The 118,362-nt window shown below is 39.3% G+C and overlaps 4 protein-coding genes across 4 annotated transcripts; 1 reads left to right on the forward strand and 3 right to left on the reverse strand.

The window, feature by feature from the left end:
- Positions 1–46,601: 46,601 nt before the first annotated feature.
- On the reverse strand, positions 46,602–50,230 carry LOC308687009 (uncharacterized protein). Its single transcript, XM_081359197.1, has 4 exons — positions 49,948–50,230; positions 49,032–49,161; positions 48,232–48,271; positions 46,602–48,039 (listed from the first exon to the last, which is right to left on the reverse strand). The coding sequence occupies exons 2-4, from the start codon at positions 49,102–49,104 to the stop codon at positions 47,232–47,234; spliced, it is 921 nt and encodes a 306-aa protein (XP_081215323.1). The 5' UTR covers positions 49,105–49,161; positions 49,948–50,230; the 3' UTR covers positions 46,602–47,231.
- Positions 50,231–70,495: 20,265 nt separating this feature from the next.
- Positions 70,496–71,920, forward strand: LOC308687002 (uncharacterized protein; the record flags this gene model as incomplete). The annotated part of the gene is made up of 1 exon (XM_081359186.1): positions 70,496–71,920. One exon carries the CDS (start codon positions 70,496–70,498, stop codon positions 71,918–71,920), a length of 1,425 nt encoding a protein of 474 aa, XP_081215312.1.
- A 20,308-nt stretch (positions 71,921–92,228) lies between these two features.
- Positions 92,229–93,176, reverse strand: LOC308685878 (aerolysin-like protein; the record flags this gene model as incomplete). The annotated part of the gene is made up of 1 exon (XM_081357941.1): positions 92,229–93,176. The coding sequence occupies one exon, from the start codon at positions 93,174–93,176 to the stop codon at positions 92,229–92,231; it is 948 nt and encodes a 315-aa protein (XP_081214067.1).
- Positions 93,177–102,769: 9,593 nt separating this feature from the next.
- On the reverse strand, positions 102,770–103,717 carry LOC308685880 (aerolysin-like protein; the record flags this gene model as incomplete). Its single annotated transcript, XM_081357990.1, has 1 exon — positions 102,770–103,717. One exon carries the CDS (start codon positions 103,715–103,717, stop codon positions 102,770–102,772), a length of 948 nt encoding a protein of 315 aa, XP_081214116.1.
- Between the last annotated feature and the right edge of the window lie 14,645 nt (positions 103,718–118,362).

Raw genomic sequence — 118,362 nt, forward strand, 5'->3', positions numbered from 1 at the left:
TAAACACCCATCTCTTTTTTTAACTGCATTCCAAACCAACTGAATTCGTTTTCTTACCAGTCTTGAGATAGCCATGTTAACCCTTACGAAAATTAACTATGGTTTAACCACAAAAAAAAAAAAACATGGTAGGTCTATTTGTATTTGTAGTATAACTGTGGTTATTAAAAATGGTAATAAAAATCCACCAAAAACGTGGTTACTATAATTAAAACCGAGGATATTTTTTAAAAGAAGAGTTTTCACCTTCCAGGCAGTGTTTCAAAATGTCCTGCCATTTAAGAGATTGATTTACTGACAGATACTTTCGCGTATTAACAAAGATTTTATACTAGGGCTGGGCGTTATGGCCTTTTATAAATACCGCCATATTTTTAGGCCATGTCACGATCGATTTATTAAACTCCTTTGGGGCTAAGCAAAACGTTACCGGACCAACTCATCGTTTTAATCATACACTCGATTTAATTATATCACTTGGAACCGATCCAACCGATATAGATATCATTCCACAAAGTGATGATGTCACTGACCATTACATGGTAACTTGCATATTACGTACCCCTGTAATATATCATGCTGCGCCGCGTTATCGATTAGGCAGAACAATCCTTCCATCCACCATAGATAATTTTTCAAATTGCTTATCGGATCTGTCTCAGCTGCTGTCTGAACCTAAACAAACAGATGAACTAGAGGAACTAACCAGCACTATGAGCACCATTCTCTCTGGAACATTGGATATTGTTGCACCTATGAGACTAAAAAAGGTCAGAGAGAAAATTAAAGTACCATGGTACAACAATACTACGCATGTTCTAAAGAGAGAAACTCGTAATTTAGAGCGTAAATGGAAACAAACTAATTTAGAGGTTTTTAGAATCGCTTGGAAAGACAGTATGTCACGTTATAAAAAGGCCCTAAAAGCGGCCAGGGCTGAGCACCTCCGCAAACTAATAGAAAATAACCAAAACAATCCTAGGTTTTTATTTAACACCGTGGCTAGACTAACAAATAAACAAGCGTCACCTGAACAAAATATTCCGTTACAGTTTAGTAGTAATGATTTCATGAAATTTTTCACTGAGAAAATAGAAAACATCAGAACCACAATTGTAAACGTTCAATCCTCAATCGCGCCTTATAATTCAGCCTCGATTATCACCCCGCAAGAACAATTACAGTGCTTTACAACTATAGAACAAATAGAGTTAAATAAACTTATCACTTCCTCTAAAACAACAACATGTTTATTAGATCCCATACCAACTAAACTACTGAAAGAAGTGTTACCTGTAGTGGAAGAGCCTCTCCTCAATATTATTAACTCATCTTTAACTTTAGGTCATGTTCCAAAAACATTTAAACTGGCAGTTATAAAACCTCTCATTAAGAAACCACAATTAGACCCAAATAATCTAGCAAATTATAGACCCATTTCAAATCTTCCTTTTATGTCCAAAATACTAGAAAAAGTTGTGTCCGCCCAACTAGGCTCTTTCTTACAAGAAAATGACACCTATGAAAAGTTTCAGTCTGGGTTCAGGCCGCATCATAGCACTGAAACTGCGCTCGTTAAAATCACAAATGATTTACTCTTAGCTTCTGACCAAGGCTGTATCTCAATATTAGTTTTACTTGATCTTAGTGCTGCGTTCGATACTATAGATCATACAATACTCTTAGATCGACTACAAAATTATACCGGTGTTCAAGGACAAGCACTAAGCTGGTTCAGATCATACCTATCTGACCGATACCATTTTGTCTATTTAAATGGAGAAAAATCGATCATAACTCCAGTAAACTATGGAGTGCCGCAAGGATCTGTGTTAGGCCCTCTATTATTCTCAATATATATGCTGCCACTTGGAAATATTATAAGGAAACATGGAATTAGTTTCCATTGTTATGCTGATGACACTCAAATATATATTTCATCACGGCCGGATGAAAACGCTAAATTATCCAAATTGACAGAGTGTGTTAAAGATATAAAAGATTGGATGACGCGCAATTTTCTTTTATTAAATCCAGACAAGACAGAGGTACTACTTATCGGTTCAAAAAACCGCCCACAAAACCTCTTACAATACAACTTTAACATAGTAGGATGTCCCGTTACTTTATCCTCTACTGTAAAAGACCTGGGTGTTATATTAGATTGTAATCTGTCTTTTGAAAATCATATTTCATATGTTACAAAAACAGCCTTTTTCCACCTCAGAAACATTGCTAAGCTACGTAATATGCTATCAGTTTCTGATGCAGAAAAGTTAGTTCATGCGTTCATGACCTCGAGATTAGATTACTGTAATGCTTTATTGGCTGGTTGTCCTGCATCCTCAATAAACAAGCTACAGTTAGTCCAAAATGCCGCCGCTAGAGTTCTTACTAGATCAAGAAAATTTGACCGTATAACACCAATTTTATCATCACTGCATTGGTTACCTATAAAGTTCCGTATTAATTACAAGGTATTGCTACTGACTTATAAAGCCCTAAACGGCTTAGCTCCAGTCTATTTAACGGATCTTCTATCGCCCTATAATCCATCACGCTCTTTAAGATCACTAAATTCGAAGCTTTTGGTCATACCTAGGATATCTAGATCAACTAAAGGAGGGAGAGCATTTTCACATTTAGCACCAAAACTCTGGAATAGTCTTCCGGATACTGTTCGTTGCTCAGACTCGCTCTCCCAGTTTAAAACTAGATTAAAGACGCATCTCTTCAGCCAGGCATTTATATAATATTTTTAATCTTACAGTAAAATCCGGTCTTTACTTCATAAACGCCAGAGGAGAACTGGCCCCCGACTGAGCCTGGGTTCTCCCAAGGTTTTTTTTTTTCTCCATTAGGTCACCTGATGGAGTTTTTCGGTTCCTTGCCACTGTTGCCTTTGGCTTGCTCAGTTGGGGATACTTAATTGAATTAATCAATCAACAATACTATTGATCAGCATTATCAAACATGGATGTTTTAAACTAGAAACAAACACTGATGTACTATTTTATTTAATCCTGTGAAGCTGCTTTGATACAATCTGTATTGTGAAAAGCGCTATATAAATAAAGTTGACTTGACTTGACTTGACGATACGCGATATATATCTCGATATTTTGCCTTAGCCTTGAATTAAAACTGTGATGCATACAATCACACCAGTATGATGATTCTATATGTCTACATTAAAACATTCTTGTTCATACTGCATTAATATTTGCTAATTTTAAACTTTCATGCAAAAAAGGGGATATCACAACTAAGTCAAAGTTAACATAATTGTATTTATTAAACAGTGAGTGGCACAAACATAAAATTGTCAACAGAAAGTGCATGTTTTGTGCAAAATTGTCAGAGACAACATTTCAAAACAAGACATTAGGGCAAGTTTGTGCATGCTGTAACTCACATGGCATTTCAAAACACAAAATTAAAGTGCACTTCTTGTACATAATGCCACCACTACAATAATTTAAAACAAATAAAATGCCCTTTTGTGCATGTTGTCATACCCAAGGCGTCACTTTTTGTCACTTTCAACCATGCTTCAATATCTGACGCTCAAAGCACCCTTTAGCGTCCATATGAGACGCATAACCCTACCACAGACCTAAACCTACCCAACCGAAGCGTCTCATATTGACGCTAAGGGTGCTTTGTGCGTCGGATATTGACGCTTTCGAAAGCGTCAGTTACATGACGCCTAAAGCTACCCATAACCGAAGCGTCACATATAGACGCTACCCAGCTAGCATGTATAATCGGCCCGAGCGCGGCTGCCCCGCGGCGCCTGCGGCTTAGACTCGGCATCGGCGTGTGTTAACCGGGCCGGTGGTGGGCCGCAGCTCACTCTGGCACATGCATTTTTGTTACGGCTGTAAAGCACTGGGCCGATTCCTTTTCACCGTTCTGGTAAACAGGCTCTGGATGTGTGAGCTGGACCACTTCTGGAAATGACTCGGCTTAGGTTCATTTTAATGTAGCAATAATTAACATTAAATTATTTTAAAATTTACGTAAATTCCTGACCCCATCTTATAGTTCATTAATGTCTTGACTTGTCCAAAATATGTTTTGCGTATAATAATAATAGCCTAGTTTTACAGATCATTCTATAATATTATAACCATAGCAAAACTATTTAGTTGTCATGAATATGTATACGTTTATTTTATTTTTATTTTTTTTAATTTTTTTATGTATACGTTTATGTATTTTAAACATGCACAGTGGATAACAGAAACAAAAAATGCCGACTAAAATATTTTTCTACCGGCCAACATTTAATATCCTGTGTTTACTTGGGTTAATAGGATGGGTAGCCTACATTTATAACGTCTTGTTAGTAACATTGAGTTTGCATTTCACAATACAACATGCATTGACGGCTGAAGTTGAACTCGCTCGGCTCAGACCCTTTTGCCAGCATGAAGCCGATTTCAACGGCAGCGAGCGTCAGATCGCATCTGGAGTGACGTGTGCGGGTGAAATAAAACTTAACGCCTGACTTGGAATCCTCCCTTTTCGATCCAGCGCCATTGCGGGTAAGTCGTGTGTTCAATTTCATATATCAAATTTAACGCCGAGCAGAGTGTCAATTGAGTTCCTTTAACATCCTATATTATCTAGTTATACATTTTGAACTGTTGCTGATTATATATTATTATCATGGTCTTTGACATGCTTCCCTCCAGAAAAGGAAAGAAATAATTTAGAATTAAATTAAGAATGAATAGGACTGTTATTAAATTCTTTATCATGTCAGAGTAGCTAAGCTAGTTAGCAGCTAATGAAAGTGGCTCCGATTTTTATGGCGCGAACGAAGCTAAACATTAGCTATAGCTGCTACGGCTTGGCAAATTGTTAGGCTAGACGCAATTTTTATTGAATGTAATTTACGTGAATAATATTTACGAGCACAGTGATTTGTGAAGAACAAGTGGAACTAAATGTTAGCTGGATTAAGACAATTCACACTGCACAGTAACGGCAACAAAAAAATCCCCATTTTGATTTTTTAAGAAAATGTTTATTATTTTACTTATGTAAACTGGTTGGGACTTGCTGGGGACTAACGTTATGATTGGTTAGTTTGCTCCATAATACAACTGCTGCGTTCCAGGCAGGATTTTGAGGTCGTAAATCACGACTTCAAACCAACACTCACGACTTTGGTGCGTTCCAGGCAACCTAACCCGTGTTTTTACAACCTTAATTACCCGTGAAAAAGTGCACTGGAACGGCAGTCAAACCTGTGACTTCCCGCGTGAACTCGTACTAATCGATGTACTCCCAGTTACGAGCTCTGACGTCACATAGTCGGGTTACAGGTTGCCTGGAAGGAAGCATCAATGCTCCAAATATATTGTCTATTAATGTTCTGGGTTGTGAAGATATTGAAAATGTGCAGACCGTCCGCTATAGGGCTTGGGCGTCGTGACGTCATACTTGGCGTGGCGGCCATGTTGATGGCCTCGCGAATGTAAACATACAGCAAGTCGAACGAGGAGAAGCAGAGTTGGGAAAAAGAAAAAAGATGTTAAAATCCCGAAAAGGATGTGGATTTTACGGTGATACGTTAAATAGGGAAACCAGGGACCAGTAAGTTATGTGGACAAATTTTCCTGTAAAATATCCCGTATTTTAATAACTTACTATCATAACATTAATGTTAGCCCTTCCATCGGACCTGTCAGTCTCTGTACTGTTGTCCTGTTGCTACCCCCTTGCCCTTCCAGAAAAACAGATGTTTTCAAAGCATCGTTTTGCTTACTTGAAGGCAACCATAGCGTGATATTGGCCTTTTTTTAGATAACAGCGTGGTTGTTGTGAGAGCACGATTTCACGCCAATCTGCAAGCAAAGTCACGTTAGACCTAGCTTCTCAACTCGCATAGTTAATGCTGCAGTTTTGCAGAGGGATAGCAACAGAACGATGAATGTTGAAATTGTAATTTTTCGGGATATTTTATAGGTAAATACTAAAACGGGAAGACAGCGGGAAAAGAGCTCAAATACGTGATAAACCCGGAAAAAACGGGAGGGTTGACAGCTACTAACTACACTTTTTTTTTGCCGATTTTGTCCACGTCCCTTGCTTCCCTATTTAACGTATCCCCGTAAATTCCACATCCTTTTCGGGATTTTAACATCTTTTTTCTTTCTCCCAACTCTGCTTCTCCCCGTTGATTTGCCGTATGTTTACATTCGCGAGGCCATCAACATGGCCGCCACGCCAAGTATGACGTCACGACGCCCAAGCCCATTGTGAACGCTGTGACATGACGTGGTCGTAAAAGGCATCTAATGGTCTTTTGCACGGGGCTGTATGACACTCTCGAGTCTCGACATTTAATAATACAAAACGAGAAGTCGTTTCTGAAAGCTGCCATCTTTAACTTGTATTGTTGGTTCAAATGAATGTACAATATCTTGTGTTTTCCCGTGGGTGGCTGACTGTTGGGGCAATTTGTGAACGTGACACTTATTTTTCATGACATTCTGAATAACGTTAACGTTACAACGGCCAACTTTTGTGAGATAGGGCTGAGTCTGACTGCAGCATGACAGTCTGAGGCCGGAAGTGAGCGCAGCAACGTTTCAAAGTTTAAAACAAAGTTATTATAAATATATTTTTAACGATTTTATTGAAAATATAATATATCTAAAATCTAAGAATTATGTTTTTTCCTATTAACAAAATACAGGCCTATACTGCAACAAATGTTAAGTTTTTTAAAAGTTAAAATTATACTTGATCCATTTGTTTTGTTGAGTCAAATGATTAATGATATATTTTGAAACAAAGAACAAAGCTTAAGCGTTATTTGAAAATATTTTTTAATACTAAAACCATTTTACAACTAACCTTTTTTTTCTTAGACCATAAATTATGATAGACTGAAAACTGTGAAAAGTGAAAAAATAAAAACTCCATACAAATTGAGTTAATCCTGAGGCACCTTTCATCTCCTACCTACTAACTCCAAACCTACTCAAACTTATCCTGTTTGTTTGCATGTTGAATGGGATGCATTCATAGATCAATATTATAATAAAATATAAATACAGAAATATATAATTGGTTGTTTTGTAAGCTTACGTTTTAGTGTGGATTGTTTATGTAACCTTTACGTTAATGAAGATAATTTAATATTTTGTCTACTCTATATCATGCAGAAAACCATCTAATTCCAAAGAGACTAAAATTAAATATGTGTATCTGATTCTGCGTTCCAGGCAACCTGTAACCCGTGTTTTTCCAACACGGCTATGTGACGTCAGAGCTTGTAACTGGGAGTACATCAATCTAGTACGAGTTCACGGGTGGGAAGTCACGGGTTTGACTGCCGTTCCAGTGCACTTTCACGGGTATAAGTTTGTAGAAACACGGGTTACAGGTTGCCTGGAACGCACACAGGTCGTGAGTCGTGGTTTGAAGTCATGATTTACGAGCTCAAAAACCTGCCTGGAACGCAGCATGAAATGCAATTCAAGTTGCTTTGAATAAAAGCGTCTGCCAAATAGATAAATGTAAAATTATAGGCTATCTATTGCCACTGTACAACTACAGATGTTCACACCTCCATGAACAACAAAGTGGGCCTTTTTAAAGTGGATTTTAATGGGATTATTTAATTTGTCTGTTTAAAAATACCGCCATCACAAAAAGGGCAATGAAAATTTCTGCAACATGTTGTGCATTGCTCAAAGTGGTAGCGCTGAACCTTTCTAAATTGTTATGTGGTTCTCTAGGTGAAATAAAATACAATTAATGCTATTCTCAAGGTCAGAAAATTTAATAAATGCTGTAAAATACAACGCCAACAACAAATTAAATCATAAATATTTGTGACTTAAAGTGATACAATCCAACAGTACATACAATCCTTGGACTAAAAAAGGGAAATCGTAATGCTTTAGTATAAGAAGACATTATGTATGGTTTTGTACAATGCTAATCTTTTTTTCTTTTTTCCTCAGGTAATTTGCGTTTGCAATTCAATTTAGGCAAAAAAACAACAACACTGCTCTGAGGTAAGAATGGCTGATCAAATGCATGATTTCAAATCAAATTTGAGACGCAAGGCAGTTAAATCAGTGTCTAATTTGCTGCAGGGTATTGAGAACGACAGTAAGCTTGTTGACAATGATCTGACTGATGACCACACTGTACATGACTTGCATGTTGATTTAAACTGTGACAACAGTAATGACTTTATTTCTGACTGGAACTTTGACAGTGACTGTGATGATTAAGAGGGACCTTCTGAGGATAGTCCTAGACCTGACCTGGCTGATGATTTAGTTAATTGGGCTTTGCAGTTTAAAGGGATAGTTCACTTTGAAATTAATTTTTGATATGTTTTAGCTTACCTCAAAGGCATCCAAGATGTAGGTGTCTTTTTTTCCGCAGTAGTTTTTCAATTTTGATATTTTTAGGTCAAACCGTTCTTGTCTGTCAGTCATATAATGCAAGTCTATGGTCACTGTCTCAGAACACAAGCACAAAGTCCAAATTAAACAATTCCCCATCGGCCAAGTTAAACAATTCCCCATCGTAAGTACACGTTGATGGCCTAAGACACGAAACGAGCGGTTTGTGTGAGAAAACGAACAGTATTTATATAGTTTTTGTCCTCTTGTAAACACACACACCCAAATGATCAGAGGACGCGGGTGCTTCGGTCTGCGCAAGCGCCGGAAAGCGACGAAAAAGGTCAGAGGGCGCGGGCGCTTCGATCTGCGCAAGCGCCGGAAATTATCTCTACACTATAGCTACACGAACATGAATCCACACTGTCTATTACTACTATTATTATTATTATTATTAGGCTAGTAGTAGTAGTAGTAGTAGTATCATTGACTGCACCCCGAGTAGTACACATAGTTTCACATTGGTTTGACTAGCAGCTGCTTAGTATAGGCTACACATATCTTCTCTTCTTATAACATATCTTATAACTCTCATGTAAAACCATTCTTACCAAATATATGGTGCAGAAATACATTTTATTGATCATTTCATGTAATGCCAGCTTTACAAATACAAAGGACACATACTAAGACGTTGTTCACATACCTCCGTTGGATGAGAAAACACCATAGGCACAGCTGATGTCAGTACTATGCGATCCTCTCCTTGGTTTATAAAATCATCAGGGGAAAAATGATCGCTGCAGACCCTCCTCAACTTTAGTACGTTTATGGGTGTGTTGATATCCAGCCGAAGAGCGATCAACCATAACTTCAAGAGGGAAGGCTTATAAATTGGGAATTCGTGAAAAGTCACCACTCCCGGATGAGTTCGCGCGAGCATACGTAACTGTTTTCTTTTACGTCGGTTTAAACATCCTGGATAAGCGCAAATTAGAACCATTTCGATTAGCCGTCTTACCTACAATCTTTGTTCTGTGTAAACAATGAGTGACGTACACGCGCGAGAGATAATTTCCGGCGCTTGCGCAGATCGAAGCGCCCGCGCCCTCTGACCTTTTCCGTCGCTTTCCGGCGCTTGCGCAGACCGAAGCACCCGCGTCCTCTGATCATTTGGGTGTGTGTGTTTACAAGAGGACAAAAACTATATAAACACTGTTCGTTTTCTCACACAAACCGCTCGTTTCGTGTCTTAGGCCATCAATGTGTACTTACGATGGGGAATTGTTTAACTTGGCCGATGGGGAATTGTTTAATTTGGACTTTGTGCTTGTGTTCTGAGACAGTGACCATAAACTTGCATTATATGACTGACAGACAAGAACGGTTGGACCTAAACATATCAAAATTGAAACTACTGCGGAAAAAAAGACACCTACATCTTGGATGCCTTTGAGGTAAGCTAAAACATATCAAAAATTTATTTCAAAGTGAACTATCCCTTTAACATCACCATGGTTGCACTTACTGCCTTGTTGTCCATCCTAAGGCTTCACCACCCAAATTTGCCAAGAGATGGGAGGACTCTCCTCAAAACAATCACAGACTACAAAATCCTACCTGTAGCAGGAGGTGCCTTCTTTTACTTTGGCATATTGAATGCTATAACAGGCCTTCTTGAAAATGTGTGGATGAAACTCCCTAGCAAACATTGCCTGCAGTTACAGTTAAACTTTGACGGGCTTCCATTGTTTAAGAGTAATAACCAGCAGCTGTGGCCCATTCTAGGTTTGTTGAAGGAAGTAGGTAAATATCCATTCATGATTGGTGTTTTCGGAGGGGATTGCAAACCCAAATCACTCACTGAGTACTTGAGGGACCTGGTGAGTGAGTTGAGTAGTCTTCAGTCTGGGTTTTGGTTCAAAGGAAAGCAGTTTTTTCTGAAAGTCTGTTCTGTTGTGTGTGACGCTCCAGCCCGGGCTTTTGTTAAAGGCATAAAGAGTCATTCAGGCTATTCAGCTTGTGATAAATGTGTACAGACTGGTGTATATATAAGCAACCGCATGACTTTTCCACAGACTGACTCCACCTTAAGAACGGATGCTAGTTTTAGGCAAATGTTGGATGAAGATCATCATGTAGCACAGTCTCCTCTGACTGGACTTGGCATCGACATGGTACTTGATTTTCCTCACGATTATATGCATTTGGTGTGTCTTGGGGTTGTACGTCGGTTGTTTGACCTGTGGTGTAGTGGGCCTTTGCCAACTCGCTTGTCTGGTCAGCTGGTTAAAGCACTATCTCAGAACCTACAGAAACTGAAGAATCACATTCCGTGCGAGTTTGCTAGAAAGCCTAGAGCTTTTGAGGAAAGAGGGAGATGGAAGGCTACGGAGCTACGGCAGTTATTGTTGTATACAGGCCCTGTCGTTCTCGTAGATGTTCTGGCTGCTCCAGTCTACTACAACTTTATGCTGCTGTCGGTTGCTATTTTTATGCTGGCTAATCCTGAGGTTGATGTAGGGATATGTGACTATGCAAAGACACTACTTGTGTCATTTGTTGAACATTTTGGCAGACTTTATGGTGAGGGCTTTCTGGTGTACAATTTGCATGGCCTTGTTCATTTGGGAGATGATGTTAAGAGACATGGATGTATTGATGAGATATCTGGGTTCCCTTTTGAAAATTTTCTTGGCGAGGTAAAGCGCATGGTGAGAGGGCCAAATTTCCCAGTTGCCCAGATTGTCCGTCGCTTGTCTGAGCGTACCAATAACAGAAGGGTCCATGAAGGCGATGTGAAAGCTGGAACTGTATTAAAGAAAGAGCATGTCGGTGGTCCCTTACCACAGGCTGTTAGAGGAGGAATACAGGAGTTTAGAGAATTGCACAGGGATCAATTTTGTGTTAAAATTACAGAGGGGGATAACTGTATTAAAATAGGTAATGACATTGGCTTGCTTCAGAATATCATCTTGCTTGAAGGTAATGTGCACTTGGTGTATTATCAGTTCTGTGCTGTTGAGCCATTCTACACATATCCCCTCAGTTCATCTAGCCTAGGTGTGTTTCTTCTCTCACAGTTGTCAGAGAGTTTGAAGTGTGTTAAAGTTGACGATGGCCTTCGTAAATATGTCCTCCTCCCTTTCAAAGACAAACATGTTGGAATGCCTTTGTTGCATTTACATTAGGCTTAATTGTTGCGTTAAGAGATTAAAGGAATAGTTCACCTCAAAATGAAAATTGTCATCATTTACTCACCCTCAAGTTGTTTGAAAACCGGTATGAATTTCTTTCTTCCGCTGAACACAAAAAAAAATATTTTTAAGAATGTTGGTATTTATCAGACAGTTGATGGTACCTATTGACTTCCATAGTATTTTTTTCCTACTGTAACTTTCCACATATGACAATGACTGTTAAATGTCACATGAATCCAAAATGAAATAACCCAAAATACTCAGAGAAACGTTAAACACAATACTATGTACAGACAAATATACCCACCCCATAGAAGGTACAACCCATTAAATAATATCAGAAATACAAAACCATCAATCATAAATTACTGCACATATATTTTAGTTAACATCTTTAACAGAAATATATTTATTTAAATAGCATGGATGGCAAATATAATTTAAGAAATGTAATAGATGCAACAGTGAAAACCCTCCTCACCTTTTCACAAGGAAAACAGAACTGCTCCACCCATGTGAAGAAGAATGAAACCCTCTTAGAGCACAGCTCCCCCTTAAGGCTGGGAGAAACACAGATCTTTCCCTACACTACTATGGAAGTCAATGGGCTCCATCAACTGTCTGGTTACCGACATTCTTCAAAATATCTTTCTTTGTGTTCAGCAGAAGAAAGAAATTCCTACAGGTTTAAAACAACTTGAGGGTGAGTAAATGATGACAATTCTCTAGGGCTGTCAAACAATTAATTATGAATGAGAACTCTGGTTAGTTAGAGTGTATCCAGCTGGGTTGTGTATACAATCCTTCCGACGGAACACTATTTGTTGTTTTGTTTATTATTTTGCCTTTTTTATTTTTAAGGGTTATCCTGGGTGGAGATTTAACTCTCTGTAGGGGGTACGCTTTCGGACTTTCAGTTCAACTGATTGTTGCGGATTTCAGCATTTAATGACGCCCCGAGCCCAGTACACCTTTGAAGACTAGGTAGTAAATAGTTAAGTGTTTTTTCATAGATAGGAGCTGGAGTTTCTCAGATTATAGAGGTGAACCCATTCTACAAATATTTGTAAATTATTTCGCTTGTGCGTGTGTATAGTCTTCTCTTCTTCTCTTTGTTGTTCTCTTCTTTTTTTTCGTGCCTACAATGTGTTTTGACTTGCAAGTCTTTGGAACCTAGGTTACATAATCTGACATTTCTTTTTTATAGAATGTATCATATCGTGGAATTTGTAAATTCAAAGGAGGTTGAAGTTGTCCATTCTAATTGGCTGAAAGAAGGCGAAAGTTTCTGGCCCCCTTTTGTTTCTCTTGCAAAGCTGCGTAGGGCAGTTAAAGATGGAGTGATGCCAGGTGCTGACTGGACTCGATTCAAAGTCCGTGTGATGTATTCGCATGGTATAGTAATGCTTCATTTTCAAATAATACAGTTTTACACTTAAAGGTGCATTCAGCGATCTCACACGTTTTTTAAATCGGAACATTTCTGTTCACCTACCGCAAACATCTCGTCACTATCCGCTAGCTGGCTGTCTCCTGAACACACTGTAGAGAAACGAGGTCTCTGCAGTCAGTCTAGTCTCCACAAACACAGCTCAAACAAACTGAGCAACAAATAGTTTGACCCTTAAGCATAAAACATAATAGACTGTTACAGCCAATCACTGACAAGAATGATGTGGGGTGGGATTTGGGGGGTTTGAGGAGGAGGGAGGGGCTAGCTAGCCTCTGTTTTGTTTGATAATAGTTCAAACATCAACAAGAGGTTACGCCAACTGGGTTCGCTGATAGCACCTTTAATGAATTGAAACTTTTCTGCACAAGTAACACAAGGAGCCCTTCCATTTCGGGCTGGGCAATATTATCAATGACATTGTTATGCACATCTCATCAGTAAAGCCGGTTCCTTGATTAGTAGTAAATCACCATCACCTGCTTTCAGATGGAGCGGTATTTACTACACAGAGCCGTAGTTCACTCACTGACAAGCTGAGCCATATCACATTAATTATCGCATGTGTATGTAGTAAATGCCACTCCATCTGAAAGCAGGTGATGGTGATTTACTACTAATCAAGGAACCGGCTTTACTTACGAGATGTGCATAACAATGAAATCGATAATATTGCCCAGCCCTACTTCCATTTATACCTAATCTGCATTTGTGTTGTTCACAGATGTGTATGAGATTGCCTGTGCAAAGCTGCTAGAGGCAACAATTACCTCTGATCTAAACACTGAAGAAGAAGAGGATAACAGGCCAGAGTACAAGAAGAGAAAGAATAGGTAGGAGTGTCCTATAATTTCCTTTTTATGGCCGCTTCAAAAGTTACAATATAACTGGGCAAACAATTAGGCAATGCCTTACAATGCACTCCTGACAAAACAAACTTCATCATTTATAAATTAATTTATTATTCATTCCAAAGAAAAACTGACATCCCTATGTAATCAATGATAGAGGCTGTAAAAGAATCGTATCCAGCAGTGAAGAGGAGGAAGAGGAGCAGGGTAGGACTGCTGCACCTTGTGCTCCAACCAAAAAAAAGAAATCTTACACTCCACTTGCACCAGTCCCCTGCATCCCATATCTTGGTGGTAGGCCTGTTACAATTGTTACAGTGGTTTAGATTAATCTTTTATTAAGCATCTGTGTGAAACTAACACAACTGCCAATTGTACCTTTGTGACAGCTCTAGGTGATGGGAGTCAGCTAGCTGGTCAAGGCTTTTGGTCACCAGGCCATATTTTAGAGACCACAGTTGATCTCCCTTCTGATGGAAACAGCTCAGCAGCAGGTCCGTGGGCTTCTTCCCCGTCAGTGAATATCACAGCAGCGGCTAGTCCACCACCGTGGTCTGCAGTCTCAGTCTCCACTACCAACAGCCTGAGGGCTCCTACTGACACCCCAACTTATGCAGCAGCTGGCAGTAGTCGGTCATCAGGCCAAGATAGATATCAAGTAAGAAGGGCAAGAAAGCTATGCTAAAGCTTATGGAAATAAAAATTCACTTTGGTATGTGTGTAATGAGATTAAAACTTTTCTTTTTTTTTTTCATAGAACACTCCACAAGTGCATGACCCTCAGAACAGGTCTTCTCGGGAGGCGGTGCCTACAGGTAGAAATTTTACAAAGCGATCCATCTCTGTTTACTCTGACATATCTACGTACAATGTTTTGCTACTTTATCTGCTTTGCCTGCTTTTTCATGTCTTACAGCAATTGCCAAGGAGATCCTCATCCAGCTCGACTCTATCAGAGAGCAGCAGTTGCTCATCCTGGTGCAGCTCCAAAAAATCACCAGCAGTCAAGCTGTTCCAGACGTCATACCAGACCCAACACATTTTGGGCTCCCGCTTTCAACTATTGAGGAGCTACAATGCTTGGAGGAGACATTAAAAAATCCAGATGAGAAGAAAAATCTGGTGAGTTAAATTATGCATTAATCAAATAATTCCTAAAAGTCAGTCCCCACTCTCACTCGCGCTATATTCCTTAAATCACTAATGATGTACATGTCTTTTATTTCAGACTGTTCTCCTTGGAATGATTGGAGGCATGACTCTTAAAGACACTGTGGGAAGGGTCCTGAGAAGAGCAATGAACACTTCACTGGCGAGACTCATTAATTGGAGTGGGGCCAACCGAAAGCCTGCGTTCAAAGGGCTCACTTTGAAAAATGTGGTTCTGGGTAAGTGTCGGTGCTGTATTTGTATTGAAAAATTGTACTGACCATGTTTTTTTACTCCAAGCGACAGTGAATAAAGTATGTAGGTGCACCAGTGCAACTGACCCGATCAGGTTCTATGGGTGCACACTAGGGCTGTCAAAATTACTCAAATGACGTTAGAATATTCCCTCTAAAAAAAACACACATTCCAACATCTGGTTGCACATTTTGTCAATGTTGCGTTACGTCAATAACAAGTAAGGGTTGCATGACTACTAATTTCTGCTAGTCGATCTCTTATCAAAACAATGATTGTTGTTTATTTTGCGCGCTCAAGTTTATTTCATATGTTCATATAAGTTTATCCTATCGTTTATGTTCATATAAGTTTATTTCATATTGTGCAGCAAGCGCACTCATAATGGAAGCGATGCGGTCACGGGTCAGTCGTTTTTGCCAGGCACGCTCAGGTAAAAATTTAAAAGGAACTGAATAAGATGTCAAATATAACCCTCATGAATAAAATCAAGTAGGCTAATATTTAGGCAGAAAGAACAGTTCACCTAATAAGTGGAGGCTTTAAATCATTTTTGTGGCAAGTGTAAAACTACATGTTTACTGGTCTAATTTGCCATTTAAAGGCATTTCAAAGAAGTAAAATGACTGGCTAAGATATATCTGTCAAATATACAGGGTTCCCGCGGGGTCTTAAAGTCTTAAAATGTCTTAAATTCTGAACTTTAAATTTAAGGCCTTAAAACGTCTTAAAAACAGCCACATTTTCATCCGTGGTCTTAAATTTCATTTAGTCAGGTCTTAAAAAATATTTTACCCTCGTTAATTTCCAGAAACGCTGGCCGCATTAAGTTATTACAAAGTAGCAAAAAAGTATCAAAGTCGCTCGCCAAGAGGCAGTTCACATATCGCGTCTTTTTCGCGCTCAAGTTCATTCAAATGTAGGCGCGCGGTGAGCGCACTATAATTAAAGCGACGCGCTCGTTTTTTTTCCAGGCGCAGCAACATGAAAAAAGACATTAAGGATGCGGGTGCACCCAAACACAAACACTCTTCTCTGTAAATAAATCTTGTAACAGAGCTACAGCAAGTTTTTTTCGGCAGTGGAAATCCATTAGCCACTAAAACTTTTGTCATTGTGGAGTTGCATAGCAACGACAGACGCCACAGGAAAATCGGACCGAATTTTACTATTAATAATAATAGATAAGCTAAAGTGTATTGTAAATGTCACTAAATCATTTTTTATAAAAAGAATGAATCAAAAAAGATGAATTAAAGTCTGAAATATGTGAGGTTTATCTTTTTATGAAAACCTTTTTTGTCAACTTTATTTGAACTTGTACATGTTAGCATATAACATGTTGCAAGACACTTTTAAAATCTGGCTATCATTTTTAATCATATTATTTTAATGTTTATGTTAGTGCGTATTGATGCTAATTTTATTTGTTATTTGCTGTTTTTTGACATAAAACTTTTGATTTCATTGTGTAGTATTAGTACTTTTTGAACAGGATTCTGTGATAAGTGATAATTTTTGGCACTATAATAATTAAATGAAATGTTCATGACATTTCATCTCTAGTTATGATCAACTATGATCAACTAAAATCAACTAATTATGTGTTTTTTACAGTAGGCCTATAATATGCAAAGTACAATTTTCTATAAAAAAAATTATATCTGATTCTGTTCTTTTCTCTGACACGCATTGTTGGGTCTGGAAGGTTACTAATGTGATTGCTTTATCTGTAAATTAAGTTAATGTTACTGAATTCATTGAAATAAAATGAATTCTTTGATTTTAATATTTTTTGGCAATGCGTCGTGTAGGTCTTAAATTTCAATCTTTATGGTCTTAAAATGTCTTAAAAAGGTCTTAAATTTGACTAACTGAAACCTGCAGGAACCCTGAATATAATAACCATGAGCGAAATCAGGTCATTTACCCCAAACAAAATATCATGACTTATGTCTATTTACAGGTTATGCCCATTTGTTTCTGATAAAAGGAGTGTTAGATGTGTAAAAACTGGGGCAATACAGCTTTAACACGATGCACGCTGACTTTCGGCTCATTCAAGCCAGCAAATTTGCAACGAAATACGCTTCAGGTGTCTTTCACATATAACGTACCCATGTCTTAATGCCAGACCCGCAATATATCTTTTTTTTACATAACTAATTCAAAGTAAAATGTTGTTTCATCAGTCATCTATATCTCCAACTGCTGTTGGCTCACAGTGTGTACGTGGTTAAACATAACTCGTGGCCACAAGAAAAAGATGTTTTCTCAAAATATGAAGTCGATGCCACAAGATAAATATATTGTTCCCTCAACATATGATCTCGAGGCCACGACTTTGCATCGTGTGGCCACAACATGATGTCGTTACCGCAACAAAATTATCTCGTGGCCACAACTTAATATCCCACGAGATATGACGTTCCCACGAATATCAGGTTCCCACAAGTTTATATGTTGTGGCCACGACAAAACTAATTGAACCGAACATGTCCCTTCCCGGTCACCATACAAATCAACTCAGTCAAAATCAAGTTTGTTTATGCAAGATCGCAAATTATCTTCTAACAATATTACAGACATGACATGATTGTGCAGTGATATATTAAGGGACTTACATTTTAGGGACAGTGGTCAGATTTATGCTCTGTTTCAACAAAAATAGTTCAAAACAAAATCAAAGCTAAATGTTTGGGCATCTCTAAACAAGTGTTTCGTTAATGAATGAATGCGTTTTCATATTAATCTAGTGAGTCTATGATTCAATCACCCATTCATAAAGACAGTCGCTTGCTTTTGTCACTGAATATTCAATCGATTTGTTTAAACTGGAACTAAGTGGCAAAGAAAAATGGGGCGTGGCAACTGCAGGACAGAGAGGAAAACTTCCAAACACTACTGATTTCATTTGATTGGTAACTTTTGTGTCTTATTATTCTAACTCTATTTATGAATTTGTCATAAAAGATGAAAATTAATGATGTTAAAAATGCAATTTGACAATTTATAGTAAAATATAAATCCCCTTATAAAGGGAAGGTGGATTTGTCATTGATCAGAAGGTGCTTCTAAACTTTTTAAATTAAAAATAAATGTAAGAGGAGAGGAGAGCCCTGCATCCAAATTAAGTTTAGGATCTCACATGGTAATGCTGCCCTCTTCTATCTTGTGTTTTTCTCAGATGCAGTCCGACGGAATGCCCTGACCAAGGATTCCACAGAGAGGGAAATTGAGATCCTCATCACCAGATGGCTGCAGCTTGCCTCTGATAGGGATGGTGGCCGGAGCCAGAGGGCAAACAGGCAGACAACATAGACCAAAGTGTCTGTGTGTGTATGTAACGAGGTTAAAATGGTTTTATTTATTTCACAAGATTTTTCTGTTATTATACATTTAAGACTGTTCTACTATTATTTAAACAAGTGTTTATATTAATTAAATTCATTAAAAAAGGGTCTGTAAAGAGGTGATGGTTCGACCGTTTCCCCCCCTCCTCTTTACAACAAAGTGGTTCGGTCCAGGCAGCTATATCCGCTGTATTGATCATTGAGCGGTCTTTTCTGCCTTTCTCCCGAACTGAGGTATGCTGTATTCCATGCTACCGATTAGGTGTTAGCATTGGTTGAAAATAAGTCACACACACGATGTTTAAGTTGTTTTTATTTATTTTATTCACAGATGTAATGTATGTATACAATATTTGGGAATGTTATTTTTTTGTTTGGCAGTGTCACTGTGATGGAGCTGAAGCTGGCGTGACGGCCTGTTAATCAAAATATATTCTCTTATGCAGGTATGCATTGACAAACCCTATTTTTGTGTTTAAGTTTATATTATCGGGTTTCATGTTTAAGTGTATGGAGTTACTGCGTTTTCTCCGTCTCTGTGCTTTTTCTTTCCTTGTGCTTTTTTTTTCTGCCTTTCTCCCGAACTGAGTGTCACTGTGATGGAGCTGAAGCTGGCGTGACGGCCTGTTAATCAAAATATATTCTCTTATGCAGACCCAATCCGGCGCTCTCCTGTCTTCTTTTGCACTTTATTCACAACACAACGCAGACAGAAGCATACGGTTACACTGGTGACGTGACCCGTTCGATTGTTCAGCGGCTGCCGAACTCCCGAGGTTGCTGCACGGAGATAAGAAGACGGCGGATTTCATCGCTTTCCCGCTTCATCGTGGGGACGCGCGGAATGATGCACGGAGATTAGATGACGTCGGATCGCACCATTTTTCCGTTTCATCGAGGCGACGCACAGACTGCTGTTACGGTGGTTCAGAAGACGTCGGACTTTGCCGTTTTGCCAGTTCACCTAGGAGACGCATGAACTAAGTTTACAATATTTTTGAACCAGCAAGATTAAGAGGTATCAAACAGATATAGATTTGATTTGATAGCAGGTTAAATGTTTTAAGTGATTAATCGATTTATTAGGGGTAAAATCTGAAAAAAAGTTTTTATTTTATAAAAGTTTTATTATTCAGCTGTGAAAGTTTTATTTTATTTCATTTTGTTTTTCCATTTTTTTTTAAGTATGGTAATTAATGATGCACTCTAACAAGGATACCAGTTATTTTGGTGGCTATCACTTGGGGAGAGGCAGAGGGGTTTTGCCATTTAGTGTTCCGTGTACTCCTGGGAAGTTGAATAGCACTGATTATGATGCTAACAGAGTACATTTTTCTACTCCAGTATCTCATGATATACCTCCACTCGAAATGAGTTTATCAGAACCTACTGTAGTACTATCTAATGAACAGGTAAAACAACTGAGCTCTGATATCAGTCAGTCGATTAAAGCCAGCTTGTTTTCTAGCAGTCAGTTACCTACATCAACTTCGTTTAATGACTGTCAGAGGTGCTCACAAGTGACTCAGTGTGGTACCACCATCATTGATGCTTCAAAGATGAACCTTGTACTGAAAAGTGGTAGAGAGCCACCATACTTCCGTGGTGACAGTTCAGATAAGTGTTCAGTCTTTGAATGGGAAGAGTTGATGAGAGCTTACCTTGAAAAAGGGAATTATTCTGGTCTAGAGCGCATTGATGAAATCATAAACAAATTGATGGGTCGTGCGAGGGATGTCATTCAGATATGGTTGCGCAATAGCGCCTCAGTCTCTAGGACTGGTGATGTAGATATGGTGTTCCGTGTACTCAAACAGCACTTTGGGGGTGTGATATCCACAGGTCTTCCTATGGCTGATTTTTATGCTACGAAACCATATCAAAATGAGGGTCCTTTTGATTATTGGATCAGATTAAACAAAGCTGCTGACCTAGCTGAACAGCATCTTAAAAGTGAGGGCAGAACATTGCAAAACCGGGACATGGAGCTGGCAGTTATGTTCATACGTAATTGTCCTGATAAAGGTCTCTCCATGATGTTCTTGAGCAAACCACAGCGTGAGTGGACTGCTGCAGAGGTACAAGACCGCTTAGATGAATTTGTAAGAGACCGCAAAGTATATGAGTGTCATCTCTCACAACAAACAGTTAGTCCTGTCATTCCTGATGTGGGTGGTACACCACCTGGTAGAACCCAAGTCTCAGTTGAGCCTAATGATCCAACAGGTGAAAGTAACACAATGGATAGGATACTAAATATGCTGGAGAAAGCATTGACATGTAACGCACAGTCCTCCAAAGCAGTCGTGCATCGTAAACCGAATGTTAAGAGACCACAGGTGTGTAGGGTCTGTCAGAGTCTTGACCACAGCACAGTTGCTCACTGTAGATTGCACAAATTGTGTTTCACTTGCTACCGTCCTGGACATACACGTGACATGTGTGAGATGTCTGCTTCACAGGTTAGACCGAACAGCTCGACCTCTGCTGTCGATGGTCACAGTCAAAAGCCCCCTCAGGGAAACTATTGAGCCTACATCTGGAGGAGGGCGATGGTAGGCATATGAGTTCAACCTCCTTTGATAGTGATGACATTGAGTCTGTATATGCTTTCGTTTGTGAAAATGTCCCAAAGTCTAGCAAAGTAATCTTGCAAAACACCATGAGAACAGCTCAAAATGAAAGTTTGTTCTACACTAATATTTTAGTGCAGGATAAAGTTGAGTTGAAAGGAATGTTAGATACTGGGTCAATGGCGACTACCATAAGTGCTGCTATAATACCCATGTTAAAACAAGCAGGCGTGATGACAGATGACATGGTGGTTCCAGCGGATATTATTCTAGTGGGTTGTGGGGGTAAACAAACCAGTCCTTTAGGGCTGTGCGATTTGAAACTTGAGGTTTATGGGTACAAGTTTTTAGTCCCAGCCCTGTTTGTTGAAGGACAGATTGATCCCATTGTTTTGGGTACTAATGTGCTTAAGCCACTTATACGACATTTCAAGTCAAATGATGGATTTTGGCGTGTTATGAGTAAACCTGATGCACCGGGCCAGAGTGACAGTAGCCAGTTTCTTCGTCTTCTGTCAAACCTGGAGAGATGGCGTGGGGAGTCCATCCCAGACAAGGTCGGAACTTTGAAGTTGAAAGGTGCTGTAACTCTTCAGCCTATGACTGAACATTTGGTGTGGGGTCGTTTACCCACGGGTACCGTGTTATCAGCTGGCAGTACGGTTATCGTTGAGCCTTGTACATCACCATGTGTGAACAGACGGATAATGGTTGGGCGAATAGTTTCTCCATTGTGGGGAGATGGGTGGCTACCCATGAAGATTATCAACCCCACTAATGCAGAAATAACTCTACGCAGAAATTCGAAAATTGCAGATGTTTTTCCTTGTGTTGCTCTAGAGGATTTTGATCAGTTGTCTGACACTTTGACTGTTCACCAAAATGTGGGGGAAGTGCGAAGTTATAGTTCCTGTGGTAGCCTCACTGCGAGAAGCGTGTGTAGTGACATCTGTGATGTGAATGATAAGCTGGAAAAGCTAGGGCTTAGCTCCATTCCAATTAGTGGCTGTGAAGTTTCTGTGCAGTGCAAAGAGAGACTTGTTGATTTGATTGGGGCCTATGAGTCTGTCTTCTCGAGAAATCATCTAGATTGTGGTGAGGCGCAGGATTTCTGCCATCGTATTAGACTAACAGACGACCGACCATTCAGGTTACCATATCGTAGAATATCGCCTGCTCATTATCACAAATTGAAAGAGACCTTGGATGAGATGGAGGAAAAAGACATAATTCGTAAATCTTGTAGTGAATTTGCCTCTCCCTTGGTTCTCGTGTGGAAAAAGAACGGCGATCTACGAATCTGCACGGACTTCAGATGGCTTAATGCCAGAACTGTTAAAGATGCCCATCCTCTTCCACATCAGAGCGACGTCCTGGCTGCGTTGGGGGGAAATATGTTCTTTAGTACCATGGACTTGACGGCTGGCTATTACAACATACCCCTGCATGAGCTTGACAAGAAGTATACTGCGTTTTCGTCACCGTTAGGATTGCACGAATACAATCGTCTCCCGCAGGGTCTGTGTAATAGTCCAGCCACGTTTATGCGAATGATGCTTACCATATTCGGTGACCAGAACTTTTTGAGTCTTCTGTGTTACCTTGATGATTTGTTGGTATTTGCGAAGTCTGAAGAAGAGAGCTTAGCCCGTTTGGAGATGGTATTTCAACGTCTGAAGGAGCATAACCTGAAACTTTCACCTTCAAAATGTCAGTTTTTGAGGCGCTCAGTTAAATTTCTAGGTCATGTAATTTCCCAACATGGAATTTCGAGGGATCCGGATAAAGTAGAAGCGATAGTCAAGGTTGAAGAGGCTGATTTGATGGAGTTAGATGGTGTCACTCCATCTCCTTCCAAAATACGTTCCTTTTTAGGGATGGTTATCTACTACCAGCATTTTATTGAAAACTGTTCTGTACTGGCCAAACCCTTGTTTGCTCTGACTGGTGGTCAGAAAAGGCCTCGGCATTCAAAAAGTAAGAAAAGGCCTTCGCTGTCCCGCAAACTTGTCCCAAATGATTGGACTCAGGAGTGTAAACAGGCATTTCAGAATCTTAAGGCAGCACTCGTTGAGGAAGTACTTTTGGCTCACCCTGACTTTAGTAAGCCGTTCATTTTATCCGTTGATGCGTCTACATCTGGACTTGGTGCAGTATTGTCGCAAGTTTATCACAACAGTGACAGAGCACAACCAATAGCTTTTGCCAGCAAATCTCTAAATCATGCTCAGGCAAAATATCCAGCACATCGCCTTGAGTTTTTCGCAATGAAATGGGCAATTTGTCATAAATTTAGCCATTGGTTGCGCGGTCACAGGTTCACTGTGTGGACCGACAACAATCCCTTGAAGTACATACTGACCAAGCCCAGGTTGGATGCCTGCGAGCAGCGCTGGGTGGCGCAGTTAGCACCATTTGACTTCGACATCCAGTATATTCCAGGCCCTAGAAATGTGGTAGCTGATGCCCTCAGCAGAGAGCCTTTTGTGCAGTCAAAAATTTTGCACAGACTAACTAGAGCTCCTTATTCCACCCTTCTTAAGCAGGCAGACAATTTCAAAACGGATGAAGTTCAGACTATGTTTCGGCTCTCGGCGGAGCTTCCTGAGATGAGGGGTGTGACTGCTCAGATTGGCACTGGAGACGCTACCGTGAAAGCTGTGTGTACTACAGGAAGTGTACATGTGTGCAGTGATGAGGTTTCTGCTGTCATGCGGACACATCAGCATTGGGAAGACGCAGGTACTATAAGAGCTATTTCACATGTGCAGTACTTGGAATCTCTTGTCGCAGTGGGGCAGAACCCGGTTCCTGTTTTCACTCATGATGAACTTCTTACCAAACAAGTCAATGATGGTGTTGTGGGTCGGGTCAAGTTTTTCATTGACCGCGGTCGTCGCCCCTCTAGGCGCGAAAAAGTTCATGAATCACGTGGGACGTTAAGGATATTGAGACAGTGGGGTAAACTGACCACGCGCCTGGGGATAGTGTATCGTGTATCCAAGCACCCAGTGACCAAACAGAAAGCTTACCAATATGTTGTGCCGGAATCGCTCCGAATGGCAGTATTGAAAGGCATTCATGATGATGCGGGTCATCAGGGTCAGCAGCGCTCATTGGGGTTGGCCAGACAGAGGTTTTATTGGGATACAATGGAGAAAGATGTCAAGGATTATGTACACAGCTGTAAGAGATGCATTGTGAGCAAAGCTCCAGAGCCTGAGGCTAGGGCTCCATTAGTTTCCATTACCACTTCGTCGCCACTTGAATTAGTCTGTATAGACTTTTGGTCAGCTGAAGACCACAACAATAAGTCTGTTGATGTTTTAGTAGTCACTGACCATTTCACGAAGTTGGCGTGTGCATATCCTTGTCCTAATCAGTCTGCGAAGACAGTGGCACGGGTTCTTTGGAATAACTTCTTTTGCGTGTATGGTTTTCCTGTTAGTATTCACTCTGACCAGGGTGCCAATTTTGAGAGTCTATTGATTGCGGAGCTGTGTCAGTTGGCTGGTATTGACAAAACGCACACCACACCGTACCATCCAATGGGCAATGGCCAGGTGGAACGACTGAACCGTACTCTTGGTAACATGATCCGTGCACTGCCCCCCAGATCTAAAGTCAGATGGCCGCAAATGTTGAACACCTTGACTTTTGCATATAATTGTACAGTTCATGAAACTACGGGTTTTTCACCTTTCTTTCTCATGTACGGCCGTACTCCGAGACTACCCGTTGACCTGATGTTTGAACCTGTACTTTTGAGTGGAGAAACAGTTGACATTGATAAGTATGTGCAGTCACTCAAGCGCGACCTTTGTGAAGCTATGAAACTTGCACAGTCACATTCAGAAAAACAACAACACAAACAAGCAGAAATGTATAACAAAAGGAGTAAAGGACAGTCAGTTGACATTGGGCAAAGAGTTTTATTAGCCAACAAAGGCGAAAGAGGTAAAAAGAAACTGGCAGATCGTTGGGAGAGTACAGTTTATGTAGTGATTGACAAAAATCCCTCGATGAACACGTACAAACTCAGAAGCCCTTCGGGTGTTGTTAAAACTGTTCATAGGAATCTGATTATGCCGGTTGACTTTCTGCCTTTGCTTGATGCAGACGCTGTCGAGGAACAGTTATCCAGTTTGAGTGGTGATGAACCTGAGGACTTTAGTTTTGAGCAACTTGCAGAAGACAGGACTACTCAGTGGGTTGCTGACCTCTCTAGCAGCTCTGGTGGTTCTGTAGCATGTAGAGATGAATTGGATGAGCAGAATGTGATGTGTGAGGAAACTGTTCGCGAAAGTGATGTTGTAGAAGTTGAGGGGAAGTTGGTAACATCTGCTACCAGTGAGTGTGATGTTACGGTTACTGGTGTTGACTTCCATGTGGGCGATGATAAACGTGGTTGTGACCTCTCTGAATTAAGGAATGGGAATCAGGATGATTCGGCGAAAGATGTCAATTTGAGTGAGGAGAGTGTCACTGAGATTGAGGCAGTTCACGAAGAAAGCCTTGTTAATGAGTCTTCCTTTTCTGTACAACCATCTACCTTTGGAAAGGAGTTGTCAGTGGAAAGGCCTGATCAGAGTGAGGGTTATCGTACTAGACATGGCAGACTTGTAAAGCCGTTAAATAGGCTCATTCAGACTATGTCTAGTCAACTTGTTAAGAATCTTTTTGGGTAAAAGAAAATTGTACTATGAGTAATTGGTAGATGGTTACTTATTTTTGTATATATATTTTTTTGTTTTTTTGTTCTGTTGTTGTTACGATTTCTATCGATACATTTTCTGTTTTCTATTTTGTTTAAGAGGGTTAATATGTAATAGTGTATAGTCTGTTAAGATTAGTAAAGCCGTTAAATAGGCTCATTAAGACTAGTAAAGCCGTTAAATAGGCTCATAAAGACTAGTAAAGCCGTTAAATAGGCTCATTCAGACTATATCTAACATATTTGTTGTCGATCTTGTTTGGAGAAAACGAAATGAGTTGATACAGAGTTCATGTATTATTATTATTATCATTGTTTTTTTTTTTCATTTCACACTTTAAATGTCCTTGGAAAAAAAAAAGGAATAATGCACATTTGTGTGTAGTCTATGAAAATAGACAATTATGCAATCTTGGATGTAATCTGTCGATAAGATGTGTATATGGCATGTCTTCCTATGGTTAGGTAAAGGAGTAGCTAACCTTTGTCTTTCCTAGTCCTTCTGTGGACAGCAATAATGTTGGTAGACTTTCTTCAGTCTTCATGTTTGGGGGTTACACCTGATTGCTGAGTCCTCTAACTGTAGAGTTGAGTATTTTGGGCATGATATTTTTTTTTTTGGTATTTTTTTTTTTTTTTTTTTTTTTTTTGATGTGTTACTCTTTTCATGATGTTACGTAAAATCTAGTGAAATCAGTGGGGGTGAGTGTAACGAGGTTAAAATGGTTTTATTTATTTCACAAGATTTTTCTGTTATTATACATTTAAGACTGTTCTACTATTATTTAAACAAGTGTTTATATTAATTAAATTCATTAAAAAAGGGTCTGTAAAGAGGTGATGGTTCGATCGTTTCCCCCCCTCCTCTTTACAACAAAGTGGTTCGGTCCAGGCAGCTATATCCGCTGTATTGATCATTGAGCGGTCTTTTCTGCCTTTCTCCCGAACTGAGTGTCACTGTGATAGAGCTGAAGCTGGCGCGACGGCCTGTTAATCAAAATATATTCTCTTATGCAGACCCAATCCGGCGCTCTCCTGTCTTCTTTTGCACTTTATTCACAACACAACGCAGACAGAAGCATACGGTTACATAAGCATCTTACCTGTATTTTCAAAGGTGTTAGAAAAAATTGTGTATGGTCAGCTTATGGCGTTTATACAATCAAATAACATTTTACACCCATTACAATTTGGCTTCCGTCCTCAATACTCCACCGAAACCGCAAACTGCTTTTTTATGGAACAACTTAAATTTGCAATAGATAGAGGAGAAATTGTTGGTGCCGTCTTTTTGGATCTCAAAAAGGCGTTTGATACACTAAATCACGACATCCTTATTAATAAACTGTCCAACTTTAACTTTACATCATCAACTTTACAGTGGTTTAAATCATATCTTGAACAGAGAGATCAGTGTGTGGTGGTCAATAATGAAATGTCTACATTCTTAAAAATTAATACAGGAGTACCGCAAGGGTCCATTCTTGGGCCCTTGCTCTTTACACTGTATATTAATGATCTGCCAGACTCATGTCCTACAGCAGGATTTCAGATGTACGCAGACGATGCAGTGGTTTATGTGCGTGGGAAAAATGTGCATGCAGTTTCTGATGAACTGGCAAAACACCTGCAAACTGTGGCGGTGTGGTTTCAAAATGCAGGTCTAACATTGAATTTTAAAAAGACTTTGTCTGTTTGCTTTGCCTCAAGATTCAAGTCCATATCAGAAGAACTAAATTTACGAATAATGGGGCATAAGATCCAACAGGTATCAGAGGTCAAATACCTGGGCCTTGTACTAGACTCTCAACTTCAATTTGACAGTCACATAAAAAAAATCTGTCGAGTAGTCAAAGCAAATCTTTATACATTCAGATTGATCAGGGATTACCTACCGTTCCATGCTGCTCACACTTTCATGCACGCCATGATCTTCTCGCATATGAGTTACTGCATCTGCTCATGGTCACAAGCTACTGTATCTACAGTTAAGCCACTTCAAATGATTTATAACAGAGCGGTTAAAGTCTTAGATAGGAAACCCATTAGGTCACATCATTGTGTTAGTCTGAAGAATTTAAATATTTTATCTTTTGCAAATTTCATAAAATTTTCTCTGTTGAAGCTGATGCATAAATGTTTAAATCAGCAAGCCCCACAGGTCTTGAGTGAATGCATAGTTTCTCTTAGCGCTGTGGGTTCAAGGACTAGAGGAGCTCAGAACCGGAACTGTCAGATCGCGAAATGTAAAACTTCATTTGGACAATCAGCTTTCTCTGTACAAGGCACTAAAGCCTGGAATTGTTTACCCACTGAACTGAAAGGATTAAATTATTATCTTATTTAAAGCTGCAAGCAGCGATGAAAGGGCCCTCGCACCCGTGCCATCAACACTCAAATCACTCGGTGGCTTTAGGAAGACAGAGCATGGTTGGGAAATGTACATTTAAGGAGGTATATATAGTAAGAGTATGTCAAAGTCAGTTACAAAATGTTTTGTATAATGGTGATAATAGCATGCTTCATGACTCAGCTAAGTGTTGCTAGCATGTTTAGTCTGTTTCTAGCATGCTTAGTACACAATAATTATGTGGTTAGTACTGCATTGCTGTGTTAACCATGTCAGTTTCTGTTGCCAGTAGGTGGCGTTATGACTATAACTGAATATGAGCATGGATGTGTGTTCAGGACAGAACTCTTATCAAACGTGTGAAGTTTGGTGCAAATTGGACATTGCCTTCTTGAGTAACAACAAAGTCATGTTTCATTGAATTAGCATTCTTTAGCACTTAGCTAAGCATTGTTAGCATGTTTTAACATGTTTCTAGCATGTTTAGAACTCAATGGCATTTTTAACATGTTGCTAGAACGGCATCAACGTGTTAAACATGTCACTTCCTGTTGCCAGTAGGTGGCGCTATTACTATAACTGAACATTCTCATGTAGATGTGTTCAGGCCATGACTCTTATCAAAAGTGTGAAGTTTGGGGCAGATTGGACATTCCATGCCTGAGTTACAGCAAATTCCTATTTAATTGCAATAATAGCATGCTTTAGCACTTAGCTAAGAGTTTGCTAGCATGTTTTAGCATGTTTCTAGTATGTTGTTAGCATGTTTAACACTTGCTGGCACTTTTTTATATGTTATTAGGAGTCCATAACAGTGAGTGTTAAACATGTCACTTCCTGTTGCCAGCAGGTGGCGCTATGACTGTAACTGAATATAAGCATGGTCACGTGTTCAGGACAGAACGCTTATTAAAAGTGTGAAGTTTGGGGCAGATTGGACATTCCATGCCTGAGTTACAGCAAATTCATATTTAATTGCAGTAATATCATTCTTTAGCACTTAGCTAAGTTTTTGCTAGTATGTTTTAGCATGTCTCTAGTACGTTGGTAGGATGTTTAGCACCTACTGGCATTTTTTTTATATGTTATTAGGAGTCAAGAACAGTGTTAAACGTCACTTCCTGTTGCCAGCAGGTGGCGCTATGACTATAACTAAATATGAGCATGGACATGTGTTCAAGAGATAACTCTTATCAAACGTGTGAAGTTTGGGGTAGATTGTACATTGCCTTCTTGAGTAACAACAAAGTCCTGTTTCATTGAATTAGCATGCTTTAGCACTTAGCTAAGTATTGCTAGCATGTTTTAATATGTTTGTAGCATGTTTAGAACTCAATGGCATTTTTAACATGTTGCTAGAACGGCATCAACGTGTTAAACATGTCACTTCCTGTTGCCAGTAGGTGGCGCTATTACTATAACTGAATTTGAGCATAGACATGTGTTCAGGCCATGATTCTTATCAAACGTGTGAAGTTTGGGGCAGATTGGACATTCCATGCCTGAGTTACAGCAAATTCCTATTTAATTGCAGTAATAGCATGCTTTAGCACTTAGCTAAGTGTTTGCTAGCATGTTTCTAGTATGTTGCTAACCTGTTTAGCACTTGCTGGCTCTTTTTTATATGTTATTAGGAGACCACAACAGTGTTAAACATGTCACTTCCTGTTGACAGCAGGTGGCGCTATTACTATAACTGAATATTCTCATGTAGATGTGTTCAGGCCATGACTCTTATCAAACGTGTGAAGTTTGGGGCAGATTGGACATTCCATGCCTGTGTTACAGCAAATTCCTATTTAATTGCAGCAATAGCATGCTATAGCACTTAGCTAAGTGTATGCTAGCATGTTTTAGCATGTTTCTAGTATGTTGTTAGCATGTTTAGCACTTGCTGGCACTTTTTTTATATGTTTTTATATGTCCACAACAGTGTTTAACATGTCACTTCCTGTTGCCAGCAGGTGGCACTATGACTGTAACTGAATATGAGCATGGTCATGTGTTCAGGACAGAACGTTTATTAAAAGTGTGAAGTTTGGCGCAGATTGGACATTGCCTTCTTGAGTAACAACAACATCCTGTTTCATTGAATTATCATGCTTTAGCACTTAGCTAAGTATTGCTAGCATGTTTTAACATGTTTCTAGCATGTTTAGAAGTCAATGGCATTTTTAACATGTTGCTAGAATGGCATCAACGTGTTAAACATGACACTTCCTGTTACCAGTAGGTGGCGCTATTACTATAACTGAATATTCTCATGTAGATGTGTTCAGGACAGAACGCTTATCAAAAGTGTGAAGTTTGGGGCAGATTGGACATTCCATGCCTGAGTTACAGCAAATTCCTATTTAATTGCAATAATAGCATGCTTTAGCACTTAGCTAAGAGTTTGCTAGCATGTTTTAGCATGCTTCTAGTATGTTGTTAGCATGTTTAGCACTTGCTGGCACTTTTTATATGTTATTAGGAGTCCATAACAGTGTTAAACATGTCACTTCCTGTTGCCAGCAGGTGGCGCTATGACTATAACTGAATATGAGCATGGTCATGTGTTCAGGACAGAACTCTTATCAAACGTGTGAAGTTTGGGGCAGATTGGACATTCCATGCCTGAGTTACAACAACTTCCTGTTTCATGGCGAAACATCGAAATTTCTCAGGCCGCCGAGGACCCGCCCTTCGACGAAAACTCAAGATCTTCGCAATTTAACGTCGCAAAGGCCTTAAAGGTCCCGTTCTATGCCCCTTTTCACAAGATGTAAAATAAGTCTCTGATGTCCCCAGAGTGTGTATGTGAAGTTTGAGCTCAAAATACCCAACAGATAATTTTTTACAGCATGTTTAAATTGACATTTTTTGGGGCTCAGAAAAACGAGCCGTTTCAGTGTGTCCCCTTTAAATGCAAATGAGGTGCTGCTGGACGACACAGGGGGCGGAGCTTCATGAGCTCGTGCTCAGTCTGTCAGGAAAAATTCATCTCACGGAATGATGATAATATCAGAAACTCTCAGTAACGGCGTTCATTTCGAGTCGGACAATAATGCCTACAGAGTCAGATTGCTGTATAGAGATGAAACAGGTATGGTTTAGTAGTTTAATTACGGTTATTATAACGTATTTGTCATCTGCTTGTAGGCTATGTATCCATTATTTATTAATAGCCTACAAGTCTGCTGTCTGAATGATGATCAAACATGTACTGATGAGTTTAATAAAGTTTATTGTACATCACACAAAAGATGAAGCCAGTTTTACTTCAGAAAATCACCGTAAGAGCTGAGTAAACACAGTAGGCTAAGTTATAAGAAGTGCGCAAGTAGCCAGTAGAGTTGAGGGAGCATTCCTGTGGGCGGAGGTTAGTCAAGAAACGGTTCTGGTGATGTCACGAATGCAGGATGTAGAGGGGTGTAGTCCAATCGAGCCGTTTTTTGTAGTCAACTTCTGTTAAATAAAATATCTCGCTTGGCATTGAACTTTGAGCTTTATAATTTTACAGATATTATTTATGCTCTAACAGCAACATTACACACTAACTAAAGTTTGAAACATGGAATCGCATGCAACGGGACCTTTAAGATTACACTCACCAAATTTGAAGATGATCAGATTAAAACTGTAGGAGGAGTTTGTTAAAGTACAAGGCCTGAAAATGGCAAAAACTGCACAACAATCTGAGAGGAAGTTCAAAATGGCTGACTTCCTGTTGTGTTTAGGGCTATGCTCCAAGAGACTTTTTTGTAGGTATTAGGTCATTACATGTATGTACCGAATTTCGTGCACGTACGTGGAACGTTGCGGGAGGCGCACTCCGTTGAACTTTTATAGGTGGCGCTATCGAGCCATTTTGCCCCGTCCAATTCTGAAACCTATATCAGATGTAAATTTTCGCCAGTTCTGACGCGTGTGCAAAGTTTTGTGAGTTTTCAAGCATGTTTAGGCCCTCAAAAATGCAATTAAATGCGGAGAATAATAATAAATATAGCTGCGAGCAGCGATTACGGGCCCAAGCCGGTGGCACCGCAATCCTGGTGCCAGGGTGGCGGTACCGCCGGCTTTGGCCCTCCATCGCTGCTCGCAGCTATATTTATATATATATATATATACACACACACACACACATATATATATATATATATATATATATACACACACATACATATATACATTATATATATATATATATATATATATATATATATATATATATATATATATATATATATATAAATAAATAAATTTAAGGGACAAGACACAGATAATTTTACTTGCCTGACCTGATTAGAACAAAGGAAAAAATAAAATAAAATAATAAGTAGGGGATCACTAAATCGAGAGAATATTCTGATTTTATGATACACTCAAAATATTCCACAACAAATCCTTTAAATGTAATGATATTCAGAACGGAACAAGAATAAAAACTAAAAAATAAACTATAAACAAAGCCAAAACGAAAAAATAAATATAATAAAAAAATTAAATTTCAAGCAATCCATGGCATGATTTATTTATTTTTTGGACTAAAACATTCTGGCTTTTTTTAAACTCAAACATAATTCTTAAATTGAATAATAATAATAATAATAATAATAATAATAAAATAATAAAATGGGTTTAGTTCTGATTTCGTTGAAATCGCTCGCTCTCCGTACCTAACTTTTCCTGAATACAATCACAATTGAAACTGTGACATTGATTTCATACAACAGGATATTAACAGTTAAAATGAAGTCATTTACATTTTAGATACAATATTGACTGTTTTTGTTCTGTTTCAGCAGCGAAAATAGTTAAACAAAGATCACAGAAGAACGCATCTCACAGGAACGTGTTTTCTCATAACTGAATGATTCAGCATTTTGAACGAATTGGTTGACTCAAAGATTGAATGATCAATCCATAAACATCTGTTTATGTTTATGGATTGGATGTTTATGGATCCATGTTTATGGATCTTTATATGTTTATGGATTACGAATCGTTTGAACGAATGAATCAATGACTCGCTCAATAAGACGGTCACTTGGCGACATCTAATGGCGGTTTAGTGTTGTTTTCAAAGCATAATTTTTTCCAACGTGTGTGTGATTTGTGTGTGCACCATTATAAATGTCCGTGCGGACGTCCGTATTTTTCTTTCACTTTTATATTAGCGATTTAAAAGCACCCGCTCGTGTCACACACGTCGATTAACCGGTGGGAAAATATCCTCAGACACATACCTAATAAATGTATATTTAAATACATTATTGGCCTAGCTGGTAAAAAGTTTTATATATTATTTTGATGTCCTTTTGGACACAAGAGGGCAGTATAGCCCTATGTATGACTTGAATTTTTTTTTTACTTTACTGTTTTAAAATTTAGAATAAAATTAGAATAAAATTATTTTTAAAATCAGAATAAAATGGGTTTAGTTGTGATATTTGTATACTTTTATATAGAAATAAATGGTATAAAATTACATTTTTAGAAGATTTGAGGATTTTAGTGCCTTTTGGAGGCTGATTTTGCAAAAAATCCACATTCAAACCAAAATATCTGACTTCCTGATGGTCGGAGCTAATGACTTTAAATTAGAAAGTTGTCCGGGTCGATGAGATCAACATACGTACTGAGTTGTGCTACTGTAGGTAAAACGACCCCCCCCCCCACTTTTGTCAAAAGCATTTTGAAAGTGACACATTTCCTGCTGCCAGTTGGTGGCGCTTTAACTTTGACACACAATAGTTACATCCATCTGATCGGCCTCTTACCATGAACAAACTGCTGAAGTTTCATCAAGATCAGTTAATGTATGCATTAGTTATAACACTTCGTGTTTCTCTTTTCTCGCCATTAATTCGTTTCCTCGCCACAGCCAAACCGTTCGAGATATCAAAAATCCGTCCGCAATTTAGCATCCTCAATGTCTTGACTTCACGCTGACCGAGTTTGGAGGCGAATCGATGTGTTTCCTAGGAGGAGTACATTAAATTCCACAGCAAGCGTTTCCAAACAACCCTAAATAGCCGACTTCCTGTTGGGCTGGCGTAAAACTTAGAGCACGAAAGTAGTTCGGCCCGATGAGATCTATATGTGTACCGAGTTTCAAATTAATTCATGCAAGCATGTTTGATATATGGACCAAGTTTTAGAACCCCGTTCAAGGGGGCGCTGTCGAGCCCCCCTGCCACGCCCCGGTACCAGCTTCAGCCCGGCCCTGATGGCCGCAGGTTCTGACGTGTGTGCAAAATTTCAAGAGTTTTTGAGCATGTTAAGGGCCCCAAAAGTGGCAAAAAGGCAAAAAAAAAAATAATGAAGAAAAAAAAAAAAAAAAAAAAAATCCTTACGGAAACAATAGGGCCTTCGCCCTTTCAGGGCTTGGGCCCTAATAATCCTTACGAAAACAATAGGGCCTTAGGCCTTTCAGGGCTTGCATCTCTATTGCGGACATTCATCAGCAATGTTTACTTAGTTAGTGTAAATATTACTCTTTTAATTAGGGCCCAAGGCTTGGGCCCTAATTAAAAGAGTAATATTTACACTAACTAAGTAAACATTGCTGATGAATGTCCGCAATAGAGATGCGCGGATGGGCTATTATTTCATCCGCAACCGCATCACAAAACTCATCATCCGTCCGCCATCCATCCGCACCAACGTTTTTGACCAATTTTCAAAACCGCAACCGCCCACCATCCGCTGATTGGGAGATGCAAGGCGCTGCTGATGACAGCCGCGAGACTAGAAAGCTCTTACTTCAGAATATCACTAGTGAACTCCGTCTCCGTCTCCGATCGGCGCACATGGACAAAAATAAATAAAATATTTAAATAAATAAATAAATAAATAAATAAATAGCCTAAATTAAACGTGTTTCGGCAAAACCGACCTTATCTGATAGGCTACTGTACATTATTTTCATTGTAGCCTAATAGAAAACGTACTCGGTTACTAACGTAACCTCGGTTCTCTCTAGAAGAGGGAACGAGTACTGCGTTTGAAAAACGCTATGGGAAAAGCCTCTTTTCACGAAACACTGAAGCAAAAAATTATCCTTAATTTTTCATATATGTAAAACGCGTTGCAGCAACAGCAGACAACTGAAGCAAGACGGCTTGTCTGCTCATTGGCTACTCTGCGGCAACTGCATAAGCCTATCGAGCGCAGGCTGATGCAACATCAGACCAATGAGGGCGCTTCGCGCCCTCCTTGCCACTTCCCGCCGAAACGGGCGTGGCTTACCTCTATAAAAGGAGCTCGAAAGGCTGATTCACTCAATTTTGATCGCCGAAGCGAACCAGAGCAAACCAAACGCACGGCAGGGAACGCAGTACTCGTTCCCTCTTCTAGAGAGAACCGAGGTTACGTTAGTAACCGAGTACGTTCTCTTACGAGAGTTCTCTCGTACTGCGTTTGAAAAACGCTATGGGAACCCCATGTAAAACGCCGTGCGTGCCGGGATGACAACACCGATCACCGGAAGCTATTTCAGGCATACAGTGCATAATCACCGGATAGACTCACACAGAGTAAGGGAATAAGGGAGGAAGGCCTTAACTCCCTAACTGTAGCATCCGTGGGCTAATCATAACCTCACAGGGAGAGTCTAAGACGAGAGGGGTTTCCTCCGTCCTTATATAGACATGTCAGCAGACACGAATATGACATCACATAGCCAGGGTAGGAAGCCTGCGCTAATGTGGGAAAACGTGGGTCTTACACAGTACTGCCCAGTATGGTCGGTAGCGCATAGCGCCTGTAAACAGACTACACCGATAAAAGCTTAGCCTGCAAGGCGGGAACCTCTAGGTTATAAAACCTAATAAATGTAGACGGCGAGGCCCAGCCTGCCGCCGTACATATATCCTGTAAGGAAATCCCGCTGGACCAAGCCCACGAAGAGGCAACGCCCCTCGTAGAATGCGCTCTAACTCCCAACGGGCATTGAATGCCCTTGGCAGTATATGCCAGCGCTATGGCGTCAACTATCCATCTGGATAGACTCTGTTTCGAAACAGCCATTCCTTTGGAACGTCCGCTGAACGAGACAAAGAGCTGCTCTGTCTGTCTGAAGGCAGCAGAGCGGGACATATAGGTTCTTAAAGCCCTAACAGGGCAAAGAAAACTTGAGTCCCCCTCCTCACTTGACGCCGGCAGGGCAGCCAGGGAAATAACCTGAGCCCTAAAAGGCGTGTTGAGGGATTTCGGCACATAGCCGTGCTTAGGTTTGAGTACAACCTTAGAGTCGTTAGGACCAAACTCCAAGCACGTCGGGCTCACAGAGAGCGCGTGCAGATCGCCTATGCGCTTCACTGAAGCGAGAGCCATCAAAAACACCGTTTTAAAGGATAAATGTTTGAGGCTGATAGACTGAATAGGCTCGAAAGGAGCACCTTTCATGGCCGCCAGGACCGTAGAAAGGTCCCACACAGGGACTGAAGGAGGTCTGGGTGGGTTCAGTCTCCTGGCTCCCCTGAGGAAGCGGATGACTAAATCATTCCTTCCCAATGACTGACCCAGCGCTGAACCAGAGAACGCTGTAATAGCCGCCACATACACTTTGAGCGTGGAAGGGGATCTGCCCTTATCCAACAGCTCTTGTAGGAAGGAGAGAACCTCCGTTACCTCGCATTCGAGGGGTGAAAAGCTCCGAGCTGTGCACCAGCTGGAGAAAACAGACCACTTCGAAGCATAGAGCCGCCGGGTCGACGGCGCTCTAGCCTCAGTGATGGTATTCAAGACTCCTTGTGCGAGACCAACGTGTATCCGTTGAGCGCCCACACATGAAGGGACCACAGCTCCGGATGCGGGTGCCATATCGAGCCCCTGGCCTGCGAGAGGAGATCCCTCCTCACCGGTACTGGCCATGGAGCGATGTCTGCTAATTGGATCAAATCTGGGAACCACGCATGGTTCTCCCAGAGCGGTGCCACAAGCAGTATTGGGCATTTTGTTTTCCTGATCCGTTCCAACACCTGTGGCAGGAGGGAGACGGGGGGAAATGCGTATAGCGGGCAGCGCGGCCACGTTCGGGCTAGCGCGCTGTCGGTCTTTGAAAAGAACGCGGGGCAGTGAGCGTTTTCTTGGGACGCGAATAGGTCCACCTCCGCTCTGCCGAATCTCTCCCACAACAGTCGGACTGTTTGTGGGTGTAGAGACCATTCGCCTGAGGGAATGTTGTTCCTGGACAGTCTGTCCGGGCCCACATTCTGAACCCCGGGTACATGCACTGCTCTCAGCGAGCGTAAGTTGTGCTGAGCCCATATTAGGAGGCGTTTCGCCAGCTTGTACAGGGATGTGGATCCCAGACCGCCCTGGCGATTTATGTAGGACACTACAGCCATATTGTCCGAACGGACTAAGACATGTTGGTCCTTGATGTGGGGACAAAAACGCGTCAGCGCGTTGTGCACTGCCGTCATTTCTAGGCAGTTTATATGTTGGAGCTTTTCTCGTTCCGACCATAGGCCGAAGCACGGTCTGCCCTCGAGCAGCGCTCCCCATCCCGAGGTGGATGCGTCTGTCGACACCATTTTCACCTTCGAGGAAGTCCCCAGGCTTACACCTGATCGGTACCAGCCGTTCGCCATCCAAGGTGCCAGGGCTGTGACACAGCCCTGATCGACCTTGATGCGCAACCGACCGGACACCCACGCTCCGCGCGGTATCCGCGCCTTCAGCCAGAACTGCAGCGGGCGCATGCGGAGCAGGCCCAACCGGAGAACTGACGATGCTGAAGCCATGAGACCCAGCATCCTCTGAAACTTCCTGAGCGGGGTTAAAGCGCCGCGGCGGAAAGACTTCGCCGCGCTCTGAATGCTCAGCACGCGCTGTGGCGACAGCTGTGCTGTCATAGAATGTGAGTCCAGAATTATCCCCAGAAACGAAATCGTTTGACTGGGGTTTAGTGAACTCTTCACCCAATTGACCGTGATACCCAGATTCTCGAGATGATCGAGTAAAATGGCTCTTTGCTCTATGAGCTGAGATCGTGATTGGGCTAGGATCAACCAGTCGTCCAAATAGTTCAGCACTCGCATGCCTCTGTGTCTGAGAGGAGCGAGCGCTGCGTCCATGCATTTCGTAAATGTACGAGGTGCCAGGGACAAGCCGAAAGGCAGGACTGTATACTGGTATGTCTGACCCTCGAAGGCGAATCTCAAGTATTGCCTGTGGTGTGACGCTATTTGTATTTGAAAATACGCGTCCTTTAGATCTATCGACATGAACCAGTCTTCTCGGCGAACCTGCGCGAGAATTTTGCTGGTCGTGAGCATTTTGAAACTGCGTTTCACTAACGCTCTGTTTAGCTGTCTTAGATCCAGAATGGGTCTGATACCTCCGTCCTTTTTGGGGACTAGAAAATATCTGCTGTATATCCCCCGCTCGCTTTGCGCGCGGGGAACACGCTCTATAGCCCCTTTGCTTATCAGTTTCGATATCTCGGCGCGGAGTAGGCTCGCTACTTCCAACGGCACCGAAGTTTCGACGCGCGCTGTGAAGCGAGGAGGGCGTCGACGAAACTGTAGCGAGAAGCCTCTCTTTATAATGCCTAAGACCCAGTCCGAAACCCCTGGAAGCGCTGCCCATGCATCTGCATGGTTGGCTAAGGGGCGGATACAGAGCTCGCTCTGTTCGCCGTGCGACAGAGGTGCTGCGGGGTTCACAAACGTAGGCGTTTTGCCTGTGGCATTTGAGGCTGGGGGCGCGCTTAATACAGCGGGCGGAACGCTCGCCCTCGACCCTACAACAGTGCTTAGCTGAGTGGGGGAGGGCTGCGCGAGTCCCGTGGGACTCATGTGTGCAGGTAAATGCGTGCTGGGCGCGGGCGCATTTACTGCTCTGGGCGCGCTGTCTATGTGAACAGCGCGCGCGCTCACAGGTCTCGTTTTTACAGAGAGCCTGTGATCTGATAGACATAGTGTTCGTGGGCACTGGGCAGTGGGCACTTTTACTATGTTGGAAGCGCAACCGACCTGAGTCGATTTTATTTGCGCGAGCCCTAAGTGTAGGGCTGTGCTTGTGTGTAACGATGGGCACTGAGGGGTGGGCATCGATACTACATTTATAGCACCATCGGCCGTGGCCGGGACACCAGAAATTACACTCATTTTGGGATATATCTGGGTAGCCGTAAAAACGGCTTTTGTGTGCAGGCAAGCAGGCAAAAGTACAGGCTTGCGCTTTGCAGATAACACTGGAACAGCCGCGAGTCTCGGGGCTGAAACAGCGGGGCGCTTGGGTGAGAGACCGGCCGCAACGGGACTCACACACCTGCGCTTTCCTAGTCGTGCTAGGACTTCTTCGGGACCTCTGGTTTCACCGCAATCCTCGGTCGCGGCCCGCGCGATGGGCGCCGGGCGCTTGATCGAGAGCGGGGTCTCTCGCTGCGCTGTTGCGGCCGCTGCGAAGATGAGGTCGAAGGCAGGGGCTGAGGCTGAGAGCTCCGCGGGGTCCGTTTATCACGACTCGCCGCAGAACCGGAGCGCTTCGGCAGGAAGTGCTTGAAGGCTTGTGACGCTTTCTGGGCCTCGGTAAATCTCTCCACGAACTCGGAGAGAGAAGAACCGAAGAGGCCAGCGGGAGACAGCGGGGCGTCGAGAAACGCGGTGCGCTCGGAATCGGCCATCTCCGTGAGCGTTAGCCACAAGTGCCTCTCAGCGACAGTGGCGGAAGCCATACACCGTCCCATGGCTTGGGCGGCAGCCTTGGTAGCTCGGAGCGTAAGATCTGAAGCACTCCTTAAATCCGCCATACAGACAGCATCAGGTCCCCTCTCGTCCAACGCACGGAGGAGATCACCCTGGAAAATCTGTAATGTAGCCATGGTGTGTAGCGCTGACGCTGCTTGCCCAGCGGAGGAAAATATCCTCGCGAGCAGTGATGACGTCATGCGGCAGGCTTTAGAAGGCAACACCGGTTTAGTCCGCCGTCCAGCAGAGGGCGGGCAAAGATGTGTCGCTATCGCCTGTTCCACCGGCGGCAGAGAGAGGTAGCCTCGGTCTTTCGCATTATCCAGCGAGGAAAATGCAGGCGACACAGATGAGCGCGTCCGCGCAGAGTAGGGCGCGGTCCAAGCCTTTGCAACTTCTTCGTGTAACTCAGGAAGAAAAGGAGCGGGCTTTGATTCCGGAGAAGTGCGCTCACCGGGGAGGAAGCTACCATCAAGCCGGGTGCGAGAGGGGGGCTCCGGTGCAGACCACTCGAGGCCGAGGCTCGCCGCGGCCAACGCGAGTATCCGCATGAGCTCCGTCTCGATGCTGGCTCTCACCGAGGGCTTTCTAGCAGGAGGGGCGGGATCCTCAAAGCTCGCCCAATCCTCGCTGCCTGAAGCCAGGAGAGAACAGGAATCCTTATCCCCCGACGCGGCCTCTGAAGCGACTTCCTCGGATGAAGCGGCGGCAGACTGCGGGCGCTGAGCATCAGGAAGTGATTCGAGCGAGGCCGAAGAAGCTAACGGGCGAACCGGCGAGCTTATTCGGGCTGGAGCGGATTCCGGGACCCGCTGCGAACGCCGCTTCTTACGGCGCGGCATCGCGGCGGTGAATGCAGGCTTTGAGAAGGATGCCAGGCGGGTCCTCAGAGCCACCATCGGCAAAAACTCGCAGTGAGGGCAGCCGCCGTCAGCGAGCGCGAGCGCTGCATGGTCCTCACCGAGGCAGGAGACACAGATGACGTGGTTGTCTCCCTCGGCGAGTGGGGCTCTGCACGAGCCGCAGGAAGGCATCTTTAAAAAGACGCAGCTCTTTTAGGAGGTGAGTGTTACGGGAACACCACACGCACACACAAAATAGCAGTTAAAGGATATAAGCGCCGGAAAGCGCAGCAGGTACGGCTGTAGAAGGCGGCGTGGCCAGCAGCTTCAAGGGCTCGTCCCGCTGAGATGCTTGCTTCGACGACGCTTGCTTCCGTGATCCAGCGATGCGTGCGCTTCGCTGAAGAGAACAAAATTGAGTGAATCAGCCTTTCGAGCTCCTTTTATAGAGGTAAGCCACGCCCGTTTCGGCGGGAAGTGGCAAGGAGGGCGCGAAGCGCCCTCATTGGTCTGATGTTGCATCAGCCTGCGCTCGATAGGCTTATGCAGTTGCCGCAGAGTAGCCAATGAGCAGACAAGCCGTCTTGCTTCAGTTGTCTGCTGTTGCTGCAACGCGTTTTACATATATGAAAAATTAAGGATAATTTTTTGCTTCAGTGTTTCGTGAAAAGAGGCTTTTCCCATAGCGTTTTTCAAACGCAGTACGAGAGAACTCTCGTAAGAGAACGCATTTTGGCACATCATTTAGGCTTTTTCGTTGGTGCGCCATCAGCTAGGCTTATGCTTACAAAAGACAGATGAAATCTAATATTAATAATTGATCCATGTCGGTATAGCTACACAGCCTAATATTTTACACTTATAATGAAAAAAAAAATCCTATACAATCAAGATAGCTATTTACTTTTTAAAATATTAAATCCAGAACATGGTTAGTTAATGAAACATGGATTAAAATTAAGATACAATTAATACCAAACGAAATTCGCTTTAAAGAAGGGCTTTGTGCTTTCTGTTTGAGGTCTCTGTGAAAGTTTGAATGTCTTTTAGTGCCGCTCTCAGAGGTCGCGTCCGTAATGGAGAACTGTCACGTAACATTGTTTATTCCTCATAAATGCAAACACGAAAAATAAATGACAAAAGACTTTTTAAAAAAGACAAACCATAATTTTTTTGAAAAAAGTCTGGATTTATAGCGTTTTGGTAAAAAAAAAAATGTATGGATAACATAACTTCTATTTCCTTTGTTTTTAATTCTCCTTTTTTGAGTTTGTCACGTAGGCTACCTCCTTCGCCGGTGTTACCATCTCTGATAATAACAAGCAGTCTGCATAGATTGCATAGGCAAGAAAATTTGACTATTTCAAAGTGTGCTTTGCAAAAAATTCCAAAAGCGATTTTTTTGGATGTAGGTATAGTCAGATAACAATATCTAACAATGTATACATATATTTTTGATTTGATTGGTTCAGCCGCCCGCCACCCGCCCGAATTTAATTAAAATATTATTTTTCATCACGTCATCCGCCCGATCCGCGGTTTATCCGCGGAGTCCGCGGCTATAGCCTAACCGCCAACCGCGCATCTCTAGTCCGCAAATATTAGTAGTAGTTTTCTATTGTGTTTGTCTATGACAGATGAAATGAGACCGTTCCACTTATCCAAGTAAGTGTTTTTAACTCCATACACTAAGTAAAGTGAAAAATGATCAGTTATTGATTTTGTGTTGTAAATTAAAAGATATGCATATAGGGCTGCACAAAAATCTAATCGGGATTTTTCTGGTTAAAATTGCGATTTTATTGTGATTTTTAAAACAAATAAACAAAACAAAATGATACAACAGGTTTATTGTGCGGACTGCACAATTTGGCCCAAAATGTGGTGCTTGAATATTATTATTATCATTGCTAAATAAAAAAATAAATAAAAATAAAAAAAACATTACTATTGTAATAACATTTTCACTATTAAAAATATTTACGAATAAACATGACAATTATATATACATTTTCTAATAATTAGAAAATAATGATAATAACAAGTCCATGTATTTAATGAAAAACTGCAGGGTTACATGCAGGCAACATGACTATAAATCATTAGAAAGGTCTTAATTGTTTATAACAAAATATTATATTATTATGATAAAATGGATAATTATGATAATTTATAAATTTTTGTGAGAAGGTATGCAAAATCAAAGTGTATTTAATACGAAATATGAGCCTCTTCTGCATCTATTGTGAAAACAAAAAAAACACTATACACAGTTGAGCCTGTGCTGAGACAGATTCAGTAATTATAAGTATAAAGAGGGTTTTCATGTTGCTTTCTGTGTATAATTTAGTCAGTTTGAATAGCAGTTTTAAATATATGTATACATATATGTATAAAGCATAATGTGGTTGCACATACTTCTATGTTTTCAGACATTTAAACATTTAATAACATCCAAATACTGCAGATGTTTTAGAGAGCATTGATTCCTCCTGACAATAGCTTAAAATATAACAAGTAATATTTCCATTATGAGATAATGACAAGACTTTCAGTGAATATTGCAATTGTGGTGCATTTATTCTTGTGTGTATCAGTTTCTTGTGTATTCATTACATGTCCTGTTAATTGCCATGCATGACTAATGAAAACACTTTTGAAACTTGGATGTAAGAAGTTAGAAGGAACCCCTTTCACATTCTTCAGTGTCAAAAGCATCTGCTGATATATGTTTTACAGCTTTCATTAAAGCCACAAGCGATGCCACTGGAACGGCCATTCCCAGGACAGCACCAGTCAGTGTTCCTGTGGTCACCACTGCAATCCTTTACTCTTTCTCAGTTTTCTTCTGGAGACAAGTTATCCTCCTTTGTGTTCTCAATCTCCTCTTGAATTTCCTCCTCAACACTTTGAAGCAGCTCATTGGTGAAGCAGCCGTTCTCTCTCACCATCTTGTCTATGGTTTCCAGCAGATTTTTCACTGAGCTCTGTTGCTCTGTCACATTTGCTTTTAGCCACCATCCTCTCCACCCCAGCTCTTTGTCTGACCTCGTTTGTTGTGTGTGGACTATTCCCCTTTGTCCTTCAGTGATCTCACTGTCTCCAGCATCTTCCTTTCCTCTGGTTCTCCATCCAGATCTTCATTTGGCTCCTTTACCTGCTCTCCTCATCACTGCACCATTGTTTGATAAAGTCACTATTCACCTGCCGTCTTCCTCTCCTGTGTCTGCATTATCCATAACATGCTCCTGTAACCCCACCAACGGTTTTTCCAGGATTTATTGTCAATGACGTGACAGCGGCCTCCACATTTATCAACAAGCATCTGCATTTTTGGACTGCTCTTCACAAATTCCTCGATGGTTTGACCTTCTAGTTCGTCACCATGAGTGAATAAAACCACTGAATGTTTCAAACTACACTATAAAATTCAACAGTGATTCTAACTAACACTTTTAAGTTAACTTTTCATAATTTTAAATCTAGAAATCTGTACTATTCACATACCATGAATGTTTTACTCAGAAAACCTAAGTTAAGATTAATTGATAAGTTTGAGTGCCATTTCGTCAAGCAAAAAAAAAAAAAAAAAAAGCAATTTTCCTAAAATATTGATTGATTATATTGATATTGATATATTGTTTGAGCCATTATGGTGATCAGTGTTCTAATTGGTTGGGCACTTGGAACTTAATTTCCATTATTCTAATTATCTTTCTATTTATGCAGCGATGCAACAAGAAATCAGAGTTATTTGATTTCAAAGGAATGGAGATTCTAAATATTATATACAGTATACAGTGATATTTATTCTTTATTCAACTGATTCATTACAAAGCTGTGCTTACGTCGACCTATTTTTGCATGCAATTTTGTCAAAAATAATTAAAAAATCCAGCTGATTCATTTGAGTCTCCTGTGCAGTTCAAATATCCACCAAAATATTTGTTTCATTTACATTTGTACTTTATTTACATGGTAATCAAGTGAATTATTACATCAAATACATGTTTTATTTGGTAACATTTCATGTAAAATTCAGTATATAAAAAATGTATAAACAAAATAGCAACAAATTAAAGTAAGAAACATATTTTGATCAATAATGCATAGCAACAGAAATATATGAAATCTTACAGTTGAATTTTCAGCATGTCACAAAAATGTAAAAACTTGGCAGAATCCCTTTTAACTTTTGACGAAGCTAACATTAACTAAGATTTTATGTCATTCATGACACAGTGTTTCCCGCCATTGGCTGAATTTTCTGAATCTGTGTTTTCTCTGTTATACTGCAGGGGGCGCTATTACACATCTTCTGAAAGAGTACAGAATCTCCTGATCAAAACAGGAGAAGCAGAACCAAGAGATTGAAGCGCACATGCAAAAACTAATGCGATCATCAAACATTAAACAGGATATAAATTATTTTTATTTAGATACAAAGTTTTTTAACTCCCACCAGCATTTTTTTTTTTTTTTATGAATGCATGAAAATATGAACATGCAATATATATATATAAAAAAAAAAAGAACAGACCCACCACTTTAAAAAGAAAAACCCTTTATTTTTAGCCTGGCTCCGCCTCCTTCGTACTTCCGCTCAATTTTCATTTTCCTTCTGTAAATGAAATGTACGAGAGTCTGGTAGGACCATGCAGGCTACTTTATTTTAGCTTCATGCATTCGTTCACCACCTTTTTTTAATTAAACTTATAAACATTCAAGTGTTGATTAAAAAAAAACATGGAGCTAGAACCAATTTTTTATTTTATGGTGAGAAATGCAGACTAAACAAAAACAAAGCAAGTGGATTTAAACCCTTGCATGCAAGCCTGCTGGTCATTTGATGGTGAGAAGAGCAGCAAGCAACATGAGAAAGGGCTTGACTTGTAGTAATGTTTTAGAGATGATTATGCAGACAACTCCCTTTCTTCAGCCTGCCAGAGGCGTGACTCCAGGGCCGACGCGCTATGCCATCGCAAGGGTCCAGAACATGGATTCTGTGTTCAATCTGTTTTTTATGGAGGAGATGATTGACCTCATTGTCAGCATGACTTGCGTCAACACATACATGTTTGTACAGTCATACAAACATGTATGACTATGCCTTGCGATGGCATAGCGCGTCGGCCCTGGAGTCACGCCTCTGGCAGGCTGAAGAAAGGGAGTTGTCTCCGCGTTGGTGGAAAACAACACTTCGCCGTTTCTCCCAATCCACCCAGATCCAGGATCCGACGAATCCTCCTCGCCTTCAGTGGAAGCTAGAGAGGATGATGAGGGTGCCACATCCACATCAGGATCTGACTCTCCTGAGTCTGTGGTGTCCAAGGGAGAAGACGATACATCCTGCAGCTCGCTGGAGGGGTCAGGCTGCATAATCATCTCTAAAACTTCACTACAAGTCAAGCCCTTTCTCATGTTGCTTGCTGCTCTTCTCACCATCAAATGACCAGCAGGCTTGCATGCAAGTGTTTAAATCCACTTGCTTTGTTTTTGTTTAGTCTGCATTTCTCACCATCAAAAGGCAGCAGATGCATAAATACTCTTACTTTGTTTTTGTTTACTCCATGCAGTTCTGAGAGCTGAGGTGCATATTTTGATTTTCTCAAGGTGAGTTCTCACACTCTCTCACTCTCTCTCTCTCTCTCTCTCTCTCTCTCACACACACACACACACACACACACACACACACACACACACACACACACACACACACACACACACACACACACTTTAATATGCTTTTATACTCCATATAACTCCATGTAAAAGCCAGAAACTAAGCTTTTTTTTTTTATCTAAAGGGTTAATGGTGCCACCTGGTTAACAGCAGTAAAAATGACAAATTGTACCTCTTCCCAACAGGGAAAACCACCAACAATCAAAAATGCATGATTATTTGGTGTCATGGCTTTGCAATCAAAAAATGTGGTTATAATGGAAGTCAATGGGGCAAAAACAGCCACAAACAGTAAATGAGGGAGAAAAAGTTCAAATCTGATGCTGCACAAAAACTAACAATGCATCAAAACCAACATTGTTTCTAATCTTTGACATGTCCAAGACTGTGATAAAAGGTAAAAAAAAAATCCAGTCCACAATCACATTTTATATTGAAAATAAGTAATTTTGTGTGTTTTTCCCCCCAAATCAGTGACATAATTTACGAATTTAGCAATTAAAGAGTAAAAATCCTGATTTTTAAAAAAAAAACATTTAGTAGTTTTGAGCAGGACTGAGGTTGATTAATAGATTTATGCAAAAAAAAAAAATGGAAAAAAATATTTATCTGATACATTTTTACGGCAGTTTAAAGTAGTGGCTGTTTTCAGCCACGAACATAATTTGAACAATGCACAAGGGTTAAATCCAGTGATGCAGCAGCTCTTTTGTGATGTCAGTTCACACCTGCTATTGTTTTGTTTTTCAGATTGTGTTATAAAAATGTTCCATTTCGTATTTTGTTTTCTTAATTTCTGCCATGATGTTCTGTAGCTGATAAATTACTTTCCTCATTCCAACAATGAATCTCCCAGCCTTTGATGTCATCTTACTTTCATCTATTAGTTCATCTATAGGTCTTTCAGCTAGATAGTCCATGTCATAAAGCGCCCTGTCATTTTCCAGAATTCCCAGAAGGTCAAGCAAAAGCCAGATGCCGGGAAAAATTGCTGCTAATGTTCCAATCAAACGCATAGTTAAAGACATCTGTGCATTCAACCGATTGAAGTCTTCTCTTCCTATGTTGCATCTTTTACTGGCGAAATATTTACTTACATCACTGGCCTCTTTCTCTAGTTTATCAAGGTCTTTCAAAATTTCCCCAATACGCTCATTAATTTCTTTCATCTTTTCAGACATTGGGTTGATTATATTCCGAAATTCCATCAGTTCAGCTTCAATGTCTTTTCTTAGTTGTGCCATCTGCTGCTTTTTCTCATAGCTGCTCATCCCTCCATAAATCCCCCCACCTGTAGCTGCAGCTGCTCCTACTCCTGCGACAGCAAGAGAAGCCCCAAAAGTAAATGGAGCTAAAGCTAATCCTGCCACCAAACCAACACCTCCAGCGATTCCCATCACCGCTCCTCCATCTCTAGCTCCTTTAGTTGCACTTCTGAAATCTTTTTCAAATGTTATGATGATATCACGCAGTTTCTCTAAGCACCGATGAAGTTGAGGGTAATCTTTCTCATAGAGTTTATTAAATTCATCTCTGAGAGAATTAACCTCAGCTCTAGAGGAAAGAAATATTAAGAGTTCATTATATTGCACCTACAATTTGTAATACAAACATTTTAATTAAATTATAATTATTAAATTATTTGTATTAATATTGTTCCATAATATTAAAATCACTTTCAGTTTGAACACTCAATTATTCTGATGGTTTAAATCAAGTCAGTAATGCATAAGAACATCCTCTTACAGCATTTCAGGAGGTTCCAGGCGGCGTTTGGATGATGACACTGTTGCAGAAATTAAATAACACATGTGAATATACTATTCATTTGTATATATCAGATTATCAGATCATATAATAAAAAAAACAAAAGAGTGAATTAACATGTAGAGGGGCTTTTTAAAATAACAATAATTGTTTCTTTCTTCTTTCACATTTCCTTTTCAAAATGATTTTTTTTAAAACGATTAAAATGTTTGTGCTCTGCTTCACACAAATAATAATTCAGGAAATAGGGCATTTTGTAGGATAGTCCACACATTGCCTGAATTATGTAATTATCATTAAACTATTTCAAGCAAAATCAGGGAAGTAAATAAATCACTTAATTGAAGCATTGACACATTGTTGCTTTTGTTTTTAGTTGTGAATAACAGCAGTCAACTTATTATAATTTTTTTTATGAATAATATATTTTATATAGCTTCTTCTCCACTCCCACCAATAAATGACATTTAGTCAACAAAAATGTAAATTGTTAGATAATATAGTTAGTTTATTTTTAATAAAAGCCAAACGTCAAGTTTACTTAAGTAAAAATGTATTTGATTGAACTTAATACACTCTTATTAGATATTTTTATTTCAGAAATGTTGCAGGAATTGCAAAAATAAACATTTTCAAAACTACTTACACATCTGTTTGAATTTAAAACATATAATCCTCAGTTCACTAAGGATTGAAGTGTGGTTCTATCATGCCAAGATCATAAGAGCTGCCTGAGCAAAACGTGGCTCAAAAAATCATAATGTAATTTACTGACTCACATCTCATTCGAGGAGGATTGTGCATGCTGTCATTGTCATCACTGGACTCACAGTCACTCTGAAGGCGATGCATTTTTACTGTCTATTAATACAGTCTCAGTCAGAGATGTGCTGTCAGACTCTTCAAACCCTACAGAGAGAAGGATGAGTACAAATCCAGATAAAACCTGATTAATCAAATAAATTCACAATCACATGGTCTCTGCCACTGTAATGTACATATTGATCGTCATCAATGTTCAAAAGTTCATTATTCACACAAAAATGTATTCACACACGTTTGATCTAACTGGCTGTGTGGCTTTATAGGCTATCGTTTGTTTCAATAAATATTAGAAAATGCCGACAAAAAACAGGTGCTTTAATTGTGTTCGCGTTTCTCCACGTACTATATTTATGTCTCAATTTGCTTATAGCCTAAGTTATATATTCTTAACTGGAAAAAAAAGGATCGGAGAGCACGAGCACACGGACATCGTGCTATAGTCTGCGTCGCCATAAGCATTAAACTTAAAACACTAAACTAATACCGTTATGGCAAGGACTTGATAATGTCGTCTATTGTGAGTTCAGATGTTCTCTAGTGTTGGAATAAAATGGAGGCGCGCGTGCACATAATGTCTGATGGGGAATCTGTCCACCCATGACGCACAATCAAAAATCTATTTGTACCACTGCTGAAGCGTAAAATCATTATTAAAAAGAACAAGTGTGACATTTTGGACGTATATTAAAGTATTTAAAAGTTGTTTAGTTATCATAAACTTATTAAAAAACATTTTTTTTTTGGTTTCGATTTTGCTCAGGTACGTCTATGTTTCGGTTTCGTTTCAGCCAAGCGATTTTTTTTTCGCTGCTAAATTACCATAACAACTCAAATTACAATTACTTCATAATGAAAACTGAAGAGTCCAACCTTGTTTAAGTCTTGATCGGATCGTTTGTGTATTTTGCGTCCCAATGATCGACGCGATGAAAGTGGAGAAGCTCGAGCTCTGTTTTATAACTGGACGATACGAACTAAATAAAACTGAACTTGCACAGCAGCAGTCGATCCAGTTTAGTTTAAAAACATTTATGTAACACAAATAAAAGATCAACAAGGCGTAAATCTACCCGGAAAAGGATTTAAACAATGACAGACTTTAGCGTGTAGCTCCTCCCCTATCTTCCTTCCGTTATTTTCCCCCTCAAAAGAGGCTGGACTGAAACCACTGGTTATATTTAAACATTCCTTCACACTCCCGATGCGTCAGAATGGAGTGGGAGGCTGCAGACCTGGAGCCGGTCCTGTTGTTCGCCAGCAAACATTTGGACGTTTAATGACGTTGAAAAGACGTCCGTCCGAGACGTACCGTCATGGTTGAAAAATAGTTCCAAAATGAAAGTTGAACCGACGTCTTTGACGTCGTCTGGCCGTGAATTCCACGTCTTTTCTGCGCGTCCCTGGACGTCTAAATGTTTTTTTTTTTAGTTCTTCTGGTTGTTTATAAGATATATATATAATATAGAGATATATATATATAATCCTGCATATAAACTAATCACACCCATATTGTGTAACATCGTGAAAGGCAATCATTTAGGCTATTTTTACACATCTGAACTTGACAAAGGTTCTAAAAAGGTCCAAAATCGGTCCGGTCAGACCTGAATGTCTATAAAACCGTTTAATCACGTGTACATCAACACATTATTTGTGGACTGAAGCAAAAAATAGTGCTATAATTTAGCACAACATTTTATTGTGAATATTACATTTGAAATGTCTTCCAGTTGTTAGAAATAGTACAATCTGGTCAAATCTGTGGTAATGGCATTTTTTTGGCAAAAACAGTTTCACATTAAGGTTAAGCAGACATTAATCAAACCAGAATATAACAAAAGTACAGGAACAGTCAACACATTCTATTTTTAGAGTCTTTCTATAATATTCCATCATTGATGAATATAAGTCAGAGCTGTGGCAGTGCTAAGTTTCAGTTACTAACAGTCTTGCATTACTGTTAAACAGCCATAAATAATAGTTTTTAGAGTCTATGAAGTTTATGGCTTTATGGTTGTTTTGTTTTGTTTATGGCTCATTTTTTAAATCCACCACCCCCAGCTGTTCCTGGAGCGTTCTTCAGGTGTTCCTCCACTGCTGCATCAATGTCTGAGTCTGGAGAATTGTGCTCCACCTCATCACAGCATCTGAGGAAAGAGAATATGGTTTAAAAAAAAGAGAAAGGCTAATTTCTAGGTAAATGTACTTTTTTTTTTTTTTTAAATGTCGGAAAATAACCATGTTATTTTACTGCATAGTAATCGTATGCCAAATAAAATATGTTCTGCATTACAAGGTGTTCGAATAGTGAAAAAAAAAACCAGCATTTGCCCTCTTCAATACTGAGCCCTTAAGAAAGACCCTTCACTAGGTGTGTAACACTAAAAGTGAAAAGGACATTTCTGATAAAGACAGATGGTCTTTTAAAGAATGTCCCCGGAATAGATAAAAGTTAACAATAAAAATGACATTAATATTAGACAAGGAACAATAGATTTTTTTTTTATGTCATAAGGCCAAAATTACCTTGAATTACATCGTACAAAGTGTAGCGTTGAATGACTTCTTTTGAATTTGGCCACCACTCCTCATACTGAAAACAGCCATTAAAGCATTTGACATGATTCTGTGAAAGAAATAACACAGGATTACTTCACCTCAAAAAAAAAAAAAAAAAATCCAAGTAAAGGTCAATTTAGGGGAGACTGAATTGACACCGAGCGAAAACAATGGTATCAATAATCATTCAATACTTGTACTTCTAACAAAGGTTGACAACAAACTCCAAATAAGCCAGTGTTTTAAACACACCATATATAGTTAGTTAAATTTTATTTCTGTGTCATGCCAAACATTTGGCCCATCCCACATGGGATTACAAGACACCACAAAATTATTTAGCAAACATCTTCCGGTCGCATATACAAATCATTCAGAGAAATACATGAATACAAACATATATATACACATATACACACAGCATATACAAACAAATCCTAATCTATAGATCATCTCAATAAAGAGCTTTTTTCCTCTTCTCCCAGGCTTTCTCAAGATAATTGGCTAATTTATATGTTTCACATGTGAACAGCCAGCTCAGTCTTTGAGCATCATTCATATTTACCAAATCAATCTCTAATTTTATCTTAAAGGGGTCATATAATGCCATTTTTGTACAAGCTAATATGATTCTTTAGGGTCTAAATTAAAAGTTTGTAATATACTTTAATTAAAAATTCTCATTAGTATTGTAAGAAAACACTCATTTTACCTGGTCAAAAACAGCTCTGTTTTCAGCACGCCGTTTCAGTGCATGTGTCTTTAAATGATAATGAGCTTTGCTGACCCGCCCCTCTGTTCTGTGCGTACACCGTTTCTAACACAATAACCACGCGTTGTTCATTATAAACGTGGGATTATGAATTATATTGAGAACGTCGTACATAGAAAACATGCCGTAATGTACCTGAGTGTAAACCTTAGACGCATTCATTGTGAAGCCTGCAGCAAGGTTTGCAAATTTCGCAAAGATTAATATAAATACTAATATAAAGGTTAATAAAACATTACACTCACATCTTCTGGAGGTTCAGCAGGAACACGTTGGTACCGATCCGTTTTTTCTCGTTTGTAAAGCTGTCTGGTGTGAAATGATTCGCGTAAACATGAAAGCATGGACGATCGTGGGGAATCCCTGTGAGGGAATCCCCGCGTCAATCCTTTGGGCATATCGCTTCAAAAACAAAACTCAGCTACTGCATCTTCAACGGCTCGGATTTAGGAACATCCAAATGACTGCTGTGTTCCTTATTACATCTAAGAACAGAACACCACAATCGCGTAGACGCCATTCTCCTCCAGCATATCAACAATGGCGGACTACTATGACGACGGCTGTCACAGCTTGCTCTGGGCGGGTCTTGTGTTGAAGCACGGCTGTCAATCACAATCGCGGGAGGGGCGTACGATCTTGTGACGTCACAAAATCGAACGGCTTGATTTCATAGATGGTCAAACATATAAGGAGATTAAAACAAAACCACTGGATGGATTTTAATCATGATAGGATGGTTGTGTACAGGCACTGCCAACAGACATTTCTGTGCAATCAACTTGTAAAAGTGCATGTACCATTATATGACCCCTTTAACCCAGCCATTAGGGAGGCACAAGCCAGTGCACTCTTAGTGCCGGTCCCAAGCCCGGGTAAATGGGGAGGGTTGCGTTAGGAAGGGCATCCAGCGTAAAACATGTGCCAAATCAAATATGCGGATCACGAATAAGAATTTCATACCGGATCGGTCGAGGCCCGGGTTAACAACGACCGCCTCAGGTATCGTTAGCCAACAGGGTACCGGTGGAAATTGGGCTACTGTCGGCCGAAGGAGGAGGAGAGGAGGAAGACGTCTACAGAGGCGACAGGGAAAGGAGAAGTGTAGGAGAGTGGAGGTTCGGGTTGGTACTTTAAATGTTGGCACTATGACTGGTAAAGGGAGAGAGTTAGCTGATATGATGGAGAGGAGAAGGATAGATATGTTGTGTGTTCAGGAGACCAAGTGGAAAGGGAGTAAGGCCAGAAACATTAGAGGTGGGTTTAAACTGTTCTATCATGGTGTGGATGGAAAGAGAAATGGTGTAGGGGTGATTCTGAAGGAAGAGTACAGTAAGAGTGTAGTGGAGGTGAAGAGAGTTTCTGATAGGGTGATGATCGTGAAGGTGGAAGTTGAAGGGATGATGATAAATGTCATCAGTGCCTATGCTCCACAAGTCGGCTGTGAGATGGAGGAGAAGGAAAGATTCTGGAGTGAATTAGATGAAGTGGTAGATGGTGTACCTAGAAATGAACGATTGGTGATTGGGGCAGACTTTAATGGACATGTAGGTGAGGGGAACAGAGGTGATGAGAAGGCTATGGGTAGGTATGGCCTAAAGGAGAGAAATGTGGAAGGGCAGATGGTGGTAGATTTTGCTAAAAGGATGGAAATGGCAGTGGTGAATACGTATTTTAAGAAGAAGGAGGATCATAGGGTGACCTATAAGAGTGGAGGAAGGTGCACACAGGTGGACTATGTTCTATGTAGGAGATGCAACCTGAAGGAGATTGGAGACTGTAAGGTGTTGGCAGGGGACAGTGTAGCTAGACAGCATCAGATGGTGGTCTGTAGGATGGTTTTGGAGACGAAGAAGAAGAGGAGGAGAGTAAGGACTGAAAGAAGAATAAGATGGTGGAAACTGAAGGAGGAAGACTGTAGTGTGAGGTTCAGGGAAGAGGTCAGACAGAGGCTCGGTGGTGGTGAAGAGGTGCTGGATGATTGGGAAACTACCGCAGGAGTGATGAGGGAGGCAGCTAGAAAGGTACTTGGTGTGACATCTGGAAATAGAAAGGAAGACAAGGAGACGTGGTGGTGGAATGAGGAAGTGCAGGGGAGCATAAGGGGAAAGAGGTTAGCAAAACAGAAGTGGGATCGATAGGGTGATGAGAAAAGTAGGCAGGAGTACAAGGAGATGCGGCAACAGGTAAAGAGGGATGTGGCGAAAGCCAAGGAAAAGGCATACGAGGAGCTGTATGAGAGGTTGAACACTAAGGAAGGAGAAAATGATTTGTACCGATTGGCCAGGCAGAGAGATCGAGCTGGGAAGGATGTGTTGCAAGTTAGAGCAATAAAGGATGCAGATGGAAATGTGTTGACTAGTGAGGAGAGTTTGTTGAGAAGATGGAGGGAGTATTTTGAGCAGCTGATGAACGAGGAAAATGAGAGAGAGAGAAGGTTGGATGATGTGGTGTTAGTAAAGATGGAAGTGGAAAGGATTAGTAAGGAGGAAGTGAGAGCAGCGATTAAGAGGATGAAGAGTGGAAAGTCGGTTGGACCAGATGACATACCGGTAGAAGCATGGAGATGTTTAGGAGAGATGGCAGTGGAGTTTTTAACCAGATTGTTTAACAAGATTTTGGAAGGTGAGAGGATGCCTGAGGAATGGAGAAGGAGTGTGCTGGTACCGATCTTTAAGCATAAGGGAGATGTGCAGAACTGCAGTAACTACAGGGGAATTAAGTTGATCAGTCACACCATGAAGTTATGGGAAAGAGTAGTGGAAGCCAGGCTGAGAGAAGAGGTGACCATCTGTGAACAACAGTATGGTTTCATGCCGAGGAAGAGCACCACAGATGCCATATTTGCTTTGAGAACGTTGATGGAGAAGTATAGAGAAGGACAGAAGGAGCTGCATTGTGTATTTGTGGATCTAGAGAAAGCGTACGACAGAGTGCCAAGAGAGGAGTTGTGGTATTGTATGAGGAAGTCAGGTGTGTCAGAGAAGTATGTGAGGGTGGTGCAGGACATGTATGAGGACAGTGTGACTGCAGTGAAGTGTGCAGTAGGAACGACAGACTGGTTCAAGGTAAAGGTTGGACTGCATCAAGGATCGGCCCTGAGCCCTTTCCTGTTTGCAGTGGTGATGGACAGGTTAACGGACGAGGTCAGACAAGAGTCTCCCTGGACTATGATGTTTGCGGATGATATTGTGATTTGTGGTGAGAGTAGTAAGCAGGTTGAGAAGAGCCTGGAGAGGTGGAGGTACGTGCTGGAGAGGAGGGGAATGAAAGTCAGTAGGAGTAAGACAGAGTACATGTGCGTAAATGAGAGGGAGGGCAGTGGAGTGGTGCGGTTACAGGGTGAAGAGGTGAAGAAGGTGGAGGAGTTCAAGTACCTGGGGTCAACAGTGCAAAGTAATGGAGAGTGTGTTAGGGAAGTGAAGAAAAGAGTGCAGGCAGGATGGAGTGGGTGGAGAAGAGTGACAGGAGTGATTTGTGATAGTAGAGTATCTGCAAGAATGAAAGGAAAAGTTTATAGGACTGTGGTGAGACCTGCAATGTTGTATGGATTAGAGACAGTGGCATTGAGTAAAAGGCAGGAGGCGGAGCTGGAGGTAGCAGAGCTGAAGATGTTAAGGTTTTCGTTGGGAGTGACGAGGATGGACAAGATTAGAAATGAGTTTATTAGAGGGACAGCGCATGTTGGACGTTTTGGTGACAAGGTGAGGGAGGCGAGATTGAGATGGTTTGGACATGTGCAGAGGAGGGACATGAATTATATTGGTAGGAGAATGCTGAGGATGGAGCCACCAGGAAGGAGGAAAAGAGGAAGACCAAGGAGGAGGTTCATGGATGTGGTGAGGGAAGACATGCAGGTAGTTGGTGTAAAAGAGGCAGATGTAGAGGACAGGGTGGTATGGAGACGGATGATCCGCTGTGGCGACCCCTAATGGGAGCAGCCGAAAGAAAAAGAAAGAAAGAATCTCTAATTTTATCTTACAAAACAAAAACAAAAATCACGCTGTTCACAATAATTAGATATATATTATATTTCTTTCACTTGACATGGGGTAAGCGCTCCTTGAGGGTCTGGTGCCAGCAATTTCAAAATGTTAAGATTTGTAAAATGTAAATTCAATTTTGGACAGGACAACCCCATGGCTGGAGAAGACCATTAACACACATACCCTCACTTCTGTGCTCTCTCCCGAATGCAGCGGTCAAGAGGCAAGACAACATTAGGAAATTCTGTTAATGAAAACAAAACACACACAAACTTAAATAAGAGGGTAGTTAAATAAAAACAGTAAACAATATTGTTTTATTTTATCTACTTTGTGGATGTAGCAAAGATTTAGACTTCTTGTAATCCAATTAATCCAACTATTGTAGCCATATAATAATCGTTCACAATGACTAAATCCAAGGTAGCTAACCCTGGTCCTCGAGAGCCACTCTCCTGCTGGTCTCCAAACTATCCCTGCCCTACTTCCTGCTGACTAATAATGGATTAGGTGTGTTGTCAGTCAGAAGCTGGAAGGGCAGGAATAGTTGGAAAACAAGCAGGGCAGTGGCTCTCGAGGACCAGGGTTGGCTACATATTTTAAATTGTGAAGTGATAAGACTGCTGTTCAAATGTACACTTCACAGAGTAATACTGCATTAGTTTAGTTACTATAAAATTAGCTGGCTGTACTTTAACTTTTTCTTGAGCAATGACAGACCTTATAGGCTCTATATTTGTAACTGTATGAACAATTATTTAGAAAAATGTATGTTTGTATTTAAGGTATATTGTGTATAAATGTTTAAAAAATTTCACTGAAGTGATTACAAAATTGGTAATCTTAGAGTATGGTTAGAGAGCAACTTTGTAACAGAGCAAACCTGAGACAAACACATTAACTGCCTTAATATAGAGAGCACATAAACTGCCCTCCAAGTGACAATAATACACTCACAATACATTTCAAATATGATCAAAAACAGAAGATTGTTCTTTGCATACAGACAGGATTTATATTCATTATGCAAAAAGGCACGACCATAAAGCATTACTTAAGCATTTAAAGCTGAGGCCATAGGTGAGGAATCAGGTAGTCTCCTTCCTGATACTTGCCTATTTTCATTGTGCATTAACCTCACCTGCACAACTAGTTAATGTTATGGTAGTATAAGATATAAACACAGTAAATCACAGAAACGTTTTGGGATATTATGTTAACATTTATGCAAAACACCTCCTGACTCATGAAATATCCGAAATGGTCCGAACTAATAAACGGTCCGTAAGCACAAACGAGTAGCGCAGTTTCGTTCCGCTTTCTTTCTTTCTTTCTTTCTTTTTTTTTTTTTTTTTTTTTTTTACCATTCGCTGCTGGGCAAATGTTGCGGTCGCGCCAGCACGACCTATAACAAAATTTGGTCTCACCGGCAGAAAAAAATTAGCCTGGTTCTACCAGACTCTCGAACATTTAATTTGTACTTGTAAACTCTTTGTACATCGAGAGTCTGGCCCCTCTCCATTGACAAGCGTTAACTTCACTGAAGGCGGATACTCTGTTGAAGCAGAGAATGTCTAATGTTACATTTATAATACAAAATGTACTTACCCAACAGCAGATTTTTAGTAATTCGGCAACACAACAATGCACCCTCAAATCCTCCTCGCCTCGTGGTTGCTATGCGTGGTATCCCCGTCTGCCAATAGCATCCAGCTGCAGCCCCGCAGACTCACCTCCGGCTAGACACCACTGGCTGGACACCAGTGGATAGACAGCCTACGTCATTTCCGTTTCGCCGCTAATTTCCGTTTTCACCGCTGGATAGACGGCAATTTTATTTCCTATTTTCACCTCTGGATTGACATATATTTATTTTATATTTTCACCTCTGGATAGACAGCATATTTAGTTCTCACCTCTGGATGGGCAGCATATTTATTTTATATTTTCACCTCTGGATAGACAGCATATTTAGTTCTCACCTCTGGATGGACAGTATATTTATTTTATATTTTCACCTCTGGATAGACAGCATATTTAGTTCTCACCTCTGGATGGACAGTATATTTATTTTATATTTTCACCTCTGGATGGACAGAATATTTATTTTATATTTTCACCTCTGGATTGACATATATTTATTTTATATTTTCACCTCTGGATTGACATATTTATTTTATATTTTCACCTATGGATAGACAGCATATTTATTTTCTGTTTTCACCAGTGGATAGACAGCATTCTTTGCAGGCTTAATTGCACATGTCTTTTCCGTATTGCCATTTTACTTTTATGACTTAAAATATATAATATAAAAGCTGTGCAAATTGAAATATGATCTTTATCATATCTCTTTACATAAAACAATTCTCAATAATATATTTAATATTATAACATCAATAATTCATGCAAACTGCCTTCACAAGAACCACCTTGAAAATATATATTGTTCAGATCATATCACTATTTTTTGTGACTTAAATTCAGCCTAGATCAATGGACTATAACGTTTTGTCAATACAACAGACTTGTACATGTTAATTTACCACATTTTTTGCCTTGCCCATTTGGATATTCAATTCTTATTTTATTTATTTATTTTTTTGTAAATGTAACCACTTCTGTTTTTAAAATATACGTAGATTCACATGATCAGACAGCCCGAGCGGTAGGACGACAAAATATGCAAAAAATTGTAACAAAAAATATTTCTTAAAAATGCATTCAAATACGTTTGTACATGTCTACAATTCTCTGGGGTTGAATGTAAAGTTGTTACTTTGACTTTTAGCTGCGTGTAGTTCTAAATATAGGCTACCCTGTTGTGATTCAGTTGTGAAAGGACGTCCAGCAGGTGACGTCTTCTACACGTGCATTTATAGTCCATCGTCAACCTCTTTAAAATCCTTATGAAATATGCAAAAGCCATTGTGCTTACACATTCACATACTACAGTAATTTATTTAAGTGCCCAAGTTTTTTCTTAAGAGGTTGTTAATAGTCGTCGTCCACTGACGTCCTTTGAACGTTTAGTAAGACCCATACAAACCAGCACGGAAATCTTTATTAAAAAAAACTTCAGTTTGTTTTACATCTTGTTTTATGTCAAATTCTATTCACAAAGTGCCCCTGTAGTTAAGTAATTGTGAAATCACTGCATTTACTCATTATTCCACCAGTTTCCCATACATTACAATATGATTTCATTATTTTGTTTATATAATTATTAAATATATATAGGCTATATCCATAAGTTATTCATACGTTATTCATAAAGTCACAATTTAAAGTCTGAGCTGGATGCAAAAACTGCTGCCAATAGGCTTGTTTGAGATGAGGAAAATCTGCGCAGAATCGATCACCGGTGATCAGCGCGAGATGCATGCCGGTTAGAAATGTGTCCGAGTGCGGTCCGCCTTGCTCTGATGTCATGCTGACGTATGTCAAAAACCTCTCGCGAGCGCAAGGCACACCTGTCGGATTCTGCAGTCGTTGCTCTCCACCGGCTGCGCTGATCAAAAGCATGATGGGAAACGACTTGCTGACGACACAGCTTAATGTTCATTGGTTTAAACAACCGTGATGTATTGCTCTTATTTAAAATGTTTGATTTTAAAACTGTGATATCATGTTTTATATGTACGTTTTGTGGTAATATTCCCAAACTACCTCAGTGCGATCTCTATGGGTTATGCAATGTAATTGTTATTTAAAAAAAAAAAAGAAAAGAAAAAAAAACACAAGAAAAAAGACTGATAAACATGTATTTGGAATGGAATTAAATAAGTATGCTACTTTGGGTGTCTTGTTCATTATATTTATTTTCATATAAAAGCAACAGAACTTAAATTCCATTCAGTTTATTAGCAACACTGTGCACGAGCGTGAATCCGGTGAATCCCGCGATATCCGTCTTTGATCTCACAGGTGTCAGCTCCACTACGAGAAGAGAGATCTGTCCGGCTTGCCTGCACTTTTTTCACTCCTCCCCTCACTGCAGCCGCCTACTCTCGCATACATTTCAGGCGAGGCGAGGCGCATCTCAAACAAGCCTAAGATGTTGTAACAAATCTTGCGATATGATATCCCTATAGCAGATAATCTCGCGATATGACAGTTTGTATACTCAACATTCCAGATCAGTAGGTGGCGGTAATGCATCTTTTTATGCTGGTTTGGCAAAACCGCCAAAAACACCAGAAGAAGAGGAGTGAGCGGTAACCATAGACTGTAAAAAAATATGGACGTAGTGTCCGTGACGTCACCCGTAGGTTTCTGAAGAGCATTTTTGAAGCCTAAAGTGGGCGGAGCCGGCCGTCGCCATCTTGGCCTTGCGTCACTCCCGGATAACAGAAAATGGGCAAACAGGCGGGGCGTGAGTGGAGCTGAGGAGCCTGGCTATCTGAAATCACCTAGCTCGACGTGATCGAGTTAGCTGATGATGTAAAGCCAATTAAACGTTCCTATTTTTGCCCTTCGAAATATTATAATAGTTAAAAGACATGGCTACAAGTGAGACTGTGTGTGACAGTGATTTATGTGCATACATGTCCGTCACACTTTCATGGTCCGTCAGCGACTCAGCGCGGCATTGCTCAAGTTCGTAGAGAGCTTATTCAGTCCATTTTAAATTCTGATTTTGGCCGTCTCTCAAATGGGTTATGGTTTAACCGTTAAACCATAGATATATTGCCTTTGAAGTGCAAGTAAATGCGCTAGAAAATCCGCGCTCATTCATGTGCATTTATTGCATGGACGGAGAAAGCGCCGACGCCTGCATGATTTCATCTGACGGTACATAAGCATATTATAATCCATCTGTTCCGGGAGAGCTGAACGAACGAGCATTTATTGACGTTTTAAATTTGAAAACCCCAAAAAGCAACGAAATTGTCAGACATCCATTAGTGCAGGTTCACGGAGGAAGCAAGCAACTGAAATACAGCGCTGGTTGTTCTCTCGAACGATAACGACGGAATCCAAAGACGTGGGCTTTGTACCCAAGTATTAAATTGTATGAAATAATCCCGAAAAAAAGCACAAACACTGCAGAGATGGCAAGTTCAGCAGCTAACATTTGCTGAGGTGAAGTGACGGCTAGTAACAGCAGACAAACGGCTAGCACTGACAGCACACAGCAGCAATCCATCTGTCACTCAAGTGGCCACTGGCCACACCCTTAAATTTAAATATTAATCAACTAAACGGACGAGTTATAAAATAATTCACCCCCCTCACAGTTGTTATGAAGGGCAAAATTAGCTGTATAGACCAAAGCCACATAGAGATCCAGGCTGTAAACGTTTTTTTCTGCTGTAAAGTTGGTAATTTTAACATGAGGGAGATACAGATTTGACTCACTTCTGCAGCCAGGCCAAGCGGCCAGTCGATGAATTGCAGTTTAACTCACTTCCGTGTTGGTTTCAAGAGAGAGACGGGGAGGTTGCCGCTTGGCGATAACGTATTTCTACAACACGAGGAGGAGAGTTTTTTTGCGTTTACGAATCATTAAAAATTTACTGGTGGGTAAGTACATTTTGAGGTATTTTATTAATGTATTTTATTTTTACTTGTTTTACTCGGAACAAAAATCCAAAAGCAAGTATAGACCATTTCAACCATAGACATAATAAATACATAGACGCCCTATTGGCCGCTGGATCGTACGTCAACGGCGCCGCCATACTGCGGAGGGCAACTTTCCCATACCTCTCATAACGAGAATTGAGAAAAATACCTATTTCGTGTGCTGCTTGGGGCTTTACAAATCGCCACACAATTAAAAACAGGTCTCAGGGAATTTCCTTTCACAAGCAAAACTGAAAATTTGTTCCTGGTTGTATTTCATTTACTATTTTTATTTTCAGAGGAGAAAGGCCGCGAAATTTAAAAATACTACTGTTATTGTGTCACGAAATGTAGTTTTAAGAGTTTTTCAGTCGACAATGTAGTTGTTTAAAGCTCAAATCTGTGGTCTATTTATAAAGAGAGCGCCTTTTTAAAAATGTTATCTGGCGGTTTCGGAGTTGTGAGAGCCAGCGATCACCGGGCGCTCAGCGCTCATGTACCCCGCCGAGAACAGCCTTGCCTCGGCTATAGTGCTTCTGAAGTTCGCCGGCGCCGCTGGATCTGATGTCTTTAGTCTAGTGAGAATAATTCGTCTTGTGTATATCTAACGGGCGATCTTTGGTTTCATTAATCTATTATTTGTTCCTTGGCAGATTGTTTTGGCTGAGGGCAAAGTGAAGTTTCATAACTTTATATATTTAGGCTATTTGACTTTAACGGTGTAGCTAGCCCGCTGTATGTTTGACTGAATCGTTAACTTTATTTCTTGACTTGTATAGCTTCTTATACCTTTTAAAAACTTAAATTTAACAAAAAGAGTTTATTTTATATAGCCTATGTAAGAATATTTTAAAATATATAAATTTACATTATTTATTATTGTTATTATAATAATATACCACTTGCGATTATCAATCTATATTTAATTTGCTGTATACTGTGTAAGGCTGCTGCCGTTATGTCTGGCCGACCCTTTGATGGAGCAAAAGGCCCCCCTGGACATTAACACTTGAACTATCTCCTGCATATGTAACAGGGATTTCGAGGCGCAGCACACCGTGCAGTTCACACTCCACACACACTGTCTCCCCCTCATCCCCCCTCCTCCTAACCTGAAATACACTGAAAACCTATGCAATGTAAATTATGCACAAGAAGTATCTATGCATGTTTGATATCATTTAAAGTGTCTCAGTGCGCCTGGTAAAATGGTCTCATTCTCCCAACCATAATGAAAAGCTAAAAGAAGTTATAAAATATGAGAAAGTGATGTGTCCCTTAAAGGTGTTTCCCTCCCCCAGATCCTCCATTCAGACTGTACCTCCTGTATGTAAAACAAGAACCTATTCAAATACAACTTCTGGTCTCACAGTGTGAATCCCTGAATAGGGAGCCAAAATCTAATTATAATGACAGACGCACCATTTGGTAAGAATATTGAATTATCTGGGTATATAAGGAAAAGGTGCAGAAAGATCGAGGAGTCTGTAGGTTGACTGCCCACACAACCGCATGTGTGTAATTTTTCATTGCCAGGTAATAATCTTTACAATTCTTCGATTCCTGAATTATTGTTATGTTATGATTAACTGATGATTTTATTCTTGCGAATTGGACTGTGAATTATTGCTAAATTACCTGGTCAATAAATTGTAAACGTTTGATTTTGTTCTGAACGACTCTGAGATTTGTTTTTCCCAAATAAGAGTAACGGATTCGTATATTGCCACAAGGTTGCGTCAGAGATTAGCGACGGCTAATAACTGATATCAGGGAGTGTGCTGGCGACTTGGGTGGGTGGATGTGTTCCGATGTCTTCTGTTCTAATTTAATGTTACTTTAGATAGATGTACAGGCTTGATTAATTCAGAGCCAAAAACTACTAAAGTAAAACGATTGAATTAAGTTCCTGAGGGGCACCCAAGGGGGCTATATGAAATCTCTTTGATTGTTGTGCGTGTACGGCAAAATCCTAGAGAATTAGCTAACTGCCTCATCTCCTGATCTTCGGGACTGGCCACTTGTGTTGGAGACCTGGGTAAGGAACTCGGAGCGATATAGTCTTCCTGATCTAAGCGGGTAAAATACAAACAGAGTTTTAAGAGAATAATCAAATGTTCGTTCACGTTTTAATGATGCACAGATATCATTAAAACCTTTTCATTTTTGGAGTCAGATGAAACGAGCTATCACATGTGAAAAAATATATTGCATTTAATCTTGTTGTGTTGCGTAAAAGGAAAGACAGTAACGCGCAGAGAAACCTTCCCCGTATTATTGGAGACCTCCATTGGACCAATCAGACGGGCTTACAAAGTGGTGACCACGCCTCCGTGATCTCGTAACAGACGAGCAACGTCTTTCCAGCGCGACATTCAACTTGAACTCTGCCCGGAACATGAGGTTTGAACTCCTTCCCATCTATCTCCAGCTGCTGTGGTAAGTTGATTTCTTTGCCTTTTAGCGTTGAGGGAAAAACTGTTTTGTACATCACATATAGACACATTTGTAGTACGGGTCGGTATACCCTTTAGACCGGAACCGAAAAATCCGGTGGGCAAAAGAATTAGACGGGAAACATGTCTTTTCAGGGAAATCACAACAGCGCAGATGAGGAGATAATGGAGATTCTAGGCGTGCAGTTAAAAAAACTCCTTGTTCGGCTAAGCGACAAGGGATTACAACTAAGCTGGAGTAACAACGAAATATTATCCTGGTATTCTGCCGAGGGTGCGAAGCTAAAATCTAAACCAAAATACAAAAAGATTCCCGCTGCAATTGTTTATTTGCTTCGTCGTAACGACCTCGAGACCATAACCGAGAACGAACGAACAATATCAGAAATTAAAGAAATCGAAAGATCACGTTCTGACGAACTGTACAAGTTAAGAACACAAGTCGAAGCGTTTGCGTACGAACAACAGGGGTGGGCTAGACAGCGCGAAGAAATGGCAACACAAATCAATCAAATTCAAAGAAAACTTCAAAACGGCAGTAATTACATATCTGCTCTCGAAGATTGCTGCGACAAATCAGGTTTCCCAGTAGCCGCGGTTAAACAAGCAGCACTGGAAGAAACCTTTGAGCTAAATGCTAACCATGATAGCGATGACGACGCGTTACTAACGTTACAAAAGCCACAGAGAGAAACTCGTAACCGAGCTCTTGTGAGCCTGTGGCCCGAACAACCAAACTCGCGAAGCCCAGTTAAGACTCGAACAAAATCGATTGATTTTCCAAAAAAATCTGTTAGAGTCGCTGTGCTTAAAACCATGACAAACGCGGATGATGAAATCACAACAATCAGCCGGCCGTTAACATGCGAAGAATGTTCAAGACATAAACAGGTCGTAGGAATGCTGCCGCGAAAAGGGCCGTTTCAACCCTACTGGGAAGCATTGATGTTACAGGCCAGCGTGTACAAACTAGAAACTCGAGATGTGTGGCAAATCGCTCTACTCACCATACCTGATGAGATCAGACCAAAGCTTACCGCAAACATGAAATCTGGCGACATAATGAACCGAGTCGAAAATGAAACCAACGAAGCTATCTACGAGCGTCTAAAACAGGCATTATTAAACATTAGGGGACCGACGCATATTGATTGGAGCAAAATTTTAGAAATAAAGCAAACGGGTAACGAGTCATTTGAAATGTACGCTGAACGGTTATGGGTAACTTACAGAGAACACTCAGGGCTGGAAGAGATAGACCGCAACCATGACGCATTACTACAAATTTTAAAGACAAATGCCGGCATCCCCGTTCAGAAGGCTTTGGCAAATGGCGTCGACCCGGCCGAAAACACGTTCCAAGCAATAGTAGACTGGGGTACAAGAATAGAAAACAGATTCTACAAAACCAAACCCCGCAATATTGCATCCGCGCAATGGTTAACAGAAGGGAACAGCCCAGGCAAATTTAACCAAAGATCCCCAAACAAAACGCAATGCAACTATTGCAGAAATTATGGCCATATAAAGAAAGATTGCCAAAAGAGGGAGAGAGATTTAGAAAAGCTAGACAATCATTGCCAAAAATCGCCATCTAGCGGAAATGATAACCTGTACAAGCAGTTCACCAATTTCATTGCCGAGTATAAAAAACAACAAAGCCAAAATGGCGCGGGCCACAACGCGTCCGGAACGACTGAAAAATATCAACACCAATAGGGACACGTGGCCTCCATCGCCGTAGGGAGCATAATTAAGAGCGGAAACCGAATAAAAATAAGAGCTAATTTAGGAGGCCGGTTAGCGGACGTACTTATTGATTCTGGCGCATCTTGCTCCTGTACCGACATTCAATTTCCTTTAACTAACGAAACCATTCATGTCAAAGGTATCGGCGACACATTAATGATTGCAACAAAAACACAGCCAATTGAACTCGATTTAGGCGTAACCGTTTTGAAAGAACCTCTCTGGTATTTACCTGAAAACAGTGAAGGGACTGTGCTGGGAATGGACATTATGCGAAAGTATGGCTTTGTAATTCACTGCTTTGAAAAGCAAATTGAGTTGAAAACAGACAAAACTGTAAAAAAATGCCTACCAAAAAACACAACAAGCATTATGTCCATATCCGCCCCAGATCCCATTCAACAGATGGTAAACAAACACGATAGCATCTGGGCTACACATGAACATGACTGCGGCCTCATTGACTTTGTTGTGTGCATTGAGGGGGAGCCCCCTCCCCCACAAAAACAATACCGCATCAAACCAGAAGCCGAGTCAGCTGTTCATGAGATCGTACAGCAACTTGAAATCAGAGGAATAGTCAGACGTTGTAGTTCGACCACAAACTCTCCGTGTTTACCAGTACCAAAATCGAACGGTAAATGGCGTCTTTGTATTGATTATCAGCGTCTCAACAAGGTTTTGCCCAAGGCTACACCTATAGTGGCAAATCCGTCTACGTTATTATCGCAGATTTCAACACAAGCGTCCTGGTTTACAGTGCTCGACGTAAAGAACGGTTTCTGGTCCATTCCAATCAAACGTGCTGATCAGTGGAAATTGGCCTTCACTGTAAATCAAATCCAGTATACCTGGGAGAGAATGCCACAAGGCCTCCATAACAGTCCTGCGATTTTTCACAGAGCATTAGAAGACACGCTTAATCCACTGACAGGGACCGGAAACGTGATCCATTACGTTGACGATATACTTATCGCAACCGAAGGATCATTTGATGATCATTTGCTGCTCGTTGACGAAGTACTGCTAACGCTCGGTAAAGCTGGCTTCAAATTAAACAAAGAGAAAGCTCAAATCGCACAAAACGAGGTCCAGTACCTGGGTTATACGATAACGCAAAGCCACAGAGCATTAACAGATGATAGGCGGAAATGCATTGCTGAACTTCCCCGACCGCACACGCTGAACGCGTTACAGAAAGTGCTGGGAACAGCAAATTACTTAAGAGACTTTATTCCAGACTTTGCAAACATAGTCACACCGCTGTATTCCCTCTTAAAAGGAAAGTCAAAGCCCTCTGACGTCCTTGAATGGACAGAGGAACACGAAAAAGCGTTTACGAGTCTAAAAGAAAGTTTGTGCAGTGCACCCGCACTCGGTCTGCCGAACCCTAAAAAAGCATTCCACTTACAGGTTGACGCGAACGAAAACACTCTAAGTGGCGTTTTAACTCAAGATCATGGGGGAAAATTGCGTCCGATCGCCTATTACAGCCGAAAAAAATCCACGGTCGAACAGGGATTCGACCCTTGCACTCAGCACGTGCTGGCGGTTCACTGGATGTTGACAGCAACCGAACCGATTGTAGGTTTCCAACCTATCGTTGTGCATACAGTGCACACGCCAGTACAGATGCTTTTGCAGGGCCGAATAAAAGGTGTATCGTCACAGAGGTTAGCAAGATGGCTAGCAGACATACAGGCACGTGACATCACAACGGTGAACGACCGAATATTACCTCATTTATTGGGAGATGTAGAGGGCTACCCACACACATGCGAAACTAAACCGGAAGCTCAGAGCCCAGTTCATGACCAAGAACTTTCAAATCAGACACGAGTGTACATTGATGGTTCCCGATATTGGCATGATGGCAAATTCCACACAGGTTGTGCGGTGTGGGCTCCTCACTCTCCCAATTCAGACACTAACCAATTGCTAATCAAACTATCCGAAAACACATCTGCGCAAGAAGCTGAACTTATTGCATTACTCGAAGCAATCAGATCACATCACGAGCCGCTGTGTGTATACACTGATAGCCGATATGCATTTGGTGCAGTCCATGATTTTATGGCACAGTGGCAGTTGAGAAAATTCCTCACATCTGCCGGAACACCGATCAAACATTTTAACATCATAACTTCGATTTGGCAGGAGGTTAAGGCACGCGATTCCTCATTGTCCGTCGTCAAGGTGCGCGCGCACATCAGCAAAAATCCAGATGAACACGAGAAAAACAACAACATTGCAGATCAATTAGCCAAATTAGCAGCACAAAAGGGAGATAAGTGGCAGCCTGACAGACTGATTGTTTCTGCTGTGAGTGCGTTTCAGACTGCTCCAATTGACTTGAAACAGTACCAGCAAGAACTGTGGAGTTCTGATGGAGAGCTGACACCGCACCTGCAGCAGGACCAACTAGTCAAGGTCACTGAAGGCATGATTTTGAGAGACGATAAATACGTCGTTCCAGAAGCCCTCCAGAAACCAGTGATAAAGTTGTACCATGATTATGCACACGTATCAGCTCCCAAAACACAGCAGCTGATACAAAGGAACTTCTGGTGGCCACAAATGGCATCAGACATTCAAAGATGGTGTGACACATGCATCGTATGTGCTACCATTAACCAAGGTAAGCCTGGCCGTACAAAACTGTGTAGGCCCGAGCCACCAAAAGGACCTTGGGAGTCACTCCAATTGGATTTCATAGGTCCACTACCCAGTGCCAAGGGCGGATATCGTTATTGCCTTGTGATAATTGACAAATTTTCAAAATGGGTGGAAGCGATTCCCACCCGCAATAACAGTGCAAACACAGTGGCACGTGTGGTAGCGAACCAAATCCTCCCACTTTGGGGAGCACCCATCCAAATCGAATCTGATCAGGGCTCACATTTCACAGGTCAGGTGATGAAAAACCTATGCCAGATGCTGAACATCAAACAAAGATTCCATGTCCCGTACAGGCCGCAGAGCTCTGGGATGGTGGAACGTGTGAACCGAACCATAAAAGAAAGCATCTCAAAACAGGTTGCACAACACAAAAACCAATGGATTGATGCTTTGCCCACAGTTCTAACAATACTGCGGGCAACTCCTTCAAAAGCCACAGGTATCAGTCCATTCGAACTCATGACTGGAAGAGTCATGAAGCTGCCCATCGACCCAGAAATTACCCCAGCAGACCTGGGGCCTCTCGTGATCGCAACTCAACAGTCTGTGTTGAAACAATTACGAGAGAGGCTGGAAGTGCTACATGCACAAGCTGCTCTGAAACAACAGCAATCAGACCTAACAAATGATGCACAATTCAACCCAAACTCTGAGGTGAAATTCTCAGAAGGAGACATGGTAATGATACGTGTTTTTGTGAAGCAAGGTGCATTCACACCCAGATGGCATGGCCCATACGAAATTAAGGCTGTATGCAACAGCTGTGTGGCCACGACCATAAAAGGGAAACTGCGATGGTATCACATGTCTCAGTGCAAATCATTTAAAGGTACACAGAATAAATGAATAACTGTCACTAACTTCTCTTCCTGCCTTCCAGGTCGACTGCAGCGATCCCATGGAGGCCGGATGAAAGGAAAGTGTCCGGGCCCACGTGCATCAGACTGGGCCAAAGGGTTTCACTCACACACAACCTGAAATGTGGGAGGTGGGTGTGGAAGTACTCCAAGGGGCCTTTCACGCCAAAAATCACAGTCACACCCGAAGAGACAGCTACATGGCCTCCCGGTATAGTACCGGATCAAAATTGCACACCACAAATCTGCTGTAGTTCAGGTAGCACCCACCCACCTTCAACAAACATTTCAGGATACACTCGAGCACCAAAATTCATACACAACCTCACTGCCTGGTATCAACTTAAAATAGATCCAGACGACACAATAGGCAACATGTACACTCTACACGAAAACAACAACAATGGCACAGACCCAAAATTGTGCTATAATATAAAAAATTTGGAGCCTGCAACATATAGGTGCACACATACAGAAACGCACAATGACACACACATGAGATTCACAGAATCGATGTACAATCTCACATCTTACACACCTAACGAACAAAAACCAAAAACATTTGTGTGGACCAACCGAAAGGAAGGAATGTATTGTGTCGGAAAATGTTCACATAACATAGACAATTTCACCAATCCACTCAACTGTTCATGGACTGTCACATATTGTTTTAATTTGACCACCTGCGGATACACTAAACCCAAAAAGTGTCCGGAATTGCACTCAATTCCTCCTGGTGGACTGATTAGAGGAAACATCAACAAAACTTTATTACATGATGTAAATTTGGTAATGACACATGTGACATACAACATTTCAAACATACTCTCTGCCTATACAAAACATTGTAATGTTAATGATGAGTCATATGCATGGCTACAGTCACGAATCGATGATTTAATTTCTGATTACAAAGACAGACTTGCCGTCCAAATTCCACCTGCTCGCTCAAAACGAGACTTGCTAGGCAGTATAGCTGGCTTGTTCGGATCAATTAATTCAGCAGCCAACACCTACAAAATAACCAAACAATCCCAATTCTCCACATGGTTGACAGATCAGATGGCCACTGGTTTTCAACACATCACCAACAGCAATGATAACATTATCAAAGCGGTTCGTTCCGAGGCGCAGGCGCTTCTAACGATTAGCCACACATTGTTCAATCAGACCCGTACCATCGAACGTGACTTAGCCTGCAGATCATATGCACAAGATTTGTTCACTGCAACAAGACAGGAAATTTTAGACCTTCGTCTTCACAAGACCCCCAGACATGTCTTGAATGATTTAATTGAGGTTTTAGATTTGCATAGATGGTTCTCTTCAGAAAAAATGAAAACTGTCAAATATTCAGAACTGTTATCCACAATTATGATGTATACTGGAAACGAATGTATTGGTTGCATTGGATTTTTTGCCACTTTTCCTTTTATCCACCCAGATCAAGTTTATCCAAATTCCACTACTATTCGCTCTATTGGAGTGGTAGTTAAAGATCAGGTAATTAAATGGGATCACCTCACTGGATACATGACTTTGAAGGGTACTGAGACCTTGTTTACCAGTCGCACTTGTTGTCATGAAACTCATAATTATGTTGTCTGTACATGCAACACATTGCAGCCTTTCTCTTCCAATGATAGCAAACTCATAAATGTTGAATCGTTGCATGGCCATTCAAATGCTGTTCAGGTGTCTCACACACAGTGGTGCATCGTCAGTGAGATGAATTCGTTCACCTATGGAGGGCTGACCTGTCCTGCTAATCACTCCTTTTGCTTGGAGGTGACAGAGGACTTTTCTATGGGCCAGATCGACATCCTCGGAAGGATGCCAACGGACGCTGAGGTCTCCCCATGGTGGGACGACACCTTCTATGAACACGGAACACAAGCTTTGGTCGACACGATGGACCTGGTACAGAACGTCATTCTCCAAACAGAGTACCACCTCTCTCAAGCGCAAGTGGAGACAAACTTGGCGCGAAAGACTGCACAGATCCTGTCTAGCTCATCTACCCGATCAGCACAGACTGCATACACCTGGTGGGACTGGGTACTTCGAGGTTGTGCGGTTGGAAGCGCACTCATCTTCTCCTTCACACTCTTCCAATGTTGCTACTTCCGACACCTTATCAGATCGGTGAAAGCGTCCACCAACACTATCTTGACTCTCAGCCCCTTAAAACTGCCCACCTTACAACGACTGAAATGACACCGCAGGAAACCCTGTGAGTGGCCCACGGTGCCAAACGGGGGAGCTGTAAGGCTGCTGCCGTTATGTCTGGCCGACCCTTTGATGGAGCAAAAGGCCCCCCTGGACATTAACACTTGAACTATCTCCTGCATATGTAACAGGGATTTCGAGGCGCAGCACACCGTGCAGTTCACACTCCACACACACTGTCTCCCCCTCATCCCCCCTCCTCCTAACCTGAAATACACTGAAAACCTATGCAATGTAAATTATGCACAAGAAGTATCTATGCATGTTTGATATCATTTAAAGTGTCTCAGTGCGCCTGGTAAAATGGTCTCATTCTCCCAACCATAATGAAAAGCTAAAAGAAGTTATAAAATATGAGAAAGTGATGTGTCCCTTAAAGGTGTTTCCCTCCCCCAGATCCTCCATTCAGACTGTACCTCCTGTATGTAAAACAAGAACCTATTCAAATACAACTTCTGGTCTCACAGTGTGAATCCCTGAATAGGGAGCCAAAATCTAATTATAATGACAGACGCACCATTTGGTAAGAATATTGAATTATCTGGGTATATAAGGAAAAGGTGCAGAAAGATCGAGGAGTCTGTAGGTTGACTGCCCACACAACCGCATGTGTGTAATTTTTCATTGCCAGGTAATAATCTTTACAATTCTTCGATTCCTGAATTATTGTTATGTTATGATTAACTGATGATTTTATTCTTGCGAATTGGACTGTGAATTATTGCTTCATTACCTGGTCAATAAATTGTAAACGTTTGATTTTGTTCTGAACGACTCTGAGATTTGTTTTTCCCAAATAAGAGTAACGGATTCGTATATTGCCACAAGGTTGCGTCAGAGATTAGCGACGGCTAATAACTGATATCAGGGAGTGTGCTGGCGACTTGGGTGGGTGGATGTGTTCCGATGTCTTCTGTTCTAATTTAATGTTACTTTAGATAGATGTACAGGCTTGATTAATTCAGAGCCAAAAACTACTAAAGTAAAACGATTGAATTAAGTTCCTGAGGGGCACCCAAGGGGGCTATATGAAATCTCTTTGATTGTTGTGCGTGTACGGCAAAATCCTAGAGAATTAGCTAACTGCCTCATCTCCTGATCTTCGGGACTGGCCACTTGTGTTGGAGACCTGGGTAAGGAACTCGGAGCGATATAGTCTTCCTGATCTAAGCGGGTAAAATACAAACAGAGTTTTAAGAGAATAATCAAATGTTCGTTCACGTTTTAATGATGCACAGATATCATTAAAACCTTTTCATTTTTGGAGTCAGATGAAACGAGCTATCACATGTGAAAAAATATATTGCATTTAATCTTGTTGTGTTGCGTAAAAGGAAAGACAGTAACGCGCAGAGAAACCTTCCCCGTATTATTGGAGACCTCCATTGGACCAATCAGACGGGCTTACAACTGTTTGTTTATTTTATTGACTAAACTATTTACTATTAGCCTACTTCTCACTTTATTTTATATTACTATTTGCATTGCACTGTAGTTGTACCATGTATTACCATAAAGGATCCAATAGTTATCTTTTGGATCCTCACTCAAATATATATTTCATCACGGCCGGATGAAAACGCTAAATTATCCAAATTGACAGAGTGTGTTAAAGATATAAAAGATTGGATGACGCGCAATTTTCTTTTATTAAATCCAGACAAGACAGAGGTACTACTTATCGGTTCAAAAAACCGCCCACAAAACCTCTTACAATACAACTTTAACATAGTAGGATGTCCCGTTACTTTATCCTCTACTGTAAAAGACCTGGGTGTTATATTAGATTGTAACCTGTCTTTTGAAAATCATATTTCATATGTTACAAAAACAGCCTTTTTCCACCTCAGAAACATTGCTAAGCTACGTAATATGCTATCTGTTTCTGATGCAGAAAAGTTAGTTCATGCGTTCATGACCTCGAGATTAGATTACTGTAATGCTTTATTGGCTGGTTGTCCTGCATCCTCAATAAACAAGCTACAGTTAGTCCAAAATGCCGCCGCTAGAGTTCTTACTAGATCAAGAAAATTTGACCATATAACACCAATTTTATCATCACTGCATTGGTTACCTATAAAGTTCCGTATTAATTACAAGGTATTGCTACTGACTTATAAAGCCCTAAACGGCTTAGCTCCAGTCTATTTAACGGATCTTCTATCGCCCTATAATCCATCACGCTCTTTAAGATCACTAAATTCGAGGCTTTTGGTCATACCTAGGATATCTAGATCAACTAAAGGAGGGAGAGCTTTTTCACATTTAGCACCAAAACTCTGGAATAGTCTTCCGGATACTGTTCGTTGCTCAGACTCGCTCTCCCAGTTTAAAACTAGATTAAAGACGCATCTCTTCAGCCAGGCATTTATATAATATTTTTAATCTTACAGTAAAATCCGGTCTTTACCTCATAAACGCCAGAGGAGAACTGGCCCCCGACTGAGCCTGGGTTCTCCCAAGGTTTTTTTTTTTCTCCATTAGGTCACCTGATGGAGTTTTTCGGTTCCTTGCCACTGTTGCCTTTGGCTTGCTCAGTTGGGGATACTTAATTTAATTAATCAATCAACAATACTATTGATCAGCATTATCAAACATGGATGTTTTAAACTAGAAACAAACACTGATGTACTATTTTATTTAATCCTGTGAAGCTGCTTTGATACAATCTGTATTGTGAAAAGCGCTATATAAATAAAGTTGACTTGACTTGACTTGACTTTTTTATTGCTAAAATCGGGTCAATGACAGAATATGCTTTTCCCACAATAAGAAAACTTTATTCAATTTAATGTGAAAATTAAATTATATCTCAGTATGGGGGTGTTCACAATTCTTATCCAAGAATGAAAAACCAAATACATGACAACCCTGAACTTTGGCCATTCCTTATTAAAAATAAATACATTTTATAAGTCTAACTATCGAGATTTTAAATAACTAGAAATGGAACTTTTTTGTACACCACATACAAACCACTGAAATCGGTTGATAAATATATTTTTTGGGGGTTTTATACAGAAAAACCGCAGCTCACCTGTTTACTTGCATTTGATTACAGCGCAGTCTTGCCCTCCGCAAAATGGCGGACGCGTTGACGTATCGCAGCAACGTTCCAAAGCGGCCAATAGGGCGTCTATGTATTTATTATGTCTATGATTTCAACCATAGACATAAGAATACATAGACGCCCTATTGGCCTCTGGATCGTACGTCAACGGCGCCGCCATACTGCGGAGGGCAACTTTCCCATACCTCTCATAACGAGAATTGAGAACAATGCCTATTTCTTGTGCTGCTTGGGGCTTTGCAAATCGCCACACAATTGAAAACAGGTCTCATGGAATTACCTTTCACAAGCAAAACTGAAAATTTGTTTCTGGTTGCATTTCATTTAGTATTTTTATTTTCAGAGGAGAAAGGCCGCGAAATTTAAAAATACTACTGTTATTTTGTCACGAAATGTAGTTTTAAGAGTTTTTCAGTCGACAATGTAGTTGTTTAAAGCTCAAATCTGTGGTTTATTTATAAAGATAGCGCCTTTTTAGAAATGTTATCTTACGGTTTCGGAGTTGTGAGATCCAACGATCACCGCGGGCGCTCAGCGCTCATGAACCCCGCCGAGAACAGCCTTGCATCGGCTTGTGCTTCTGAGTTCTGACGTTCGCCGCTGTCAGTCTAGTGAGAATAATTCGTCTTGTGTTTATCTAACGGGCGATCCTAACGGGTTTCATATTAATCTATAATTTGTTCCTTGGCAGATTTTTTTTTTTGGCTGAGGGCAAACTGAAGTTTCATAATTTTATATATTTAGGCTATTAACTTTAACGGTGTAGCCTGCTGTATGTTTGACAGAATCGTTTACTTTATTTCTTGACTTGTAGCTTCTACCTTTTAAAAAACTGAAATTTAACAAAAAGAGACAGGGTTGTGTCATTTTATTTTATATAGCCTATGTAATAATATTTTAAAATGTATAAATTTACATTATTTATTATTGTTATTATAATAATATACCACTTGCGATTATCAATCTATTATAGTTATGCTGTTAAATTATTTTTCGTAGGCTATTCATATTAACTATTTAACTTATTATTTTTTATTGTCTATATTCTGTTATTTATATTTCATATTCTATTGCTATTATTATATTATACAAACTACATGCTATTATCAATATATTATTATTATTATTATATTAGTACTTATGATATTATATAATACTTTTCATTACTATTTTATTTGCTGTATACTCTTTGTTTATTTTATTAACTAAACTATTTACTATTAGCCTACCTCTCACTTTATATTATATTTACTATTTGCATTGCACTGTAGTTGTACCATATCATATGTATTCCCATTTGGATCCATCAGTTATCTTTGTTATTGCTAAAATCGGGTCAATGACAGAATATGCTTTTCAATCCGTGTATCATTCGTTCAATCGTTTTTTGATTTAATATTGAAAGTAGAAAAATGAGAAAACAGTTCCTTTTTCGATTTTTCATTTTTCCAAAAAAACGAAAAACAAGAATTCAGCTTGATTTTTCGTTTTTCGTTCTGAGGTAGCAAAATTAATAAACAGCTGGAAAATTCGATTTCTACACGTGGGCGGGAATGAAACGCCCCTTACCTCTGATTTGTCAGCCGAAGATCAAACTGTCCCGTCATCAGTTCTTCCTCAGTTCTGCACTGCAGAATAAGAGTCCTCCGTTGTGTGGATTCTTAACGCGTTTATTGCAACTTTTTCATGTTTTCCATCAACGAGACTAATGAATGGCTCGACACAACCCGTACTGGGGAATAGACTAGACGGGGCTTTCTTCTTTGTAGACCAGAGTTCTCAAGTGCCAGGGGTTTGCTATTTTCATATTTTCCGAACTGTAAAGTTTTTTTTTTTTTTATCATGAACCACGCTGAGTTTTATTCCTAAGTGACTATATAATGCATTTTACTTCAAATATTTAAAATGTTGACTTTGAAAAGTAGGCGCGTCCGAAGGCTATTCACTCTATTTTGGTTAATTTTTGGTGTGCGCCAGAAAGATGTTCAAGGAGACTGAGACGCACTAAAGTAGAAATCATGTTGTTTTCTTTATTTTTCAAAGGCATGGCATTTTGTAGTCATTTTGAATGTACACAAATAAAAATATAAATGTTTACTGTTTCGAATGACAGAGTAACGAATAACGAAGTTATTTCCCTGCTGAGCAACAAATCCAAGTGATGGCGCCGACGCATCGCTCGCTCTCACAACATAGGCTATTATCAGTTCACTTCTGGCATTGCTAACTTGACATTGCAGCCTGTTCATTATTAAAATAAAACACAGTCAACCAAATATATAAAAAGTTATGCTTAATTTAATTCGTCTGTTGTACAATATAAAGGCTGTGCCGCACAGCAGTTATTCCAAACTCATTTCCCATGCTGTGAAGATGATGATTTAGCCTACGTGTAGGCCTATATTGGGACTCGACTGAAGTTTAAAGCCTTCTTTACAGTTAGCATCCAAATTTTGCATTGCAAATATGGAAACTTGGTACCGAGATGCGCGAAACCAACGTCGGTACAGTTTCAGTTTCGATTCAAATAGCCTAAATTTGTTTAGGCTTGCCGTTTAAAATAGGCTAAATGTTGTTTATAATAAAGGACACAATAGGCTATTATTATAAGCTATTAGGTTATATTTTTATTATACGTGGCTACTTATTTTTTATTCTTGTTGTTTTCTGAATATCATTCATTTAAGGATTTGATATAGGCAAATGTCAAAGGGGAAGTAATGGTAAGGGGAAGTAAAATACGCATAGAAATAGCCTATATGTTATTAATAGTGTTTATAATGTTAATGTTGAATTTTATTTACCGGTCTTTTTCTGAATAGGCTAATAATAAAATGCGTTTGTTTCCCTCTCAACATGACCCAGTGCACTGCGCACAAGCACACATCTTTGAGATATAAATTAATAAATTTTAATAAAACACAATAAGGCCTACATTATAAAACTCAGAAGAGTATGTATTTTAATATCTCTGTTGTTCTCTGTTCTCCGGTTGTTAGATAGTCAGTCTGAATGACAGTTCATGCGTTTATGTTAATATAGCCTATAGGCTTAGGCTATATATAGTCAATGCATTATTCTTTTCTTTTTCTATAAGTGTTAAATATTTAATTTACAACTAATTATATTGATTATCTATATCTACATTTATTATTTAAAAAAAAAAATTACTGGGCGATCGAGGGCGACCATGTTAGGCTAACAGCCGTCATTTACCCTGCATACCGAGCTGATGCAAAGCATAAAGTTAGGTGAATTTATATCTACACAGAAGAAAGCCCTGTCTAGTTTATTTCCCAGTACGGGTTGTGTCGAACCATTCGTTAGTCTGGTTGTTTGATGAAAAAAAGATTAAATGTAGTTGCAATAAACGCGTTAAGAATCCACACAACGGGAGGACTCTTATTCTGTAGTGCAGAACTGAGGAAGAACTGATGACGGGACAGTTTGATCTTCGGCTGACAAATCAGAGGAAAGGGGCGTTTCATTCCCGCCCACGTGTAGAAATCGAATTTTCCAGCTGTTTATTAATTTTGCTACCTCAGAACGAAAAACGAAAAATCAAGCTGAATTCTTGTTTTTCGTTTTTTTGGAAAAATGAAAAATCGAAAAAGGAACTGTTTTCTCATTTTTCTACTTTCAATATTAAATCAAAAAACGATTGAACGAATGATACACGGATTCTTTTCCCACAATAAGAAAACTTTATTTAATTTAATGGTAAAATTAAATTATATCTCAGTATGGGGGTGTTCACAATTCTTATCCAAGAATGAAAAGCCAAATACATGACAAGCCTGATCTTTGGCCATTCCTTATTAAAAAAATATATATATATATATATTATAAGTCTAACTATCGAGATTTTAAATAACTACAGATGGAACTTTTTTGTACACCACATACAAACCACTGAAATCGGTTGATAAATGTAATATTTTTTTGTTTTTATACAGAAAAACCGCAGCTCACCTGTTTACTTGCATTTGATTACAGCGCAGTCTTGCCCTCCACAAAATGGCGGACGCGTTGACGTATCGCAGCAACGTTCCAAAGCGGCCAATAGGGCGTCTATGTATTTATTATGTCTATGATTTCAACGGCCTTTCGTCTGTTTAAGGAAGTGACGTATTTGGCCCTAGGACGGTTCCGGTTAGTTGTCGAGCGCATTCAAAACAATGGCGGGATGCGCTTGATGTACAGTGGGATTACGATCATTTATATAATCCTGCTATTTAGAATATCTAAATTAAAATTAGGTCCTTGTTGCTCGTTAGTTGGGTACTCCTTGTGGCCCGAAACGAACTTTTTTTGGAAATTAAAATGTTTAAATTCCTGAAAAACGCGCCTGGATTGCATCAGTGAAGCGAGAAGGCTGAATACGTAACTAGCAATATACAGCACACATTCTGGTAAGTAAAACTGTTCTCTTTTATGTATGCTGCAGCATAATTTAAGATAGCTCTGTTCGTTATTGTTTAGCCTACATATAAACCTAGCATTTTGACGCGTGTAATTTGGTGAAAATAGGCTAAGCTTTTATTTCCGTCTTTTCCCCTAAATGTTTTGTGGGCTGTAATTAAGTAGGAGTTAACATTTGTTGGCTAGCTGTCTAGTTAGTTTACAACTGCAGTAAGTAACACATTACAGAATGTATACAAACAGTTACCTGAATGGTGTGCTGCAGTAGTTTACAAAAGGTAACGGTAAACATTTTTCATCACTTAAGCTTGGCTAATGTTAATTCCAACATTTACTATAGTACACAATAGTAGCATTAGTTCTTAAATATTGTGCATTAACCAGATTAAGTTAATAATTGTTTTTCTGCTTTTGTCTTCAATAGGAAAGCCATCATTTGTAATTCAAGACGTCCAAGACTACTACAGGGAGACAGGAACGACAGCCAAACCACATGTGACCATACAGTGTGTGCAGAATTATTAGGCACCTTGATTTTCTGATCATATTTTGTTTTTCAGTCACATTTTTACTAATTCAAAACCACATTAAGCTTAATAACTACTATTCATTTTGTATTTAATATATTTAAGGGATATATAATGAATAATGAAATCCTCATTGGGTCAGCAGGGTCAGACAAAATCAGGTGGAGAAGAAGACACATGTTAACTGCAAAATAATTAAGTGGGAAACCATCAGGAACCCTTTAGTCTCCAGCGCCACCATTTTTTTCAGAACTGCAACTTACCTGGAGTCTCCAGAAGAGCAAGATATCAGGATCTCAGAGACTCACAAATACATGAAGATGAAGATGATGTTTTTATAGGCTTTATGGACAGACAGATTGGGACTGACTCTTGAAGGACCAGCATCACATCCTCTTGTTCCACTGTTTGAAGAATTCATCTTCATCAGTAAGTTTTGGGAGTTATTTTTTAAAAATGAACTCCTAAAACTTAATGCCAGATTCTGGAAGATTAATTAATGTATTTTACTACACTTCAGCTTGTGATTCTTAAGTGTGGGGCATTTTTTAGTATTCTTTACCTCTCTCTTTTTTTTTTTTTTTTTGGCTTATTTTAACTGCAAAAGAAAACGTGCCTAATAATTATGCACATCTGAATATAAGGGTTTTTTTCATTTCCAGCCTTGATGAACAATTCTATATCACTTATAAATTATTAAATTCAAAATGAATTGTAGTTAAGATTAATGTGGTTTGGAATTGGCAAAAATGTGTCTGGAAAAATCAGAAAATCAACGTGCAAAATCAATAATTCTGCACATATGAACCCCCAGATGTGTTCGAGACCTTGAGGATTGATATTGACCCGCTTTTTTCTGGGACTCATAACTCCATTTCTGTTGTCAAAAAAAGTCTGTGAAATGTGTTTTATGTTGTCTCAGTTGGTGAAGCAGATTGTTCATACAAGTATTTATTTACACATTAAGAAATTTGCTGGAAATAAAAGCTGTTAAAAGTGAGAGGATGTTTCTTTTGTTTATGTATTTTTAAATATATACAGTAGTCAACATTTGAAGTGGATAAAAACCTTTCATCAAAGTTAACATTCATTTTGAACAATACCCGTTCTTGTCTTAAGACAACTTTTGATTAACTTTTTTGATCCACTTTAAATGTTGACTACATAAATACACACACAGCTAGCAAATCTGTATGTGACTATAAATAGTATACCATATACCATAAAATAACATTTTCCCTTCAAGGACCTAAAAAGTGTAATATTCTGTATGTTTTATTCTTAATTTTACAATTATTAATCTTCACGTTTACATTTCTCTTAAATGACTAAGTTTATGCATTAGAAAAAAAAAGACAGCCAGCATTACATTGCTTTCACCTTCTGTTTATTTGTGACCACATGAGGGGCTCAGATAGGACATTTAAACCCTCTCGCACGCATTTGGAAACGAATGAAATGAGTACTGGCGTAACTTAAAGCAATTTTTACTGAAGTCCGTTTACTAGCGTACATTTAGCGTTGTAATATACATGCATGTTCTCTAAAGCTGCTCTGAAACGATATGTATTTTGAATAGCGCTGTACAAATTAATATGAATATTTGCATAGATATGCCAGCAAATGCAAGTGAAATGCCCACTCGTAACCTCCTCAGACAAACCATGATAAGTACGTTTTCGACGCTGTTTGACTTGCTTCATCTTCACCAAACACAAGACAGATGTCATCAACATTTTACAAACGAATGTTCCCAACCTTTCTGTAAGTCCAGATTCCAGACTGCGATAGACTTTTATCGCATCTCTCGTGTACGCGCAAGCAGCCGCAACAATCGGACTACTCTGGCAAACGTTGTTCTGTGTAAAAAGTATACGCATCAAAGTCGTATTTAAAGGGTCCGGTAATTCCAATCATCGTTTATTTTCGGTTTTTGGAAATACTTTAACTGTTGCCTTTTCGCTAGACGTAAAAGTTACGCGCTTGTTTTCACAGACCTGAGATTTAAAAACGCCGCCACCGGAAATGCTTCAGGGCCAGACATGCGCAGTAGCATTCCAACGGAATGTTATTGTTTATATCCTTGAAATGGTCTATAGACATTCTCAGTGAACTTTCAGTGATTTGAATCATGGGGATGCAGAGATGAGGAAGATCAGGCGATGTACTGTGCTCTTTCTTTGAGATCGTCTCTCCAGGGTGCGTTTCATTGCTTTATTCCGAGGTGAGATTAAAAAAACAACTATGAAATATGAGCCAGTTCAGGTGCACAGGTGATATGGGTGAGGAGGAAGAGGATGAGGAAGAGAAAGAGCAAGGTTTGGACAGTGTTGTCAAGGCTCGTTGTGTTGATCTGGAGGGTTTTCCCCTTCGTCTGGAAACATTTCCTGTGATGTGGACAATGCGGATGTGTGTTAGGCCAACTGCATCATTGAGGGTTACAGCAGTCTGCCCAGAAATATGAGCCCTCCATGCCTGATCACTAGAAACCGCATTCCTTGGATGGCTTGTTTTTCATTGTGACAAGTGTCCATAACTTGATATAACTATGCCAGGGGACAACGCCCTGAGGAAAGGAGATTATTTACAAAAGAGGCGATGGGAAAGAGTTTTCAAGAACTACCTGAGACCATGAGGGTCATTATTTCTGTGGAGACCATAACAGAGCTCATTAATTTATATTTGAAACCTCATGTTAGTTGCCTTATGGACAAAAATGTATTAAAGGTTTAGATTCTGAATCTGTGATAGCTGTGTGATATAAAATTAATATGTTTCTACCATAGTTTTCACTTTTGTATATCATTAGACATGGCATTGAATAAATCCAAGACATGGTGGGGTCTAAAGATGAAGATCGTTCTTGCTAATTCAAGAGAAGTCTGGATAACGGGATACATTAATTCACCATTCAAACTAAAGATAACTTTAGAAATGCTCATTTGATAACATTTATAAAACCGAGAATAGGACATCAAGAGTGAAATAGGAGATTTCATACTACAATACTTACATAACACAACCTCACAAACAATGACCACCATTTTCAACCCCAAGGGATAGGATCCTTTAACATCAACATTTATTTAAGTTTGTTGTCTTGACCAGGAACTGGAGGAGTTAAGTGTTTAACGAGTCAAGGCACTGGTAGAAGAAATTATTAGTTTTTCTTTTCTTAGATGATTGGGGTTTATTTTAAATGCATACACATGGACGTTAAAAGCTTATTTTACAACCCTATTAGAAGAAAATAAACATAATCCTAGGTATTTATTTGAAACAGTGGCTAAACTAACGAAAAATAAAGCTTCAAGCTCAGACGTTTCCAAGCAACACAGCAGCAATGACTTTATGAACTTCTTTACTAACAAGATTGATAGTATCAGGGAGAAAATTATTACTATGCAACCATATACTTACAGTATCGCATCAGGCAGTGCATCATAGTCTCTCTGACGATAAATTCGATTCATTCATTGCTATAGGAGAGGAAGAATTGTCTAAACTCGTTAAATCATCTAAATCGAGGAATGAATGAATCATTGACTCTAACTCAACTGCTGTGCACAGTTCTGCTGTGGTTTTTGTCTATTGTTTTGTTGTAAAAATACTGACAATACTGTGTTGAAAATGAACATCACTTAATATTAATACCTTTCGTTTGTTGTACTGTTGTATAAAGTCAATGTCACATTTGCAGTCATGTGGATATTCGTATGTGATCAACATTAAACTCAGGAACTCACACAGGGTATGTCTTTGTATCGAAGATTCTCCATAGAGATCAATTGGGACAAAATATTTTCTGCAGTAAAAAAACAACAACGCACGAATGACTTTGGACAATGTTACAGGCTCAAGGTGGTCTTCCAGCTTTAAACAGTCTGATTAAAATGTACCAAATGTTTAAAATGTTGCTTGAAAATGCATTGACCGAGCACAGGCACAGAAACTTAGAACAAGCTCAGGGCCAGTGAACTGAAGTGTAGTGTAGACTATTGGGCACAGAAACCACAATCTTAAATTTGCCACATACTTTAGTTGCTTCTTATGAACTGGAAGTTATGCAAATTAAATGAGTGTTGCATAACCAAAATAATAATGTGTCACTTGTAACCGCACATCAGGTGCCGCCCGTCTCCTTTGGAGCTCAATTTAAGCAGCAGCCACATCTCACAAACACATCTCAGTCAAACACAGCTCATCTTCCTGACTCGTGCCAGACGAGCTATTCTTGAGTTCTTCAGACTAAAGTCATTCATGTGAGTATATTTCAGTGAGCATTTAAGATGCAATTCATGTAGCCAATGGCTATAAACTTTGTCGGAGGTTAATACAGGGCTAGTAATAAACTGTGAAACGTATGTATGAAAAAAAAAAAGAAGCAAATTAAAATTTCTGTTAATCATGGAATAAGAATAAAAAAAAAGTCTTTGAGTAAAAAATACCATTTTAGAATTCATGCACAAGAGACATTAACATACCTGATTTAGATCTCTGGTGTTAATTCTGATATTAATCTGATATTTACTTTTCAGATCTCATTTCTTCAAAGATGGCACTGATTCTGTCTACAGTCGGTGGTGGAGGAGGTGGTCCGTTTTCATTTACTGGTCAACTCAATGGTGCCAGATTGGAGAAGATCTGAGTGTGGGTGGGAGAATGGCAGGTGAAGGCTGTCAGGGTCTGGCTTACAGATGGAAGAAATGAATCCTTTGGAAAGCCAGCTGGACCATATCAAGAGTATACGTTCAAGCCTGATGAGCGTTTCACCACGCTTACTCTGTGGGGGAACGGAGAAGGAACACGTCTTGGAGCCATCAAATTCAAGACCAATAAGAAGGGAGAGTTTTTTGCAAAGATGACAAGCAGAAGTTTAACAGAAGAATATATCATGGATGTCGGCTCTGGATCTTGTTTGGGAGTTGCAGGAAGATCTGGTTCCGACATCGACTGCATGGGATTCATGTTTCTCAAATAAAACCAGATGATGATAATTCAAGATCTGTTCAATCATTTCTAAACAGATTTTACACTGATTTGTTAACATGTTCTTTGGCACTTTTAACCTCATCCAAAGTCTTCTGAAATGTAACAGCTGTTTCTCTCATCTGATTAATAAATGCAAAATGTATTCTGCCTTTGTCTCGTTTGCTGGTGATTCTGTAATGATCAAGATAAACTAATGTTGATGAGATTCTTCTAGTTGCCCAACCAGTTTGAGAGTTTTGGCAGTTTCTTTTATTGAATTGATGAATATCAGTGTGTCTGATCTGGTTTTGTTGTTGTTGCAGATCTTCTTCAGTTCAGCATTTTATTTATAATTTACATAACTTATTTTCGAAATGCAAAGCATTATAATATATTATAAACACTCAAGAAGCTGCGTTCATTGCATACACAAGTCTAGGTCTAAATCTAAATGTTACGGGAAACACACTGGAAAAACATGGACCAGACTTAGCATTTATCAAGCTGGCTAGTGATGTGACAAACAATACACACTATAAAGTTTTCCCCTTTTCTCAAAAACACATAAAATAACAGTTAATTTCAACAATTATTCTCTCTTAATTCAGCCATACGCAAAGCATTCTGGGAACTAACAAGCACCGCCCAGTTTCAGTTAATGCAACACAAATCATTCATGTAATCCAACACAAACGGATTAATATTTTAGATATTCTTCCAGAGAATAAACCCAAGTGTCATGCCGATTACATCCAGGAAAAGCATGTCAGTTTCAGATTACGATGGCGGCGGGAATGCAGTTCTGTCTCCCTGTAAAACAAGCTAAATGTGATACCGCAGCCATCTCCACAGATTTGTGACTTCATATCTGAAAATATGCAACCATTCTCATGTTTCCTTCCGTAAGTTTATACAGGGAATTAGTGGAGGTAAAACCCTTATTTGCATAAAAACTTGATAAATCATCATAAAGCATGAAAGAATCACTGCTTGAAAACCTCAGGGCATTGAAACTGTGTCCTACAGCAGATCCATGGGCTTCTCATCATAGATGTGATCTGACCTGTGATTGGACAGAACAGGAAACACTGAGGAGGAAATCAGCCGTAGAGTCAGAGGATGTGCACTGTGGTTTAAACGTCTGCATCATTTTAAAGTTGTATGTGAAGGAAAAACTTTGTATATCCGCTTGATGTATTTTTAACTGCTGTTGTTTGATATGTTCAAAATAATGATCAAGCTTAAAAAGTTTTAGAACCGGACTTTACCCTTTTTTTCTGATAATTTTAAAATAACTAAGTAAAATACATTCTCTGAGTTGTTTTAAGAACAATGACTTTTTTTAATTTTATTTTTAGTGTTTTTAAATGTATGTGAAGGGAAAAACTCTTTTACTTGTTTTTACATTTCTTCTGTTAACGACCTAAAATGCACGAATAGAATAGTACTAAACCTTTGTATTTTAATGGTCGGCATAATTTTAAGTTGTGTGTGAAAGTGGTACATGCCTGTGTAAAACTGTTTACCACATACATTTCACGCTTTTAAAGTTTAAGACACATAGTTTCAATATTTTCTTTGTCCAAAAAAACACATTCTGAAACAATGGTTCATATTCCTCCATTGGTAGAGGTGAATTGTGCTATCGAAGAGTGAATAAATCAGTAATTTAGTGAATATTTGTTAACTTAACTAACATTTCAAAATTAACTAATGACATGTTTTAATGCACACGAGTGAAATTTTACCATTTTTTCTGATGTCTTTACAAACTGTACATGTATATGTACATAGCTACTCTAACTTGTTTTACACTTCTTCTGATAACATTTTAAATACTAGCTGTTGTAGTCGTCTTTTGGACTATTTGATAATAATGACACAGACACACGGAGATCACGTCTAGCTCGCTTTACTTCTCTACCGGAAAACTCCCGGATCATACCAACTATACAGACTGTATGGGGGTGACCTGGTAAGTACCATTCACTGCCTATACTACATCCCCCTTCTTAAGCTTTTAACAAAGTATTACTTTGATATAAAGCAAAACAGTATGCTGTAAATATAACCAGTGTATCAAATAAACATTTGCTATGAACAAGCAATAACAACACTAAATCTAGCATACTTAAGTAAGCACATAATCTTTAAACCATGCTGGGTGTTTAATGATGCGTCCAACTCTTGTGCATTCTGGACGTCTCTCGCTCCTTTTCTCTTCCTGAGAAGACTCAACTGGACCAGGCTTTGGAACAGTGTTATTGCACAAGTCATTGTCGGTGTACACAGAACAATCAGGTTGTGAGTCTTGTTTGATTGACCTGTCAGGCCTGAGGTGACGTCTGTTTCTGCGGTAGACTGTACCTGTTGCTGTGACTACATCATATGAACGTGGTTCATCACGGATGCTGACAACCTTAGCAGGTTTCCATTTGTTTTTGATTCTCATATGTACTCTATCTCCTCCTTTCAAAGGTGACAATGGTGATGCTGTTTTGTCATACCATTTCTTTTGTCGTGATTGGAGATGCTGCAGTGTTTCTCGGATGTTTTTGGGTGTAGACGGTTGAAGAACAGATTGACTGGTAGGTAAGGTTGATCGTAAGACTCTACCCATGAGAATCTGGGCTGGCGAGTATTTGAGACCAGTGATAGGAGTGTTGCGGAGTGTTAATAAAGCTAGGTGTGGATCAGTGCCAGACTGAGCAGCTGCTTTCAGCATAGCTTTGACAGTCTTTACAGCTCGCTCTGCCATGCCATTGGATTGAGGGAAATTTGGGCTGGAGTGTATGATGTTGAAACCCCAGTCCTTGGCAAATCTAGCCATTTCAGCACTGGCAAAGGGTACATGATCTGCAATCAAGAGTTCAGGCACTCCATGTCTTGCAAACACGGCTTTGAATTGTGCTATCAGTGTACCTGACGTTTTGTCCAACAACTTTAGGACCTCTGGGAATTTGGAAAAGTAGTCCACGATCAGAAGAAATGAACGTCCTTGAAAGTCAAAAATGTCAGCGGCGATTTTCTGCCACGGTGCATTTGGAACTGGATGTGACATGAGTGGTTCCTTTTGATTTTCAGGTCGACTCTCTTGACAGTGAGCACAGGTTTCTACCATCTGACGTACAGCTTCAGTAAGTCCTGGCCAGTAAAAGCATGATCTGGCATGTGCTAGAGACCGCTGTATACCCTGATGTGCCGCATGAAGTCGTTTCAGCACTTCTGGTCGCAATGCACGAGGAATGATTATGCGATCATCTTTCATGAGTAGCTCAGCATCTATGCTAATAGTATGTCTGACTGACCAGTAAGCTTGAGCTGCCAGTGGAACATTTTTCTTTCTGTCCGGCCATCCATGCTCATGTAGCTGCCGTATCAGGTTAAGTTCAGGATCTGACTGTGTGGCTTGTTGGATTTTGTGCATGATGTTACCACAAAGTAACCACAAAGAAAAATAACTTTCTCTTCACTCAGGTCAACACTCTCTTTTGAATCAGACTGAATGTATGCTCTGGACAGCGTGTCTGCGATGTGCATCTGGTTGCCTGGAGTGTAGACAATGTGAATGTCATACCTTTGAAGCTGGAGCAGCATTCGTTGAAGACGTGCTGGTGCTGCGCCTATGGGTTTGGAGAATATCGCCTCAAGTGGTTTGTGATCAGATTGAACTCTAACAGGCACACCATAAACATGCTGGTGGAATTTTCTCAGAGCGAACACTATGGCTAGTAACTCCTTTTCTATCTGGGCATAGTTCTTTTCAGCCGCAGATAGTGCTCTTGAAGCATATGCAATTGGTTGCTGTTTCTGCATTAGAACTGCGCCCAAGCCATCTTTTGAGGCATCAGCCTGCACTTCTATCGGCTTCTTTGGGTCAAAATGTCCAAGAACTGGTGCAGATGCTATGGCTGTTCTGAGTTTTTCGAGTGCTAACTGCTGTTCAGGATGCCATTGCCAGTCTGTGTCTTTCCTTAGCAAGAGTCTGAGTGGTGCAGTGAGTGTAGCTTCGTTGGGTATGTATTGTGACAGATAGCGTGTCATTCCCAGCAAACGTTGAAGAGCTTTTCTGTCAGAGGGAGGAGGAAATTGCAATATCGCTGCAACCTTGGACTCATCAGGCTTCACTCCCTCAGCAGTGATAACATGGGCTAGGTAAGTAACCTCATTGACCATATACTGCAATTTGTCTATGTTGAATTTCACATTCAGACTCACCGCTCTGTTCATCACTTTCTCCAGGATGACGTCATGCTCTGTTTTGGTGGATGCTGCTATGATCATGTCATCTGCTACCATGAAAACACCTTAAATATCCCCAAAGCTTTCTGTGTTCAAACGTTGAAACACCTCACTCGCTGATTTTATGCCAAAAGGCATGCGATGAAAACGGTACCTGCCCCATGGTGTGTTGAAAGCACATAGATCTGCTGACTCCTCATCTAATTGAACCTGCCAGTAGCCGTCTTTCTCATCAAGGATGGTGAACAACTTTTTGCCGGCTAACTTACTCCGTATGTCCTCCAGGGTTGGAATGTTGTAGTGCTGGCGGAGTATGGCTCTGTTTAAGTCTCTGGGGTCCAAACAGACTCTCAGTGTGCCGTTTTTCTTTTCCGTAATGCATAGACTGCTGACCCATGCTGTCGGCTTAGATACTTTGCTTATGACGCCTCTTTTTTCCAGCTCATCCAGTGTCTCTCTGAGTCGGTCATGAACTGCATACGGTATCTTCCTGCAGCCGTGTATTACCGGTGGAACAGAAGGATCAGTGTGAATGTGATGCAATCCTGGAAACTGGCCCAAACCTTGAAATACTGAAGCATAGCGGTTAAGAAGCTCAGCTTTTGTGGCAGGTGCTGTTGGAGTTAGAGCATCAACTCTTCTTATGAGGTCTAATTGCACACACGCCTGTCTCCCCAGTAGGGCTGTATTTGATGCTGTAGTCACAAAGAACATCATGTCAGTTGTTTTATGTTTAGACTGCACTTGGAGTTTAACAACACCATCTGGTTTGATGCGGGTGCCTCCATATGACACTAGCACTGTGTTTGTCTTTTTGATGTTCACAGGAACCTGAAGCTGTTCAATGATTTTCATTGGAATGACGTTTGCTTCAGCCCCCGTGTCAAGCTTGAAGTTGACAACTGTGCCTGCCATATTCAAATCTGCGTGCCAGCCTGTTTCTGACGTGTTTGAGTAAACTACAGTACCCACAAACAGTGTGTCTATCCCCGATATCTCAGTATCTGTGTCGAGCGCATCCATCTTGGCTCTTGATCTGCAAACGAGTGCAAAATGGTTCTTTTTGCCACATTTTTTACACACTTCATTGTAGGCGGGGCATTGCCTGGGCATGTGAATGCGTCCGCATTTACCACAATTTTTTGAGTGTTCTCTCGTTGGCGGTGTCATTTGTTTGTGCACTGCTGGTTTGTTTGATCGCCATTTAGGCTGCTGGCCTTTTTTAGTGACAGCGTGCACAAATTGTGTGTCTGACGATGCTGCCATTGCTGTAACTTGTGCCCTCGTGACTTCTTTAGCTCTACACATGTCGATGGCTTTTGAAAGTGTTAAATCAGATACAGACAGCAATCGTTCACGGAGGCCAAAGTCTGTTATACTGAACACTATTTTGTCTCGTATCATGAGATCTTCGGTTTCTCCGAATTCACATGTGCGTGCTTTGTTTCTTAACTCCGTGAGGAATTTATCTATGCCTGCTTGCTCGGAGAATGTGTGGGCCCAGAACTGATGTCGTTCAAAGACTGTATTCTTTCGCGGAGCACAGTATTTTCGCAGTGCTGCGAGGACCTCTGATAATTTTTTATCACGTGCGTCTGCATATTCGATGTCCAGCGAGTTATAAATTTCTAGCGCCTCTTCTCCTAAACAATGCAACAGTACAGCGATTTGTCTCGTCTCCGATTTATCCACTAGAGCTGAGGCAGTAAGATACAGATTAAATCTTTGTTCCCACTTACGCCAATTTTCAGCCAAGTTCCCCGTCAGAGACAAAGGTGGCGGCGGATGAAGCATTTCCATCTCGACCGTCGCTTTAGCACGTGGGGCTCGTTCGGATGTCCGGCCGCGCTGCTGTTCGTCACTGCTCACTCGCGCCTCGGTGATCTTCAGTCACTGCGTGATGTGCGCGGTGTTGTTTAGTAGGGTATTTCAACTTCTGACACCATGTTGTAGTCGTCTTTTGGACTATTTGATAATAATGACACAGACACACGGAGATCACGTCTAGCTCGCTTTACTTCTCTACCGGAAAACTCCCGGATCATACCAACTATACAGACTGTATGGGGGTGACCTGGTAAGTACCATTCACTGCCTATACTACAAGCCTATACCTTTTGTATTTTAACTGTAGGCCTATACATCATTTTAACAAGTTTTAATATTTAATTAGAGAAAAATAAATGTAACAGTCGAAATATTAAATATTTAAGGAATCAATCCCTTCAGTCGTGAAAGAGATCTGTCATAATTTACCATAAATAAACAAGTGTGACGCCTCTATTCAGATGGGTTGTCATTGGCCGTGACTTTATCGCTGAACTCGCTGTGATTGGGCTATCTTTTAATCCATATAAAAATGTGCTTCATGTTACAAAGTATTTACGTTAGTAATACACTAAGTTAACTATAAAGTGTCACTATATTGTGAGATATTACTCCTTGACTGAGATCCCAACCATAAGCATTTCTGCACATTCAAATGAAATACAGCATCATAGAGCAACAGAGATTACTTTACTTTACTAAGTTACTTTAAGGGTCAAATCAAATAGAAATAGCACATTAATTAAATGACGTTAAATCATTTAGTTGTAACTTGTAACTTACAAGTTACAACTAAATGATTCAACCACATTTAGTCACTTTTCAAGTCTGGTATAAAGACTGTTGCTCATGTGGCTGAAATGTTCGCCCAATAGAGAAAAATAATGAAAATAAGAAAATAAGTAGAGGGAACACTGCTTACAACAGAAGGTTTATTTAATAAATTGTATTTTTTTTAATTAAATGTAATTTTAAACACATTATTACAGAATCAGTATCTAGAGATTATTTATTGTGATTACACAAAGTATGAAGCTATATGAATATTTGTGTATTGGTATTATATAAGGTTATTTGAAAACAACAAATGTTGAATATATATATATATTTCCCCTGAACACCCAAACACCGGCCCAAAAAATACAATGAGGCCTGAATGTAAAGCAACTGATACATGATTGACAAAATTAGAAGTATTCAAAGAACTTGTACATTACATGTGCAATCTGTCTTGACATTACAGAGGAGATTCCTTGGTATCCACTTTGATATCAGTGTAAGTGACGCCTTTGTATCTGCCCTTGGTTCTGTACGCAAACACACTGCCGTTCTTGCAGGTCATCTTCACTGTGCCAGTGTAAGGCAGGTCAAAAGTGGCTCTGCCAATAGTGATGGAAACATCAAGCTTCTTCCCTGGTGGCACTTTTACATTTGTAGACAGCTTTTCGGTTCTCTCTTCTGTGTTCTCCTGACCATAAGTGCCTTGAAATCCAATGGTGACACTGAATCCTTTAGTAACTTCAGCAACCTCTGGAACCCCAGCCTTCACTTCCATTTTAAATGTTGCAGATAAACTTGCACTCACAGACCATGAAGATTTCTTATTTATAGTCGTTGAGCTTTCAAGTGTTTGATTTTGTGTGGTGGAGGAGTTGTTCCTGTAACTGTGGGCTTTGATGTCTTCTACTGCCACCTGTGGTATCATTTGGTGGAGAGTGGGATAGTTGACATCGGTGAGAACTGTTGATTCAATTGCTTTGAGAAACATGAATCCCATGCAGTCAATGTCGGCACCACCTCTTCCTACAACTCCCAAACAATATCCAGACCCGACATCCATGGGATATTCTTTTTTTAAACCCCAGTCTGTCATCTTTGCAAAAAACTCTCCCCCCAAACTGGTCTTGAATTTGATGGCTCCAAGACGTGTTCCTGCTCCGTTCCCCCACAGGGAAAGTGAGGTGAAACACTCACCAGGTGAGAACGTGTACTCTTGATACGGTCCAGAACCTTCTCCAAAATTTTCAACTCTTCCATCTGAAAGCCAGACCCTGACACCCCTAACCTGCCATCCTCCCACCCAGACTCCGATCTTCTCTAAACTGGCACCGTTGTCCACACCAGTAAATGAGAATGCACCACCTCCGCCTCCACCAATTAGATGCAGATTTATTGTGTCGGACATCTTGGAATTAAATAGATCTGAAAGCAAAATCAGATAAGAATTAACATCAGCTTTAAAAACGCACACACTGTATTAATAAAACAAAACCACATAATTGTACTAGATATGTGTGAAATTACTGTGGGAAAAAATAATTCTCTGAACCCTATAGATGTACACAAACTGAGAAAGTCAAAAAGCGTTTATGTAGCATCATGTCCAGCCCTCCAGCACCCCTGATAATAGGCTTGTTGGACTTGAACCGGCGCTGCACAGACCGATCGGTGAATTTCATCAGAGTACCGCAGGAGCGAATAGAAAGTAGATGGCTCCTTATGCTTTTGAACTGCTCTTGCGGTACTTTGATGTCATAAACCATATGAACGACATAAATGAAGTTTGAATTATGTCCGACACACGACCAAAGAGACGACATTCTGATGAACAAATTGCAAAGAAGAAGGACAAAGGATAAGGAACGCGGGAAGTACCGAATTTACATCGGAAAAACCTTGGAAAGGTGGCGAGAACTCCGCCGGCAGAAGGGCTTCCAATCCGACATTCCAGTTGCTCTGTTTTTGCAGAACAGGTAAATCCATTTTTCTTTCTAAATAGACGTTCATGTTCACCAAACCAACACAAGGATGTCATTAGCTAGAACTATGCAGTCAGCGTTAACTTTGGTGACTACAACACGTTAGCGATCAATCTCTATTGTAAATGATCAAGCAAACTCACAGTATAGGGCGACAATTTGTGTGAATGATTGTTTTAACCCACGGTTTGTTATGAATTTGAATGTTCATTTATAGGCTATTGACAACTTTGACTAAATTTGTTTACGACACCGCTGTTGTTTATGCTCAGTGGGAAACGCGAAGCTAACGCTATCATGCTATTATTGCGTCCTTGTATGGGAGCTATAGTTATAACCTCAGGTGGCGAAATGATTTTAAGATAATGTTTCTCTTTTTCTGCATTCTGTTCTGCAATATATAAAAGCATTTATCTAACGGTGACATTACACATTGAATGAAGTATCAGTAAAACTCAACTTTGTTTGTAGTGACTACTTTGACTTTCCTTTATGCCGGAAGGGAGGGGAGGGGAGGAGGGGGGGGATGAGGAGGAGGGAGGGTCGAGCTAGCCTCCGTTTTGTTTGACAACAATTCGAACGTCAACAAGTAGTAACGTCTCTCTACGACATCGCTTAGAGCACCTTTTAAAAAAGTTTTGTCAGCATTGTGATTCTCTGTACACATACTCTCTTTAATAGACGTATTCACATTTAAACACAATTTAAACAACGTATTATTCAATTCATTACTTATATATAATTATATTTAAGTTGCTCAAGCAAGTGGTAAAATATTTAACCATGTAGGCCTACTTATATAAAATCGCATACATTTTAAATTAAAACTTAAAATTGACAAAAACTGCAGACTCATGCCCTTTCTTTTGCATAATTTAAATCTTTATACAATAAATATTGCATGTTTTCCACCTCCACGAATTAGACGAGTGTTGTTATGTCACCTTGTTGAGGTAAATTGTAGTTTTCCTTAATTTACTAAAAGTCTTCTAAAAGTAAAAAGATGACTGTGAAAAATTGTTGTATACAATTAAACGCATGTATGGTGAGATTATTATATTTTCATATCAATCTGTCTTAATTTTGACCACGAACCATGTGCTGTCACTTTAATTCAGCGCGTGCAGCACAGCAGAAATAGTCTCGGTGCGGAAACGATCTCTGCACTGCTGTATACGCACCGCACCTGGAACGGAAAAAAAATACGCACCGCATACACACTGCAAACGGAGTATGTGTGAAACTACAATTTACCTCAGCAAGGCGACATAATGAATAACACTCGTCTCATTCGTGGAGGTGGAAAAACAAGTTCTTTGTGACATTCAAGATGTATTGTATTAAAATTTAAATGCAAAAGAAAAGGCATGATAGTCGGCTGTTTTGTCAATTTTAAGTTTTAATTTAAAATGTTTGCAATCTTAATATAAGTACATGGTTAAATATTTTTAACTACTTGCTTGAGCAACTTAATACAAGTAGAAGTAGTACATGAATAATAGGCCTGCGTTGTTTTAAATTGTGTTTTCGTGCATACGTCCATTAAAGAGTGTATATGTGTACAAATTGAATCGCAATGCTGACAAAAACTTTTTTTAAATAAAAGTTGTATAACTAATGAATTTCAATTTAAAAAAAATATTTTTTTTTTAGAAAAACTAGTGATTTATACACTTTTTAGAAATACCCAGATCCAGATTGATCCTTATTTTCGCAAATATAAACCCAAACCTTTCCCTAAACCTAACTTAAACATATTTTGACTTTTCATTTTAAAATAACCTGTTGGAAAGCGGCTGCTAGACAACCAATTAAAGTCAATGGGTACATTTTGCGTAAAGAGCATGGCAAATGAAAACATGAACTCGTGCTATAGATACGCGGTGGAAGTAAATTGGGTTGGATAATCTCATGCAAAGTATTAGAAACTGTTAGCTAGCTACATCTTAAGTCAAGTGCCCTTGAGTGAAAGTATACTTACATGAATGACTGCAGTCTGAAATTCTTCTCAAGAGCAGCTCGCCTGGTCAAAGCTGGAGAAGTGTGATGTGTTTGGTCAGTCTGCTGCTTAAATACAGCTCTGAAGGGGACAGGCAGTCCTTAAAACACACCCCGAGTGATTGATCAATGATTTCCAGTGTAATCAGCTCCCCCACCTCACAAAGTAGAGTGCCATTTTAAAACCATACATAATGCAGCTTAACACAGTATGATTAGCTCAAAAACAATCACCAGAACAAATCCCAATGAAGAAGACTTGAGTGACATTACTCATCTATGATGAAGCAGTCTCTCACTGACCTTGCCCTTGTGAATAAAAAGTGCACTTTAGTGTCCTTTTATAAAGTGTACTTATTATACAAATAATATACTTTAAATGTATACACTTAAGTGTGACTTAAATGCAATGTTTTCGGTGCACTGAATGTACATGAAGTGTAATTGATTTCGTATACTGTATATCACATATTAAGTTGAAATAAAATGCAATAAGTTGTCATTAAGGGTGATTTTTTTGGGACAACTTAAGTGGGACTTTTATACAACTTTATTTTTACTTTCATAATTGCTTCTAGTGTCTTTAAAATTGATTAACTGAACTAAATGTACTTTAATGTCAGTTAACAATACACTTAAGTGTGAATTAACTGTAATGTTTTCACCGCTTAAGTGCATTTTATTTGTATTTAGTTTCAAATGTATCACAAATTAACTTAATATTAAATGCACTTAGTTAAACTTTTGAATGCTTTTTTAAACAACTTAAATGGCACTTTAATACAAATGTAAGAAGTCATTTCATACTTGCATATAGTGTATTTAAAATATAGTTAAAGTGTACTGTTTAATGAACTGACAAGCAATTCATGTGAACTAAAATATACTTTAATGTCAGTTAACAATACACTTAAATGTGAATTAAGTGTAATGTTTTCGACAAACGTATTGCATATAATATGTTATTGATTTCAAATGTATCACAGATTAATCTTAAATTAAATGCAATTAGTTGAAATTAAGAGTGATTTTTTGGAACAACTTAAGTGGGACTTTAATACATTTTTATATGAACTTTGAAATATGATAAAAGTGTACTTCCAAATATACTGACAAGCAATTAATGTGAACTAACATACACTTTAATGTAATATACATCATGTACACTATTATATAATTAAATACATTTGTAATTAAAAATAATAATAATAACAAAGTTATTATAAATATCTTAATAACCTAGTTACAATCAACACAAATTCAATTTAAAACCCTCTACATTTACTACAAATTTATTTACAAAACAATCTCTAAAATAAATACATAAAAACCTGTTGATGCACAAGAAAATGAAAAAGAAAATTCTGTCATCATTAAACTCACCCTCAAGTTGTTTCAAACCTGTATGAATTTATTTCTTCTGCTGAACACAAAGGAAGATATTTTGAAGAATGTCAGTAACCAGACAGTTAACTGGTCCCATTGACTTCCATAGTAGGAAAAAAAAAATACTATGGAAGTCAATGGGACCAGTTAACTGTTTGCTTACTGACATTCTGTATACTAATTTTTAATGCTTGTCAACTGACATTCACAAATGTGTTAAAATTGGCAGCAATGGCAACAAACTGCACATTACATTTAAATGCAAAAATCGTTTAGTGCTGACTGCTGACATCAAAGTAGTTCAATATTGTCAGTCTTAATAAATAAATAAATAAATAAATAAATAAATAAATAAATAAATAAAGAAGATTAGTTCTAAAACTATTACGTGTTTAACGGTTTAAATACAGTGACATTGACAATTATATTTTAAATTCAGCGAATGCAAAATCATTTAAAAATACATCAAGTATTAAATAGTCAAATACAATTAAAGAAAGAAAGAAGATTAGTTCTGAACAATGTAATTTATACCATTAGGAAATTAAAGTAAAATTTACAGATGTGCAAGATTGTATTTTACAGTTTACAGTGAAATGTACATTGTTTAGACTCTGAAGAAGAAGAAGTCTCTTACACGCGGGTCTAAAATATCAGTTTACATTTTCAAACATTCTTTTTGCCATTAATTGTAATAATCCAGTGAGATTTGTGTATGCACAAGGAGTCTGACAGCAGCCGGTATGATCTGATCTCACCATCATCGAGTCCGTCTGTGATTACATGAAGAAACAGAAGAAACTGAGACAGACTAAATCCAGAAGAACTGCGGGAACGTCTCCGAGACGCTTGAAGAAACCTTCCTGCAAAGCTACAGTACTGTGAAAAGCACTGGCACTCGTGTTGAAATGCTGTAAAGTGAGAATTGCTTCAAAAATAAAATCACAAATTTAATTTATTTATTATAAAGTAATGTATCCCTTACTTCTATTAACTTCTTCAAATCAATATATGGTGTAACGACCCTTTGCGTTTAAAACGGCTTTTGTCCAGGTACACTTGCGCATAGTGTACACAGAATATAAAATGGCAAATATTTCATCTTATTTCATTTTAATGAGTTGTCAGTACAGTACATAACAAAAACAAGTATGATTTTACCTCAAAATTCAACATATTGACACAAAATATAAATGCAAATCCACCTTTCTCTGCCTAGATCCAGATGTTTCCGTGAATCGCAGCGAGCCATTGCTTCTCTGTTCTGTGGCTTTTGGCAGTCAGTAAAAAAATACCTCAGATTTCTTTTCAAATCTTATGTGTACAGTAAGTTCTTCTTCTGTTATATGCATATCCTCTATGAACGGATAAGACATATTGATAATCAATCCACCTGACAGAACAAGAGCCCAACTACTGACTAACATTACATTAGATTGAGCGATTTGAGCATTTCATTGTCCTACAGTGTAAATTATTTCTCCGTCAGTGTTTTTCTTTTGTTTCCAACCACAAACCAATTTCATTGCAATTTCAGAAATCGGTTCTAACTCTGTTTTTTTTTAATCAACACTTGAATGTTGATAAGTTTAATTTAAAAAAAGGTGATCAAAGGTGATGAATTGAGTCCATCAACACACTCAAAGCTTCACAGTCCTTTGTTTTAATCAACGCTCTTAATCCCATCTTGATGAAGTCTTTGAAAAGAACGTTATTTTCTCAGATTTTTTTTTTCAAAATGTTTGAAATGTTGATGTTTTTTTCAAAACTTACACTCTCACTATCTTCAATCTTTCGGACAAACTTGATGATGATACATAATTGTGTTATTTCTTTTAATTCCAAAGAAGTGGTTTCATTTATATCATTAATATACTATACATACTCTGTAAGTGTTAGAAGCACTTTAGGAATGTCACTACCAAACTCATTTGTTCTGCTATTGAGACATTTTTTTTGGATGTTATTCCATAAAATTTAGTTGTTATATGTGTTCAACTGTTCTGACCAGTGATTGCTAACCATGTGCTGATTAGCATCTTCGAGCTAGGCTCAAAAGTATCTAAAATTGTCACTACCAAAACAGTCACAACCGAAACGTTTTCTTGAAGTTTCGGTTGTGACATTGTTTTGGTAGTGACAAAAGGGAACACATAATCCTTTATTTGGAGGAATAAACTACATTTTAGTACAGTTATGCAAATAATTACTACTGTAGTATGTTTTAGTAATGTTTTAGTATGCAATATTCTGTTAAAATTCTGTAATGTGATGAGGTTACAATTACTTAAGGTTGCAGTCCATGATACTAGCTTAGGTGTAAGGTTGTTGTCAGTAATGTTAATTTCTATGATTAACTTGACAGGGAGAATGACATAAAACACCAACATGCCTAAAAAAAAATAGAAAAACTACAACAGAGAGACAGAGAGAATACAAACAAAGGTTGAGGGAAGACCCAGTGAAGTACGAGGAATACTTAAGGAAAGAAAATGAAAGAAATAAGAAACGAAGGGAAGAAGGAAAGTTGAAGAGTATCAGTGAATTATCTGACAGAAAAGCATGGAGGAAAAGACAGAAAAGACACAGGATGATGGTGAAAATACAAAAAGAGATGGAGACATTTTGCAGGGCTTCCGCACCACCTAGCACTTCCAGTGAGGGTGATCAGACACCAGTACACACACACACACACACACACACACACACACACACACACACACACACACACACACACACACACACACACACACACACACACACACACACACACACACACACACAGTTCAGTGGTTCTGGAGATTTATCTGAATGAGGAAAATTATTCTGAAATTAATGTTTTATGTAAACACACACACACACACACACACACACACACAGACAGACAGAGAGAGAGAGAGAGAGAGAGAGAGAGAGAGAGAGAGAGAGAGAGAGAGAGAGAGAGAGAGAGAGAGAGAGAGAGAGAGAGAGAGAGAGAGAGAGAGAGAGAGAGTTCAGTGGTTCTGGAGATTTATCTGAATGACTCATAAACAAAATGTTGAAAATGTGAAAATAAAACAAAGTGGTTCTGAGTCTACATTGTAAGTTGTTGTTTATCTAGGAGCATACCTCTTCTCACTTGCACCTCAAGACCCAAAATATAGAATAGCTCTAGGTGTTCTTATAAGATATTTACTGTCAGATGTGTGTCTGCTATATGTACTGACTGCATATGTGCATCATAGTTATTTATTTATATTAACATAAAATGTGGACAGTCTGATTCAGCCATGGCAAACTAATTATTGTGGTCACTACCAAAACATTACTGTCACTACCAAAAATGTGCAGTCACTACCATAACATGGGATGTTTTGTCAAAAATAAAGTATATTGAATTATCAACTAAGATGTTATGATAGTGTTTGGTTCAGTGCATATTCAAACCGATGAATCCTTAACTTTGAAATCAGTACGATAAACTTTATGCCTTCTACAAAGAAAGATTGGGTTCAAAATACAACAAATCTCATAAATCACACTTAAAATATTATTAAAATTATAATCTTTATTGATTTAACTAGTAAAAAATATTTTTTAAAAATAGAAAAAATATATATTTATAAGGTAGATGTAAACAAAATCTTAATAGGTCATTATAAGCCTTCTTAATAAATTATTTATTATTTTGTTTCGGTAGTGACAAATTTGGGGAGAAGGAAAATATTCCAGCATTTTCTGAAAATACAATATGAGAATTAACTGCACAATTAAAAGCGTACCTTGGATATTATACAATTTGCATACATGCAAAATTTGTGGGAAAAAACAAAAAAAAATTCAAGATGTTTCCAACTTTGCACCAATTCTGTAGAATGGCCCATATATAATTATTATTTATATATATATATATATATATATATATATATATATATATATATATATATATATATATATATATATATATATATATATATATAATATATATAAATATAGGCTATGTATCGACTATATATAGGCCTATAAGCAGATCTTTTTTTTACAATGAAAAACGTGCAATGATAAACTTACAAGTGTCTTTGATTTAGGAAATTATTGAAGGCCTGCTTTAAAGATTACAAAATAAAATAAAAACGTGCAATGAAAAACAGGAATAGTTTTAATTTGTCATGTCATTGAATCAACAGTAAGAGAGAATAATAAACCAGAACTTTAACTTCTATGAGTAAAACTGACGCTTCATCTTTTGTGTGATGTACAATAAACTTTATTAAACTCATCAGTATATTTTTGATCATCATTCGGACCTGGTCCGAAACAGCAGACTTGTAGGCTAGGTACATACAAGCAGATGACAAATACTTTATAACCGTAATTAAATTAAACTATACCTGTTCCATCTCCATACAGCACTCGCACTCTGACTCTGTAGGCATTATTGTCCGACTCTGGGTCGAAATGAACACCATTACTGAGAGTTTCTGATATTATCATCAGTCCTGAGAGACTGAGTGCGAGCTCATGAAGCTCCGCCCACTGTGCCGCGCAGCAGCAGCTCATTTGCATTTAAAGGGCACACACTAAAACAGCGCGTTTTTCTGAGCCCCCAAAAATGACAATTTAAACATACTGTAAAAAATTATCTGTTTTTGAGCTAAACCTTCACATACACACTCTGGGGACATCAGAGACTTGTTTTACATCTTGTTAAAAGGAGCATAATAGGTCCCCTTTAAAATGTGCCTTTAATATTTAATTAGAGAAAAATAAATGTAACAGTCTAAATATTAAATATTTAAGGAATCAATCCCTTCAGTCGTGAAAGAGATCTGTCATAATTTACCATAAATAAACAAGTGTGACGCCTCTATTCAGATGGGTTGTCATTGGCCGTGACTTTATCGCTGAACTCGCTGTGATTGGACTATCCTTTAATCCATATAAAAATGTGCTTCATGTTACAAAGTATTTACGTTAGTAATACACTAAGTTAACTATAAAGTGTCACTATATTGTGAGATATTACTCCTTGACTGAGATCCCAACCATAAGCATTTCTGCACATTCAAATGAAATACAGCATCATAGAGCAACAGAGATTACTTTACTTTACTTAACTAAGTTACTTTAAGGGTCAAATCAAATAGAAATAGCACATTAATTAAATGACGTTAAATCATTTAGTTGTAACTTGTAACTTACAAGTTACAACTAAATGATTCAACCACATTTAGTCACTTTTCAAGTCTGGTATAAAGACTGTTGCTCATGTGGCTGAAATGTTCGCCCAATAGAGAAAAATAATGAAAATAAGAAAATAAGTAGAGGGAACACTGCTTACAACAGAAGGTTTATTTAATAAATTGTATTTTTTTTAATTAAATGTAATTTTAAACACATTATTACAGAATCAGTATCTAGAGATTATTTATTGTGATTACACAAAGTATGAAGCTATATGAATATTTGTGTATTGGTATTATATAAGGTTATTTGAAAACAACAAATGTTGAATATATATATATATTTCCCCTGAACACCCAAACACCGGCCCAAAAAATACAATGAGGCCTGAATGTAAAGCAACTGATACATGATTGACAAAATTAGAAGTATTCAAAGAACTTGTGCATCACATGTGCAATCTGTCTTGACATTACAGAGGAGATTCCTTGGTATCCACTTTGATATCAGTGTAAGTGACGCCTTTGTATCTGCCCTTGGTTCTGTACGCAAACACACTGCCGTTCTTGCAGGTCATCTTCACTGTGCCAGTGTAAGGCAGGTCAAAAGTGGCTCTGCCAATAGTGATGGAAACATCAAGCTTCTTCCCTGGTGGCACCTCTACATTTGTAGACAGCTTTTCGGTTCTCTTTTCTGTGTTCTCCTGACCATAAGTGCCTTGAAATCCAATGGTGACACTGAATCCTTTAGTAACTTCAGCAACCTCTGGAACCCCAGCCTTCACTTCCATTTTAAATGTTGCAGATAAACTTGCACTCACAGACCATGAAGATTTCTTATTTATAGTCGTTGAGCTTTCAAGTGTTTGATTTTGTGTGGTGGAGGAGTTGTTCCTGTAACTGTGGGCTTTGATGTCTTCTACTGCCACCTGTGGTATCAGTTGGTGGATAGTGGGATAGTGGACATCGGTGAGAACTGTTGATTCAATTGCTTTGAGAAACATGAATCCCATGCAGTCAATGTCGGCACCACCTCTTCCTACAACTCCCAAACAATATCCAGAGCCGACATCCATGGGATATTCTTTTTTTAAACCCCAGTCTGTCATCTTTGCAAAAAACTCTCCCCCCAAACTGGTCTTGAATTTGATGGCTCCAAGACGTGTTCCTGCTCCGTTCCCCCACAGGGAAAGTGAGGTGAAACACTCACCAGGTGAGAACGTGTACTCTTGATACGGTCCAGAACCTTCTCCAAAATTTTCAACTCTTCCATCTGAAAGCCAGACCCTGACACCCCTAACCTGCCATCCTCCCACCCAGACTCCGATCTTCTCTAAACTGGCACCGTTGTCCACACCAGTAAATGAGAATGCACCACCTCCGCCTCCACCAATTAGATGCAGATTTATTGTGTCGGACATCTTGGAATTAAATAGATCTGAAAGCAATATCAGATAAGAATTAACATCAGCTTTAAAAACACACACACTGTATTAATAAAACAAAACCACATAATTGTACTAGATATGTGTGAAATTACTGTGGGAAAAAATAATTCTCTGAACCCTATAGATGTACACAAACTGAGAAAGTCAAAAAGCGTTTATGTAGCATCATGTCCAGCCCTCCAGCACCCCTGATAATAGGCTTGTTGGACTTGAACCGGCGCTGCACAGACCGATCGGTGAATTTCATCAGAGTACCGCAGGAGCGAATAGAAAGTAGATGGCTCCTTATGCTTTTGGACTGCTCTTGCGGTACTTTGATGTCATAAACCATATGAACGACATAAATGAAGTTTGAATTATGTCCGACACACGACCAAAGAGACGACATTCTGATGAACAAATTGCAAAGAAGAAGGACAAAGGATAAGGAACGCGGGAAGTACCGAATTTACATCGGAAAAACCTTGGAAAGGTGGCGAGAACTCCGCCGGCAGAAGGGCTTCCAATCCGACATTCCAGTTGCTCTGTTTTTGCAGAACAGGTAAATCCATTTTTCTTTCTAAATAGACGTTCATGTTCACCAAACCAACACAAGGATGTCATTAGCTAGAACTATGCAGTCAGCGTTAACTTTGGTGACTACAACACGTTAGCGATCAATCTCTATTGTAAATGATCAAGCAAACTCACAGTATAGGGCGACAATTTGTGTGAATGATTGTTTTAACCCACGGTTTGTTATGAATTTGAATGTTCATTTATAGGCTATTGACAACTTTGACTAAATTTGTTTACGACACCGCTGTTGTTTATGCTCAGTGGGAAACGCGAAGCTAACGCTATCATGCTATTATTGCGTCCTTGTATGGGAGCTATAGTTATAACCTCAGGTGGCGAAATGATTTTAAGATAATGTTTCTCTTTTTCTGCATTCTGTTCTGCAATATATAAAAGCATTTATCTAACGGTGACATTACACATTGAATGAAGTATCAGTAAAACTCAATTTTGTTTGTAGTGACTACTTTGACTTTCCTTTATGCCGGAAGGGAGGGGAGGGGAGGAGGGAGGAGACGGGATGAGGAGGAGGGAGGGTCGAGCTAGCCTCCGTTTTGTTTGACAACAATTCGAACGTCAACAAGTAGTAACGTCTCTCTACGACATCGCTTAGAGCACCTTTTAAAAAAGTTTTGTCAGCATTGTGATTCTCTGTAGCCTACACATACTCTCTTTAATAGACGTATTCACATTTAAACAAATTTAAACAACGTATTATTCAATTCAATACTTCTATATAATTATATTTAAGTTGCTCAAGCAAGTGGTAAAATATTTAACCATGTACTTATATAAAATCGCATACATTTTAAATTAAAACTTAAAATTGACTGCAGACTCATGCCCTTTCTTTTGCATAATTTAAATCTTTATACAATAAATTTTGCATGTTTTCCACCTCCACGAATTAGACGAGTGTTGTTATGTCACCTTGTTGAGGTAAATTGTAGTTTTCCTTAATTTACTAAAAGTCTTCTAAAAGTAAAAAGATGACTGTGAAAAATTGTAGTATACAATTAAACGCATGTATGGTGAGATTATTATATTTTCATATCAATCTGTGTTCATTTTGACCACGAACCATGTGCTGTCACTTTAATTCAGCGCGTGCAGCACAGCAGAAATAGTCTCGGTGCGGAAACGATCTCTGCACTGCTGTATACGCACCGCACCTGGAACGGATCGCCGGACCGCATCCGCGTGCAGCGTGAAAGCTCTGACCTGTTAACATGGGTACGGAAAAAAATACGCACCGCATAGCCTACACACTGCAAACGGAGTATGTGTGAAACTACAATTTACCTCAACAAGGCGACATAATGAACAACACTCGTCTCATTCGTGGAGGTGGAAAAACAAGTTCTTTGTGACATTCAAGATGTATTGTATTAAAATTTAAATGCAAAAGAAAAGGCATGATAGTCGGCTGTTTTGTCAATTTTAAGTTTTAATTTAAAATGTTTGCAATCTTAATATAAGTACATGGTTAAATATTTTTAACTACTTGCTTGAGCAAATTAATACAAGTAGAAGTAGTACATGAAGGCCTGCATTGTTTTAAATTGTGTTTTCGTGCATACGTCCATTAAATAGTGTATATGTGTACAAATTGAATCGCAATGCTGACAAAAACTTTTTTTAAAATAAAAGTTGTATAACTAATGAATTTCAATTTAAAATTTTTTTTTTTTTTAGAAAAACTAGTGATTTATACACTTTTTAGAAATACCCAGATCCAGATTGATCCTTATTTTCGCAAATATAAACCCAAACCTTTCCCTAAACCTAACTTAAACATATTTTGACTTTTCATTTTAAAATAACCTGTTGGAAAGTGGCTCCTAGACAACCAATTAAAGTCAATGGGTACATTTTGCGTAAAGAGCATGGCAAATGAAAACATGAACTCGTGATATAGATACGCGGTGGAAGAAAATTGGGTTGGATAATCTCATGCAAAGTATTAGAAACTGTTAGCTAGCTACATCTTAAGTCAAGTGCCCTTGAGTGAAAGTATACTTACATGAATGACTGCAGTCTGAAATTCTTCTCAAGAGCAGCTCGCCTGGTCAAAGCTGGAGAAGTGTGATGTGTTTGGTCAGTCTGCTGCTTAAATACAGCTCTGAAGGGGACAGGCAGTCCTTAAAACACACCCCGAGTGATTGATCAATGATTTCCAGTGTAATCAGCTCCCCCACCTCACAAAGTAGAGTGCCATTTTAAAACCATACATAATGCAGCTTAACACAGTATGATTAGCTCAAAAACAATCACCAGAACAAATCACAATGAAGAAGACTTGAGTGACATTACTCATCTATGATGAAGCAGTCTCTCACTGACCTTGCCCTTGTGAATAAAAAGTGCACTTTAGTGTCCTTTTATAAAGTGTACTTATTATACAAATAATATACTTTAAATGTATACACTTAAGTGTGACTTAAATGCAATGTTTTCGGTGCACTGAATGTACATTAAGTGTAATTGATTTCGTATACTGTATATCACATATTAAGTTGAAATAAAATGCAACTTAAGTGGGACTTTAATACAACTTTATATTTACTTTGATAATTGCTTCTAGTGTCTTTAAAATTGATTAACTGAACTAAATGTACTTTGATGTCAGTTAACAATACACTTAAGTGTGAATTAAATGTAATGTTTTCACCGCTTAGTGCATTTTATTTGTATTTAGTTTCAAATGTATCACAAACTAACTTCATATTAAATGCAATTAGTTGAACTTTTGAATGTTTTTTTAAACAACTTGTATACAAATGTAAGAAGTCATTTCATACTTGCATATAGTGTATTTAAAATATAGTTAAAGTGTACTGTTTAATGAACTGACAAGCAATTAATGTGAACTAAAATATACTTTAATGTCAGTTAACAATACACTTAAATGTGAATTAAGTGTAATGTTTTCGACAAACGTATTGCATATAATATGTTATTGATTTCAAATGTATCACAGATTAAGCTCAAATTAAATGCAATTAGTTGAAATTAAGAGTGATTTTTTTTGGAACAACTTAAGTGGGACTTTAATACATTTTTATATGAACTTTGAAATATGATAAAAGTGTACTTCCAAATATACTGACAAGCAATTAATGTGAACTAACATACACTTTAATGTAATATACATCATGTACACTATTATATAATTAAATACATTTGTAATTAAAAATAATAATAATAACAAAGTTATTATAAATATCTTAATAACCTAGTTACAATCAACACAAATTCAATTTAAAACCCTCTACATTTACTACAAATTTACTACATTTACTACAAATTTATTTACAAAACAATCTCTAAAATAAATACATAAAAACCTTTCTGTTGATGCACAAGAAAATGAAAAAGAAAATTCTGTCATCATTAAACTCACCCTCAAGTTGTTTCAAACTTGTATGAATTTATTTCTTCTGCTGAACACAAAGGAAGATATTTTGAAGAATGTCAGTAACCAGACAGTTAACTGGTCCCATTGACTTCCATAGTAGGAAAAAAAAAATACTATGGAAGTCAATGGGACCAGTTAACTGTTTGCTTACTGACATTCTGTATACTAATTTTTAATGCTTGTCAACTGACATTCACAAATGTGTTAAAATTGGCAGCAATGGCAACAAACTGCACATTACATTTAAATGCAAAAATCGTTTAGTGCTGACATCAAAGTAGTTCAATATTGTCAGTCTTAATAAATAAATAAATAAATAAATAAATAAATAAAGAAGATTAGTTCTAAAACTATACGTGTTTAACGGATTAAATACAGTGACATTGACAATTATATTTTAAATTCAGCGAATGCAAAATCATTTAAAAATACATCAAGTATTAAATAGTCAAATACAATTAAAGAAAGAAAGAAGATTAGTTCTGAACAATGACATTTATACGTTTAACTATTACACGTTTAATGGTTTAAATACGCAGTGAAATCGACAGACAGTTCATTTTAAAGTCAGCGAATGCAAAATAATGTACATAAGTATAGTTGAATAAAGTCAAATACAGTTCAGAAAGAAAGAAAATTAGTTTATTTATTATAAAGTAATGTATCCCTTACTTCTATTAACTTCTTCAAATCAATATATGGTGTAACGACCCTTTGCGTTTAAAACGGCTTTTGTCCAGGTACACTTGCGCATAGTGTACACAGAATATAAAATTGCAAATATTTCATCTTATTTCATTTTAATGAGTTGTCAATACAGTACATAACAAAAACAAGTATGATTTTACCTCAAAATTCAACATATTGACACAAAATATAAATGCAAATCCACCTTTCTCTGCCTAGATCCAGATGTTTCTGTGAATCGCAGCGAGCCATTGCTTCTCTGTTCTGTGGCTTTTGGCAGTCAGTAAAAAAATACCTCAGATTTCTTTTCAAATCTTATGTGTACAGTAAGTTCTTCTTCTGTTATATGCATATCCTCTATGAACGGATAAGACATATTGATAATCAATCCACCTGACAGAACAAGAGCCCAACTACTGACTAACATGACATTAGATTGAGCGATTTGAGCATTTCATTGTCCTACAGTGTAAATTATTTCTCCGTCAGTGTTTTTCTTTTGTTTTCAACCACAAACCAATTTCATGGCAATTTCAGAAATCGGTTCTAACTCTGTTTTTTTTTTAATCAACACTTGAATGTTGATAAGTTTAATTTAAAAAAAGGTGATCAAAGGTGATGAATTGAGTCCATCAACACACTCAAAGCTTCACAGTCCTTTGTTTTAATCAACGCTCTTAATCTGATGAAGTCTTTGAAAAGAACGTTATTTTCTCAGCTTTTTTTTTTCAAAATGTTGCTTTTTTAATAAAACGTACACTCTCACTATCTTCATTCTTTCGGACAAACTTGATGATGATACATAACTGTGTTATTTCTTTCTGTAAAGAGTGTTGCATAACTAAACGTTAAATGCATTTATGTAAAACGTTCACTGATATGTGGGTATTTCCATTATTAAAAGTATCTCTTTATTAGCAAGCTATATTCATAGGAAAACCTTCTGACTTCTGTTTGGTGCTGATAGAGTATACAGAAATGACACACTGGACTATAATCTGTGAGTTTGTTACATTTATATTTAGATGGACTTAAAAAAATTCTTGCATGTAGCTTTATTAAACCTTTTAATACAGTGGTTTGTTACATTTATTTTAATTCCAAAGAAGTGGTTTCATTTATATCATTAATATACTATACATACTCTGTAAGTGTTAGAAGCACTTTAGTAGATGCAGTTATCTTTAGTTAAATACTGCAAGACTACCCTGCTGTAGGACACTGCTTAGAAATTGCTTTAAAGGGCACCTATTATGCAAAATTCACTTTTACATGGTGTTTGAACATAAATGTGTGTCGGCAGTGTGTGAGCAAAACCACCCTAGAATGATAAAAATCCACCCAGTGTTTTTTTTACAATCTCAATCAATCATAAGCACTTTCTCAGAATGAGCTGTTCTAAGATTCTATGCAATGTGACGTAGAATTGCACAAGCACCACCGACGTGATTTCATTGACACTGTGGTTTTTGCATAGACTTATACTCTTATACATTACACACTTCTTATAATGTGTGTAACAAGTGCCTCGTTGGAGCAATGGACCAGTTTCTAGGTCAGTGGAGAGCAGAATAAATACTGGGTTGCATAGGCAGAGGTTTCGAAGTCATAAAAAAAATTCTAATTCTACTTTTGTCGAGTTTGCCCGAGAGAAAAGTAATTTGCTTGATAAATGGTGTCATGCAAATAAAGCCAATGATTTTGCGTCACTGAGAGAATTGGTCTTGCTGGAAGATTTTAAGGGTTGTCTACCTGATCGTGTTGTGCTTTATTCAAACGAACAGAAGGTATCCACGCTGTCACAAGCCGCACGTTTTGTAAACAAGTTAAAAGAAACCTTTACAAGTGAAGAAAATTTGATGTTGGAAGAAAAATTGCTTGACAAAAGAATTGATACCCCTTGGCGGTCAGTTTTTAAAGTATGCAATGATGTAAAACCTGAATGGAGAGTGCTATACAAAACACCATTACTAAAAAAGACGGGTGATTTGCAGTGGAGAATTCTGCACGGGGCTATTGCAGTCAACTCTTTTATTTCTGTTTTGGATGCGAGTAAAAACCCTGGTTGTCCGTTTTGTCTTCAAAAGGTTTTTTCATGCTTTTGTGTACTGTTCTAGGCTTACGCCTTTATTTGTGTTGGTTCAAGAAATGTGTGATAAGTTCAATGAGATTTTTCATCCAGAAACCTTTATATTTGGTTTTAAGTATGTGCAGAAAAAACGTATAGAGTTTCAATTGTTGAATTTTATTTTTGGTCAAGCAAAATTGGCAATTTATATGAGTAGAAAAAGTAAAATAGAGAAAGGGTGTAATGATGATGTGATTCTGGTTTTTAGATCTTTAGTCAAAGCAAGAATACTGATTGATTTCAGATTTTACAATGACATGAATGATCTTTCTACTTTTAAAATGAGATGGTGCAGTCATGATGTGTTGTGTACAGTAATTGAGGATGATTTAAGCTTTTGCTTCTAAAAAAAAAAAAAAAAAAAAAATTGTAAGTAGCCTAATTTATTTGCACACTGTTGTTTGTTAAAAAGGTGATTGTAATTTTTGGCTACTTGTGAATTAAAGTTTTTTCAAAATTCAACTCTCTCTCTCTCTCTCTCTCTCTCTCTCTCTCTCTCTCTCTCTCTCTCTCTCTCTCTCTCTCTCTCTCTCTCTCTCTCTCTCTCTCTCTCTCTCTCTCTTCCTGGTTAAGTGCCTTGAGGCTTTTGGATTTGGTCCATCTATTATTGCTTATATTAAACTGTTGTATACTGACACATACAGCATGCTGAAAATTAATGGTACCATTACAAGACCTTTCAGAGTAAGCAGAGGCATAAGGCAGGGGTGTGGACTCTCAGGAATCCTGTATGCAATTGCAATTGAACCTTTTTTGGTCGCACTGAGAAACAAGCTGGGTGGCATATCAACAGTGTGTCCGTCCACCTCAGACCCAAAAACTGTTAAGCTTAGTGCCTATGCTGATGATGTCACTGTTTTTATCAGATCTGCTCAGGATGTCAGGACTTTGAGAGAATCTTTGGAGGTTTATCAGAAAGCTTCCTCATCTCGAATTAATTGGCAAAAGTGTGCATCTTTTTTATTGGGTGAATGGGAGAATGGAGGCCCTCCAGCACTTCCTCAGAACTGTTCCTGGAGTCTAGAGGGGTTTAAAGTGTTGGGAATTTTCCTTGGGACTGACCAATATATCCAGAAAAACTGGGATGGATTGTTTGAAAAAGTTTCTGGGCGTATACAAAAATGGAAATGGATACTAACTCAACTGTCATATAGAGGAAGAGTGCTCATTATTGACAACTTAGCAGCTTCCATGATGTGGCATCGCTTAAATGTGATTGACCCACCAAAAGATTTGTTGCAACGTCTACAGAAGACTTTTGTTGATTTTTTCTGGGATGGTTACCATTGGTTTCCCCCTTCAATTCTGTATTTGCTAGTTAATGAAGGGGGCCAAGGGTTGATTGATTTGGCAGCCAAGGTTAAAGCTATGAGGTTAAAGACAATTCAGAGCCTACTCTACCCTGTGGATTTTAAGCCATGGGTTTCGTTTGGTCTGGCATTGCTCAGAAGTTTTGGTGGGTTCGGTCTTGATAGGCATTTGTTTTTAATGTCTTCTTATGATGGAAAGTTTTCAGCTAATGTAACATTTTATACTTCTGTGTTAAACTCCTGGTCAGGTTTTAAATTGATTAGAAATGGGAATAATCATTTTGGCCTTGAAGAACCACTGTTTTACAACTCAATATTGGGTGATAACATTTGTACATCTAATTCAATTGTTAAATTTTTTTTTGAAAAAACGACTGACTAAAGTTTCAGACTTGATCGATACCTTGTCTAAAAAATGGAGGTCAATCATAGAGATTGCTAATCAGGCTGGTATTAAATCAGTCAGGACAATAGAGAGGCTTATTGGTGGGTTGAAAGCGGCTTTTCCCTCCACACTCCTCCTGTTTGTTAACAGTTTTCTGTCTGGAGGTCCTTCTGAAGTTTTGTTTCCTAAGTTATTTGTTTCTCCCAAGGTTGGTTTTGAAGATAATCATGTAGGAAAGCTGCTGACATTTAACAGTTTACAAGAGCTTGATTTTCAGCTGGTAGGGAAAAGAGACCTATATCAGTTATGTGTTAAAGTGGATCACTTTGAGAATATTAAGGACAGAGTTGATACAAAATTTTTAACAGTTCCTGCAGCTCTTTCTCCTTCATGGAGGCTTTTTTATAAGGGTCCACTACCTAAACGATCTGGAGACCTACAGTGGAGGTTATTACATTGTGCACTACCTACTAATTCTCATGTCTCTAAATTTAATTTGAATGTACTACCTTTTTGTTTTTTCTGTTCTTTACCAGAATCTGTTTTTCATGCTTTTACTGAGTGTTCTAGATTAGCTCCATTATTTATGATGCTTGAAAGACTTTTTGGGGTTTTAGGCTTTGTTTTTAACAAGATACTATTCATATATGGTTGCAAGTATTCTAGAGCGCACCGACAGCAGTGTACTGTAGCAAATTTCATTACTGGACAAGCCAAATTAGCCATTTGGAAGTCTTGCAGACTGGCTGCTGAAGGACGAAATATAGATGTTGTTCTGCTGTTTACTGCTTTGGTTGAATCCAGAATAAGAGTGGAACATAGATTTTTTCAAATGACAAATAACTTGATTGAGTTTGAGTTTAAATGGTGTGCAAATGGAGCTTTACTGTCTTTTTCTGAGGAAGGAGAAATAATGTTTAATTGGTGATGTATGGTGGTTATTTTGAGTGGATTTTGTTTTATTTATTAGTATTAGTATTATTTTTATTTTATTTTTTTATTTTTTGCAATATGATATGTGAAGTAAAATGACGTGTTCGTTTTTAGGATGTTTTAATAAAGTGTGTTAAAAGTCAAAGTCTCTCTCTCTCTCTCTCTCTCTCTCTCTCTCTCTCTCTCTCTCTCTCTCTCTCTCACTCTCTCTCTCTCACTGAATGAATTATTTGTGTGTATTTCAGTCTCATCTGCTGAAGACCAGAGTCAGTACGCCGTAACAGAGGAAGAAACTTCAATCTGATATTAAAGAGTTAATTCTGTCCACATGTGTGAATGTTCTGTCAGCATTTATTTGTCCTTTAACATGGTTTGAAAGTATTTTAGTTCATTCTTCTTTATATGAGCTTTATATTTGTCATAACCTTGTGTTGTTAGTCTGTTAGTGAAAGCTTGACAATGATACTGTTGCTTGTTCTAGTTCGCTTGTTTGAGTAATTACATAACATAGTTTTATTCTGTATCAAATGTTCTGTATAAATGAATAACTGTTGAAATTAAGAGTTTATTAGAGGTGTTTTTCTTGGTTTTTCACATTTGTAAACCATCATCTAATTCAAAAACAATGTCTTAATGTTTCAGTCATAATTGAATAATAAATCTTTATATATTTAGTGTCTGTAATTAAATCATTTGAAAGCATTTCATCATTAAAATTCTTTGTTGACAGTTTCCCTTTAAAGACACTCAGGGACAAAGAAAATAAATGTATTTGACAGCAGTTTATAACTCACTCAATAAATATTTCATGTTCATTCATGTATAACTCAAGATTTCCATTACATGAGAGTAGATGTTGAAACTTCATGCTGATTTGCACTCAACTCTCGCCAAGATTAGCACCAGCTAAGACGTAGCTTTACAGTAACCTATGCGTCTCCATCCATTTACGCTTCCTTCCATATGGTGATGTGAAGATCCTTCTGTCTGGTGTTAATGGCTGAAGTATATTTCCATTCCAACACCATGAACCAAAAAAAAAAAAAAAGTTTCATATGGAGACCAAAGTTGAATGTGAAGTCCAGGAATAAAATAAAATCAAATAAAATGAAACAAAGTCTCAATAGTCCTTCTGGATCCCTTGTGTGTGTGTGTATGATACTCAAATGTCAATGTGTGTAAAGGCCTTTTCGTGTTTACTACCCGGGTAGTGTGTGCTTAGCTCTCAGTTCGAATCCTTGTTGAATCACAATGATTCTTTTGAATCGTAGATCTGGGTCTGGCTCGCCGTTCAAAGGTGAATCACTCAAACAGAATCAGCATTCAAAAAAACTAGTTTGCACAAAACAATGCAGTCACATTAAAAATGTCAAAACCAGTACCAAAAGTCGTTCACATGTTGCAGTCACACTCCTCTCTTTCAGTATAATAGTTTTGAATGAGGTACAGAGCAGAATTTAAATTATTAATCCAAGAAAATATTAATCCGGCTTCGCTCTGTGTGAAGGCGCGCGCACTTCTCCATTTCAAATGTAGTTTACCGACTGAAATACGGCATGTCGCAATCTGTGGCGAGAGCCAATGAGTGTTTGATATCACTGCCGTAAAACCTGTCGTAACGCTTCGTGAGGGCGCAATTTTGTAATTTAAATTCATCACGAGCGCTGAGTTTGACAGTTACGGACTGCGCTGCTGATAGCCTGATAGCCTGTGAAATGGAGATGAAGATCACTCACTGGATAAAGGGCTGAATTTGGATCTCTTTCTTGCAAACGTATGGATTCTAAAGATTTGGATTATAATTTCAAGCTAATAAAATTTATGTCTTTTGTGAATTTATGTTGGGTTTTGGTGGATTATTGTTCTATTGGAGAAAACGCATTTTGTGTCTCACTGTAAATAAACGAAATATTACAAAATGGTTAAACGATTAAATAAGGTATTTTTAATGTTTTAAAGTGTATTCTTGTGTAACTGCATGTAGATCCTCCGAAACGAGTTTGCAGCAGAAGGCACGAACAGAGCGAATGCCCAGCAAACACATTTACGTTGTGGCAACGTCTCTGGCACGTTGCATTTCTGCTATGGCAACGTCGCTGTCTACGTGCTCGCAACATTGTAACAACGTAGAATTGTAAGACGTGACAGGGCTGTAGCAACGTTGCTGCGCGACATTCAGCAACTGAGAGACGACGTTCTGACAATATTTTTATATGGTGCATTTTGTTAGATAATTATATACTTTTATCGTTTATTGTTTATTTTATTTAATAGGGCTATCAACACCTGCAAGTGTAGCCTACACTTTGAAGAGTAAAAATGACACAAAGTTTCGTTAATTCAACTTTATTAAAACTGCATTTAATCAAATTGCACTTCCAAAAGTCATACATTTGTAAAAAAAAGAAAGAAAAAAACGAAATAAACGAATATACAAATTTATTAAAATAAAATTATGTATAATAAATAAAACATAAAAAGCAAAGGCAGATCAGAACATTTAATGAACATAACCGGGTCTGTTTAGCAGACAGAGGCCCGAAAGCCGGTGTCACCGGGGAAACATCCACAAATCCAGAGGAGCAAAGAAACGAATGAGACTAAATAGCGGAAAAATCAAATGACAAACTAAACAGTGCGAGCGAGGCTACATTATCACATTAGAAATTAAAGTTGTAGATTGTGTTTGATAGCTGAGGTAGGCTAAACGCAATACTCACGTATCCTTGCTCGATGATGAATGAGAACACAATGAGCCCAACAACAGGTGGTTGGGATTAAAAAGGCTGATTTTCGCGCTTCAGGGCAGTGACGAGTGCATTATGTAGTCCAGTGGTTGTCCTGACACCGTTGGCACAACCTTAAGCAATGGCCCTGAACGGTGGTTTAATGCCAACATTGTGACAACGCTGTAACAACCTTCACTACACAACGTAGTTATAGCAACTTTTTGGCCATGTTGTTAAAACGTTGTTAGAAGGTTGGCTACGTTGCGCCAACGTTCTGTGTTTGCTGGGTGGTTATTAGCCTATTTCTTGAGTAAACAGCATTTAATAATAATAAATGCGACTGAAAACGTACTTGGTTACTTACGTAACCTCGGTTCCCTTAGAGATAAGGGAACGAGTACTGCGTTGAGAACGCATTGGGAAAACTCCTTTTCTCGAGAATATTGAAGCCTTTATTTTAAAACGCATTGCTGCAGCATAAGCGAGAGCATCAAGCTCGCGCGAGCTAGCTGATAGGCTGTGCTGCAGGCAACTGCACGAACCAATGGCGAGAGAGCAGAGGCGCGCGAACCAATCAGAGAGCTTGGCGCCCTGCCATACTCGAGCGCGCCAAATAGGGCGTGGCAGGAGAGTATAAATACAGAGAAATCTCGCCATAAAACAGGTCTAATCGACTGAACGAAAATACCTGATGTTCGAGAATAGCACGGCAGGGCAACGCAGTACTCGTTCCCTTATCTCTAAGGGAACCGAGGTTACGTAAGTAACCAAGTACGTTCCCTTACGAGAACGTTCTCTCGTACTGCGTTGAGAACGCATTGGGAACCCTTTTTAAAACGCCGTGCTAAGTCTCGTGGCTACTCTAATCCAGGAATCCCGGGATAGGAAAGTAGCCAGAATACCACAGACCAGAACATCGGGCCTAAAGATATATATTGTGTACATAGACTAGGGCAAAAAAGGCCAGCCTATGTAAAGTTCCCTTACAACTTAGAGAATTAACCTGGATCCAGAGAGCCAGGGTTAGATGGAGAGAACTCGTGCTTGTAAAGCAGGGACCTCTAAGTTATAAAATCTTGCAAATGTGGACGGAGCTGACCAGCCTGCCGCCGCACAAATGTCTTCAATAGGGACACCACTAGTCCAAGCCCACGAAGAGGCGATGCCTCTCGTAGAGTGAGCCCTGGCACCTATGGGGCAGGAGAGGCCCAGTGAGGTGTATGCTAGAGCAATAGCATCAACTATCCATCTGGATAGCGTGAGTTTCGTGACCGGCAACCCCTTGGTTCGGCCCCCGAAACAGACAAAGAGCTGTTCAGACTGTCTAAATGAGGCTGAACGCTCCAAGTAAATTCTCAACGCTCTAACAGGGCAGAGCGTGTGAGCATCACTGTCTTCCCCCGAAGCTGGGAGAGCTGACAGCGAAATTACCTGTGCTCTGAACGGAGTAGAGAGCACTTTAGGCACATAACCGTGTCTTGGCTTTAAAAGGACTTTAGAGTCGTTAGGGCCAAACTCAAGACAGGAAGCGCTTATGGAAAGCGCATGTAAATCCCCCACTCTTTTGACTGACGCCAGTGCCAGTAAAAGAGCGGTTTTCAGGGAAAGGGACTTTAAGTCCGTTGACCTTAAAGGTTCAAAGGGAGGTCCCTTCAGGGCCCGTAGAACCAGTGAAAGATCCCAGGCCGGCACTGAGGGCGGCCGAGGCGGGTTGAGCCTCCTAGCTCCTTTAAGGAAGCGAACAATAAGGTCGCATTTTCCCAAAGAAGAGCCAGCCACCAAAACGTGAAAAGCCGCGATGGCTGCCACGTATACTTTGAGTGTGGACGGGGAACGTCCCGCGTCCAGCATCTCTTGGAGAAATGAAAGAACCATTGGCACTTCACAAGTGTACGGGTCGAGGTTTCGAGCCTGACACCAGCTGGAAAACACTGACCATTTAAGGTGGTAGAGACGTCTAGTAGACGGAGCTCTAGCCTCCAGAATAGTATTCAGGACGCCCTCTGGGAGGTCCTGGGGTAGCCGTTGAGTGGCCAAGCATGAAGGGCCCACAAGTCGGGACGGGGGTGCCAGATCCTTCTGTTCGCTTGAGCCAATAAGTCGCTCCTCAGAGGAATTGGCCAAGGTTCTGAAACAGACAGCTGCATCAACTCTGGGAACCAAGATTGGGACCGCCAGAGAGGAGCTATCAAGAGGATCGCACACCCCGTGTTCCTGATCCGTTCGATGACCTGAGGTAACATCGAGACCGGAGGAAACGCGTAAAGGGGACGATTGGGCCAGTCGTGGCCAGCGCGTCCTTTTTCTTCGAAAAGAAGATTGGGCAGTGACAGTTGTCTTCTGAGGCGAAGAGGTCTACCTCTGCCTGCCCGAAGACTTCCCATAATAGGAGAACTGTCTGGGGGTGGAGTGACCATTCCTCTGGGGGAACGTTGCCCCGAGAGAGCATGTCTGCTCCTATGTTCAACGT

This window comes from Scardinius erythrophthalmus (genome assembly GCF_964197995.2).
Source record: "Scardinius erythrophthalmus genome assembly, chromosome: 2".
In the NCBI taxonomy this organism is placed as follows: Eukaryota; Metazoa; Chordata; class Actinopteri; order Cypriniformes; family Leuciscidae; genus Scardinius; species Scardinius erythrophthalmus.

Coding starts and splice junctions, on each gene's coding strand:
- LOC308687009 (XM_081359197.1), bottom strand. CDS start 49,104: ATGCATCGCCTTCAGAGTGACTGTGAGTCCAGTGATGACAATGACAGC. Junction 48,272..49,031: donor CAATCCTCCTCGAATGAGAT/GTGAGTCAGTAA, acceptor TTTCTGCAACAG/TGTCATCATCCAAACGCCGC. Junction 48,040..48,231: donor CTGGAACCTCCTGAAATGCT/GTAAGAGGATGT, acceptor TCTTTCCTCTAG/AGCTGAGGTTAATTCTCTCA.